Source organism: Pangasianodon hypophthalmus, chromosome 13 (genome assembly GCF_027358585.1).
Source record: "Pangasianodon hypophthalmus isolate fPanHyp1 chromosome 13, fPanHyp1.pri, whole genome shotgun sequence".
Classification (NCBI taxonomy): Eukaryota; Metazoa; Chordata; class Actinopteri; order Siluriformes; family Pangasiidae; genus Pangasianodon; species Pangasianodon hypophthalmus.
Genome location: NC_069722.1, coordinates 5,777,895 through 5,922,073, shown reverse-complemented (window position 1 = coordinate 5,922,073; position 144,179 = coordinate 5,777,895). Strand labels below are relative to the sequence as shown.

The following is a 144,179-nucleotide window of genomic DNA, read 5'->3' as shown; positions in this document are numbered from 1 at the left end:
TCCAATCCAGTAATGTGACGCAGCTTCCATTCTGTACATGCTGCTGTTATAGGAAATTAATCACCACCTTCTGACCAATCAGACTTGAGAATCCAACAGTGATATAAATCTACATTAGGTGATGCTGGTGAATTAAATCGAATGGTGTGTGTGTATGTGTGCGTGTTTCTGCAGGCGCCCTCAGTGCAGAAGAAGCTAACATTAGTGCAGGATGCATTAGCTCTCCTCAGCGGGACTCAGTACTCTGTGCAGGATCTACTAACAAGACCTTTACCAGACGGGGTGAACCCTCTGCACCTGGAGACCTATCTGTCTGATCATGACTTCCAGGTCAGTTACTAAACCTTCATATGTGTATTTGATCGAGGTTACGCATTTGAAATGTCTTGGAAAAAGTTGAATGTGTTGAACTTTAAAATGGGGCACATGTAGGGTGAGGGGCACATGCAATTTGCATATATCCAGTGGATAGGAATTGCCCAAGACTTAATTAGGGAGAAAATGTGGTTTAAAAAAAAAAACCTCAAGCAGCTTTGGGTGACTGTTAAAGACTACATGTTCCTTGTGTTTAGGCTGCTAAACCACAAGAAGTTCCATGGTTCCACATTTTCGCATTCCTATAATGTGATATTCTAGGGAGAACTGGGCACAAAATATTCAGACTGGAGAATGGTCGTGCAATTTCATTTCATTTTCTAGGTAAAACAGTGGCTTTTTTTTTTTTTTTTGATTTAACATTATCTAGCAGTAGCATTATTGGTGATTTGCAAATGATCAGTAATTTGCTATCAGTTATAAAAACTAAAGTTCCTCTTATAAGAGTTCTGTTTCCTTGAATGCATGACATGCTCATGTCTCCAGTTGTCTCACGTCGCTCAGAAAGAGCCAAAAATTCTTAAAACCTAGAAACCAACAAAGGCATTTTTTGGAAGGTGGAAGCTGGAAGCTGATAATTATGGTTGCCCCCTTGTGATGTGAATGCAGCGTTAGGGTTTAGAAATGTAAACTAGCATGAGAGATAAAGCATCAAGCAATATGTCTTTGTTTGCAGGTGGTTTTAGGAATGAAGAGGAAAGACTACAATTCCTTGCCAGAGCTGCAGCAGTTAAACCTGAAAAAGAGCAAAGGCCTGTACTGAAGCTGCATTTGAAAGACTACTGACCCAGAACTACTGAAGCAGTTTAAATTTCTATGTTAAGCAGAAGACTTTTTTTTGTAGTCCTTGTTTTTGAAATAATCCTATTTTCTTGTAATGTCACCCCCTTTTTCATGTACAGTTTAAAACCTAATGATTATGTAAGAGAGAGAGAGAGTGTGTGTGTGTGTGTGTGTGTGTGTGTGTGTGTGTGTGTGTGTGTGTGTTTTGAGTGTGGTCACTTTAGTGCCTTACAGAAATTCATCCACTGATTTTAGCCAAAAGTCCAGGGGGCTGAGGAGGACTGCCTGCCTACACTCACTCAATGGCTTTCGATTTCCTCTCTCTTATCAGCCAAAGCTGTTTTGTTTTCTTTCTCCTTCCTTTCCCTTTCTACACTTTTTCCCATCTTTTCTCATCACTAACCCTTTATTCCAGGCCTGGGGGGAAAATGTGAATAAAAAAAAACATTAGTTGTTTTACTGCCGTGGAATTAAATCTGGTATCTCTTATCAGCTATAAGAACACAAATAAACTGGAATGAAAAAATTTTCTCTATGAAACTTTAATTTGACTGTACATATTGGATTACAAATGAAAGAAATAAAACAGTAAATTGAAAAAGGTGAAAGTCTGCAGAGAAACAGCAACTAACTGAGACAGTGGATATACTAGAATATAAAGGTTATAAAGGAAGACTCAATCATTTTTTAATCCAAACTTCACATCTGTAGTTTCCCAAACTGAGGCAATTCTTTGTTTATTTTAAAATATGCTGGTGACTTTGGTAAGGAAAAAACATTGTTTAATTCATAATTTCTAGAAAGAGTTTGATTAGATCCAAATCTGACAACTACAGGATGATTCATCAAAACATTTTCACTGCTTTCCTAGAAATTAGAAACTGTAAAATTAAAATAAGAATATTTACAAAAGACAGTGCATCATATTTTCTCCACAAGGGCATATAAAAAGCTCTAAAACACCAGTTTTGATTTCATGGCCACTGTAATAGCAATATTATGATAGCATGTGCTCAGTGTTAGGCTGGCAATGGTTAAGACTTTTGTTAATGTTTAAGCTGGTTGTATTGGCATTTGTTAGGTGTGTAAGCAGTGTGGTGAGGTCTGGAAATTAGAAAGGCTTTAAACATCATGTGATTTAGGATTACAGGCCACAAAAATGGAGTGTGTGTGTTTCTGAGTTTATGATTAGTAGAATCTGGGATCTTTGTATCTGAACATGAATTTTTAATTTTGCTCCACAATCTGAGAATATAATGATACACACTAGTGCTTCCTTTCTAAACTAACTCCACATTTTATACATGACTATATAACTAAACACTTGTGAATACTGTGCATATTAAATATGTATGTTTCTTGTTCACTATATACAAACATTTAGCTGATTTGAGGCAAGAACATGAATTTTGATATGTTTGTGTACTTATTGTGCCTACCAGCTGCAATAATATAGACAACCAGAACAACAGATCCATATATGAATACAGTTTAGGAGGTTTAAACTACCATGCTATAAAAAAAGAGGTGGATAAGAATAGTATAAGTGCCCCTGATTGTTTTAACTCATTTACACTAATAGTGAAAAAGTAGAAAGTGATTGTAACTATCGCTGCAAGCAATGTAACAGATTAAAAAAGACGATTAAAACAAGAAGGTAAGGTGTTTGTGCAAGAAAAGCTATTGCTAAGTATATGTGTGGATTGCATTTGACATTTTCTGTGTCACAGTACCCTACTTGCTGTGTGTGTGTGTTTGTGTGTGTGTGTGAGTGTGTGTGTGTGTGTGTGTGTGTGTGTATTTGTGACTCAGATGGACTGCTCTCTTTCTGGTAGTCGTCTCTCTGGTTCTGACGCCAAGGCTGCCTCCCTGAGCACTACCATGTGATCCTCAGCTGCATGCAGTGATTGGTCGATCCAGTCCAGGCTGCCAGACATGTGACAGGCGTTCCGCGTAACCAGCACTAAGTGACTGACGGACAGCAGCAATGCTGTAGCCCTGAAAGTATATAAAGAAACATTGTGAGAGCAGGAAGCATGGTGAAGACCCTCCATGTTCCAAACTGCTTACAAGTACAAACACTGGGGATATTCATCCTAATGCTCTAGTTCTTCACTTGTGACTCACCTTCTGCTGCTGTGAATGGTCCCTCATGAATACCCTAAAGATTTACACTTCCCAAAACCATTTTCAAGCCTGCCAACCCCAAAGGGAAGTACTGTATAAAGCCAGGAAAGGGGGCTTGAAAGTGCATTAAAAAAAAACCAATTCTATATTTTCCTTTCAAAAATCACTTGTCTAGTGTCCCTCACAGAAACCGTGAAATAACTAATTTGATCTTTTTGGTCAAACTTTTTTGCCCTTTTTTTCCTCACTGAAATTTTGGTACATCCCCAATAAATATGCTCAACTGATGTTAAGTAAATACTTGTCTAATGTTAACTAAGTTGAACATACAATGATAGATTTTATTTCAAAACATACTCAGAGATGGGGGGAGACGGCAGGGCTTCCAGAGAGTGTCAATTAATATGGGAGAGTTCAAAACACCTATGCAAATCTCAGTTATTCCAGTTTCATATGTCAGCTGGCTCATCTCATTTTATTATTACCTAAGTGAGAGTCAAACCTGTAAGATGACTTATATACTAAATAGCAAATATAGTTACCTGGCATCGAGGAGGATTGGGTCCAGTGGGGGATACATCGACCGAACCACATCATCTACCCTGTGAAATCAGAGATGATGATATAGAGTATTCTCCACAGTGTAATAATATGCTCCTAGCTGGACATTCCACTTTAGTTCACTTAATAATGAGCGAACAACCATCTATGGACTGTCACCACTCTGTAAGGTGACTGCCATAACCAGCCCATTAACATATAGTCAACATTTTACAGTTGTAATTGGTAGCAGATAAAAGTACATTTAGCATTGCGGAATGTCTGCAAAACAAACCATATCTTTTATTTTAACATACTTTTAAAGTTGATGTTAATAACTTTAACATTAACTCACAAAAATATCATATTACTGAGAAACCAGAAAGCTTAAACTCCTTTGTCCTGAAGACTTCCCAATAGCATAAGTCTTACTGACTGCTACAAAGCACCTACATTTCCTGACACTGAGAATCATTTTGTCGCCATCTAATCATGGTTTGGTAACTGATTTTTACCAAAGAGTACTGGAAGTTTATCACAGCAAAATTAGGTTCCATAAGTATATGCCCACTTACTGTAAATATCTACTTTAAAACACATCCAGTTTACACAGTTTTGGTTTTTGGACATAGTTTTAGCAAACTACAATGTCAATAGTGCAGCCATTTTGGCCAAGCACAATCACTTTATCATTCTGCCTGCTGCACTTCTCCTTAAAAGACTGAAGGCAGAATTTACAGAACTCTCGCCATGTTACCAAAGTGTTCATTTAAAACCCGAGATTTATCTCATTTGAACTTAAATGCATGGAAATGCTGGAAAGAATTGGGTGAAACAGACATCCATTACTTGTTAGCACCATTAGGGAAAATTATAACTTGCCAAACTATTCCTTTAATAATGTGGAAAAGACAGATGAACTGAAGATTATTTGTTTAATTAGTGCACATGAACATGACTGGAGGTGTTTGATTTGGTTTCCGTTCCTTATTTACCTGGGGCTGATGCGTTTGGCCACCGTGATGATGTCACTAAGGCTGGCAGGGGCTTTTACCTTTGCTCCAGAGCCCATCGTCATGGCAACAAGTTTCTCTGTCAGAGTGTGGCATATCTGTATGAAGGCAATCAATATTCGAATGAACCCAATCAGCAAAAAGATGTTTTAAAGTATGATAACTGCCGTGTGATTGCTGAGTTCAGACCTTTGAGAAGCACATAAATTACCTTCAGGATGGAGATACAATGAGACACTAGGCCACTGGGGATAGAGAAAGACAGAGACAATCAAATGTGTGATGAGAAGATGGCTGATAAGTGTGATATTATGTTGATCTTGTGTATAATTATCATTATGACTGCAGAGAAGGACATGGTGAAGAGGCCATACGAGGCGTCTTCGATCCACTCCTCATTCTCTAGGATGGCTTCGATGTGTGGGTTGGTGATGACCACGTCGTCCAGCTCCAACTCGGATGGCTCGCTCTGAGTCTCCATCGCTCCAATCAGATCCACTGTGGGCCTGAGTGGAGAAATTAAAGCTTGAGAAGTGTAAGTGACATTGTAGACTGGATACTTAAGCTTGAGGACTGCAAGAAGTATAGCATAATAAAATCTTGAAAAAAGAACATTGATCGAAATAGTGAATACACAAACTTTAATAGTTTTGTTAGGTGATACTCATGGATGTGGCTTAATGTTCAGGAATAATAAAGCCTGAGAAGTTAAAATAATGTTTTGTAAGAGAACTTTGAATGGTCAAAGTTTCTGGCTTTACTTGGACTCGAAGTGATGCAACAGGTTGGGCCGATGGCAGTATCGATGACGACACACAACCACCAGTGCCACGAACGATGCCAGGAAAATGGTGGCCAACACTCCGATGGCCACAATAACCACTGTCTCCATCGTGATGTGTCCGATGCAGGGGGCGTGATCAGAGGCTTTAACCAGATGTCTGGGGTTCATCTGAGGGAACAGAGGCCAAATTTCAAACATTAAGATACAAGTTGCTTTAAAAAGTATCATAAGGCTTTAGGTAGTGTATAAGGAATTGTCAAAACACATGCACAAATGCATGTGGCTCTGGACTTGAGAAGGAAAAATATTTTAAAAACATTTATTTGTTTGGATTTATTATTCAATACACTTATTTTCTCCTGTCTGCATTATAAAGGTCGACTAAAATGGTTTTGCCACATTGGAACCCAATTCCTTTAAGAATAAACAGGATGCATAGCAAAATGTCAGAGTCGGCCTTTAAGTGCAAAAAGTTAAAAAATAAACAAAAATAGCACTCAAACCTTTAATGAAAAAGCCCTTTGTGCAACAGTCTCAACTGTGGGATTTCTTGAGTGCACTTTCCATTGTGCAAAAAAATGTCCAAAAATAGTAAAAAACTCCAAAAATTGCACCAGGGCTGGTTTAGACATACTTAAAGATTAGTGCCAAAAAGAGAAGTGACGTATTTAACTGAGACCCCCATTCAATTTCTCAGCATACAGTATATATAGTGTTCATATAAATCCAATCACTCATGAGTTTAACACTAACATCTAACCTTTAATAATTAACCCTTTTGTCTATTCAAATACTCTATAATGTGAAGCCACACCTGCTCTCTAAGATCTCTTTATTTTATAAGGTGTGTGTGTGGGAGTGAGCATGAATTTATCAGGACCACACCTATCGAACCTTTACCCATGAGTAAGTTGATCATTAACTTCTGCTACATTAACTCTGGTGTGTGTACAGACTTGAACACTGTCAGTACTGTGCAGTGTGTTAGGTGATGGTATGTTAGGTTATCGTGCTCGCTTTATTTTCAAAAATAAACTTTACTCTTATTGCTAAAGCATAATCTTATGAATATATTTAATATTTAGTGTGTATTAGATGTGTGGAAAAAACATGCATTTCTGCATTTTACTCTCAGTTTTATAAGATCAGAGAATGTCAACTAGAAAATTATTTATATTCTTTATTTATGTTCCAGCTTCACATGACCAATTAATAACATTAGTTATTAAATGATAAATACAAATCTGCATTATGTGCAAAAATTTCTCCTCAAATTCTCTGCAATTTTCAAATATAAGGCATTATTAATAATTTAATTCTAAAAATAATTTATAATATTATTCACTTCGTCAATTTTCTCATTTGTACAGAACTTTACATCATTCTGGACACAGCTAATATTTCTTTCTTCTTATATTACTTATTTTATTAATATTTACTACAAATGATTTGAAACATATGAAGTCACACAGTGCCACCATTATGTTAGATATATTTTATATAGGCTCTGAAATTGAAATAAAGGTAATATTACATTGAAAACATGAATTCCAAATGTTTGACCTAGGATTTTAAAAATGGTTGGTCTTTTTTTTTTTTTTTTTTAATCGAAGTGAGATTTATTTCTGTCCTCTGTTGGCCATCGCGGCTCTGTGCTCCATCAGAAACGACTCTCTAATGCTGATTATTCTCTGAAATTCTGTTTTTGAATGCTGGAATTCTTTAATCGGATCTATTCAACCCACTCAGACTGTATCAGGCCTCCGCAATTTCTTACAGCGTTCAGGGTTGCCAGATTAATCAGCTAAAATATACCTCTATCTCATATCTGTGAGCTCAGTGTGGTTAAAAATTGCCCATTTCCCAAAACTCTGTGATTATATGAAAAGATAAGGAAAGAAATCACTTCTTACTTTTTTCTTTCTATTTTTAGTTATGATACAATGTAAAGGAGAAATGGGGAACGTAGATTATTTAATTATTTTTTTTAGAATATGATTCAGCCATTTTCCCTATTATTATTAGAATCAATTTTGAACAAATCATATTATACAGCAATAATGTTCAGAATATGAATGCCAGTTTGTCTTTTTGTTCAAGAATTCTTACTGTCTGTGAGCTGTCATAGGAAAATAATCAACGATAGGTGTAGTGTGATGCGGCTCAGCACTAAGCGGAGTTACTCTTATCATCATAAAGTTGATTATTTTCCTATAACAGCTTGTTCCAAAGTGTTTATTCCACTTATACCACAGCAATTTTTCAATGACTACAATTTTTATTTATTAAAGAATGAAGTATTTATTGAAGCACTGTACTGTACGGTTTATAGTTAGATTTCATGTTCAGAACATCTGTGAAAGAAGTTCATTCCTGTTATCACTTATGTTATTGCTAGAGATGGCAAAATACCACTTTTTCTTTTCTGATACAGAAACTGAAACCTTGAGTATCAGCCGATATCGATACCCATCAGATATATAGTTTTCTTTAAAAACTACTAAGTTTTAATTTGTTTAACTAAAGCACTTATAAACTATAAAGAAAAACTATAATATAAAGTATAAAAATAATACAATCAAATCAAATGTCAAATTTCTATTTAAATAAAAAAAAACCTCCAATTCAATTTTGGAATGACTAACTTTTCAATTTGTTATAAGATCAGATCAATTTCTGATATTCACAATATTCACAACAATATATCTATAGCAGATATAAACAGCCATTTCCTCACCTGCCTCTCTGTTCTTTCTGCCTCTTGAAGAGACAAAAAAAATAAAATACAGTTTGTCATGTTATTAAGAAAGTCCTTTGTCCTGAAGACTTTAAAAAAATCAGAAAACATAAAGTTACAACTTGACCTCTGACCCTCACAACACACTGACAATGGAGGCTTTTTAAAATCATATATTAGGGCTGCAAGATATTGAAGAAAAATGTGATTATGCGGTACAATAATGCTATAAGTGTGTAAAATCACTTTAAATTATATTTATATATATTTATATATTTAAAAACTGAAAATGACATAACCAACATGCATGTTTCATGTTCTTAGGAGGAAAAGAAAGCATTCTCTGTCTGCGTCGCCCTAAATCTTTGACTTTTCGTAACTTCTGAAGTATTAAAATCATTCAGTTATCGCAAGCCCTTGCAACGTGCATATCGCAATATTTACATTTTTTTTCGATTTTTCGATATATTGTGCAGCCCTATCATATGTTAATTAAAGATCATATTTAAAAAATCATATAAAATCATTATTATATATCAGAAAGAATATAGCAACCCTACATTGCACTGTATTATTCGTGACAAATTATAATTTATCAGTAACTTACATTAATCATAATTCAGACAAGTTAACTTCAGAATAAATGCACTATTAAAAATATTGGTCTCTCTGAAAGGAATGCAATGTTGGGTCAGTATAGGCCATATGAATCTAATATAACAGAATCTAATATAATAACATTGTTATGCAAAAGGTAGTGCACTTTTTTGTGACACACTATTAAGTATGCTAAGATGTGATTTAGGACACAGCCTTAGTCTGAGATAAACGCCATTACCTGTAGGCCGTGATAAAATTTGACAGAAACTTCCTGTTAGTTGTAGCTAATATTATATTATCTGATGTTTTGCCTGAATTAAAAACTATATTGAATATAAAAGTGGGCTGTTTTGTAGTTAATTAACTTTTAAAGTCTGAAGCACAAAGTGAACATCGAAAAGCAACTTTTTTTCCCCCTTTTTTCCCCAACTGTATATTCAGACTCATTATGTTGTCATTTTCCCGGTCTAGACTGTAATAATTTCACATTAAAGCACAATTTTCGGAAGGAATGAAGTACATAAATACTTTAATACCTAAGTAGTCAGAGGTCTTACCTGTGCTCCTCCATTTTGAGGCGTTTTTCTGGCGAAAACAAAGCGGCTGGTTGGTGCGCGCGCGCGGCTGGAGACAGCGCGGAGAGCTCCGGAATGAGAGCGCGCGCGATGGAGGAGACGGGTTGCCAGATTGGACTGATGGGTTTCCTAGCAACAATTCACCTTAATGCTGCCCAAAAATCCCGCATTATATATTAAAATAGTAATATTTTAAATGCAATGGTGCTGTATTTTTGCTACTAATTTGCTAATAATATTTTAATATATTAGTTATATTGTATATTAATACATTGCTGCTTGCGTCAAAAATGTCGAGGTTGTGTATGTATGTGCTTCACTCATACAAAACAAGCGAAATTGTTCGCTTGTCAGTATTGTTTTAACAACTTTGCAATACATTCCCTTGACGTAACCAGTCTTTGTTCAGTTTCTCATTTCTTTTTTGTGCACCTGACTTATGCGACATCTTTGCAAACTTGTATGAATGAAAGTAAATAATAGCCAGACACCCTTTACATATTCGACGACCTCTGTGGTCTATGGAAGCACTTACCTCGACCAAACCTTTTCACAAAATAGGGGAACACGAACCTGAGTTGCAAAGCATGCATAGGCCTACATTTCCAAACACCACAGTGTCAGTGGACTACTAAACCCTCCTGGGCCTCTCACCAGGCCTGGGTCTGAAATCAGTGTCTCTGGTTCCCCCTCTCCAATGACAGTCAGTGGAAAGCAGTGCATTTTATTAGCAAATTAGTAGCAAAAAAATAAATAAAAACAAAACCCAGCACCATTGCATTGAAGTACTCAGGACTTGGTTTTGAGATTAGTCAGGTTTTGAGATTAGTCAGAATCTGCATTAACTGGATAATCTTCCAGTAGTATTCATAATAGCACACATCACTAATATCCAGCTGGCCTTATACAAATGATGTATATAAATGCAAAGTCTGTTGGACACTATTTCCTTAAACTTACATTACAATGGTTTGATAATTGACTAAAAAGTACAATTTATAAATATTTTGTTTTTAAACGCACCAAAATGTCCCACCCACTGAGGAACATTTTTTTGTACAATCCATTCAAAGAGTTAAAAAGCCTCACTCTGGCAACACTGAGCTCATTATCAGCAGGAGAGTGACAGCCTCTGGCAGGTGATAAAGTAGGTAGGACTGCATTTCATATGGAAGGCTTGAATTGTCAGAACAAAGGCAAACTGATTGCTGCTTGCATCAAAAATGTCCACAGGTAATACTGCCAAGACCAGGATTTAAAGTTGTAGATGTACACTCCTGGACAAAAAAAAAAAAGTGCTAAGCCCTAAATGGCAAAATATTAAGCTTTTAATGGTGTTTACAACAAATCATTGGTCAGGAAATGAGCAAGAATTGAACAAATAGATAAAGGAACTTAGCATGGGAAGCTTTTCCCTTTGATTTCTTTAAATGTTTAAGCCTTGTGGCCCTTGATGGGCTGCATTAGGTGTGGCAGATAACCAAATAATGACTAATCTTTTAAGAAAAAAAACTCCCAGACGATATTTGAGACGACATCCCACTCATGACTACCTAACTATACTTTAATATTTTGTTGGACTATTTATACTCTACTTGAGTGTTATTTAATTTGAATGCTTATACTCTTACTTAATTGCATTTCCAAGAAAAAAAAAACTTTCAATCTTACATTTTTTTAAAAGTGTCCGTTACAAATGGTTAATGGTCTCATCTCTCATCTAGCCAGTGATCATATTCTATCCATCAGTAGAATGGATTTTATTTACATTTCAGTATACAATTGAATTCTTCAATGTAGAAAACAAACTATGAAAAATCATGCCAATTTGTCATTTGTATCATGCGGTGACCTACTTCATTTACTCACTTAAAACTATTTACTTTTTAGTTTTTAATACTTGAGTACATTCAAAAGTAGCAATATATTGATTTTCACTTGAGTACAAATTACACATTATCTATATGTTTTTACCTAAATATAGCACCTTAGTATAGTAAATATAGCAATATCAATACCTTTTTCACCCCTGCTGTGTTAAATGTGAGCTAGTTTGCTAGCAGTTACCATCCCATCTAGCTACAGTATGTTACCTCCAGTGACCGTTAGCAATGTGAATATGTACAATTTGATAACTGAATGAACCATTCTGACACTGATATCTCCTCAATTTAGATGTACAGGTGTCTCCTCAGTGTGGGTTGTATTTCTGATTGGTCAGAAGGTGTTGATTAATTTTCTGTAACAGCACAACTCTGACAATAGTGTTGGTTGTAATTCAACTGATAGGTTTATATTCATGTTTCTATGGTACCTAACAACCCTATGGATTACTGCTGTGTTTTATTCATTATGTAACTCATATTCATTGACCAGAGGTGTCCACTCTTATCCACAAAGGGCCAGTGTGGGTGCAGGTTTTCATTCCAATCAAGCAGGAGCCACACCTGATTCCACCTGTTTAATCAGTAGACGTTGGCTTTCAGTAGACTCAGGTTTGGCTTCTGATTGGTTGGAATGAAAACCTGCACCCACACCGGCTCTTTCCGGATAAGATCGGACACCCCTGTCATAGACCCTTGAGTGCATTATGAGAGCAAACATGGAATGATATTCCTAGCCTATTTTTTAAAGTAGTTTTTCAACAAGAAAACAGTAAACAATTTACTTAATTATCATGAAGTATATGGTTTACATGTACAGGGGTACTTCAGGTCAGAAAATTACCCATACACGCTTTAAAGGTTAATGGCTTATTAAGACATTTGACATGCATGGCCTTCCATAACCTTACAATAGGTTACAGAGACATCTTGTACCACCAGGGGTCAGGATTGAGCCAGTAATGCATTTTTTAAAATAAAAATTGATCCACTGTGAGATGGACAGGCCCCAAAAAATATTTTCCAGGCTGTAGATCAGTGCAGTAGAGAGATTTTATTATTGGACACACCAGACAAATTTGTGAATCACTGTGGACTAATGGTGCTGTCAGACCGATGCTTTGGAATGGTTTTATAGCTTCTTAACTTGAACGCTGGGGTGCAGCAATCATTTTAAATGGACATTTTAGGGGTCATTTACCTTAAAGATTTAAATCCAGACTAAAGTCTACATTACAGCCACCATAAATACACTTCAGTGAAGGTAGAAGATTAAGCATGTGAAATATGAAGACATCTGCTGACTTTTTATCTGGTAAAGGGTTCTATAGGGTTTGAACTGTATTCGAGAAGCAAAGTACATATCATACCTGGGTTTATTCTTTTAAATATATTATACTTTTACTTAAGGTGCATTTGCACAAGAGATTGGCGGTGTGGAATACTACAAAATAAACAGTAAAAATGAACAAAAATGGAAATTACAAAATCCAAGCTGTTGTGACTCATAACAGTGGTGTTGGTCAATGTTAACACTGCATATTGTAACCTAATTTATTGTGATAAGAGTATCATATCATCATATCAACCACCTCTCCTTTATACAAAACTGAGTTTCTTACATGGTTGGTTGGAAAAATGTAGTTTTTTTTTTACTGGAGAGCATTTACTGTGTTATAGCATGTAAATGCTATCAAGTCGACATATACGAATAGGTCAAAATGGCTATCCATCTATTTAATAGCTAATGATAAAACTAACATCCAGCATGTCTACCACATGCTCCTGGCTTTGAAACAGAGGCTAGCTTAAAAAAATCCTCTTCTCTGCTGGGTCTGATTGTAAACTGCTATTCCAACCAGAAACCGAAATAGGATCTACAGAGAACTGCGCCTTTATAACGTCTCTTTACTCAGCTTTAAGATCGAATTCTACTGGCTTTTAAAGAACTAAAATGGATTTGAAAGGATTTCATTTCCATCTGACTTTGTCAACAAAACTAAAAAGCAATCACTGACACATGCCATTCAGATTTTATTTCTTGGTTAAATGCCTTTTTATTAATTTATTATTTATTCTCTAGCCTAAGGAGGATATGGTAATGTATTTAGTAATGAATCTTTATGTCATTTTAAAAAAAAGTCTGGATTTACAAATGACAAGTCCACTTGTACTAACATTCAATACAAGGGACTGGATTAGTATTAGGCTATGCTATATATTATTTATTACACCAGAGTGTTGTTTGTGATTCTGATTGGTCAGGAGGTGTTGATTAATTTTCTATAACAACTTTGGCAATAGTTCTGGCTTCAAGACAAATCACAGGTGTATATCAATGCACTCGTTCTAATGTATTATCAATTCTGTAGCTTACACAGAGACTTGTAAGGCAGACTCTCCACATAAAAGGACGTTTAATCATTGATATGGTGACATTTTCTGTGTGCAAATGTTTATGAACATTTGTGGAAGGAATCTCCAGTTTCAGCACCTTGTAACAGTCAGAGGGAACACTGTAATTTTAAGTTTTCTGATTAATTGTAAGGGAGCTAATAATTCTGAGGGTAAAAAAAAAAATATGTATGTAAAAATACTCAATAAAAGTACTCAAGATAAACTATGTGTCACCATATGATTCATATCAAAACATTACCTTGATGTGGTATTTATTTTCAATATATTAATTTTTGCTCTTGAAGGTGCCAATAATTCTAAACCTGCCTGCATATGCACTCAGTTTATAGGCTATATCAGCTTCCCATGGAGACTCGAGTCAATATGGATATCACTTTCTATTACAGTGTAGAAAAATAAGAAGCAATAAACCACAACGGAGTGAACTTTGCTGCTGAGATGGGGTTGAGGTTTGGGTCTCAGGTGTGTCACAGAATGCAAAGGGACAATATGAAGAACTGCATGTTCGTGTTCCCTGGTCAGCCGTGTGATTTATTAGTTATTCAAGCATTTTTGTACATATAAATCCAGAATATTACACCTGTGACACTGTCTGTTCAGCAAACTGAGTGGAAGCTCAGCGGTTAAGCTAGGGTTTTGAGCAGGACCCCGAACTCCCAGCGGCTCAGTGCTGTGGCTGGCTTGGATTTTGCTGCTTATGTGTAAACCTCTTCAGACCAAGGGATCTGTAAAGACATTCTGATGGTAAAAGGTAAAAGATTATTAAGCCTATTTCTAGCAATTTTCTTCTCATTTTTAAACTTGGATTGTTCTTGTTTCATTGAACAGCTTCTTTCTAAAAGTAAATAAGTGGTTTAATAAATCACAAAGATATAATATGGAAAATTTTCTTCCAGTAAATTTCAAATTTTTAATCTCTGTTTAATCTCATAATGGCAAATATTAGTTAAATTTATAGTATATTCAAGATATTTTCACTTGCTAAGCTCTTTTTTTGCAATATACAGTGTATATATATATATATATATATATATATATCTCATCAACAAGGAGTTTATACACACAGAACTGTCGCTCACTCAAAGTTTTTTGTTTTTCTCACCACTCTACGTAAACTCTAGAGATCAGCAGTTTATGAAATACTCAAACCAGCGCTTCTGGTACCTACATCCATGCCACGGTTAAAGTCACAGAGATCACACTTCTTCTTCATTCTGATGTTTGATGTGAACATTAACTGAAGCTTAATGTGAGTGAGTATGTGTGTGTGTGTTTTTGTTTCCGAATAATAATGTGGACATGATTGATTATGAATACATGACAGTTTTGACCTTGTAGGAATATTTAGCAGGTCCTCATGAGGAAAATGACTTTTAAGGTTATGTGTAGATGTAGGCATAGTATTATACAAGACAATATACCCTGTGTGTGTGTGTGTGTGTGTGTGTATTTTGTGTTGAAGCAGCTTGCTGACAGCTTCCTTGCCTCACTTCAGAGGTGTGTCAATGCGTGTGTGTGTGTGTGTGTGTGTCTGTGTGTGTGTTTAATCTGGGGGTAGGCCTGGAGGCTTTCCTGGAGGGACTCTGGCCTCTATTACAGCATCAGGACGCAGGTGTGCTGATTCCACAGGGATAATGTGTTCGAGCGTGTGTGTGTGTTTTTTCAAGCTCATAAATGCACATATGTGATGCACTGGTTACGTTGGGTGTAAATAATGATAAATAACGGGATCTCTCTCTCTCTCTTTCTCTCTTTCTTTCTCTCTCTCTCATCCTGTGCTGAGCAGAGACAGTCACATTTATGAAGACACACATGCAGAGAGAGGGAGGAGGCGGGATGTGATGGGTGATGCAAAAAATATGAAATTCCTTTGAGAGTAAAAATACCACAACTTCTATTGATATTTTTTCCAGTGGAAAAATCTTCTCATTTTATTTTTTTGGTAACATTTTTTTTTCATTGTTTTGAGAAAATTCTAAATGAGAAAAACAGCTTCATGACTAATAAACATCTCAATTTTAATATTCATAACATTTCACCATATGTACTTGACTTTTTATGTATTTATGAACCTAATCTCTTAAAATTGTAATGCAGGCTGTTATAACTTGAATTCTCCGTTATTTATTCATTATTTATATGTAGTGTTTACTGTAAGCATTTGCATGAGGCGAAGAAGAAGTAAGATTTGGATTATATCATATAATATTTATGCATGTCTGTAATATGAACAGCTTTCAGGCACTAAAAAGACACATCTTGTCTTTAACACTTATATAAACAACAGGTTCTTATTTACCCAACTTAAAGCTAAATTCCACCACATTTATTCTATTATTTCATGTCAAACCTAATTCATGAGCTATTTATTTCATATCCTTGTTCTAGATATTCGGTACTTGATTTTTTTTAAATATATCAATAACCTTTACTTCTAAGCATGTGTGATTAAATAAATTGCATGTTGTAGATGGTTTATAAAGGAACATGGCATGAATGATGTAATGTGCAAGTTAACAGCAGGAAACAGCATGGCACTGTGTAGATGCTGTTGGCATTGGATGTGCAAACGTGCTATGAATATCTAAGATAAAAAAATGATTATAATAAGTCATTAAGTAATTTAGAGAAAGCTTAATTATTCAGCAAAGGCATAATTTTGATAAATGTTCTCATTACTATTGCTTGGTAAACAATTTTATTTAGTGTTCGACAGGCGGAAATGACCTTATGCAAATTTAATACATGCCTTTCACTCGTTGTAAATTGCATGCAAGTGATTTTTTAGGCTCAGTGAATCACATTATGGGTGCATAGTTAATCAATGTACACCACTCTGTATGTTAGATTGGTAGAAATATCCCAAATTGCATAATAATTAAGGTAAACATGCAAATTATACCATATGTATTATTTTGCTTATTTGAATCCTCCATAGACCCTGTTAGTAAATCGGCTCATATGTTTATTGTGTGCAAAAATCTTTAGTAAAACACGTCTGAGCTGTTTACGTTATCTGTGAACACAAATTATTGCAAAAAAGCCACAGAACTACCAATAAAAGAGACATTTTTAGATACTGACTATAAAGAGCAACAAACAGTAATAAACCAAATCCACATTTGTCATGACCAGGCTTTCTCTTTAAATCTGCATCAGGCTCATGAGTAGAGCAACAGAAAAGCGTTCACCCTAGATTGAGCGTTCGAATCCCAACGTTGCTGGGAGGCCAACGGAGCACAATTGGCTGTTCCCACTGGGTGTGTGGGACGGCATACTGTCCCTTCCCTGTCAATCACAACGACACTAGCCAATCACAGGCATCTGTGAGCTCATGTATGTGGAAGAGGGTAGATAGCGCTTTCCTCCAAGTGTGCTACGCTGCCCTGAGCAGCAGTTTGAAAGGATTCACATGTCTTGGAGGAAGCATGTGTTTGCCTTCCCCCCCTCGGTTGGTAGCTGTTGTATAATAGACAAACAGGAGAGCTGGTTGGTGGGTGTGAATTGGCAGGTGACCAAATTGGGGAGAAAATGGAGACATCATTTCCCTTAAGTATACAGTTGTCCAGTTTTAGAAGGAAATCAGCTGGTACATTTTCCCCCCAAACATCTAGGAGAAACTGCCTCACTTGTTCTGGTGCTGTAAATATTTTGTAATAACTTGCATGCTCACCTTTTTGCTTTACAACTGTCTCCAGCCACATATCCTCTGAACAGGTTTCAAATCCTCTCAGGTGTAATATTAACTATTCTTCTTGCAATATATCTGTCACAACTTCAAAGCAGGTCTGGAGATCAAGAGGATCATGGCAAAACTTGGATATTTTTCTTTTGGTACTTTTTTAAACAGAATTTTATTAATTTCTCTCATGTTTTGGATTATTGTGTTATTGCAGTATACACACATATTTCACTATTGAAATTCCCTCTATTTTTTTTTTTTTTTTTTTTTTTTGAGATTTTTTCTTTTTGCTCCGGAACTCCTTTTGGTATCAAACCAACCAGACCACCTACACTTGCATTAAAAGTTTGTTTAATAGTTGTTTGGATGGGTGGCACAGTAGTCACAGCTCCAGGGTTCCCGGTCCCGGTTTGAGCTCGGATTACAGTCTGTATGGCATTTCCTAAGTTTTTTTTGCATCTACGGGTTCTCCAGTTTCCTCCCATCTCCCAGAATCATGCTGCTAGACACTATATTGCCCCTAGGTGTACATATGTGTGCACATGTGATGCCATGTGATAGAATGGTGTTCCATCTAGTGTTCCTGGATGCACCAAGATCCTGACCAGGATAAAGTGACTACTCAAGAAGAATGAATGAGTTACTTGGATAGTAAAGGGTTCTTAGCTTCCTACAGGGGTTCTGCTTGTAACCCTCACTGATAGGGAACCACCACATAGAACATTTACAGGTTTCCCAAAGGTTAACTTTTTTTTCCCCTAAGAGTGTATACATGTGCTTAATTAATCGGGGTGAAACAATTAGAATACAATGACTCCCAAGTATGGTTCACACTTTACCCATCACACAGATATCCAGTCACATGGAAAGGTCTACACACTCTCAGGACAAAATGAAGATGAAAAAGTATGCTTCATCTGGTAGCTGTTACAGGGATATATATTTGCCAGGTTTTTGGGAGGATTAGATATATTTGAATACAGCAACGGATGGTATGATTAGAACCCACTGAGACATGAAAGCAATTTGGGAAGCTGTGCAGAAAGAAGAAAGCTGTACGTCTCTGCGTGTTGTATGAAGACCTGGCGGAGTCTGAAATGCCATCTACCAGATGGATGATTGCAAGATTATTGTGGAGAAAAGCTGCTCTTTCTTTTTTTTTATTCCCCAGTGGTTTTGAGGATGCATGCATCTAAAGCATACATGACTGGAATATCTTTGCTATTGTCAAGCTTCTCTCTCTGTCTCTGTCTTTCTCTCACTTTGTCTTTTTTTCTCCTTCACAATCCTACCTTTCTCAGGTTCTCTACAGGACTCTGCATGTAAATTGTTAATGAAACACCTCATTCTACATGTGGGAATACCTCTACAGTGGTCTGTGTGTGTGTGTGTGTGTGTGTGTGTGTGAAAGTGAAAGTACATCTCTGTGAAAGTGCGGACTGGAGCAGATCTATAGTGCAAATTTTGAAGTCATTTTGTGTAGTGAAATTTTGAAGTCTTTTTGATGGAGCTCAGCTAACGAAGAAATATAGGACTTGAGCATGTGCTGTTGCAGGAAAAAAAATTTTGCACATTTGCCTTTGCACTATTTGTCCATATAGTACACAATAATAGAAGGGATTTATTTATAATTGCACTATCCGTTGCACCCAGATGAGGATGGGTTCCTTTTTGAGTCTATTTCCTCTCAAGGTTTCTTCCTCATATTGTCTCAGGGAGTTTTTCCTTGCCACCATCACCTCTGGCTTGCTCATTAGGGATAAATTCACATATTTACAATTTATTTTTTGAATCCATTTATTTCTGTAAAGCTGCTTCATTGTTTTATTCCTCTAATACCACAGCAATTTTCTATACCAACAATTGCGATTTTACAATTTATTAATGAACACCATTTTTTTAGTTACATTTATTATTGTGGAACATCCTAGTTCCTGTTCTGACTTACTTTATAGCAGTTATAAGCAGTCATTCCTTCACCAGTCTCTCTTGTTTCTCTATCTTGAAGTTAATAAAACAAAGAATTGCAGCGTGTCAGGGTAGCAAGCCCTTTGTCCTGGTTGTTACAAAGCTCTGTGTGAAAAAAAAACAATGTGTTTTTAATCCATTTATTATTAGACGTAGATTATGTGGCATGTCCACCATACAAGTCCTTGTGAATTAGCCATTACTATAGAAACTATAACGTATTAGTACGAGTGCAATAATATAATCCTGTGATTTGAATTAAAGCTGACAATACTGTGAGAGCTGCTGTTATAGAAAATTAATCAACACCTTCCGAACAATCAGAGTCACAATGTGGCCAGCAAGCAAAGTCTATAACCGAGTGCATAAAAACCGGGCTAAAAAGGGCATGCACATCCGACACGTCCGACAAATTAGCACAGCTCTGACACACTCCTCTGCTGCCAGTCGGGCCATGCTTCCATGTTCTTACATGCTTGTTACATTTTGTTGAATTGCTGCATGTTTTGTGGTTTGTTTACTCGCAGAGCCGGGAGACCCAAGGCATCTCTTTCTTGTTAAACTCCGGGCTGCTTCAGATCCTTCCAGATCCGAAGAACACAGAGAGACACACAGGAGGTAAAAAAGTGTAGAGAAAAAAGAGACAGGCAGATGCAGGAGCAGATGGATGGAGAAAGGAGAGAGAAAGAAAGCGAGAGAAGAAGCTTTTAGAAATCTGTTTGACATATTTTGATCTGCGTCTGGTCCCGGTGTGTCCTGCTTTGTGTAGTGTTCACACATCTGAGACGATGTAGCAATCAAATGGACTGCCGGGGGGCAGATGGAAACCTGATGAGAAGATGGGTTATAGAGAAATGTTTTTAGGGAAATAAAAACACACCATGGTTTTTTAGGACCAAGAACATCATATTGAATATTATTTCCTTAATTTACCATCTGCCTCTCTTACTACTTCACACACACACACACACACACACACACCGGTTAAATAGTCCATTGTTATGGAGGATGTATTTGCTTTGATGACACGCAGACAGCTGCTTGTATTTTGTACTCGGCTTTGGTACATTCTGCTCTCTCATTATCGGTTATTTTCCTAATGGATGCTGTGGTTTGTCTCGCACAGAAGGTGATGTTCAAACTCTCACTCTAAATATTAACCACCTCCATTATTACTGTTGACTAACAGAATCAGCATGTCATGCTCTTTTAATTAAGAAATTAAATCTACCAACATCACCAGGCAGCAATAAGATGAAATCACTTGCGTTCATTAAAGTAACATTATACAGAATTTTTATATTTTTATACAGAAGAAGTTGTTGGTTGTGTTGCTGTTTTCACTTGTTCCTTGTTTTCTAAAATTAGAGCTATTATCATGATTATGGTTAATAAGACCTAATAACATAATTATATAGGCGGAGATTATATGTGATGTAAGTTTTAAAAATATAAAATGAGACAGAAAATAACTCTAATCCAAAGAAAATAGCTCTAACCCATTTAGACCTGATTTTTTTCTTGATACTATAATATACAGTGTATATTTGTGTATATATATAAATGATAGATAGATGACAGAATTTCACCATTCATTTCCTGATATTTACATCTAGATGTACCAAACAACTTAGATTATGGCACCTTTTGTTTGAACCCACCCATTTTTTGGGCATAGCCAATATAATAATTTGGAATGTCCTGAAAAAGAAAGAAACGATCTGTTCATGATCCAAAACATACGAGCTCATCGGTCATGCACGGTGGAGGTAGTGTCATGGCTTGGGCTGTGTTTCACTCTTCAGAAACCTATGTTCATATATTTATCTTGAATTTTATTATATCCCTTGGGGGGAAAAAGGTACTTTTTGGAATAGAAGTGATGAACCTTATAACTGATGTAGTTTCTTCTTCTTTATAAAACCACAATAAGTGAGAGCGAATGCAAGCGTAATTTCTAGCTGCTGGTGGTGAAAGGACACAATCACCTTTGCTTTAATGAGTCGCATGACTGGGACAAAGTGCTTTTATTTACCATAACTAATTAGCTTGGTGAGTTATTTTGTCCAACAGGATTCATTAATGGAGTCCTGCATGGCTCTATACTAGCTCCTTTATTATCACATGTCAATCAAATATTAAATCCTGAGCCTTTTGATTGTTCATTTAGTTTCATTTATACCAATAAGTCCTCTGCAGGTCACATTAGACTATAGGCTTGGTTTATTAGTAGGAACTGTTTTAAATTGTTACACACCAGAGTGAATTGTACTAGTCAAGTCAAAGCTCATAAAGCAGAGATACAGCACTAACTGCGTGCAGAAAATTCATTCATTCATTCAATTTCAGCAACCGCTTCATCCTGGGTAGATGCAGAGCCAAACCTGGGAACAGTATACACATAGAACTGAACCCAATAAGCCGCCTGGCTGGATTGTGGGATTGATGTCATGCTTGAAGATGCATGAGCACTTAATAAAGATCAGGATATGAAAATTTATGAGCACAAATGCAACCATAACCATCCTTGTGCTGAAAGTACACAAAGTATCACCTAGACGGACTACATCTGTCATGTTTTATTAAGTCACATGACTGGGCATGATGTAAAGAAGGCAGATGGGCACTGGGCCATAGTACTCTTTTTTCAATACCTAATTAGCTTGGTGAGTTTTTTTTTTTTTTTAGTCCAATCAGCTTCATTAACAGAGTCCTGCATGGCTCTATACTAGTTCCTTTATTACCTTTATGTCAATCAATGTTTAAATCCTATACTCTCATTATCTAAGTGCGTAATAATGCTATTCATGACTGCAGCTGTGAGCAGGCCATAGAGAACCTGGAAAATCCATTTATCACAAAGCATTATGTTACCCTATTATACCACAGTGGTTTTGAATTCTCAATTCTGATTGGTCAGAAGGTGTCAGCTCTGACGATAATACCGGCTGTAATTTAAATCGTTTATTAACATGCTCATTCTAATATGCTCATTCATTATTGTTTCTATAGAAAAAGCTCATTTACATGGAATATGGTGGATGCCCCGAACGATAAGCACATTAGAAACACGTTATTATTTAACAAAAAAAAATTTTAATCATTGATATGGTGAAGGAGATTTGCAGAAAACGAACATTTATGATGGTGTCTCATGGAGTCAGAGCTTTGTAACAGACTGCCACGGGAAACTCATTCCACTTTCTGGGTCCTTGGTAACATGACAAAGTTGCATATTTTGGTAGCATTTTCTATGAAGCCCATGCTCATAATAAATTATAGCCCATTTATAATTATTTATAAATATATTACCGTTCTATAAATACATTTATAAAGACACATCAAGACCTATACTTCATTCTAGTAACACTTATAGTTACATTTATATTTTTGTTATAATTACTTATAAGTGATGCAGTTGCTTTTTCAATGCCTATGCTCATAATGCATTATACACAGATTTATTACTATTAATTAGTCAGTCTTATGGTTCTATGAATGCATTTATAAAGATGCAGCATCATAAATACAATTCATGGAACCATAAGACGGACTAATTAATACTTATAATTTGGTGTATAATGCATTATAAGCACAGGCATTGAAAAAGCAAGTGCATCACTTATAACAATAATATAAATGTAACTATAACTGTTATTATAATGAAATACAGGTCTTTATAAATGTATTCGTAACAGTAATACAGTATATGCTTAGAAATAATTATAAATGGGGCTATAATTCATTATAAGCATGGGCTTCAAAGAAAGTGTTACCCATTTTTTTTTTTTTTGAAATCTTATTAATTTCAAGAGAAAGAAAAAAGAGAGGCTGGTAAGGAAGCATCTGTTTATAGCTGTTATAATGTAAGTGATAACAGGAACTAACGTACAGTTAGTCATTCTTTAATAATTAAAAATTGTTAGTATTAGCAAGCTGTTGTGGTATAAGAGGAATAAGACACTTCTTTACATACAGTATACTGAATCTGTTGTTTTCTGAGTCTTGTCAAAAAGAAAGAACCCCCCCACCCCACCTGAAAAAAAAGACTGTGAGCTGAGCTTAAGGTTTAACTAGAAAATTATTTCGAGACAAGTGCAGATCCTGTTAGCTGTATCTCTGCTCTACCTCTTCTCTGTGCATGGTTTGATTTCTGCCTCACATGACAGTTACTTTGGATAAAAGCATCTTTCATGTGTAGAAATGACATGTAGAGTTTCGCAAGCAACACTTTTAGCTTGAAAATGCTGAACGATGAAGCCGAATATGAATACATTATTCGCAGTGAACAAATAGAGATACGAATAGTAGGCACGCTGCTATTATTATTATTATTATTATTATTATTAATATTATTATTTATTTATTTATTTATTTAAAGAAAGCTTGCCAGAAAGGTTCACAGGGCACCTGGGTGAAGGAAGGAAGGAAGGAAGGAAGGAAGAAAGGAAGGAAGGAAGATATCCACATGTAAACATCCACTTTTGCAATACCCCTAGTACACACACACACACACACACACACACACACACACACACACACACAGAGCCTCTGAGGTGTCAGATAGATTAGTTATGCTTGAATCAGTCTAACATAAGCCACATTAGACGCCTCTGTTTGTGTGCATGTGTGCATGTGTGCGTGTGTGTGTGTGTGTGTGTGTGTGTGTGTGTGTGTGTGTGTATGTGTTATTTTTATGCTTTTATGGGTACTGTATGTCTTTCCGCTTTTGGCTGGTCCCCTTGAGAAAAGTGGCTTTTAAGTTACACATCAATTTGATTTGATGTGAGTTTTTTTTTAAAATAACAGTAATATTTCCTGTTTTTTTGGCTGATGTTTACTCTCTTGCTTACTCTGTCACTGTCAGTGAGTCACAGGATAAAGCCTCATCAATACGGTAACTGTTTCCTCAATAAAGAATCGGGAATTGTACTAGGTTGAATCCTGGTTGCGTCAATATTCTTGGGATTGTGACTCTGGCTTGTGTTAACATTCAATCCTTTCCTGATTAATTTCTACATAAAAGTGCATGTGTGAAGTGTTTAATATGCTGTGAGACCCTGTGTAGCATAGAGAAAGGTCGGATAAAAGTGCATAAACCTGTAAACAAACCTCACAGGCGTAGACAGACACAGACATCTCGGGCACAGTGTGTATACGCTCAGCACCCTCTTTTCTAACATCGCCACATTCGATTTTCACAAAGCGTCAGATGACCTTTCGGTTTAGACTCCACTGGGCTTCTCAAGACCATCCAAGCCTGTCTGATCCATTACTGCACAAACAAGGATACACAGCAAACACAAGCTTGTATATGTTCACTCACACACACACACACACACACACACACTCGCTGACAAAACATCTGACAAATAAGGCACCATGAAAAATATTCGCTGTTTATTCCTGGAAAATCATGAAGATAATAGCCTTTATGTCAAAGTATCAAGTGTGCATACAGATAAACACACACACACGCGCACACACACACACACACACACACACCCCTTGTTGGGGATTTAGATATGCTGGTTTCTTTGATGTGGAAACTGAGCACCTGTGTGATGGAAGAAAGGAATAAGTAGAATAGAAAAGAGGGATTGTATTAATGAGAGTGTAAAAATGGCGTAACCTTTGCAAAATCCAGGATTTTCTTTTCTTTTTATTCCACTAACAATAACTTCTTAACAATTTTACTTTTACATTTACGGCATTACATTGGCACCTGCACTTATCCAGCCTACTGTAGTCTTCTTCTTTTTTTTTTTTTTAAAAAAAAGGTGTGCTCCTAAGGGTGCACAAACTTTATTTTAATAAAGAAAAGCTTATAATTTTTTTTATACTTAATGTTGTAGAACATCCGCAAACCAAATCAGTTTGTAACAGTTACACAGTTATAGTATGTTATAGTAGCTACCGTATAAAGAGCCATTCTCTTTCCAGCCTCTCGAATTTCTTTCTCTTGAAGTTGTGAAAAAAAGTACTTACTGTGACACTGGAGACTCCTTCCATAAAGGTTAAATAAACTTCTCCTTACAGAAGACGTCATATCAACTATCATATGTTTTTCTTTCTGTTAAACAGCGACACATTTATTTGTAATTAATTTATTGTAGATTATGTGGAGCGTCCACTATACCTGTGAATTAGCTGTTACTATAGAAACAATAATGTGTGTGATTTGAATTGCAGCGATCAGAGCTGCTGTTATGGAAAATTAGTCAACTTTCTGACCAATCAGAATCAAGAATTCAACAATGCTGTGGTATAGAGTGCAGTAAAGCCACATTAGGCACCTGTGTGTGTGTGTGTGTGTGTGCGCGTGTGCGCGTGTGCTTGTTGTGGGGTGATTGTAATTTGCTTTTCAGTCCACATTAACCCAGTGAACCTGTGAAAAGTTTGAATGTGTATATGTGTGTGTATGTGTGTGTGTGTGTGTGTGTTTGCCCACCTCGCTCTTCCGCCTGGCTCGGCTCTCACACCTTGTGTTCTTTACCTTTTATTGATGCCAGTCTGTGCCCTGTTGCTTAGGAACCATATCAGAAAAACGTCCCGTCTTATCTCCTCACCCGCTTCATTTCCTGCAGCTGCTCTGCTGGAGCAAGAAGGAAAGAGAGATGGCAAAGAGAGAGCGAGAGAGAGAGAGAGAGAGAGAGAGAGGAGACTATAATCATTCTGCTAAACAAACTGTAAAACATATGGATCTTTCGCTCCACTTGCCTCAGACTAAATCCATTAATCTGCTATCAGTATGCTCTCTCGGTTGCACTTTCTGCAATTAGCTCGTCTATGTCCAGGCTCTCGACTTTGCTTTCACAGAAAACAGTTGTACCATCTATCTGAAGACACTTTTGGCTCTCAGAGTCCTAGAATAAACTTTTAATAACAACTTTCCCCACAATGACTTTGTGTTTGAGAAGATAAAAGCGGTCTTGCGCAAAGTGATAAGACGTCGTGTTTGCTTTTTTTTTATAAGGACAGATAAGCGCAGAAAGTGTGAAGCATCTTATTTAACATTTCTGCCTGCAATGAGTGTTCGGGAGAGACCTGTTGCTTTTTCTTCTTCCAAACACTTGCTACTTTAGACTTCTTGAATTGTTTACTTGAGTTTACATTACTCTAATCCTCCTACTTAGATATAATATATAATAGTGTTTCTTTGGCCTCCATTAATTTAATTGTGAGATAATTGTGATATTTCTTTAAACCCTAAAGGGCAACAGTGGGTCAGTATGATAGTATACATTTGTATAAATTGGTAGAAATGTAACCATTTAAGCTGAACATAACATTAAAGGCAAGTGAGGTAATATATTTGCAAAACTGCTGGACGCACAAGCACAGAGTTGAGGAGATGAATGTTCCATGCACCTTTAAGTTGAAGGGCCGTGTAGAGATAAATGCTTCATTTGAAAATCTTAATGTGTTTTTAATGTGTTTTTGAAACTCAGAAGTGATACAAACATATACAAACACAAACACACGCACACATAGACAAGCACCCACCCTCCCACAACACACACACACACCCACACACCCCGGATGTTAAAAATATATGTGTAAGGGAATGCGCCTTCACATATACAAACACATACGCCGGATGATAAAAACATACGTGTAAGGGACACACACACGTAACTTCCAATTGCCCGAGTTTCCCACCATAAATACGTGGAAATGAATGTCAGTCACACCCTACCCCAAACAAAACACACACACACACAAACACCCACCCCAGATGTTACAAACATTGCTTAAATGAAGACCGAAGACTGAGTTCACCTCTGCTCTCCAACAAATTGTTGAACTGAGAGTCAATTAGCAAAGTATTTTTATTAATCATATTCCAGTTGATCTAGAAGTTGTTTCTCGACTAGAAATGTTCCTGAACAACGTGCGATTTACAAAAATCGGGATTCTTTGTGCAATGTAAATACCATGTGTATACATTTGATGGGATAGTATGCTGATCTGTAATTTGTCTCTAGGGTTTTTAAAACGAACCATGTAGTTGGTGTTCAGGTTGATCGTTCTACTAGTTTTGCCTTGAAAAAACACATTTTGAATGAGATAGATGATGTTCAGGTTTCTGTGGTGGGTGTATTTTGTAAAAGCCTTTTCTACTTCCTCGTTTTTACTGGCAGATTCCATCAAGTCATCGATTACCAATAAGTTTGTTTTGTTGAGTGGAAATAGCTCATCATCACACAATGAATCAGGGACTCATTAAAGAAATTTTAAATTTATTCCAATCGTCAGTTCATCGTACATAGGTTGCCAACACGAACAACACCAGACAATGTTTTCAGGAACTATTGACAGTGCCTCTTTACAGTTTTCCAACAACGTCTTGATAAAATTTTCAGCTATAACTAGGTCCACAAACGATACATGAAAAAGGCAGTCGCATCCTCGTATCAACAGCAGATACATTCATATTTTCCAATACCAATGTTCGAAACACATCAACAGAAACAAACAAAATAAACTTAATACATACATACATGCATACATATGTACATATAAACATGAAAAGTCTTAATAACTGTAAGGGAGAGTTGTGAAATCAGGTAATAATACACGCTTATCATACACAACCCTGAACCTTTTTAACTGCGAATAGTTTCTCAAATGAAACCCCTTTTTATCTCGTGCGATTTGGTTATGCAAGGTTATAAGTTGACCGGTTTGATCCGGATTTTTCACTCGTTTGTCCACCAGCTCTGTCAGAGATATCAAATTGACAACTTCAGAATTGGTATAATTTAAAGTAATTTCTTACTTACTTCCTTACTTTTAAAAATGACACTCTCGGTGTTTGTGTACAAACAATGCTGATTCAATCGATCCATCAAATTGTACAGTTCAAGTCTAGCATATTCTGTAGTGAAAATACTGATGAATATAATAGCATTCCCAGGTTTAAGCAGTCTATCGTCTGAATAACGCTACTGCACGATTGCAACCTCATCATTCAAAAAACAGAAGTGGTTCACGTTAGCCGAGAACATGAACTGTAAAAACTCAGTAGGATCGCTGATCATAGTTTGATCTGTCTGGTCTTTGACACATCTTACCCCACAACCAATTTAGCGCGAGTTTAGCCACAGATCTTTTAGTGGGATTAACGATAATGTGGTTTGGATCCGATAATGTGGTTTGGATCCTCGTTCTCCTCATATTTGCGAATGTACTCGCGTTTATTGGTTTCATCAGCTACCCAAGATGGATATTCTGAACTTTCCTGTTTGGTCTTTAGGAACATTTTAATATATCAGTAAAAAGATTGTCAGACCTATTAGGAAAGTGCCAGACTTCAAACACTTTTAAAATTTTGTAACCTTTTTCAACAGCTTTTGCAATTTCATTAGAAGCCCATGTTCCTGTAAGAGCTTTCTCCTGAAGCTTTCTCCTGTATGATCGCAATGCTTTTGTTGTTGCTCACAGCATGTTCTACATAGAGGAAAGAGGAGTGTGCTTTTTAAACGAAACGGGAGAACGGGTGCCCACAGACCCCTAGGTGGTAATACTTTTGCTCTAATTATGCCAAAGTAATTTTCCAGAGGCTCAAAGTCACGATAAATGATGATTGGGTGACTGATCGGGTATGTCTTTGTCTTGTTTACATACGGTTAAAGAGAGATAAAATCGAAATAATCAGTTCTCCCGTTTCTGTGCCATATCTATCGTAGAGTATTCTTAACAATTTTACATTCACTGTGACACAGCTATTCAGAGTCTCTAGGGTCCTGTAAAGGGAAGGAACAATTTCCCTACCTGAATCGTTTGAACTGAATTGTTTTGAACATCATCAGGATGACCAAATCTTTCCAATACAGCAGTCTTTAGTTGATAGAATTCTTTCAATGCACCGCTGAGCCCCTCTAGGTTGTTATCGACTTGTCCAATGTTATTTTCTTCTTCTTCAATTTCCTCCTCTTGTTCTTCTATGGCATCACTCACATCTAAAAGAGAACAGAAATCATATAAAATTCATGAGAGAGCTTTATGCACTGAACGAATGGCTGAAAATAGAATGAAATGGAAGACAAAATATACGTAATATCATCTCACCTGAAGCATTTGAATCGTCATCAGTGATAGTCGAGGTGTCCTCAACTTCTTAATATGACAAACAAAATATAAATGCAAATAGTAACTGAAAGATTTACAGTATGGAGTATTCGTATTCATATTCATATTACTTGTGTTGTGACTTACGTGTGGTTTGCAGGATTGTTCTAGGCTGTGATATTACAGCAGCTATTGGTCTTCGGATAGATTGGTTATGTTCCAGTGATCTAGGATTCACATGGCCTTGCGTGCACGTTTCAGGAAACTCGTTGTCAGAAATAATCACAACGTTGTTATGATAATCAGTAAAACAAATTAAATATTCTCTTAGTAACATACAAATTACCTTTTAGATCACAACACTGTTCTAAGCGATAAATTTAAATTACCTAAGAGGTTTGAGCTCGCTTGTTACGTTTTGTTAGACACTAGAATCAGATGAGGATAGTTTGGTCTTGTAATAAAAATTTATTGAACATTGAACTGTAGGTATAAACCTATACCCGAATACATAATGACTGGTTAAGTAGATGGAACTTCCCAATGTTCTAATATTTCATATGTTCAAATATTGCATAGGTTATTATCAAAATGTAAAATGACTTGAACATTCTAATACAAATAAATTGAATGATATTAAACATTTCAAATAAAACTTCTTACCTGTTGAGAAGTCCATGGTCTCAAAGTTTTGAAGGAGAGCTTGGAAGTTCTTTAACCTTTGTTGGATTTCCGAAGATGTGAAATCTCTTGGCGGACTTCCAGAAAGTGAAAGTTTTGGAAGTGTTAGCCTTTATAGGGTGTTTCCCGACATATTTATGGTTCAAAACCCGAGCAATTCGAAGTTACGGGTGTGTGATGTTTGTTTGGTGGTGGTGTTGGTGGTGGGAGGATGGGTGTTTGTCTATGTGTGTGTGTTTTTGTATGTATTTGTAATTGACATTCATTTCCACGTATTTATGGAGGGAAACTCAATTGGCAATTGGAAGTTATGTGTGTGTCCCTTACACGTATGTTTTTATCATCCGGGTTGTGTGTTCGTGTTTGTATATGTGGAGGCACATTCCCTTACACATATATTTTTAACATCCGGGGTGTGTGTGTGTGTGTTTGTATATGTGGGGGCACATTACCTTACACATATGTTTTTCACTTCTGAGTTTCACAGAACAGAACAGTTCTTTAATATCACTCCAAAGACCTATATTTCTGACATATACACTATATCTGTACATCTAGGTTGTGCAGTATACCATCCATGTACTAGCTCTTAACTTGCTTCAGACTGAATTTCTGCAGAATACTTTAAAAAATATTATTAGCAATTAAATAATGACTCATACACAATTCCAATTCAATGAAAGCAAATTGAAAGCAAATTACAAATTGCATGCTTGAAAGTACATTTTAAGTTCACTCAAGCTAAACTCAGGTTGGGTCTCATCCTATCACATGAAGATTATCAGTGAGGGAGTGTGAGGGTGTGAGACAGGTGCAACCTCCTCAGGCCAAACACGTTGCCACTGCACCATTTGGACCCAGATTTCAAAACCGCCATTTTGCAGCGTGGCATTTCACTGCAGCCAATATAAAAGCTGTAAATCTTGGAGATTGTGTGGGGTAGTGGAGGAGAAGTGTAAAAGAGGCCAAACAGGCAGATGGTGAGTCGCAATTTGTACACATGGTAGAAACGGCCACCGTATTTGATTCAGCTACACACAGGAATACTACTCTCTCTCTCAACCTCTCTCTCTCTCTCTCTCTCGTTCCTCTCTGACTCTTTCTTATGTAATTTACTTTTACACACACACACACACACACTCTTGTCTTGCTATCATGTGAGAACCTTCCGTTGACAATGGAACCCTTCCTGAATTGGGTGCGTTAGAGCAGGTAAAACACTAAAACACGCTTTCATAATTGGCCCAAATACTCAAGTCCACACTCGGGACTGATTCTAGCCTCATAATCACAGGGGTTTTTTTTTCATGTAGAAGAAATCGTTATGATTCGTGGCTTGATTGTGCAATTCCATATGTCATCTTTGAGCATGCAGGTTTCCAAAAAGGTAGGTACTAGGTTTATCAGTTTGGTTTTTTAAATTTTATTTCCTTTGTTACCATTATTTGAATGGTGAAGAACAGTGCTTTTTGAATGCATGGCATGTCATCATGCAATTGATGAGCTGTTACAGGCTGTCACGAGTGTTTTTTGTGTTTTTTGGGATGCTCTCAGAGTGCAAGCACTTGCACCACAAAGGTGAGCGCTTCAGTCCTATGAATGTACTGATAGATAGATCAGTAAGGTGTTCTGTCTCCTCCACTGATCAGAACAACCCTTTTCCATCATGAAACTTGAAACAGGATGCAACATGACGAGTTGAACCAATCACGTTACTCAGCATGTGGCACAGAGCACGGCTATCTTCCACACCTGATGTGGACTGTACCACAGCCCGGGGCTCTCTTCAGTTTTCAAGAAGACCAGGGATCGGCTCACTGGACTGCTCCCGGGCTCAAAAGCAGCTTTCACACTTCATCAAATGGACTGAACTCTCAGGGAAAATGGCCTTGAGCGTGGAAAAAAACTGCAGATGTGAAAAGTACCCTAAAATGTGCAGGACAGGTGGTACTCCATGACCAGGGTTAGGAACCTGTGACCTGAACAACCTTCAGCCAAGCTTTATTAACCTGCAGCTCTACCACACACACAGACACACAAAATCTCACAGAAATATTATGTAATTCAAGCTAATGTGACCTGTCAGCAGTTGTTTTCTGAAGGTCATTGGATTCCCCTCCTCACATAATGAAGGTTATGTGGAGTTGTGCTGATTAAGATCTGTTACACATCAGAAAATCAGAAACAAGGCCTCTTAATTAGTGAGGCAGTGTCTCCCTGTGGTGCTAAACTGTACATAAAAGCCTCTACCCTCCTTCACTGCAGCTCTGATTAAATATTAATCATTTAGCTCTTCGTGTGGAGCGTTGGTTCGATGCTAATCATGTGTGTGTGTGTGTGTGTGTGTGTGTGTGTGTGTGTGTGCATGTTTTCATGTACATGCGACTCTTGGAGTGTGTGAATGGCCCTCGTTTTCCCACTACTTAACAAGTCTGTGTTTGGAGTTCATATTTTTTGTGCACCGACAAACAGCTTAATTAAATCAACACCTCGCAGCCGCTGCATTCACAATTAGCTACAGCGCCTGCAGTGATGGCTACTGATTAGCGCCTTTTCTCTCTCTTGCTCTGTCTGTGTGTGGTTTTTAACTGTTTATTCTGTTTTCAGACTGTGAATACTCTTTACACATTCACTGATGTGCTTGTGCACTGCTCTGAAAGTGTTTAATGGTTTAGTTGCTGCTTCTTTGCTAGCATGACGAAGCACTTATCATTGGTCTGCCAGCAACACTTGGCCAACGCTAATGAGGCTCTTATGGTCCCTGCAATGTTCCTGTGAAAAATCACCACACGTGAAGATGTTTGCCTTGAATTTATAATTCTTAATGGAATATACATGTATATCTGAATGTGTCAGCGTTTATTAAAAATGTTTTTACATATGTGTGTGTGTGTGTGTGTGTGGTAGTAGTAGAAAATGAAACATGACTAAGCTTAAACAGTTAACGTTAAGCAAAAAAAGGAATGTCTATGTGATAGTGTGTTCGTACAAAACAGTTTAAAGTAATAGTTTAGCCAAAAATAAAAAGTATACAAGTTCCTCTTTTATGCGATATGTGAAATGAACATTTTATATATTATTTTATTTTTTTTAATTATTTCTTAACTCATTTCATATTCACTGTCAGGTGGATTATGGCTAAATGGTGCTAGGTAACATGTCAGCATTCAGCATTATCATAGACACAGAAAATAGTGGTTCCATATGCAGCCAGAGATATCCCGCCTCCCCATGAAAAAAAAAAAAAAACCTTTACAGATTTACTCATGTAAAAATAACCAGTATTAAAACTACTCTTACAAGTATAATATATTGTCCCGTGGTGTGACACGAGCTGAGCTTGTGGTTTGATTTTGTTTACTCCATGTGCTTTTGTCTATATAGTCATGCACTTTTATTTTGACATGTTGTTTTACTACCTGGCCCTGTTTCCATCACATCCTGTAATTGTAACTGCAGTGTTGCCAACTATTTTCAGAGACAAGTAGATAAACCATGCTCAAAAAATTGCTAAATGTCACCAGAGGATGTCATAAACTAATTACTAAATTTTCATATTTTTTTTTTATTCATTGTGATCATTTGCGTATCAAATTAGGATACATGAAGAAGGAAGATGTTCTGAAGACATTTAGAATCAAAGAGAATAAAATAGCGTTTGATCAGAATAGATGATAATATATTACAATTTATTTCTTATAGAAAGAAGTCATATTTGGTCCTGGCACTCCATACTAACCTTTTATGCATTTACACTAAACCTTCTATCATGAATGCTGACAAAAAGTGGTAGTAAGTAATCATTAAACAGTCATGAAGGAAACAGTTACGGATGGAATAACTTGCTTCTAATACATGTAAATACACTATATGGCCAAAAGGTTGTGGACACCTGACCATCACACCCATATGTTCTTGTAGAACCTCCCAATCCAGATTTAGTCTCCCTTTGCTCTTATAATAACCTCCACTCTTCTGGGAAGGCTTTCCACGAGATTTTAGAGTGTGGCTGTGGGGATTTGGCCACTCAAGTTCTTCCAGTCCAACTTTGGCAAACCATGTCTTCATGGAGCTTGGTTTGTGCATAGGGGCATCGTCATGCTAGAACAGGTTTGGGCCTTTTAGTTCCAGTGAAGTGAAATTGCAAAGCTACAACATACAACATCATTCTATACAATTTTGTGTTTCCAACTTTGTGGCAACAGTTTGGGGAAGAAACACATATGGGTGTAATGGTCAGGTGTCTACATACTTTTAGCCATATAGTGTATATCTTTGAAGAGTTTAAAACAAAGAACAAAGTGCATCAGTGGGACAAACAACAGTGATCAGTGATTGGTTGTTAGGAAAAAATAGGGATCAGTGATTGGTCGATGGGAACATCAGCTCGCACAAGCGTAACTCTGTCAGGCTTTACACACGGGTGGTGAGTCAGCTAAGCCTGCTCTGTCATCATGTATAACCAGCAGCTGTGATGTGAGCTGGAGAACCATATAGAGCGCAGGATAGTCAATAGTTCAAAAAGTCGCTAGATTCTTTGCTTTTTTAAAAAGAGGTTTAAAAATTTGCCAAATCTAGCGACAAAGTAGACTAGCTCCACTGCTAAAGTACTGGAGCAAGTGTTTGGGTCACCAAGTCTTGGCTTCAGTTGGAAATTATGGGAATTTGTGTCCTAATCTTTATAGTTGGTAGAAAATAAGTACTCATTTAAATCTGTTGAGGCGCGCTCATGTTCTGTTCCTGCTAGCCAGTTTAAACATGCCTGAGACGATGCCCAATGGACTGATGCACCCACACAGCACAGCACACACACTGACAGCTGTGGGCTGGTGAGGGGCTGATGTAATATCATCTCATTGACATGCCTGTGAACACATCTGCCTGTGTGTTGCCTGCGTCACTGGTCACCTCGCCAGAACAGACTCCTACAGGGAAATCTGATCAGCGTCATGATTGACACGCTGACTCAAGGACGTCTGTTGTACATGGCATATATTCAATTTTGTCTCATAGGTGTATCGTCCACCTCGTTCATGCCTATGACTATAATTTAAGCTAATTACCTGAGTTGTAAAACGTCTGACTTAGGTATTATGTGGTAACATGCTGATTGGTTGATGACACCATCTTCAAAGAGGTCATGAATGAACTGAAATGAAATGTCAGTCCAAAACAAAGCTATTATTTTATATAATATAAGATATATAATATCATAATATCCTATATATTATATAATATCATGTCCCGAAAGCTTTTATTACTCTTAAAACACAGCAATTTGCTAATAAAGACAAATTATTAGAATGAATCCATTAATATAAACCTATGAGTTACTATTATTACTATTATTAAAATTACTCAATACAGTCTGACCCATCAGAAACAAGAATTTAACACTTCTTTCTATCTTATGCATATCTTCTGGGTTTTATGACAGTTCTTTAGAAGTGCTATGTGCACTTCAGGTGCTTCCAGACATTCTGGGCTTTGGTTGTCTTCCATCAAAGCCCCCAGGAGATTCAGTGGTGTTTCCATGGTGACCCATGAGTTCTCATTGACAACCAATGAACTCCAGTGGGAAAAAGTAGAATTTTCAATAAAGGTTGTTGCTACAAGGAACATTCCACTTCATACTTGTCATCATCCCAAACTCACCAGGTCATGTGACCTCTAATTCAGTGCTAGCTTGTTTAATAACTACAAAGTGCTTAGGCTCTAGGGAATGCTGGGTAAATTGTTCCAATCTGTCTACATGAAGATGATAGTGATGTGCCGTTTGGAAATGCATCAGCAGCACTTTGACGCGGTAATGCAAGTCTTGTAATGCAATTTAATCAACATTTCGAGCTGAAGGAAATCACTATGCATTCTGCTACTTTCATCAGCTGTACACTGGGTTATGCACTGTGGGTAATAACATAGTGAAATATTGAAGAAATATGATTTATCCATTAAGAATTTGGACATTTCAATATGTCTGGCACCCAAAATTCTGGTAAACAGATGAATAGGGAACAAATTCAGACATGGTTTATGTATGCATCATGAGTTGCTTGATAAGGAATATGGGCAGACCTGAGCTGCTCTGTTCCAGATTGGGGGCGGAGTTTATTTTTGGGTCAGAAGAAACAGTCAGATCCGTTCATAACAATATTGCAAATTGCATTTTTTTCTGAATAGGGCTGTAATATGAATACATTAGTAGAACTGAACAGATAGTGTGTTTTGAATGGATATTAATACAGATATGAATAGAAGAAGCACTATTAGTTTTTTCTCCATATCTCACTGCGAGCAGTTAGATATAAAGTTTGTATGACAAAAAAGACCATGTTACGTAATGCACTTACAGAATTCATTCATTCATTCATTCATCTTTAGTAACAGCCTGGTCAGGGTGGGCGTGGTTTAAATTAGGCTACTAATTTGTTTATATTTTGAGAACTAGTCGAGACCAGTTATGAACTTGAGTGATATACGTGAGGTTGAGGAATGTTTCACACACCTTGCTGACAATGATGGCATTTCTACCTCTGTTTTTTTTTTTCCAGTGTATTCTAGGGTTTTGGTAGCATAGAGGTAAGGCTCATATTTAATTTTAAAAAATTCTGGTTTATGCCATGCCAACTTTGGGTTATAATCCAAATACAGATAAACATATGCATATTTTGAGCACAAAACAGATATTTCTGCAGATATTTGCGTTGTGTTATAACCCTATAAATGATTAGATTACCCTAGATTACAGATCAAGAAAAACTTTTAAAAATTGCATACTGCACCTTTAAATTATTATTATTATTTTTTTTTTAAAAATTGGATTAAGTCTCCTTTATCATCATGTTGGCTTATGTTCATTATCACTCTCTGTGTCTCACATAGGCTGTGTGAGTGTGTGTGTGTGTGTGTGTGTGTGTGTGTTTGGTGTTTATGTGTACTTTTGCGTGGGTGCAGGCATGTACGAAACACTGAAAGGTCAGATCAATGACCCATCCGTGTTGCACAATGGCCTCTAATCTTCTCCTCACTCCGATTTTATGGACAGACGATGCTGCAATTACCTCCCTGTGTGCCTTTCTGTCATTCATGGAAGTCATAATTTGCTCCATCTCTACTCTATGTTTAGTTGTGGATCTATCACTGTCTAAGTGCAGGTTGGCTGCCACCCTCAGTGTGTGTTGATTACCTGTCTGACCTCGGACCCCCTTCCCTTCCGCTCAGATGCTGAGTGCTGCCATTACTGCCGTTGTCTTTATTCATATGCTAATGACCGAGGATTAGCGAATGGGAAAATGTGTTGAAGATCAAAAAGGCTAGAAATGTTCATGAGCATCACGGTGATAAATGAGTAGCTTTTTATATTACCTTGTCATGGTGTACTTACATATCGCAAGTGCTTATTTCATCAGGAATATTTGTGAATAAACACTGGTTTGCTCTTTCCCAGCATCCATGACGCTTAGAATAAATAAAGGGAAAGCAATACTAGCACAAAATCAATTAAGGAAAAAAAATCAATACAATCACTTCTTTGTGCATATATCATGTAATGATTTTTTGTCATTGCTCTGTTTTTGTGCAACTACAATAATTTCTTATGCAAAAATACAATTATTGTGAATTCTCACCACATTCAGCTATTCCAGATTGTGAGCCATGATGTACAGGCTATTCAACACTGCTGACTGTTAAGGATATAGCTTATGATTTACATCAGTTTCATCAAATCAGTCAGGAAGCCCTCGTGCCATGCCCTGTGGATAGGGGCGGAGTCATTCTGGAAGAGACCACTCCCATCAGGATAGAAATATTTCCTCATAATATAATAGTGATCAGTCAGAAACAAACAAACAAGCAAACAAACAAAAAACCCACTGTATTGATTTACAGTGATTCTTCCCTATAAGGGGACAGCTGGACTCAAACCATGGAAGCAAAATAAATAAATGCCCCCCACAGCAAAATAGAGCCACTATAACAGAGTTTTCCCCTTGATTTTTGTTGGGTAGTAACATATAAATCCAACAGTAACATTTTGCAGTACATGTAGTCAGTGACATCTAATGGCTCCACCCATTACACTAATTTAAACCTCATCTACTTTTAATGGCTTCATCTCTTCCACTAATTAAAATGGCAGGAACCTCTGATGGCGCTACACACTATACTAATATAAGTGGCAACAACTTCTGATGGCTTGGCATCTTCTGATAATTTAAACGGCATTAAACTCTGAAGGCTCCTTCCATTTCACCAATAGAGTGCTGCAGGAAAGAGTCCTAAAACCAGGAAATTAGCATTTTAACACTTCCTGTTCCATCGTCCCGAAGTCAATGGGTTTTTGGTTAAATGCCTGAAATAAGGTCTGTGGTTAACACATATGCAAGATATTTTCACGCTTTATTCTATTACATAATATACATCAGCAATACCCCACTTGTGATTTTCTAAAGCTTTTATGTGTCTTGAAAAAGATGGTTGCTAAATGGGACTACAGAGGTTGTTGGGGAAATTAAACGTCATCACGGCAAACAGGAAAACATCTACTACACGTACAAACAAACGGAATTTTCTCCAAAATAATGCAACATGGACACATTCCCAAAAAAACTGGGGGGCAGATTCATCCACAAAAAGAGCCCAGTGGATCCTTATCAGGGAACATGTTTTTAAAATAAAGATTGAAAGAGCTGTCAGAAGCTTAGTGCTGGTGACGTTGAAGTCATGCGACCGTGTTGTAGTTCGTTTATAGCCTAAATTTAGCTTTTTACTTCTGGTAATTGTATTTAGGCTTCAAAATTCATAGAAGTTGTGTTCAGTTGTGAAGATTCTCTTGATCATAAAAAGAATCATAAACTTTTGATGGTCACAGAGCTTATTTTCTGCAATAATCCAAAAGCCAATGGAAGAATCCTATTGGCTTTTTGTCATGGGAACCAGGGTGATGCTATCTTCCGGGTTGGCCTTCAAAAATACATCATCTCTGTGGCACTCTATTTAAACCTCGGCAACCTCTGATTGCTCCACCTCTTCTGGTTACACCTCAGTGACTTCTAATGTCTCTTCCACTACCTATGATGGCTCTGCCCCTTCTGATAATTTAAATTTCAGTGATCTCTGATGCCTCCACCTCTTCCGGGGCAAAACTAAGCATGCTCAGATGGCTCCGCCCCTTCACTAATTTAAACACTTAAATTTGTCTGTAGTTTGAGTGTTAACAGTGCACTACATCTCACTGTGGTCACACTACTCACAATAAAACAGCACAAAGGACACTACATGTACAAGTATTTCCTAAAGATAGGGGATCTGTATGAAAATGAGCTTCTTTTTTTTGTAAGAAGCTAATGTGATTTATTGCAGGGTGGTGATGAAATGTGCGCTCTGCTGAAAGAGAGCTGTGTTGACTCACAAAAAAAACTGGATGAAAATTGATTTTGTCCGCTTGCATTCTTTGCCCTTTAGCCTTAGCTTCATTTTAATTGTGAATTTGCGAGATTTATCTAGTGTGAACGCTCTCTGCTGAACACAATGCATCGCTGTGCGTCTGCTTGTGTTTGTAAGGCATTTCACACATAATTGAAGGCGGCATAACTCGCTTCACACTTCAAAAGGCTTCAGCTTGGCTACCATCGTCCCGACAGCTGGCAGATAAAACAGATTCATGAAGACACACAACACACACACATATGTTTATGGGTAATGAGTGGACACGAAAGCGGAAAGACACAACAATACACACTCCACACAGCACAACTCAAGAACAATCTGGAGTTCTTGGCTGTCTGACAAGAGCCAAACTCTAATTTTCTTTGCTTAGATTTTATTTCTTCAGAATTGACAGCATTTATGAATAGGCTGCATTATCCCACTCTAATGTGCTGAAAGCAGCGATGACAGTGTAACCACAATTTAATGACACCACACCAACTGTCTAAGAGGATCAGCCGTTACATCGCCCTTCCTGGCGACACTCGTAGGCAAGCACTCACTCTCTAGCTACAGCAACAACCAAAGGTCAATTCCAGAATCCATTTTGCTGAAGAGATGTACCAGTGGTTAGGTGGGCGATATGAGTTAGGACTTGACATAAGGAATCATTAAAGCACTTCTGATTTGTGAACTGCTGTGTGGGCAGTGGAAACTCACTGGTGAAAGTTCACTGCTAAAGAACGGAAGTTCTGGAGTTATTTTCATGTCAGAAAATTCATTACTTCAGACATAATTGGTTGTAAATTGATAATTTTATCAATTGTACGACTACCTAGTACCTCAAAAGGCTATTCCAGTTCTACTAATTTAAACCCGAGTGACCTCTGATGGCTCCGCCTCTTCCACTAAATTAAACCTGAGTGACATCTGATAGCTCCGCCTCTTCCACTAATTTAAACCCCAGTGACCTCTGATGGCTCCACCCCTTCTGATTAAACCTCAGTGACCTCTAAAGGCACCACCCTTTCTGATTAAACTTCAATGTCCTCTAATGGCTTTGCCTCTTCTATTAATTTAAACCTCAGCAATCTCTGATATCTCAACCTCTTCCACTAATTTAAACCTCAGTGACTTCTGATGGCTCCACCTCTTCTGATTAAACCCCAGTGACCTCTGATGGCTCCACCTCTGATTAAACCCCAGTGACCTCTGATGGCTCCACCTCTGATTAAACCCCAGTGACCTCTGATGGCTCCACCTCTTCTGATTAAACCCCAGTGACCTCTGATGGCTCCGCCTCTTCTGATTAAACCCCAGTGACCTCTGATGGCTCCGCCTCTTCTGATTAAACCCCAGTGACCTCTGATGGCTCCACCTCTTCTGATTAAACCCCAGTGACCTCTGATGGCTCCACCTCTGATTAAACCCCAGTGACCTCTGATGGCTCCGCCTCTTCTGATTAAACCCCAGTGACCTCTGATGGCTCCGCCTCTTCTGATTAAACCCCAGTGACCTCTGATGGCTCCGCCTCTTCTGATTAAACCCCAGTGACCTCTGATGGCTCCACCTCTTCTGATTAAACCCCAGTGACCTCTGATGGCTCCACCTCTGATTAAACTCCAGTGACCTCTGATGGCTCCGCCTCTTCTGATTAAACCCCAGTGACCTCTGATGGCTCCGCCTCTTCTGATTAAACCCCAGTGACCTCTGATGGCTCCGCCTCTTCTGATTAAACCCCAGTGACCTCTGATGGCTCCACCTCTTCTGATTTCTGAGTTGTATTGCTCCCGAGGGGGCGGAGCTAAAATGTAACATTCTGTGAGTTGCTGTTGTGTTTCAAAAGGAGTCAAAACTTATAAGTTCTATGGCTAAACCATAGATGTTGGATGTTTAGATGCATAGGGATGTTACTTTTGGAATGTTACAAGCCTAACTTTCTTGGAAACAGTTTAATACTTACTAAACCTTCAGACTTCTTCCATTTTACTGTGATAATGTCTTATGTTTGTGGAAAACTTGAACTCTAAGTTCCACTGGATCTTGTATGCAGTGGCAAAACGCTCTTGGACTCACATGTACTCATGCTTTACTCCTGCCTCTACAGGTAAGGAGATCAACAGAAACAATTGTTCTAGATTTTTGATCTTTTTCAAATCCCAGTTTTATCAGGCTGCCTCTGAAAATGAGCCTTCGTCTGTGTTAGAGCACAGGTGCCACTTTGGCTCGTACCCTCAGCATTGAGAGAAACTTCAGCCAATTGCTTTCCAGTGTCCCCTTGCCACGGGCTGCATGTGGCACTGCTGGGATTCAAACCTCGGTCCTGCCAACAGGCCTTGCTTTCACACCCCCAAGCTTTTATACAGGCACACAGTGGCTGGGGGACAGAGAGGGAATGAAAATGACAGTGTATGACCGTGTACCAAAAGCACATACATTTGAAATGCCAATATGCTAATGCTAACATTTAGCCTTTTGCTCTGGGGTTTGGTTGTTCAAACATGTGACGGTGGCCGTGAGGTCAATGATGAGATTATGCATTCAGAGGATGTGTATGTATCTGTCCTCGAGTGTCATCGCTTCTTTCTCTCGTGCGCCGTTTCCCTGTGCATTATTCAAGCTTTGTCTTTCTCCCTGCACCTCCCCATTTTCAATTAGTGTTACTGGCATGATGGTATGTAATTATACGATTCAAACAGCTGCCAGTTCAATCTAATGAGCCTGATGCGCTGCAGAATCCAAGCCTCGCATTTGGGGATTTGCCTGATTTGGGTCTCATTTGCTCCCATGTTTGTTCCATATGCACTTCTAATAGAGGCAGCAAGAGATAAATTTTGATAGATGATTGGTCTATTTTACTAAACATAGGAAGGCATCGTGTATCTGAATATATCCTGAATGTGCATGAAATGTCAGGAGTCTTGCTATTATGAAGTACAATCAGTCCTGTCAGCCATAAATGATGTGTTTGTTTACTATCATTAACTAAGATAGATTTCCTGGTAGTTAACTGCTCAGCTAGCTCAAATTTACACAACAACATTATAATCATTACCAGATTTCAGCCAATTTTACCGGGTTATTCACATGGCTGTGTAAATGGTATATTACGATATCATGTATTGGATCATCAAAAATAAATAAATAAATCTGGGTTTTAGCCACATAATCAGTTTCTTTAAACAGTTGTATACTGATAATGTGATATCTTTCATTTTTGTGCAACAGCAACAACAATAACAACACAAACCCACACAGAAAAGACATGACCAGGAGGCAGTATAGTAAAGCTGTTTATGTAACCCTGAGCTTGTCATTTTAAACTATTACTAGCAAAGTAGCTCATGAACACCCCTGCTGTGTGAACTCTGTTTTGAAGAATCAGAATCAGAATCAGAAAGAGCTTTTATTGCCAAGCATTACGGATATGTGTACAGGTAATATAGTAAAAGAATGAATTTGCATATTGCACAAAAAATTGTATCCACAGAGAGGTAATACACTAAGAAGGACCTAGAAGTCAGTTAAGTGTTAATGAGGGAAATGGCTTGTGGGAAAAAGCAGTTCTTGTGCCTGGTTGTTGTTGTGGTCAGTGCTCTGAGGTACCAGTCGGAGGGCAACAGTGTGCCACTTGTGTCACACTATTACATTTACAAAAATGTATATTAAGAAAAGGTAAAGAACATTTCAAATATAAAGTGTCCTTCACAACAGCATACAGCATGTGCATATTTCCGCTGAATAACACATTAAAATAACCTCTACAGCACTGAGAAAACAGGATCTCTGCCTGTCCCAGGACACCATTACTACACTTTCAATTGAAATATTATCTTTAAAATATCATTAAAATCTTAATCTTTTTACATTGACGTGTAATGTAGCCTCAGATTCCTGTCCTTGACTGACACGAGTGAAACCTGATGTGGTCTTCTGCTGTTGTAGCCCATCTCCCTCAAGGTTCAGCATGTTATATGTTCTGAGATGCTTTTCTGCTCACCAGTTGTAAAGGGTGACTATTTGAGTTACTGTAGCCTCCCTGTCCTCTCAAACTGTTCTTCTCCGATCTCTTTCATCAACAATGTCTTTCTGCTTACAGATATACCATTTATTGGATTTTTATTTTGCACCACTCTGTGTAATCCCTAGATACTTTCTTGTGTGAAAATCCCAGGAGATCAGCAGTTTCTGACATAATCAAACCAGCCCATACGGCAGCAACAACTACGCCATGGACAAAGTCACTGAGATCACATTTTTCCTTCATGCTGATGTTTGTGGATTGGCTGATTGGATGATTACATGAATGAGCAGTGGTACAGGTGTTCCTATTAAAGTGGCCAGTGAGTGTACATAATCACTATCAGCCATCCAACAGGAGTTAGCCTGGGTTACCCAAGTATTTAATTTCACAAACTAATTCTGTGTCTATTAGTGGGCTGTAAAGCAGCTGTAGATCTAATTAGCAAGAAATCTGGTTACTGTTTGACCCAGAGTTTTCAGTTAAGTGCACATAATGTGTAATTGATTAAATTATGGCCAATAATTGGCTATCAGATCATTCTGGGGGTGTAAACATACCCATGATTGTTCAAGTGGTGATCTAAATGCATGTGTCTGAGTACAATAAGGTCTCCTGTTTCTACTATGTTACTGTTAAATTGAATGGCCATGATGTTTGCACATTTTAAACTGGTTTTTGAGTCAGCTGTTGCAGGAAGACAGTTACACACTAGTTGCATCAGCTCTGGCTCAAGTTAAAGTTAAATAAGCATGGTGAGAAGATTTTAATATAAATGTAGGCCTCACCCTCCATTTCTTTCCAAGATGATTACATCTCCATGATGATTCATCTACTCATTATGCCACATCCCCAGCGGTCCCTCCTGAGAGAGAGAGGGGTCAAAGGTTATTACGTCTCCTAATTCACTACTCGTGACAGTCCTCACAGATATTCTCTTTTTTTCCTCCATATTTTCAGTTAATTCTCACTGCCTTCCCCAGAGGGAATGTGATTTTTCCCCCCTCTTTCTGTCTGTGTTGTTTCTTTTCACCTTAGGAGAAAATTTTGCTACTGTAGGTGCATTAAAATATGATAAAGTAATCTCATTTCTTTGGGGGTGAAAGAGCAGCAATGCCCCAGGCGTCCATAGATGGAAGGAAAAGTCCATTCTTATTTTAGTCCCTTTTTATTAATGTGTGTCAGACTGAAAGCTGGTAAGGAATATGGCTAATCTTAATTTTGCAATATCTGTTTAAAAGGCAGAGAGTAATATACCTTTAGACTTGCCTGTTTTTAATTGCAGATTAATGACTGTCAGAATTCAATTTGCTCTGGCGACGGAGTTCAGAAGCTGTAGGAAAATTGATTTTTTTTTTTCGCGAAAGCACTTCGGTGGTGATGGCCAACGGGCTTTTACAGGGCGACCTGCTGACTTGGGCTCTGCAGACAGCCACATATATAGTCATTTGATTACCCAATATAGCTGAGAGAGAAAGAGTAAAAAGAAAGATGGAGAGAGTGAGCGAGTCAGAGGGAGAAGTTGTCACAGTTTAATGGGTTTATGTGAAATGGCTTGTTGCTGTATAGCTTTAACCCACAGTGTGTGACTCTGGTCATTCTTCTCTTCTGAGGCAACAACACAGTCGTTCACACTCCCTCCTCACTACACAGGCCACACGACCACATAAAAAAAACATAGTCACATTTTCAACTGAGTAATTCCTCTGTTCCCAGAATCAGCTAACCTGATCTTACAGGACTCCCTGATATGAGTTCGGCATGGCTACAAAAGCACACCTGCAACATCCTAACCCGCTGTAACGTGCCATTTTTTTCCTCCCTAACAGCTCATCACCCTCGGGTTCTTGGCTCCCCTCGAAGTCCCAGGGGGCAGCCAAGGGCATTCCTGATTGCAAAAGTGCTAAGCTGACCTTTAGCAGGCTAATTAAGGATGGTGTGACGTGCTCGGACAGATGGCCTTGCCGCGGGGTTTAAGAGCCCCTAAAATCCAAACAGCCATCATCACACAGCCACTTCATGGACAAGCATAGAGATAGCATGTAGAGCAGTCATTTGGAAGAATCCGTCTCTCCGGTGTTCCCGCGAGGACAGTAAGACCGTCTGCTCTTCCTCTCCAGTTGTCACAAGAGGGTCATCAGGGGCTCAAGCATGTGTTAGCTTGCCGGTCTATCATTTTTTCCTGGCATCACTTATTCCTTTTTCTTTCTCACCTTGCTGAGGTGTGAATTGGATAGATAAACTACATACACCTCTGCACATTTTAACTGCTTGATGGTCTTCTAGGAAAAAAATAGAACTACTTCCCCACCTGAGATCCTGAAACCAGGCCTCTCTTCAGTGGGAAACCTGCTGTTTAAGCACACATCTGTACATCCTAGTGAACACTTCTCCTAATAACCCTCGGTTCATCCTGTCAAGCGACAAAACGACAAGCGACCATTCATTTTCTATGAAAGAGAGTCATGATTTCAGTGACAGTGGCAAGAGACAAAGCAAGAGCACGTAAAGTGGCTAAGCCTGAGGTGGGGGGGTGTTTGAAACCCGGGCGAAATATTTTAGAACCATTCCAAATGCTTATTTGTGGGAGTTTAACATAACGCATATACAATTGATTATATAGTACATGTGTTAAATAACATGTTTTGATCTGGTCAATGAACTTATCATTACAATTCCACATTTAAATGCCCCAGACGTCAAATTAACAATGTCGCTTACTTTGTTTCATATTATTAACTACTGGCTGCTATGGTGAGAAACAGGATTAACCAATCAGAATCATGTGTTTTTTTCATTTCTGTTTGAAAGCTACTAGTCAGCTAGCTACGCTCTGAGCTCAGGGATATTGAACTGACAGCCGATGAAGTACTGGAGGTTTACTGCAGAAGGAGAGTGTAAATCAGCAAATGATTACATTTGCTACATACTACATCCAATCTAATAGAAGATATACGAGCATGATTATAATCAAGGTGCACATCAGGTAGAGCTCACACTCCTGAGTGTGTGAACACACGCTGCAGGCGAGTGCTCGAGATTTGTCACGGCGACATGTGAGCACTAGCTCTTACATCCATCAGAATAATTATCCCATCTCACAAAGGCAGGTGGATGAATCTCAGGCCTGTGCCATGAACTGACAGCTTTGTTTGTTTTTGTTGAAATGAGTTTGTTTATAAAGTGTGTAAGCTTGTGTGTTTGTGTGTGTGTGTGTGTGTGTGCTCATGTGCGTGACGCTTGTGGTTGATGGCTCTAATCTAAAGCTGTTTACCCAGACACCCATAAATCCCTGCTCACTGAACTTACTGACGCAGAATAACTCGTATAAATGCATTGCCTTGCCAAAATATGTTTACAAAGCCAGGCAAACACATTATACACAGTGAGGTGAGGGATTTTATTTTGTGTGCTTTGCATGTGCATAATTCAGTGTGTATGCAACCTTTCACTGGTTGTGTTTTAAGTAACACAAATCAAATGGGAAAATGCAGGGCCCGTCCATGGCACAGGCACATACGCAGCCTCCTAGGGCACCTCCTGTATGGTGGGGCATTATTTTATTGCTAGGTACCATATTGCTGGTGGTCCTTTCATTCCACACCACCTCATTCCTCACTTCCTCATTCCACACCACCTCATTCCTCACTTCCTCATTCCACACTATGTCATTCCTCACTTCTTCATACCACACAACATTATTCCTCACTTAGTCATTCCACACCACCTTATTCCTCACTTCCTCATTCCACGCCACATCATTCCTCATTTCTTCATTCCACACCACCTTATTCCTCACTTCCTCATTCCACGCCACATCATTCCTCATTTCGTCATTCCACACTACATCATTTCTCACTTCCTCATACCACACAACATTATTCCTCACTTAGTCATTCCACACCACCTTATTCCTCACTTCCTTGTTCCACACCACGTTATTCCTCACTTCCTCATTCCACACCACCTCATTCCACACTTTCTCATACCACACCACCTCATTCGTCATACCACACCACCTCATTTCTCACTTCCTCATTCCATACTACCTCATTCCTCACTTCCTCATTCCACACTTCCTCATTACTCACTTCCTCATACCACACCACCTCATTCCACACTTTCTCATACCACACCACCTCATTCCTCATCCTCATACCAGACCACCTCATTCCTCACTTCCTCATACCACAACACTTTATTCCTCACTTCCTCATTCCACACTTCCTCATTACTCACTTCCTCATACCACACAACCTTATTCCACACTTTGTCATTCCACACCATGTCATTCTACACTTTGTTATTCCATACCTCTTCATTCCTCACATCCTCGTTCCTCACTTCCTCATTCCTCACCACCTCATTCCTCACTTCCTCATTTTATACCACCTCATTCCTCATGTCCTCATTCCACCCTACCTCATTCCTTATCCTCATTCCTCACCACCCCATTCCTCACTTCCTCATTCTACACCTCCTTATTCCTCACTTCCTCATTTGACACCACCTCATTCCTCACTTCCTCATTCCACACCTCATCATTCCACACCACCTCATTCCTCATCCTCATTCCACACCAACTCATTCCTCACTTCTTCATTCCACACCACCTCATTCCTCATTTCTCATTTGACACCACCTCATTCCTCACTTCTTCATTCCACACCTCATCATTCCACACCACCTCATTCCTCACTTCCTCATTCCACACCACCTCATTCCTCACTTCTTCATTCCACACTCCTCCTCATGTTCCTTCATTCCACACCCTCTCCTTCCACTCCACTCATTCCAAGACTCTTTGTCAAGCCCCCTTAGTTCACATTCCACGCCCTTTCATTCCACACCCCTTATTTCCATGCCACTTCATTCCACACCCCTCATCATGCCTCTTTCATTCAATGCCTCTATATTCCATGCTGCTTCATTCCAAACCCTTTATTGTTTCCCTCCTCAGCCCATGCCCTCTCATTGCACTCAAGGCTTTATATATTTTTACTTCTGGGATGAAATCGAAATATTCCCCACCACACTGGCTGATAAAAGCTTTGCAAGCCGTGAACCATGCCTAAAGCACCTGGCTCTGTTTTGTTCTGTCCTTATGTGAAAAGCAGAAGGAGTCTGGACCACAACTCTGTAAATAATAAAGCACTGACTATCACATCTATGCCAGTTAATGACAGATAACTCGTGAACAGTGACAGAACAATGTAACCTATTCTTTAGCACTTCTCTACCATCTGAAGTGTGTGCAGTCTTCTTCTGGAAGTTGGGTTTCTCTGTGTGTGTGTGTGTGTGTGTGTGAGAGAGAGTGAGAGAGAGAGAGAGAGAGAGAGAGAGGAAAGACACAGTTGCTAAGTGGTGTGTGTCTATGTGGTTCTCTGTGTCCTTGGGGAGGTGAGAAGTGCTGATAGGACCATGATGAATGACCAGGAATGTGGTGTGAAAACACTTATTACTGGATGTGAGAACCGATATTGTGTGTGAGCATGTATGTGCGCACACACACACACTCTCTCTCTCACACACGCACACACACACACACTTAACCAGCCTGGCCGACACTTCTTATCTCCACGAAGAACAAGAAGTGTAGTGGTGTGTGTGTGTGTGTGTGTGTGTGTGTGTGTTTTGTAAGGAATGAAAACGTGACTGGGTCTGCTGTTACTGTTGATTATTTTCTTATAACTGCACATCCCAAAGTGTTTTATCCCTTTTATTCTACAGCAGTGTGATAATGCTAATCATTTTTACTTACTAAATAATGGCATGTCATTCTTTTTATCCATTTGTAGTTACATTTAATTTAATTTAATTTAATTTAATGTTGTGGAACATCCACAAAACACATTAGCCTCTGTTATCGCTGACGGTCCACCATACTGATCTGACTATGGCATTATGCCATGCTGCTAAATTGCAATAATTTATATTCGAAATTATATATTTATATTTAAAATATATATTCGAAATTTTGTCATTGTATTGTATTCCTTTCTTTTTTATATGTAATATTTTTTAGAAATTTGTTTCTTCTTATTTAATATGTGTAACATAGCTCCAGGCTCTCTGGTTCAATCCTGAGCTCGGATTACTGTCTGTGTGGGTTTCCTCTGGGTTCACAGGATAGACCTCAACAATGGCCAGAATAAATCCTTGCTGAAGATGAATGACTGAATGTTTTGTATGTGAACTTCATTTACATGTAAACTTTCTGGATTCTGTGAATGTTTTTTTTTAATCACTTCAGTTAGGAACAAATCTTTGAAGTCCCCTGCGTAGGATTTATGACCTTAAAATGGTCTACTGCATCTATTTGGTGCTGTCATCTTTGCGAAGTCTTGCCATTACTCCATTGAACAATTCAAAGCCTTTCTCATATTAATATTCACTTGGTGCTGGGCCTTTGCATGTTTTCCTGTTGCAGCTCTCTTGGTTTCTACAGTGGACTATTTCTGGATTATATTTCGGGTTTGTTTATATCACTGGGTTTGTTTATGGACTGTGTGTGGAACTCTCAGCAATTGTACCCAATTCCTCATGCTTGTGACAGGTGCCTGGTTGCTGTATAACCAACATTACATGTCATGGCTGAAAATGCAAATTTGGGAAGAGATGGAGTTTGGAGGAGAGTTTGTTTCAACCAGTGATGATTTTTATCATGTTGTCAGTGTCAGTTTTTGGGTTTAATAATGGCTTGACTCTCAACATAATGGTTCATTAAAATTTGGAAGTCAAGCCTCTGTGGAGAGACAGTCACAGCCCACTGAGTCTACCTCATCTTTTCATATTTATCATATTTTCCATGGATTTTGAATTCATTGCCTCTGACTCCAAGAGTTAGCAACCCAATGGCTACTAAAACCAGTCCAATACCAAAACTCAAAATTTGTCCTGCAAAACTGCAAAATCATAACTATTATTACTAAATACTGTATATTGTAATATTTAAGAAGCAAGTCATATATAGTCCAGTTCCATGCCAAAATGGCAGATCTGGCAACCAAAATTCCCTCTTCCTTCCCCACCCTTCTCTGTCAGTCTCTCCACTTCTGTTCCTGGTGAATGATTATAAATAAGCATGAGCCCTTCAGTTAATATTGCCCCTGCGGCATATTGCCCAGAACCTGGCCTAGGGGGGTTTCATTTCTAATGATCACAAACTCATAAAACTCATCCTAAGTAAAGCAAATACGCATTCACAAGTGACTTTACACCTATTAAATTCCACCTGAATTTAATATTTCAAAGATGTCAAAAAAAAAAACCTGTATTAAAAGGGTATAGCCTGAGCGAACAACCATTAGTGGATAACTTTATCGTGAACATTGCGACACTATTAAAAAATGCAAATAAAAAATTACCTTCAGTAAAGCTTAAAGCATTGATTGTGCATTGACTTAACACCTACTTCAGTTTAAAAATCATTGCAAAATGTTTTACTCCGCCGTCTCGTCACTGAATAATATTTCTGAGCGCAATATTTCTAAAACATACTCAAACAGATTTTGATTGGGCAATAAAGCTTGTTGAACTGCCGACGTGTTTATAAAAACAATAAAAATGCTGTCAGAACGTGGAAAATATGAAACTATGAATTTGAAAAATACCACTGTTTCAAAAAAAAAAACAAAAACACCAATTCTCCAGACCATTTAGCAGTTTGTGGGCATATCTACCACTGACATGCATCTGAACAGAATCATATTTACTAGTTTAACATTTGGTATGCATGAGCACACAAACGCAGCATAAACACATCAATATCTGTACATTCTATTTAGGCAAACTTTCAGGTCCATGACTCTTAAACGATTTTGTTATTGTCACAGTAAACTGAATAATTTTCCATCACAAAGATCCTTCTACATGATGGGAACATTTTATGGTAGGTATTTTATTTTTTATTTTTTTTTTTTTTGTAATTCTGTGCAGAAACAGAAATGGCTGAAAATCCATCAATTAAAAGGTTGTACTTCTAGGGCACAGGTGTCCACAGGCCCATGGGACAAACAAAGCCCACTGCCTCATTTCATGTCACTGGTGCTAACTTGAAAATAATAATATTGAAATGGCCTCCAGTACATGATTACGCAACATTTTCTCACTACACCAGTATTATATAGAATTCACACCAGACCCATAGCATAGCGACTGGCCGCAATCTCACATCTCACAGGGCTGAAATGCTGGTTTAAATAGACGTCTGTTCAGTGAGTTTGAAGTCAGATGAATGTGTAAAAATGACACATATTGCGTGTTGGCCCTTAGTGTGATTCAGTGATCCCAAAATGCATCACCTAGGGTAGAGACCTACAAATGTGTTGAAAAAAGAAAAGTTGATGGAGAACAAAAACAAAAGAGAATGGAGACTATGGACATGTACAGTATGTTATTAGCAGAGAGTTCTTAAATCTTTCTTAATGTTATATAATGGCAACATTTGGAAAATAGATATGCATTAAAAATACATTTTGTTACCTAATAGTGCATATGTAGCATGAATAGTTTCTGTTAGCCCTTCTTCTTCTTCTTCTTCTTCTTCTTCTTCCTATTATTGGTGTTAAATAGATAGAATAGATAATCATACATTACAAAATGTAATAGCCTTGTAAAGTAACACCCTTGTTTTTAAGGCATCACTCTAGTTTAGGGCTTTATTTTTAAGAATGCAGTTTTGTAGAGACAATGTAAGCAATGTTGCTTTCATCCTTGTTTAGGAGGATGCATTACGAAACCTCCAATGAAAAACAGTTCAATGATTTTGAAGCACCCAGCTGATCTCTCTGTGTGTCTTGCTCTCTCATCTCACTGTGCCTTGTGTGATAAAACCATGTACAGAAGGGAAATGTTTGATCCTGCAGTGGAAAGCAGATGTCAGGATGTCTTTGTTCGAGAGTGCTCCTCTTTACAATGCACAGTCATGCAGATATAATCAGTCTGCCTCACGAGCCGCCTCCACGGAAAAACACAGGTGTGTGTTTGTGGGTGTAGACGCATACGAAAAGAGACAGAGGCTAAGTGTTGATTTTGATTGCAAGTATCGGCTGCGCTCATTGTAACCCAAAGCAGGCCTGATCATCTCCTACAACTCTCAAACAAATACGCGAATAAATGTGTATCGCCCTGACTCGTCTCAAATACTGTTATACATGAGATTGAACTGAATTATTAAGGAAACTTATTTTGGTGTTTGAGAGGAAAAAGGAAAAGACAGTGTCAGGTTGTAAATGTAAAAAAATTCTTTACTCAAAAAAGAAAGAGAAATTATTCTTCTAAATAAATTCACTGGTAAAAGTTCAAGTATAGCTTCAAATTCTTCACTCAAATTATTGTAAAAAGTATAAACTCTTCAATCACAAAAGAACATGTGAAAACTTTAACTCATGCTAACTAACAACGGCTTTATTCCTAATCTCTCAAATGTTAGCTAGCATGATGTTAACTGCTAATATCAAGCTTTCTGATACAAATATAAACACAATACAAACTTGATAAAAGCAAAGTGTGCAGTATGTCACAGCAGATATATGTGAAAGATATTCTCACATTGGTTAATGTTACATTTATTACATATTAAGATCACGTCCTTGAAGCTGTCCGTTGCTAAAAAGTTCCTGTATGACTTTACCATAGGTGCCAATATGTATGGTTTAAGCTTTATTTATTATTTTTGATCCCAACACAGGAGACACATGAAAACTAGAACACTTTTCTTCTTTCCCAGCTAAAGCAGTGGCTATAAATAAAATGTTCCAGATTAAAAAGGATAGTCACTGAAAGGGAAAGGACACCGGACGTGAAAAATGTGCATTTGCTTCTTGTAGCAGTTACTTTCATATTGTGCCGACTTTATCTAGGTGAACTTTGACCTGTGAATTCATAAGCTTTGGCCTTGTTGAGGTAATAGAAAAGAAGAAGCTGGGACTCTGGGCTCTTTGGTTAATAAAAAATGGATGAGTTGCTAATTATTAAGTAGCATTTTCACCAACTATTGCCTTGTTGCTTTCTGAAAAAAATTAGCTAGCTAGCTATTATTACCACTACATTCTCTCCATCAAGATTACATAAGATTGACTGATTTTGAATCTGGGGAGGAAAATAGAGTGGCGAAAATCCAGTGTGGCAGTGCCGGCCTAACACCCTCAGAACTAACATAGTGTTGATGTTAGCAATGCACAGCAATGCTGTGTGTATAATGTAGTGAGTAGAAGTAGAGATTAAGTGAAAGAAAAACTCAAGTAAAGTACGGATACTTAAAAAAACAGACTTGTGTAATAAAGTAAACAGAGTAAATGTGCTTGGTTGCTTCCCACCTCTGGAGTGTGCACATGTGAGTGAGAGAGAGAAGGAAAAAATTACCAAAACCTCACCTTCATCTATAATTCTTAAGGGGAAAAAAATCAAACCAGGTTGCATTATTGCTTTTTTGTGTTTTTCCCCCTGAGATATGCAGCCCATCATGACCATTAACCACCATAATGCTCTTAGAGAGAATTGGGACATTCATTCTCTCTTAAATGATAAGCTTTTATTTTCTTTCCTATTAACGCAAGGTAAATTTGTCTAATACGTATAGCTGCCTGTGCATTAAGCTTCTCTTTACCAGTCTAGCCACAGCTCTCCTTTACTAATCCACACGAGGCTGCCAGCGTAACATACTGAAAGCACTTCTGATCCATAATTCATTTGTGTGAACGGCGTTTTTCATTAAAAAGAGCCGAGAAATGGCCCTGGATCTGAAGCCATTTGCACTCTGAGTCCAGGCCAGGCTCAGATTAGACGGGCAGTTATTATGAGCAGAGAACCCATGGGTAATGGTGAATGCTGCTTGGAATGAAAAACAGTGTAAGGAAAAAGACCAAGGTTGGCTTGGCTCACATGGAAAGCTGCATGCTTTTCTTTTTCTAGGTTTCTCCTTTTCATACATGCACTTTTCCCACTATTCCTCCTATGAAAGGCACAATGGCTACTGTCATTTAGGCTCGGTTGGACAGAGAAATTGCAGTTTGGTTTTGCTGCTACTTTCCATAATGAAACTCGCTAGATGTGTTATACAGTGCAGAAAAAAGAGAATGTGACAAATAGAGGCTGGTGGATAGAAAGAGTGGGTTGGGGATGGGAACAAAGGCTGAGTAGGTAGCCATACTGTTTTTGAAGAGGACACTCAGGCTGGCGTGTTGTCCTGAAAGGATTCCCGTCACAAGGAACAATTGCACAAAGTGCCTGCCATTCTGTTGATGTGTGTGCGTGTGTGTGTGTGTGTATGTATGAGTGATTATGGACTTTATGGCTGTGGGTATTTTCGAGCCTGAGTGTGATACATGTTATTTGTGTTGTGCGAGAGCTCTGTGTGTGCGTGTGTGTGTGTGTGTGTATTCATGTTTTTGGTATTTGTCAGTGACTGTGTGTTCACAGCTTTTCCCCCTTGTCTGGTCACAAACAATAGAACATGACAGACACGTCTGAAAAGTAAACACATTTTCTGATCTGGCAGAAATTCTTATATGGCCTTAGGTATTTCAGTAAGTTCCCTGGTCACGACTTTCTGTTCTGTCAGAAACTAAGATGAATGCAGCAATCCTGCCATTTTATTTATCACACATCTTCCAGTCACCCTTTCCTGAGGTAAACGTCCCCACTCTTCCCCTCCCTGCACGGTTCCAGGCTTGATTGTGGATTTAGCTACCTCTGACTGCTGTCATTTTTCAGCTTGCTGCAGTAATTTGTGTTTCTGTCGATTATTGGGACAGCGAGTTGTTGTGATGTTTGGGTTTGTGGATATTTGTCTTCAAACTGTGAGCTCCTCAATTGTTAAAATTGACTGTGACAGCAGGAGACATTTCACTCTTCAGCTCATAAAAGGACCAGTGACTGTATAGTATAGTTGCATGCCATGCTTTATCACTTCACAGTATACACTGTGGACTTTGAAGGGATGATACTATTATAAATAATTAATTAATTGTGTCATATTTATGTATTTCATATCAGCTTTGAATGTCAGTGTAATTACAACCCAATACATACATTTTAGCTTGACATATGGTAGCATCAAACTGTCAGACAGTGGCACTGGACTTAATACTGCTCCTCACTTGAGCTGATATCTCAAAAATTCAACATAGGCTAAAGTTGAGAAACTTAGACACACCTCTGTTTTTGGCAAACGCCACCCTGTGCAGTATTTTCTGTGCCTCTAGCTGTCACGCAACCCCAAAGCATACTAGATATGTTCCTACGCTTAAGAGATGCCAAGGTGTTCTTTACATTAAATGCTATTAAATGCTGCTCCTTTTTTCCCCTTCCAAACATACCTTTGGTAGTTGTGGCTGAAGTAGTCCATTTTTAGTTCATCAGTTCAGAGCCTTATTAGGCACAGAATGCCTTTGGCTTATCTAGATATGATTTTGCATATGAAAGACATTCACGTTTCTAATGAAGTTGCAAGTAAGTTTTTCTACTGATGACTCTTCCATGCAGATCATATTTGTGCAGGCAACACTGCAGCGTACTCCTGTGTCAGCTAAACCTTCCAGCAGGTCTTTGCTGTAATTTGGGGGTTCTGCTTTGCCTCTCTGGCCAGTATATCTGTAGTTTTATATGAAAGTTTTCTTGCTCCTCCAGATCTTGCCTTGCCTTCCACAGTTCCTCTTAATTGCAATTTCTTTATGACATTTAGTGGAAATTGTAAGCTGGAAGTGCTTTGATATCTTTTTATAGCCTTCCCTTGCTTTGTAGGCATCAATTAGATTCAGTCAGCTACTTAGAGGAGTCCATGGTTGTTGATTTCAAGAGATTTGAAGAGTCAGAGACTTTATTATGCTCTGGAGCTGTTATTCATAATGACAATTCTTGACCTGCCTAATGAGTACTAATAAGTCAATTAAGGTCCAAAAAAGGCATGAATACTAAACATTGAATAATGTCCCCATTTATACGTGAGTGTTGTGTGCATGTTGTGTCTTGTGAAATGCATGTCCTCTTAGCCAGATTTAAAATCTGATTAGTGTATTGCATTTAATATGCAAATCAGCTCATAACACTTGACAACCTCCCGTGATGCTTTCTGTTTCTACATGATCAATGGAAGATGGTTATTGCATCGAAAGTGAAATTGTTTTAATTTCCTTGATCTCAGAGGAAGAGGCCGATCTTGGCAGTCAATCTTTAGAAGAAACCTATGCTACATAGGTTTAAGTAAAGTACAGGGTGTTCCAGAATTTTCCATACATTGGGGAAATTAACACTTTTTAGCAAAATGTCTTCTAAAATTTTTCATACTTAGTTTGTATAATATATTTTTTTCAGATAGCCTTTAAGAATGCCTCTGACAAAAGAAGAACATATTGAAATCATTCTTATGACTGGATCAGGAAGCCATCGCAAGGTATTCATATTTTATATATTTCAAATTATACTTCATATTATACTTATGCTTATACCTAATGAAATAACTGTAGAAAATGTACTTATTGGGAAATATGGTTAATGTTATTAGAAAAATACGTTTATAAATTGGTTTTTAAAATAAATAACATTATACTGTAATAGTATGATACTATAATAGTGTAATACTGTAAAGTATGATGATTTGGGAAATCTAAGAATCATTGTGATAGTCCTGAGTGCTGAGTGGGTGGGTGGAATTTGTCCAGGCAACACAGGAGGACTAAAACTTTGATTAAGCCCATAACCATCATGGGTGAGGATGTTGGAATTGTTAATAACTACAAGTATTTGGGTGTACACTTAAATGATAGACTGGACTGGAGGACCAACACTGATGCTGTGTACAAGAAGGGAATGAGCAGACTCTATTTTCTGAGGAAGCTCAGATCTTTCAAGGTATGCAACAAGATGCTGGAGATCTTCTACCAGTCTGTGGTGGCGAGTGCCATTTACTGTGCTGTGGTCTGCTGGGGGGGCAGCATCAGTGCCAGGGATACCAGCAGGATTAACAAGCTTATTCGCAAGGCTGGATCTATCATTGGACACAAACTGGAGACGTTTGAGTCAGTGAGGAACAGGAGGTCACTGAACAAACTGCTCTCCATCATGGACAATCCGTCTCATCCACTCTACAACACACTACAGAGTCAGCGGAGCTCATTCTCCAAAAGACTCATTCAAATTCGTTGTCACAGAGAACGTTACAGGAGTTCATTCTTACCATTCGCAATAACATTGTACAGCAGCTCACCTGTGTGTGACAGATGATAACACTTTCACATTACACTTCTACAAGAAAGCTATCATTTAGAAAGCTGTCATTATATTCTACATTCTCAAGGTTCTTCATATTCATTATTCACTGCCAGTTTTTCACAAGTGTACTTATGTAAATACTGATGAAAATCTGGTTAAATCTACAACGGTGTTCCATATCTGCACTACTACATTTAACTTATTGTATTTTATATTTTATATTTTGTGTGTGTACGTGTTGTATCTTGCTACTGACCATGCTGCTATAACACAAGAATTTCCCTCATGAGATCAATAAAGTCTATCTATCTATCTATCTATCTATGTATCTATCTATCACAGAAGAATAATCCATTTTCAGAAACTCTAATATAAGCCCGAGTCAGAAACCCAGAAATGTTGATGGACAGGGTTGTAAAAATTCCGCCAAGTCAATTTTTTTTTAAGTTTTTAAAAAATCTTTCTCTCAATGACTATATCTTCATATCTGATAATGAATATGTACTGAAATGCATAACAGGCTATTAACGGTAAGCAATAAATAGCTAACTACATTATTCACACTTTTGCTGGCTAGTTAGTTTGTTTAAGTTGCAGTTGTTAATGAAAAAAATACCAATATACTAGTTTGCTAGCATTCACAACAATCAGGGCAAGTGCAGGGTGTGATGAAAATCATCACTTTATAATATTTTAATGTATAAGTTCTCTCAATTATCTGCAGCTGCACAGTCGAGATCTGCAGCAGGTGCAGGGCTTACACACATAGCTAGCTTTTCTGAGTTTGTCAGAAGCATTTTGCTGGACAACAGATGTCTATTGCCTGATCTGTCCATTCACATCGAGAGGGTGTAGCCCCATGGTGTAAGGCCATTGGTTTTGGAGTAGTCAGATGTACACGCTGCCTCTTAAAATCTTAAAATGCTCACCTTTTGTGCTGTTTGTTTCTTTCTCACAAGCACATTGATGGGAAATGAGTGAAAAGTCAAGACTAGTCACTTGCTTTAATTATTTGTGCATTTAGGGACGCTGCAGTGATTGTGCGCTGTATTTGCTGCCACTGTTCACTATTTCACCTGAAGTTTCGAAACACTACAACATACAAATGCAATTCCGTGTTTGTAAACACTGAAGTGCGCAGTTCCGTCTCTGTTGCTGAATGAGCGCACGCAGAGGGATTTCCTCCAGGAAAGCGCTGCTAGAATGGTTTTGATATTCTATGTTAATGGTGGAAGACGAATGCCGTGCATGTCTAGATTGAGTGCCTTATTTTGTATCCATCAAAAATGATGGATAGCCTTCAGAATCTTCTGTCAATTTTTGGTTAACGCAACTCCTGTGAACAGCACACTCAGCAAGACTTCGCAATGAAAAGTAGAAAAAGCAGGGAATAAATAGGCAAACTAGTTAAGCGTTGAACACAGAACAGGTGCACACAATGGAGTAATCAACCAATGGCAAGACAGGACAGGGACAGGACTAGAACCAAAACAAAGGCACTTGGTCATAACATAAACAAAACTGCGTGTAGAACAAATGCAAGCTGGGAACCACGACGTATACTAAGAGGGGAAATTTGTGCTTTCTCTGTAGTGTTCCTGTGAATATCTGAGAGATTTTTGGAGCCTTACCTTATAGTTGGTGTACCTTAATGAGTCATTTGAGGAGAGGTGTCATTTGAAAAAAATGAATCCATGAATGGATCAGGTTCAGGAGATCTTTCTGATTTCTCCTGCCTCATTAAAAGTTATCTTGACACTTCAAAAGTTATTCCCTTCAGTATACCTTGACTAATGAGCAGGAGAAAGAAGGTTTAAAACACCACAACTGGCACAATAACTTCCACTCAAATCATGTCTTAAAAACAAAACAAAACAAAACAAAAAGCTTAAACCTATTAACCATTATTTACTAATATGCTCCAGCACCAGTAAAAAGTGCTGTAATCTTATTATAAGCAATACCAAGACCTCCTTATGAGCAAGAGCATTTAAAATGTGCATCCTAGTAGAATAGGCATTTGAAATTAATCTTTAGTTATGTCTTTTAACAATTGACCCATTCTTTATGCTTACTTTTCATTAGCCAGACAATACGCTTCATTTGGCCTCTCAAAAAAGTTCCGTCAATACAACTTTAAACTCTGAGTGGATAGAGAGTTCAGTCTAAAGAGAAAAATGCTGTGCATTAAAGTTCTCCAAAGCTACAGAAAACATGCCGCAACCTAAACAACGTTTTCTAAAGATGAATGACCCTTCCTCCAAAATGATCTCCAAAAATCTGTTGGCCTTCTCTGTACACTATCTAAAACAGGCACGAATCTCTGAATTTACTTTTGTCCATGACTCTCTGTAAGAGACGACTACATTGGATTGCTGACTTTATAATCCATTCAGTGATCAATTTATTATTCATTTTAAGGGTCCTGGCCTGAAGGCATTGCAGATGCTTTCAAGTAACCTTGCTTTGGGGATTTTTTTTAAATTGAATTTCTGAAAAAGAACAGCAATAAAACAAAAAGAAAGTAAGAATCCTTGCATTTCCATGAACTGCTGTTGTTCTTTTTCTTCTTTTGGCTGCTCACGTTAAGGGTCGCCACAGTGGGTCATTGGTCCGCACATTTGATTTGGCACAGTTTTTATCCGGGCTTGGGACCGGCACTGGGAGTGCACTGTCATATGCAACCCCAGTGGCTGGGATCGGGTTCCCTGGCTGGGAATTGAACCCAGGCCGCGGCGGTGAGAGCGCCAAGGACTAACCACTAGTCCTCCAGGGACCCATTTCCATCAAATACTATTATGTGAATTTTTCTTTAAGGAAACAAGAAGATCAGTAATTAAAAATAACATCATATGGTAGACAAGTTAGGATTTATTTAGGGTTCCCAGTGCGCTCCTGAGCTCCAGTTACTGTCTGCATGGAGTTTCACGTGTTCTCCCCATGTTGATGTGGGTTTCTTTCAGGTTCACCAGTTTCCTCCTGCTTCTCAAAACCACGCATGTAGGTGGGTTAGGTATGGAACATTAAATTACCACTAGGTGTAAATATGTGTGTGGTGCCCATCCAGGGTGAATTCTCCCGCCTACCATCCAGTGTTCCTGGGGTGTTCCGGATCCACCATGACCCTAACCAGGGTAAGGCGCATACTGAAGATGTATGTACATATGACATAAAACCCAGATGGAATTTTGTTTATCTGGTCCTTCTTGATACAGGAGCTTGGTTAGGTATCAATTTCGCCGGCTTTTAACATCTGGATGACCTCATCTGGATGTCCGCCTGTTAAAACAAAGTCTTCCCCAATTGGTCTATCCTATAGTTTCAGCATAAATGTTTACCATAGCCTATGTTCTCCAAGACGTTCAGATGTGATATTACTAGGTACACTTTTTTTTATCTGATGCCCTACAGTTTAATTGCACAATTTTATAATTGCTCAGGATGTGATTTGCTGACACACTTCACATATGGCTCCAGGAACCTCCTGCTGTGCAATTACTGTACACTCAAATTGAGACAAAAAGTAGACATTTTGAAGGATGAAACTTAAATCTGAAAGGCAAACAGACAGATGGACAGAGACAGGAGCAGACAGTGCTGGAGTAGCCAGCGGCGTCTGACAGAGATGCTGAGTGATAAAAAAGTGCTGCATGGCCCGCTGGCACAGTGAGACAGCCACCAGATGTCCAAACAGAGCCCGGTGTGAACTGTGTGTGTATGTGGTTGAGTGGCCTGGAGTGTTCAAAGCAAACACAGCGTATCAGCTGATTAGAGACACACTGAAATACCACCAGATTGGTCTACCACCAAATCTGCTGAGAAGCACAGGGACTTGCATCTATGTTAGATATGACCTTTTTGCTAGTTGCTAGTATAATCAAATTCTGTCACCACAAATGTTTAACTTAATGCTAAACAATGATGCACAATTGTGTGTCCATATTGCTCGTCGGAAATACTTCATAGGCCTACATTAAGTTCAGGTGAATTCGTAGAATCAGTTGTATTAGTGGTCAATTAGTAGTATTAAAGAAATGACTAGAAAAAAAGATGACGTGATATACGTATTGCATCTTAATAACGAATAAATCATGATGCCGTCATTGTCATGACTTCCCTCTCTTAGTGTACGGCACATTTCCCTGCCCTCTTGTAGATTTTTTTAGTAGGAGGTTTTAAGTTTATCTCATGTGCTTCTGTTATGGTTTTGATCCTGTCTCTGCCCCTGTCTTGACATTGGTTGATTACTCTAATGTGTTCACCTGTTCTGTGTCAAGCCTTGATTATTTTGGTTATTTCTGCTCTGTTTTTTCTGTTCCCCCTTGCAAAATCCTATCGTCCTTTCGTCTTTTTTATCGTCCTATGTATCTACGTGAACGAATACGCTTAATGCTATGCAAAATAGAGTTCACTCGTAACAGCAAAATTTATATTGCAACCCAAGAACACGCTGCGTTCTGATTGTTGCGGTATAGTGTTGTGCTATAGTCAACTAACGGCAGAGGCTAGTTTCTCCCTGTTAACTGTCATGCCAGACCAGCAGTTTGATGAGTCTCTGGTTCATTCATATAAACATATATGTGATGGCATCGGCTCTACACTCAGGAAATTGTTTGTTCTTTTAGTTCTGCCAAAAAAAATTGGCAAGAGAAAATGGAAACAGCTTAGGGACAGATTTGTTCGAGCCAAAAAAAAGGTGGAAAGATGTCCATAGTGGGGTTGCTGTGAATGGCTATGGTTATGCTGCTATTCTGGAAAAGCTTGGATGGCTCTTTGGTTTTATAAAGTGCTAGACTACTGACTCCAATTTTCATGATTCGGCAATGTTACTAGAAACGTTTCAAAAAGTTTTAAAGAATCTTTATCACTCTTTTGAGTACTGATCTTTGTAACCGCCACAGTAATGCAAGAACACATGTTCAGTATGTGCGACAGGAATGTACTTCAGCAGTTTTGGATGAGCATTGTCATTTGCGTTCATGCTGATATGTAGGGTATGTTTCAGCCTTTAGGTTCCAAACAGTGTATTGAAAGGAAGTTCAGTATGAGCAGATTGTGAATATGAGTCCAATAAGAGCTGCAGTTGTTTATCTTCCAACAAGGTTTATCTTCCTCCCAGGGACGTAACACACACACAAGCTTCACTGAGATTGTATATTTGGATGTGTGTAGTTTAAAAAATGAGGGATTAGAAAGCTAGAGCCATTTTAGCCATTCTATAAATCAATAGTTTGTCATTTAGCCTGGGTTAAAGGTGTCCTCCAGGGGAATAACACCTTTTGCTTTGAGTACGTCTGAGTTTGTGTGTAGTGACAGCTTACTCTTTAATGAAACGCCACTTTACATCAAAGATTCCACTTTTCCAGCATTACTACCTTTCAAAGACTGATACATCAAAGATTTTTAAAGGCAGACGTCCCCACATTCAGACATGAAATTATGTGACTCCATTCATCACAAGGAGAACCCTGTGGCATGGAAAAGGAGCACAATAATATATTCACACTTGCTACAAGAAGCAGTGTTCTGCTTTCCTGCTGTTCCATCCAGATGCTGCTTTTGTGCTTTGTTCTGATAAGCTAGAAGAGGAACTGCAAAGCATTTTTGGCTTTTTGTAACATGGTTTATAAAAGGCTCTTTTTTTGAATGATAACTCGGATTTGCTGGACCAGTTTGACCCTTTCTTCCACCGCTCATTTCCATAATCAATTGTTCCATAGTTTGAGATGTGAGATGGAAAAAATGACTACTGCACATATTATGATTCGAAGTTTTGAATATTGTAACAAGCAAGCATTCTTACGTGATCTTTGTTTACACCGTGTAACCCTGAAATAAAGACAACGACTGAAATTTGTTCCAATTTTTTGCTCATGAGTGAAGAATAAAACTCTTGGGGATGTACTGTTACAGAAAACAAACAAACAAACAAACAAACAAATAAATAAATAAATAAATAAAAGATGTGGTGGTGTGATGAAGCGGAGTTACTGTTACCACACCAGAGTTGATTACAGCACGTCCCCAAGTGTTTTATTTGTCTTATACGACAACTATTTGCCAAAGATAAAATTGTTTTACTTTTTGTCCATTTATAGTTACATTTAATGTTGTAGAACATCCATGAAACAAGTTAGTTCCTGTGATGACTTATGTTATACCAGCTATAAACAGTCATTCTCTCTTTTAAAGTTAATAAGGGAAAAGATAGAGGAACCGCAAAGCCCTTCGTACCATGTCAGAAAACCTAAAGTAACAGCTATAACTCTGACTGAGAGAAAGTGCTGACTCCTTCCAAAAATCTTCACAGAAATCTTCACGGAAAATTCACGGAAAATTCATTTAAACGAAATAAAAAAAAAAAACAGTTACACTTTTTACTGTATTTTTGAAAGTAAAAATTTGAAATTGACATTGTGCCATGTGACGTGAAATGTGAGAGTGACTCTTTTTTTGCCTCTTTGGGAACTTTTTTTTATTTTAAATATCAAATATAAGTCACATAGCTTTGACTAGCTATACCTCTGGTTTAATTCTGTTGCACTATACAACTGAAGCCATTTTTTTTCTCAAAACAACCAAAAAAAAAAAAAAAGAGGAAATCAAACCAGGTTCCTTTGCTGCTTCATTGCTTTTGGTTTCTAACTTTAGAGTAAAGTTAATGATTTAATACAGTGTAAATATTTTCCCAGAATACTATGCAGGCTTGTGTATTGAGCCTTAAAACATATAAAACATCATGCTGGTTTGAACATTGTAGAAATTAGAGAAATTGATTGTAGTGTAGGAAATTCTGGCTATGTTAAAAAAAATGCTGGAAAAGTGTTTAACAGCTGGGTGTTTGGTGTGAGCAGAAGAAGAATGAAGGGAAGAAGTGATAAATCATTTAATTGACTGATCTTTCTCTCACCAGCAGCAATTACTGTAATAAAGGTGGTGTTGGTTGATAGATGAGACAGGAGAGAAATCAATATAGCATTATATTATCTTTTATTGCTTTTTCCTGATATTTGGAGCTTTTATAGAAATTTAAAAGGAAATCTTTGATATCTGCTTATTTATAAACATACCGGACAATTGTGGATTGAAGAACAGTTTCACTATTTTATTTCATCACAGGAATTACTGCATCACCTCTTCATATAAGTTGATCAGTGTAGGATGTTATGCGTACCACAAGGAAAATGACTTTCTTATTACAAGCGATTCTGAGCCTATCAGCATTTCTCTTTTAGAAACAGCCATTAACCTTGCCTTGATTGTGAGAGAACAGTAAATCCACATAATAACATATCCGGAATTAATCCTATTGTTCCCCTAAGCCGTAATAGGCCATGGTGACACTTTGCATTATTTATATCTCGTTATTTATAGCATCGCGTTATCTGGAATGGAGCAAAGCAGGCAATAACAATGCTTGACACAAAAAACTCTCTCCATGATGAACCTCTTTAGTATACTGCAGAATCTTTCACTCACAGATTATTAAATAATTGTGCTATTTGTTTCTGCTAAAATGAAGCAAAGTGGTTTTCAATTTCTATAAATAATAATGTCCCTGATGAAAACACTAATGGGAAACAATAAGGAAGGAAATATCAGGGGTCTGCTGAAGCAGGAGACTCAAACTCAAAAGGAAGCAAATAAGCTGTATATTTCACGCTTTGCTGAAAGAGTTTGTTTTTCATCTTTTTTTCAGAAGGATAGTGTCCTGGTGGTTATAAATGCCACTTCAGGGTCAGCGATCACAGTCCGAGCGCTTGCTGATATTCATGCAATCTTACAGTGTGCAGTCAGGAGGAAGTCCAGCTTTAACATTCCTCTCTAGTGAGAAATACTAGATGTGAGGCAGAGCACAGAATGCTGTTGAACTCCCATCCTTTACTTAATGGACTCATAATCTAAGGGTAATTGGTTCAAATCCCAGTAGCACCTAAGCTACTGCTGCTGAGGCCTGGAAGAAAGAGCTGCGCTTAAATAACCTGTGGTTGATACAGAGAAAGGGATTGATAAAGGAAATAAATATAAAACATGAATGCATTGTACTATAATTCTCTTAACCTCTTATCACATGACCAGCATGTCCATTCCTTCTTTTCTATCACTCTCAAAAAGACCACCAGCAGCATGTTAGAATCAGTATCCTTATTACAACTACAAGTTCTTATTACAATTCACAAGATCTAGGTAATAAATCTAATTATCCTGATGGAAGGATTTTGAATAAGCCCTGCGGTTTGGCTTGTGTAGCTTAGGGATGTAACTGAATACAAATGCATTATAGATTCATTACAGATACAAATACAATTTTTTTTTTAAAAAGAACTTGCCAGAAAGGCTTACACAGCATCTGGTTGAGAGTAGAGATGTGCATTGGAACTGGGCAGCAACAAAACTCACACAAGTGGGAGGGTTTTACCTTTACATGGGTGCCCAGTCAGATGTGAAGCTTGTAGACATGAGCAAATGGTCAGATGTAACACTCACGTGACAAAAAAAGACCACATTCATTTACACGAACAATGCAGTTACAGCGTTCACTCATTCATCCTTAGTAACTGCCTGATCAGGGTGCCGGTGCTTCTACTAGTACTTTACTATTTAAATGTCATGGGAAGGGACAAAGAAATATATGAACAACACAATAACAGGATTTTAAAAACAGCCTTGTGTACATCTCTATTTAAAAAAAGAAAGAAAAAAACCTTTTCCTGTTTAGGCCACACCCATTTTGGATTTAAATCCAAATATGGATACAGATACAAAAAGTTTAATCACTAAACAGATATATAGTATAGTATAGCTTCACGTCACATGGCAAACTTGTGGAGTGTGTATAAATATATAGTGAAGCTGTGATTTGGAACAGGTGTGTATGTGTGTGTGAGAGAGAGAGAGGTAATTGGTTATGTGATGGATCAGTCTTGTAGTGGAGGAAATGGATTTTTGTGTTTACAGATGAGGCCAACATGACACTGTGTAGCTCGGGTCATGCTTAAACCAAGTCTCTTCTATGCTCCATGGGTGCTGCTAGCATGGAGCTTTTTGGAGACTTAAAAACAAGGGAGTTGTAAGGGGAAACAAAAGATTATTACTTACATACTCAAAAACACATGCAGCTAAATAATGTAAATGAGAAATTATTGATATAAACAAGAACTCAGATTAATTATGTGATCTTTTTCCAGTAAACAATGGTGTACCTCAGGGGTCACTTTTAAGTCCTATACCACAGATATTCAATTAGAATTTGTGAATGTACATAAAATTCTGGAAAAAAAAAGTCCGGATAAGCAAGGATCATGGCTGAAAGATGATAACCATTACCTTCTATTGCTTAATCATTAGGGATTAGTAGTCGTGTGACTCTTCCTCCCTTTGCAGGCAATACCATACACCTATTGATACACAGCGCACGATACAATACAAAAATCATATAGTTAAGCATTTAATGATTCAATACACTTTAATTCACTATTTATCTGATACAATTAGTTTCAGGTTCAATCCAATATGATTCAGTCTGTAATATTCAGACGTGGGAGACTCTTCAGGACAGAAGAGTTTGTGCTTCTCAGTTTCTCAGTAACATGACAAGCTCTGGCAATATCAGTTTTTAATCGTTTTCTTTATCAATTCAGATCAAGCAGATTGATGCAGGACCATTTTCCTATTTGAATCAGCTGTTCCTTACACCTCTTGTGATTAGCTCATAGCTATAAATTGAGGCTGCTTTGCTTAGTGGTATTATGTGCTTGTAATATTTCAGGTTTTATATGTCAGTTATATTATATGCCATTTTAATCTCTTTTTTATTATGCTTTTTTTTAATGCTGGAAAAGTGCCAATAGCACTCTTGTAGCACAATTGTCTTAGTTATTCAGTTTGTGCTAGCGTACAGAGAAACACCTGGGCTCTTTGCAGATGAAACGTGTGAAACAATCAGCGTACCGGCACAAAGGCTTCAGTTAGCAATGGGATTGACTAAGAGAGCAAATCCCCAGAGCATCATACAGCTCAGTTTCTCATCATCCACCAATTTACAATTTGGATTCGTGTTTATGATGCTTTGAAAAAGAAATATTGACTCTTTTGCAAATCTGAAAACCATTTCAACATTCATTCTGCCCTGAGCACTGAGTCCATATTGTTTATTACCATGGAAAGCACATGTGATAGTTAAAGTTTTTGCTCAGTAAATGGTAGTTTTTCTGAATGTCTGGTTTGGCCAAAAATAAAATGAACACTTTTTTCCTTTACCACAAATGTAGTCGGTCAGACATGTTGGGCTTCTAAAGCAAAGCGTCTTTTTGCTCTAGAGCGATGAGGAAGATGGCGCTAAAAGGTAAAACATCACACACTCCTTCAACCCTGTTAAACCCTTGTTCAGTATCTTAAACAGATTTGCTCATGCGATTTCTGACACTGGATGAAACTGTGATCTATAAAAATATGGACAACAGGCAGTCAGAGCTGCCATCTTGAACCTGAATCAACTTCTTCCTGAGTACATAGTTTTGTATCACTTCATGCCCGCATTAGCCTCAGCATTAGACGCAGGTAGGAGGTGTGGTTTTCCTAGTACGCTAGAAGTGATTTAGATTATAATATAATCCATCCAGGGTGTATCCCGCCACACACCCAGTGATCTCCTGCAACCCTAACCAGGAGAAAGCATTTCTAGTCTACAGGAAGTGCTTTATCCTGGTTAGGGTTGCAGGAGATCACTGGGTGTGTGGCGGGATACACCCTGGATGAGACATCACTCCATTACAGTATACCATGTATCCACTCAGTCATGATTTAGAGCAGCCAATCCACCGACTGGCATGTTTTTTGAAGGTGGGAGGAAACCAGAGAGCCCAGAGAAAGCCCACACAGACATGGTGAAAATATGCAAACTCCATATGGACAGTGACCCAAGCTCAGGTTTGAACCAGGAACTCTGGAGCTGAAAACTTGCCTTACTTGTTAGTATCATTAGTCTTGTAGCTCTAAAGAAGTTCCAGACAGCAAATATATGTACCTGGGCTTATTCTTGGCTAAACTATGCCTTTAAAGAGGAAACATGCTAAATAAAATCAGAACACGGTCTGTTCAATTAAATTGATACATGTGACATGCTCAGGTATTGTGGTTGGATATCAGACTGTAGTAGACTTTAATTATTTAAGGCATGATCCTTAATAGGCATAGGAAATATAGTACCTTTGTGTCAGTTCCACTGAAAATAATTAAAATAACATGTTAAGATTAAGGGGGAATAGTATTGGGCGGAGAGACGGAGGTTCAAACACGAAATGGTGCTTGTGATATTTCTCTAGATCTTGTCCTCAGCGGAGTTCAAAGCTGGACGTTCGTTGCTATGAGCGAAGTGATGCAACGAGAAATGAGCAATTAATGTCTGTGGCACTGAGGTTAAAGGTCACCTGCATTTACTCATCTACGCAGACACACACACGTGCTCGCTCAGAGTCTTAACATGCTGTCCTCAACCTTTTTCAAGCTTGAATGAGTCATGTGCGTGACATCCTGGGTGTTTTCAACCATCAGTTTTATTCACGCTGAAGATTTTTTTTTTTTCACCATTAACTTTCTTATAGTCTAATAATTTTAACAGAAATGTCGAGTAGGTTGATATTTTATTTCCAAAATTCTTTCTTTCTTTGAGGTCATATTGCTTAAGCATCAGCTCAAACCTGTGTCTGAAGTGTGCCTTATTCCCTATTTCCTACAGAATAGAAGAGGCTTTAGAACCTTTATGGTTCTTCAGTTATCCCTTTTGGAGATTCTTTATGGGTTTGATGTAGAGCCCTACAACACAGTGCTTCCTTATCCATTTTAAAACCCTTTTAGGAAGCTAAACTGTGCAAAGAACCCATGGAGAACCCTTGGAGAACCATTAAGTGTACAAACATACAGTTGCACTACGGATATTCTGTATGTGCTAAGGTACATCAAGTGGATATAGAATATGAGAACACTAGATATTCTCCACTATGCTACAAAAAGACAAACTTCCCAAAATAGCCCTATGTAGTGAATAAAGTGCGATTTTGGACACAATGTAAAGGTTTCCTCAGGACACTCAAATCACAGAAGCTTTGATTGTAAGGCACGTTTCTAATTCCACACAAAAGCCATGGATGTGTTGAATGGTCACTTTACTAATTTAATTACACCATGTGGTTACATCGAGCTCTTCTCATTTCCCCTGAGAGATGTTCTGATTAACGTAATGGGTTCCAGTGCTGGACATCTCTGGATCATCCAGATTGTTCATTTAAATAAAGACTGAGTAGCTGTTGTACGACTGCTCTTGAATTTAATGTGCTGTTCCCTTCTTCTGCTGCTGAAGCTGCTGAATTTTTAACAGCGTCGGTATTTTTACACCTTGACCACTCTCATTGCGTTTGACTAACTGATGATGGTGATTGGTTGGAGGGCACTGTCATTCCTGAGACTATGAAAATTGGGAATGGATGTGAGAAGGATGTGAGACGTGTTAGAGTTTTGAAGCAGGGATCTATTTAGAGGTTGATTGATAGCTGAGTAAGCTATTTTTGGAATCAGATACATCAGAAGTGTCCAGTGTTATCTGCAAGGGCCAGAATTAAGTGCATCCTTCATGGTGTCTGGGTGCCAAGAGGAAAATGTACTTCTTTTTCCCAAGCAGTCAAGAAGTGATTACATCCTTGTTGCTCTTTATACATAGGTGTAATCTGTTACGAAGGTGCAAAACCTGAAGCATATTTACCATCTGAGCCATTTTCATTGTGAAATTCGACACCCCTTAATCTTGCCTTCTCATCTTTCTGCTTTTTTGTTTCACACTTATTTTCCTCTTCATTGTGTTTCACTAGGGCTTCAACTCTGGCGTCACTTGAGATGCAGATGGAGTCAAAGGAGTGCTTCCATCATGCTCTCAAGTTAATCAACGTTGTCTTTTACACCAGACAGTGCAGTTGATACATGCACAAAGCACATTGTTGCACTCATCTTCTGTAATGTTTCCGGCACAAGTGTAATTTCTAGATAGAAACTCACATGCTGTAGTTCATGATGTAGCCTGCTCCAACAGCACACGCTCTGGCATTGAGAAAAAAATCCAAACTTCATGAAAGTTCTAACTGTAATAGATTGTAGGAGTAATAGATTGTAGGAGTGATAGAAATGGATTTGTACACCTTGACATGCTGCCTTTGTGGAAATGTATTAGATTTCATTTTGATTACTTGATATAAAACAAGAGCAAATAAACAATGGTTTATATCTGTTGAATTGCAACTTTTATTTCTATGGCTGGCCGTGTAAAAGAGGTGTTTAGCATTTCATTCATTCGGCTGATATAAACAGTGGGGTTCTGCCTCACCTGCCCCAATGGACAAGCTGCCACTGTTCACCCGACTGACAAACTTAATATGATCACTTACAATGGTAATGCATCTTTACAATAATCTGACCAGCAGCACAGACACGTTATAGCTACTGACCCAGTGCAAGAAGATGCAGAAATAAATGCTTCAAGACCCGCCTACTTATGTATGTACATTAGAGGTACTTTATACTGTACGTATAGAACACTTTTAATAAAATAATAAATCATTAAATAAATAAATTAAATAATAAAATCATTTTTTTATGATTCCTTTTAATCTTTAAATAAGAAGAGTATAATATTCTGTGGATGGTGAACTTTACATTAATGTGAATGTTGAAAGTATTAGGCCTATAATTTTACTCCTACTTAGAAAATTCTTTAATATGTTAATTAAATGATTGATTAATTAATTTAAGGGGCCGGTAGTCGTCAGAATTTTTGGACCTTAAAATGGGGTCACTGGTCCGTTGCACTGCACTCATTAATCATACTGGCTGTGTTCATGGTGCTGAAATGGTGGTTCCGCATTTAAGTTCCTTCTTACTAAGGGTAGGAATGTGAGCCCAAATCCCAGGACTTTCCGAAAGACACTCAATCTTTAACTACTCTGCATGCTTGGACTGAATTCTTTCCTTTAAACCACTTTGGATAAAAGCGTTTGCCAGATAAATAAATGATTCATAATCATGAATAAATGTAATAGTTCATTTTTTATCTTGTTCTTTCCTCTGACCTTGGTTTTATTCTCGTTTATTCTCTTCTCTCATTTTTTTTCTAATATGTATTTTGCTCAATTGTGTGTTTTTGTGCGATTGTTTTTATATCCCCTTGGCCTAATGACTGTAACAGTGTCAGCTGTGCTTTTCTTACCCTCTAACCTTACGATATCTCCCACAGCAGTAATCACCATTTTTCACTCTCCAATCAGATGCCCTCAATTACCACCAGACCATACAGCGGTAAACTCTGATCCAATCAAACTGCACACTCTTAGTGACTCATTGTGGCTTAAGAGTGGCAGGAAATGTTTTCTATTTCTCAGTGGGTGATGATTAGGTCCCCAGAATTTTCCTGGCTCTGAGAAAACATTTGAATAAATATGAGATAAATCAGAATGTGCTTCATCTGTGAACATTGGAAACTGTGGATGCTTGCTGGATCCCATGAATTTAGTGCACCAGTGTATCATGTATTAATTGTATGATTAAAACAATGTTATTTCCCCCAAATCCCTGATTGCATCTCCTCTAATGAATAATATCTAAACTGCCTCCAATTCCATTATTGCTTTGGGTCTGTAAATGTGTAAACTGAAAATGTTTAAGAAATCTAATGAGTCTACATGAATAACTCATGAAAAAAAGGAGTTCTTCAGGGGTTCTTGTGTGCTAAAGGGTTCTTGCATTCCTAAAAGTGTTTTACTTCTTTATCCTCTCTGATAGGAAAACACTGCCATAGGGTTCTACATACAGCCTTTAAGGGTTTTCTCATATAATAAACCAAATGACCCTTAAACATTTTAGCCATTTTTTTTTTGTCTAAAAATGTAACCACCATTTCTACCCATATTGGGCTGATGATGGCACTATAGCCATTTTATTATAGTCAGACCCACAGTCAAAATAATATTTTCTCCTTTTTTTCTTAACTAAAAGCACACAAAGATGCAATATTGTTCATTTCGCTCTGCCTGCTTAGAGTTTATTGGTCAAACTGGCAAATGATTTCTAAATGGGGTCCCCTGTAATTTGGTGCTTGGACCCCAAAGATGGCCACTTGCAACTCTACCAATAATAAAACTGGAGGTTTTACAAAAATCCTTGTTGTCTTGAGTTCCACATTAGAGTCTACTTTTTTGTACACACTACGCACAAAACCAAAATGTAATAAATCGCACCATCGTTTTTATTTTAAGTCAAGGATTGACTGTGAGATCAGGCAAGCTTTCACTTAACCCAATTAAATTTTTTTGGAAATATGGAATACCGTGGAACCAAATGCACAACGTCATCATATTGTTAGATTTTGTGTATAATTCAGTTGCTCTACCATTGTGATCAGTTGCTAATTGACAACAAGTCTTACTGATCTTTACATGATGTGGGCAGTAACAATAACCAGGCCAGCCAATTCCAGTCATGACATGACTTTTCTGAGCATCGCTGCAGCTCTGAGCAGCTTCTTTCCTGGAACTGAGTGTGTAAAAGACTATATCTGTTTATTCCAAGGACATTTGAATCTCATATTTCTAATTGGGCTGGAACTCGAAATAATTGTTTCACAACATTGTTTTATTCATGCAACGTTGGCTCTGTCTTGATATTACATGAATAAAACATCTGCTGTGCATGAATAAACAGTGAAAGGAAACGATGTTGAATGCAACCTCACATCTATGGATAATGCACCTGCACATCAAAAGTGTGGCAATATGGTCATCTGGATCACAAATCCAGTGTCATTACAGAGTGTTAACCCCTTAAAGTCCCAGGAGCCAGATGAGTCGGGATTTACATTCCTCACACTCGTTACTACACCCCACTGTAGATACTGAATAATTCATAGTAGTTAATATGTCCTGTTGAACTCTTGATTCTGATTGGTCAGAAGGATTTCATTCATTTTCTATAACAGCAGCTCAAGCAGTATTTCTGGCAGCAATACAAATCACAGGTTTATGGTATTGTTTCTATAGTAACAACTCATACAGGGACTTGAATGGCAGATGCTTCACACGATATAAGTCGAATAAATGTATTGTTATTTAAGTAAGAAAACACGTAATCACTGATATGGTGAAGCTTTCTTTAAGGAGATGTTTATTCAGCGTTTATGGAAGGAATCTCCAGTGTCCACGCTTTGTTACAGCTGGAAGTCTTCAGAGACTGGAAAGCTATCAGGATGGACTTAATGTTCTTTCATATTAATTTTAAGAGAGATAAAAAAAAGAGAGGCTGGTGAAGGAACGGCTGTTTATACCTGTTATAATAATGACGTGATAATAATAATAATAATAATAATAATAATATACCTGTTAATAATATAATGTGATAATAGGAACTATAATGTTTTGCAGATGTTCCACAACTATAAATGGTTAAAAAGTATGAATTTTAAAAAACGTTAAATTTTAAAAATTTAATCACTGGACAATTGCTGTGATATAAAAGGAATTAAACAATTTTGGATATAATTTTGGAAAAATAATTAACTTTGGGGTGACAACAGTAACCCTGATTGGTGCCGGGCTGCATCACACCACCGTCGTTGATTATTTTCCTATAACAGCACGTGGTATTGTGTTTTATTTCTTAAAGAAAGTTAAAGAAGTTTACTAATCAGTGATATGATGCTAATTTACCAGCTCAGAATAATAACCACAAATGAAGCCTCTTAAATATAATTTATTCATTTCCAAACTAATGGACTATGATGAGAGATGGTGCTACACAGAGATGGTGAAGTGTAATTGCATGCACACATGGTTTGTGAGTGTGTATGTGAGCATGTGTGTGTGCTAGAGTGCTAGGGGTCCGTTGCACCAGCAAGGTAATAGCTTTCTGGGTGTAAATTAAATCAAATGCACCAACTGGGTCATATATTATATTTTTTGTTACTAGTTTTACATGGGTATTATGTGAGCATAAAGTCAAGCTATAAGCTGATGTCATGGTAACCACTATAAACAGCAGATATTTTATCTAAAGGTGGATTCAATCTGTCATATTCATAAAGCACAGGCATTGATATCAACATAATCAGACACTCTAAGGTATTTACTAATGTGACTCGGAGGAACTGACATTTCCTTTCTTGTGTCAGTCAAAAGGTCTTTACAGTTTTTTTCCTTGCATGGGAGTTGACAACCGTAAATCTAAACTGCATCCCAACAAAAACAATCAACTCAGAGATAAAGAGAACCATGAAAATGGCACTGCACTGTTTTTTCCACCTGCACTCTGGGCTTTGCAATCATCCCTTCCACCTGCACTAGGACGTGGTAGTAGTTATTACACAGAAGCAGCACAATATAGAAAGAAGAAAATAATAAACCATTTACTAACTCCTGATAATGAGAACCTTTATGAAAATCCTTCATCCGTGCAGTGATGAAGGTAAAATTAGTTTTATATGTGATATTTGCCACACATTTACATCTCCAATAACAACAGCATTCAAAGAGCCTAAAAAGTGTTTCATTCATATACCTTATGAACAGAACACACGCTCCTAGGTTACTCATATCTACACTATATTTAATAGTTTCTTTAATGTCTCACTCGCATTTGTTGGCCATTAAATGCCTATTAAGGGACTGAGGTCAAATTGTACATCATTCAATGCATGTTTGGTGAATTTCTGCTCATATTAATTCCAGTAAATGAGTGACATTTATGCTCCATTTGACTGGGTTAGTCTAGGGTTCACAGCCATTTTGGTTATTGTAATTGTTTATAGATATAGTCATTAATAACTTTGGTTTGGCATTTTCACAGCGCATGCATTTAATTATGTGCACTTTGCTGACGGTCCCTCTATAGCTTATGTTCAGAGCAGATTAACAGCAAGTTTAAGATTTTCCAGGTCCATGATTTTCTCATGGATTTAGGCGACTTTTGAACTGCTTGATTTGTATATTGTAATTTGATAGCAATCTATCAATATACACTATATGGCCTAAAGTATGTGGACCCCTACCATGATGCCCATATGTGCTTGTTGAACATCCTCTTCCAAAGGCATGGCATTAATATGGAGTTAATGGGGTATAATGGGGTTGAAATAAGGGCTCTGAACAATCGAGTTCTTCCACACCAACTTTAGCAAACCACGTCTTCATGGATCTTGCTTTGTGCACAGGTGCATTGTCATGCTGGAACAGGTTCGGGCCTCTTAGTCCCAGTGAAGGGAAATTGTAATGCTACAGCATACACAGACGTCCTGTACAAGTGTGTGCTTCCAACTTTGTGGCAAATGTTTGGGGAAGTTCAACATATGAGGGTGTGATGGTCAGGTGTCCACATACTTTTGGCCATGTAGTGCATTTCAACATGCACTAATAGCTCTTAAACATGTGCCTCTTGAGCCAATTGTCAACATTATCTCCATAGACTCCAAACATTCTTTGGTGTGTCTCTCTGGTGGGAACCCTTAAAGCTTCTATATAAAACCCTACAACAGAGGTTTTCCCTTTCAGAAAGGGTTCCAAGTAGAAAGCTACAACTGTTAACCATCCCTAAAATATATGCTTTATTTGTAATAATATCTGTAATAATATAAGACATTGTAGGTCTTGCTGATTAAAGTACTATTTAGAAAAAGGACATGTTTTTAATGTAACTTTGTTGTAAAATGTTACTTTTAATTATTGCAATACATTTTGCAATGCTAGTGATGATATTAGACTATAAAAGCAGTGTATTCAGGGCTCTAGCCCACCACTAAAATATGGTTTGGTGAATAATATTCTTAATTAGAATGCCAGTATTGACAGATGCCAACTTTTGATAAGTTTTAACATTATTTAACATTATTCTAACCCTATAGAGCCCAATCACACCAAAATTCCACTGTCTACATGCTGGATTTTAACCAGAACAGCAAAATTTGAGGTGCAAAAAAATACTGTTGCAAGAATTGCTGAGGCATTTGCAAATTTCTTGGCTTCTGGAATTTGCCTTGCTCAGATATTACAAACAGCACACCATTTTTAAAAAATCATAAAAATCATTTTTAAAGGATCTGCTGAAATATGTAGTGACATTTGTGACAAAATGTTCACAGGTTCATTATTGCAAAAAAAAAGAAAAAGAAAACAAAAGCAAAAAAACTTGTTTGTGTGAAAAATGGAAGAGAAAATGTGTTTTGCTTTAAGAGCGTCTGTCTTCTCCCTAAGCTATTTTTTCTGCATGCATTATTTATCTGTATGCCTGATACAGGGTTCAAAAGTGACATATTTTGAGTTCTGGAATTAGGATTGGTTTTGTTTTTTTGTGGTTTTTTCAAGGCCATTGGGATGATTTTGTCTTGCAGGCATCCCTGGATGCTGATATGCATCAAGTAAGTGTACAAAACATGATATGAGCGCCAAATAAAAGTATGTTGAATGTAGAAATGACTGAGTTTTGTTTGGATGTAGGAACTAGCAGCTTTGCTTAATAACACAGATTGCTTCGCCACTCAGTCAGTAATCGTTGTGGTCACGTGTAACTTTGGATGATGTAACAGGAGTGAAGTCCTGTCTGTCTTAGCTTTAATGGTGACCTGTTGGTGCAAACGGACCAGAATACGAGTCCCATCTAAAGTCCACTAGTGTGTGAAATGGACACAAACACGCATCCAAACAACTAAATACCCTCCTCTGTTCATGCATGTATCAGTCCTTTCACTTCTCCATCTCCCTTCCATCTCTTTGTCAGGATTTTATTTGCAGTTCATCCATGACCTGTGACCTCTTTTATATATGCTCTATGTATGTTAGAAGTTGTTCTTTCATGCTGATGCAGGACCCAAATCGTGTCAAATCCCAGATCAGCAACAAAGAACAACAAAGTCCCTGTGACCTCAGCGGTCAGCGTTCATCCTCCTCAGTTTGGGAGGCAGCTTATCCTCCATTCTGGCTCCAGCTGACGGCAGAGGAGTGTGTGGAGGAGCGTGAGTGTGTGGCAAGGCGATGGGTGATGGCATCGGGGGCAGGCTCCTCTGCTGGAGGTCTCCGGTGGACATGGTCATGGGTTCGAAGCCCACCCTGAGGGCTTTGAGATGGAAGTCGTCTGTCTGGCCGGGACCGGAGCCCATGCGCTGCAGTTTGAGGGGCAAGTCGCCCGTACTGGACGCCTTCTCTGAGCCCTGGGAGCTCAAACGCAGAACCTTCTTGGGCAGCTCCTCTTTCCCGGACGAACTCATCCTCTGGAGCTTGCTGGGCAGCCTGCAGGAGGCGCTACCTCCAAGGCTGGGCCGCTCTTCCCCCAGCTCCAAGCAGTTGACAGAGAAGACGCGTTCGCGGTGTGGCACGGCAAGTGGAGAAGGAAGCGAGCCCTTTTCCTCATGCTCTTTGACACTGTAGGGTGGCGTGGGAACCTCGAATGTACTGTGAAACTGCGAGTAGTCCACACGGAAAAAGCCCTCCTCTAGAGACATGACGGGCAAGAAGCGGTGACCCCACAACACCTCGTCCTCGGTGTAGGAGGTGCGTGCCTGGCATGTCATACCTAAAACACAGGGACAAGCAGAGACAGATTAATCCTCATATTCAGTTCACTACTTATCAAATAAGGGGGTGAAAACTTCTGCACACAATTGTATACTGTAGTATCTACAAAGTGTTGATTCAAGCCATCTCTTTTCATTAGTAATATGTGTATATACAGTGGGGAAAATAAGTATTTGATCCCCTGCTGATTTTGTAGGTTTGCCCACTCACAAAGAAATTAAGGGTCTATAATTGTTATGGTAGGTTTATTTTAACAGATAGAGACAGAATATCAACCAAAAACCAGAAAAAAACACATGATACAAATGTTATAAATTGAGCTGCATTTCAATGAGTAAAATATGTATTTGATCTCCAAGCAAAACACGACTTAGTACTTGGTGGAGAAACCCTTGTTGGCAAGCACAGAGGTAAGACGTTTCTTGTAGTTGGTTACCAGGTTTGCACACATCTCAGGAGGGATTTTGATCTACTCTTCTTTACAGATCTTTTCTAAATCCTTAACGTTTCTTGGTTTAGCTCCCTCCATAAATTTTCTATAGGATTAAGGTCTGGAGACTGGCTTGACCACTCCATGACCTTAATGTGCTTCTTCTTGAGCCACTCTTTTGTTGCCTTGGTGGTATGTTTTGGGTCATTGTCAAGCTGGAAGACCCATTCAAGACCCATCTTCAGTGTTCTGGCTGAGGGAAGGAGGTTCTCATCCAAAATTTTACAATACATGGCCCCGTCCATTGGCCCCTCAATGAGGCAAAGTCGGCCTATACGTTTAGCAGAGAAACAGCCCCAAAGCATTATGTTTCCACCTCCGTGCTTGACTGTAGGGATGGTGTTCTTAGGGTCATAGTCAGCATTTTTCTTCCTCCAAACACGGCGAGTCGAGCTGATGCCAAAGAGCTCGATTTTGGTCTCATCTGACCACAGCACTTTCTCCCAATCCTACTCTGAATCATTTTGTTCATTGGCAAACTTCAAACGGGCCTGTACATGTGCCTTTTTGAGGAGGGGGACCTTGTGGGCACTGCAGGATTTCAATCCATGGTGGTGTATTGTATTACCAATGGTTTGTCTGGTGACTGTGGTCCCAACTGCCTTGAGATCATTCACAAGCTCCTCCCTTGTAGTTCTGGGCTGATCCCTCACTTTGCTCATGATCATCCTTACCCCATGAGGCGAAATCTTGCATGGAGCTCCAGATCGAGGGCGACTGGTGGTTATTTTCTATTTCTTCCATTTGAATAATCGCTCCAACAGTTGTCTCCTTCTCACCAAGCTTCTTGCTGATGGTCTTGTAGCCCATTCCAGCCTTGTGCAGGTCTACAGTCTTGTCCCTGACGTCCTTTGACAGCTCTTCGGTCTTGCCCATGGTGGTGGTGAGGTTTGAATGGAAGATAGAGGTTCTGTGGCCAGGTGTCTTTTATATACATAACGAGTTGTCGTTAGGGGCACTTTCTTAAATTGACAGGACTAACCTGTGTACCAAATGAGCACATAACCTGTGTGTGTGTGTGTGTGTGTGTGTGTGTGTGAGTCAAAATGTCAATATTTCCTGTTTCAGCCATTTTCCTGAATCCTGACATAAGTTAACTAGAACTTGTCAAAATGAATTAAAACTTATAAAGCTTGTTTATAAAGGTATCTGCTCACTGATACTTACTAAGCGTAACATTAATTAAAATAATATTAGTTAAACATTAGTTAAATATTATAAATTGGAAAGTCAACTGGAAAACATCACATGCTTATGAGTTATACAGATGTTTAAATATAGGTTATTAAATTGTATGTAAGTAGTGAACAAAGGGTTTGTAAACAGTTTTGAACATAAATAATGGCTTATGAAAATGAATGTCATATATATTATGAGGTATTGATATTGTGACATTCATTTTTTTCAAACCTGAGGGCTATTTATTTATAATTCTGTTACATGTTACTCGTTATGTATCATTAGTGTAGAAACAGTGTAATGGTTAATAAATGATTAATAGATAATATATTAATGTTTTATAAACACTTTATAAGGTAAGGTTATCATAACATATGATCAATTTTTCATGTTCATTAAAGAGATTGAGAATATACTATAATAGTTTTATGCAGGGTAAATTTTTAGCTGTTTGTGAACATTTAAAATGTTGTCCAAAAAGAAAAAAAAAAACAGGCAGAAATGTTAGAAGCGACAAAATAGCGATTCGTCTCTGTCTTTATTTCACTCTTCTGTTGCCTCCATCGCTGGGAGACTAATTTACACTCTGAATGTAGTGTGTCTGTGTGTGTGCCAGCTATGTGTGATTCTTCAGCCAGCAGCTAAGTGAGATATTCAGTGGTTCATAAAGCGAGCCGGCCTGATCGTTACTCAGCTCTGCCAGCGTGCTTTATATCCACAGCCGAGCCCGAGCAGAGAGAAGGCACAAAATCCGATTTCTCGCATTTCAGCTGTTTTCCGTCCAATTTAAATTAATCAATAAACCGATTAGTCCAGACTTGTTTGTCCCTGGAAAGTAAAAGGAAGTCTTTAAGGCTGTTCAAAAGGAATTATTCATCTGCCTTTGCAAAGATATAAAAGTCAGTGAACAAAGAAGGCAGTTAGCAAAGAAAGGCAGAGAGAGAGAGAGAGAGAGAGAGAGAGAGAGAGAGATAAGGGGAAGACCGTGACAGGAAGTGCATATAATATATTTGAAAGAATGAAAAAAATGTGCTTTTAATAATGATATGGTGCTGTGCATGAGTATTAGGCACTTTACATTTATATGTAAATTTTGTGTTACATGCCTTTATGCATAGTGCATTAGTGCGTCAGAAAAGATTTACAAATTACTTTTTAAAAACGCTCCAGAGATTTTTGTAGAACTAATAAAATATATGAAATACTATTCCTAAATATTATAAAGAGTATTAATAAATAAATAAAAAACAAAAAAAATAGTTTGATAAAGGTGCTCTATAAAATAAGATAAACATTATTATTATTATTATTATTATTATTATTATTATTATTATTAGTAGTAGTAGTAGTAGTAGTCATAGTAGTGAAATACTAAATATACTAAATACTATTACTGAATATTATTAAAGTAAAAAGTATTAATAAACAAATAATAAACAAATAAAAAATAAGAAACAGTTTGATAAAGGTGCTATATAAATTAAATAAAACTTAAATTTATTATTATTATTATTATTAATGCTATTATTGTTGTTCTTGTTGTTATTATTTTTCTTTTTTCTTTTCTTTTCTTTTCTTTTATTTTTTCATTATTGTCATTGTTGTTGTGCCCATTTCTGTAGAAAACTGCACAAAAACACAATTTTTGCACACAGCATTAAGGATTAATCCTTACATCAACATGAATTAGACTGAAATTACATTTCAGTTCATTTCAATTCACAAACCTCCACATTTAAAAAAAATCATATCAGGGATGTTTAATCACGCCGATTAAAAATGAATATGAGGAATATTTGATGTTCCTCAGCATAATTTCTTCTTTGATCAGCTCACACACTTTAATTGGACTCAGTCTGATCCCTTCATTTTAATCTACGTGCAATCCAGATTTATTGAGCGGCACTCCTTGTGCATTGTAATTAACACACCATCTCACACACACACACACACACACACACACACAACTAAATTCCACACACATTTCCTGATTATACCTGTAACGTGATATCCAATTCAACTGGATGTGTAATGTGAAGCTCTTTAACTATAATTGAATGGAAATGTAAATCACTTCTAATGCAATCTTCGTGAGGTCCATTTCACTGTTCCGTGTGATGAAGCACTCTGACAGACAAGCCCTTAGAGAGGTACATGCTACACCATCACCACCAACTCCTTCCCTTCGAGCATTTCATAATCATTCAGTGATGGCTGGTCGTGATAGTCAATGAGAATAGTAATAGTAACTCAGAGTTACTGCGCTTGTCGATAGCCAGCTGTTTCATTCAAACAATGCGAAAGTCTGTCATTTGTCCCTTTGTGTCATTTTTCCTTTGACTTGGATGTTTGCTTTGTTTTCTATTTACTTCTAGTTTCTCCGAGGCATTTTGAAAAATCAGTAATCCATATCGCTCATCTTTATTCCACACCTTACTGCAAATCTCATGCACCTTCTCAATCAATTCTGATGACGTCTTATGGACATGTCAGAAATACAGGCTTCGGTAGACCCGTGAGTGCTACACGTCACTCTGACGTCAGCTTCACCTCCTGGTTGCAAAAACATAACAGGAGACTAGAGTGATTTTTAAGAGCGAGTCAGAATGTGTTTTTCGAAAACGTCACATATCAGAATTGGAAAAGTGTTCATAAACCCATTCTTTTTTCACTGCATATTATTGAATAGACACCTTTCCAAGCCAATAGAAGGCAGTTGTGCTTACAGGCAATCAGCACGGATAATTCTGGTCCAAGAGCTCTGTCTTTGCTACATCATTTCATCTCAGCTAAGTAGCTAACTCCTGGGCTAACAAGTCAGCTTGCTACCTAAGAATTAAACAGGTTTAGCTTGCTAGTCAGCTAATTTCTATTGCTTTAACAATCCTACATAGCTTACCTAAAATCGACACTAGGAAACTAGCTATCTAATGTTAGATATCTAGATCGCGTTCTTATTAGGAGTTGGCTATAATGGACATGTTTAGCTAGCTAACTTTGTTCAGCTAATGTCTGGAGCAGCACCTTGGCTTTCAGTGCCACGGCATCCTTGATGTAATCGTAAAATATTACGTCTGAATGTGTCCAAAAACAACAAAGTTGTAAGCACCATCACATGATAGTGACTTGTATGCTTTTAATTTCTCTCTAGTATAAAAGATTAGAGTTTCTATGAGATATATGAGACCACCATTTAGCATCATTTAGCCACTAAAAGATGCTAAGCCATAAGGATTTTCTACAGTTACTCCATTTGTAAGTGCTAGTTTAGCCAACTAGCACTCCCTGTCTTTCAGTGCTAATCCAATATAATAAGCGGATAACAATTTAGCTAATGTCAATCTGATTCCTAAATGAAATTCTTGTTAACATTCTTCAGTCAGATTTTAATAAAGTAGTGGCTGGTTAATAGGCTACTCATGTCTTTCCGCAACCAGGTTGAATGTACGTCTCTAAATGAGTCCATAATTTAGTCCCAAATGGACAAGAAAAGAAGGGGACAAGTCACTCTAATCACCTAACATGACTGTCATTGATACGCTGCATGAATCTAGAGTCTGGGTTAGAAAGAAATCAGCCCCAGTTTCGCTTCTTCATACCATTCTGTGTACTTTTACTGATAACCACTGGAGGTGCTGTTGTGCTCGGATCCACAAAAAAAAAAAAAAAAAAAACGCCACTTGTTAACAACAAATAAGATGACATAGGTGCTAAAAATCTAGCCATATTTTTGATGTATTTTTTTTTTCCTTTGCACAATTGAAGCTATGATTCCTCTCATCCATGTATGTTTTCATGTTCCTGCTCTTTCACAGTATTTCAACTTTATTTCAACTTGCGCTGAAGTAATTCAACAGCATTCTGTTTCATCAGGATACTTTGGAAACTTTGGATTAGCCTGATTAATATGATGACAATAGATTTTTACTAAATTTGTTCCTCAATGTATTCACTTTGCAGTACGTTATATTGGTAGCACTTTATTGAAAGAGTACCTACTTTAGCTCCTATATGAAGAAGATACAGGAGATAAGCTTCCTAAAAGATGACACGAGGTAAAGACAAGAAAATAATTTGTAATATTAAAATTAATGTCACCTCATGAGTTTTGTGCTAAAGCTCTCACAGTTCCTGCAGCATTATTTTATCAAGGATTCATGCTTAGGAATTTGTTATAAAGGCCTTATGTATTCATATTACTACATTATTACCAAACAGGGCTTTAAGGCATTAAAACTGTTGCTGTTTCTATATTGTTGGCATGATAAAAAAAAAAAAAAAAAGAAAAAAGTATAGCTCCTAAATCCACTTCCTAAATCCCATTTTAACCCCCACTATTATATAAGGTGACATTATTTGAAGGAAAACCCCTGTGGGTTTTCCTTCAAATAAACATTATATAACATAACATAACATAACAAATATAACATTAATATAATAAAAATGAAATAAAGCTAGGAAATAAATTGTTCTAGCTTTCACTGTGGTCATAATCCATGACCTGGGGAACAGCTGGATACGGAGTCACTTATATATAAAATAAATATTCGAGTCATTCAGGCCATGGATTTAGAATAATGTTTTGACTATTAGATGTTTTATTCATGAATTTCTTTTTAAAAACCCAGTCTTTCATTCAACTCTTCATCCTAAATGACACTAACCACTCAAAAGGGCCAGCAAAGCATTTACAGGAAGAGCAAAAATCCTCTGTGATTAGCTGGGGAAATCAGGCTGTCTGACCTGAGACTGTGTACAATAGTCAGTTTGACATTTCTATTCAGGGGCTCCTGCTGATCGATAATCGCTTATGAGTGCACGACAACGCTAAGCTCCAGCTCAGAGAACCATCAGAGGAGAGATTCACCCAGTATAGCACTGAGAGAGAGAGAGAGAGAGAGAGAGAGGGAGAGGGAGAGAGGGAGAAAGAGAGGAAAAGACTGGAAGAGACACACAGACAGAGAGAGAGAGAGAGAGGGAGAGAGGGAAAAAGGGAGAGAAAGACTGAGAGATGGAGAGAGAGACTGGAAGAGACACAGAGACAGAGAGAGAGGACAGCGAGAGACTGAGAGAGAGAGGGGGGAGAGAGGGAGAATGGGAGAGAAAGACTGAGAGATGGAGAGAGAGACTGGAAGAGACACAGATACAGAGAGAGAGGACAGAGAGAGACTGAAAGAGAGAAAGGCAGAAAGAGAGAGAAAGACTGGAAGAGACACAGAGACAGAGAGAGAGGACAGAGAGAGACAGAGAGAGAGAGGGAGAGAGGGAGAAAGTGAGAGAAAGACTGAGAGATGGAGAGAGACTGAAAGAGAGAGAGAGACAGAGAAAGAGGAAAGAGAGACTAAGAAATATCGAGTAAGAGAGAGACTGAAAGACAGAGACTATGAAAGAGAGTGAGACTGAGAGACAGCGACAGACTGAGAGAGGGAGTGAGAGAAAGACTGAGAGACAGAGACAGACTGAGAGACAGAGGAGAGAGAGGGAGAGATGGTGGCAGAGAGAGAGAGAGAGAGAGAGAGAGAGGGTAAAATTAAAAAACTGAAAGCGTCAGAGGGGTCTGTTTCCCTTCCTGGACTCCGGCTATTGCAGGGCTGGTAATGATGTGATTGGGGGTCACTGAGTTTTAGGTGTTTCCAGAATTTGATTTTCTGTTTCTGTATTTTTATAATTAGCGGATATTTGCCTAATTCTGCCCTGCATGCGTTGTTTGCTGTGTGCCGATGTACTTGTAGGATATTTTTTACAGAATTCTGCATGCAGGGTTTCAATGTTTTTCCTATTTGGCAAATTTGTGATTTGTTAGTGGACTCCACACCTCACTGCCATAGAGGGCAATTGGCTCAACTACTGATTCTAATATTTTCAGCCAAATTCTAACAGGAGTCTCTAAGGGTCATTGTGTTTTGATGGAATAAAATACCCTGCAGGCTTTTTCTCTCGGTTCATTCACTGCAGAGTTGAAGTTGTCTGTGGAGCTGATTTTTAGTCCTAGATAATTATAGTGTGATGAGTCAGTTATGTGGTTAGTTCCTAATGTGAATGTGTGTTGTGTTTCCTGGGATCTGGATCTTTTCTGAAAGGTCATGATTTTAGTCTTTTTGAGGTCTACTGCCAGCAGGTCCAGGTCTGGCAGTACTGCTGCTGCAGGTCCAGGTCTTGCAGTACTGCTCCAGCAGGTCCAGGTCTTGCAGTACTGCTCCAGCAGGTCCAGGTCTGGCAGTACTGCTCCAGCAGGTTCAGGTCTGGCAGTACTGCTCCAGCAGGTCCAGGTCTTGCAGTACTGCTCCAGCAGGTCCAGGTCTTGCAGTACTGCTCCAGCAGGTTCAGGTCTGGCAGTACTGTTTCAGCAGGTCCAGGTCTATCAGTACTGCTCCAGCAGGTCCAGGTCTGGCAGTACTGCTCCAGCAGGTCCAGGTCTATCAGTACTGCTCCAGCAGGTCCAGGTCTTGCAGTACTGCTCCAGCAGGTCCAGGTCTATCAGTACTGCTCCAGCAGGTCCAGGTCTTGCAGTACTGCTCCAGCAGGTCCAGGTCTTGCAGTACTGCTCCAGCAGGTTCAGGTCTGGCAGTACTGCTCCAGCAGGTCCAGGTCTTGCAGTACTGCTCCAGCAGGTCCAGGTCTTGCAGTACTGCTCCAGCAGGTTCAGGTCTGGCAGTACTGTTTCAGCAGGTCCAGGTCTATCAGTACTGCTCCAGCAGGTCCAGGTCTGGCAGTACTGCTCCAGCAGGTCCAGGTCTATCAGTACTGCTCCAGCAGGTCCAGGTCTTGCAGTACTGCTCCAGCAGGTCCAGGTCTATCAGTACTGCTCCAGCAGGTCCAGGTCTTGCAGTACTGCTCCAGCAGGTCCAGGTCTTGCAGTACTGCTCCAGCAGGTCCAGATCTTGCAGTACTGCTCCGGCAGGTCCAGGTCTATCAGTACTGCTCCAGCAGGTCCAGGTCTTGCAGTACTGCTCCAGCAGTTCCAGGTCTTGCAGTACTGCTCCAGCAGGTCCAGGTCTTGCAGTACTGCTGCAGCAGGTCCAGGTCTTGCAGTACTGCTGCAGCAGGTCCAGGTCTGGCAGTACTGCTCCGGCAGGTCCAGGTCTTGCAGTACTGCTCCAGCAGGTCCAGGTCTATCAGTACTGCTCCGGCAGGTCCAGGTCTTGCAGTACTGCTCCAGCAGGTCCAGGTCTTGCAATACTGCTGCAGCAGGTCCAGGTTCTGCTGAAGGCCCTGTTCAGTGGGCCTTGCATTTAATTTTATTATCTGAGATTATCCTCATGATGGTGCATTAATGCTGAAGTTTGTTCATGTTAACTAAAGTGCTAAATAATGTGGGTTAAGGAGAGCAACTGCAGCATTGCATCTGACTCTTTTCATGTAGGAGTAAGATTATGTTTGGATGATGTTTGATACCAAGTAAAGTATCAATTCAGAACAGAAGCATTTATAGAGAATAACCTCCATTTCAAATGTGTTCCATTATACAGAATCATATAAACTACAAAAGAGACGTGAATGCATAAGGGCAGGTGAGATGTCCTGCTGGAATACACTCTGTTCCCTCTTTCATACTCAGAAAACAAAGAGGATGAGAAATAGAGAAGGAGAGGAGGAGAGGAGGAGAGAAGGAGAGGATGAGCAATGTAGAGAAGGAGAGAAGTAGAGGATTAGAGATGTAGAGAAGTAGAGAAGGAGAGGAGGAGAGGAGGAGAGAAGGAGAGGATGAGCAATGTAGAGAAGGAGAGAAGTAGAGGAGAAGAGATGTAGAGAAGTAGAGGAGGAGAGACTTTGAGAACTAGAGAAGTAGAGGAGGAGCGATATAGAGATGTAGAGAAGGGGAGAAGTAGAGGAGGAGAGACATAGAGGAAGAGAGAAGTAGAGGAGGAGAGACGCATAGAAGGAGAGTAGTAGAAGAGGAGAGATGTAGAGGAGGAGAGAAGTAGAGAAGAAGAGGAGGAGAAAAGTAGAGAAGAAGAGGAGGAGTGAAGGAGAGAAGGAGTGAAGGGTTCGACACTCGTATATCAAACTGGCACACAGGAGACCCAAAGCATTTTATTATGCATAGAATACAGCTGGAAGCATGAGTGTGTTTATAACACTGCTTTCATAACTCACAGTGTGTGTGTTTGTGTGTGTGTGTGTGTGTGTGTGTGTGAGGGGGGACAGACAGATGGACAGAGAGAAAGGATAGAAAGATAAACAGGTAGAAAGAGAGACAGACAAAAAGAGACAAACAAAAGAAAGGGGGAGGGAGAAGGACAGAGAGAGGGAGTGTGAGAGAGACAGAGGAAAAAAGTGAAAGAGGGAGAGAGAAATAGAGAGAGAGGGAGAGAGATGAAAAGGGAGAAAGATAATCAGTGACAGAGAGAGACGAATAGAGACAGGGATAGAGAGAGACAGAAAGGGACATAGAAAGAGAGAAAGACAAAGGGATAGAGGGGGGGAGACAGAGGGATAGAGAGAAAGATAGAGGGACAGAGAAAGACAGGTGGACAGAGAGGGAGAGACAGAGGAATAGAGAGAGAGAGAGACAGAGGATGTGTGTGGGTGAGACAGAGATAAGAGAAAAACAGAGTGTGAGACACAAAGAGAGTGAGAGATAGAGAAAGAGAGAGAGAGACATACAGTATGAGTGAAGGGAAAAGCTGAAAAATGATGGAGTGTGAGGTAGATAGAGGATGAAGAGTAAACTGGAAGAGAAAATGAAGAGATGCGTTCAGATCCGGTTTTATTGGTGAAGATCAACGAGAGAATCGGCTGAAGAAAAACTTCATCAGTGTTCCATCAGGTGGAATAATAATCACATACAAGGAAGGAAGAAAGAAAGAAAGAAAGAAAGAAATGAAGGATAAAGAAAGAAATGAAGGATAAAGAAAGAAAGAAACAATGAAACAAACAAACTAAGAAACGAAGAAAGAAAGAAAGACAGAAAGAAAGAAAGAGAAAATAAAGAGAAAGATTGAAAGAAAGAAAGGAAGGAAGGATAAAGAAAGAAAGAAAGAAAGAAAGGATTGAAGGATAAAGAAAGAAAGAGAAAGAAAGAAAGAAAGAAAGAGAAAGAAAGAAAGAAAGAAAGAAAGAAAGAAAGAAAGGATTGAAGGATAAAGAAAGAAAGAGAAAGAAAGAAAGAAAGAAAGAAAGAGAAAGAAAGAAAGAAAGGGATGAAAAAAGGAGTGAGATCTTACCGGTGGTCTCGACGATGCCCTCTAAGATGACGACGATCTCAAACTGCTCGTTCATGAGCGATCTCTGCGAGAGGTCGAAGAAGGGGCTCTTGGGATTGATCTCGTGGCAGATGGTCAGAGGAGAGACGAGGAAGAGCTGATCAGCTCCCGTCCCGAACCCCACGTCCAGCTCACACTGGTCTAACGGGAGGAACTCGCCCTCAGGAGTCTGACGAGACTGAGACAAACCGAGAACGGGCTCGTCATTACTGTCGTTCGACTCGCACACACACACACACACACACACACACACTAACACGTAGCACATAACACACACCTATGCTAGATCCTCTACTCAGTATCTTTCACTCTCTAGAATTTTCCTCCGCGTTTATTTAGGAATGAAATGAAAACCTTAAAAGTGCGATGTAAATTAGACTGGAGCGTAATGAAATCATGTACCGTTCACCTTTTTGCAATAAACTATGCAAAATAAACCTCAAAATAATTTTTTAGTTTGCTTATATTTTGTTTATTTTGTGTTTGTTTTTTCTTTGTTTATTATTTTTATTTTCCTCTGCATTAAATAATTACTTAATTAATTTATTAATTTATTTCTGTCTATATTTGTTCATTTGTTTGTTTTTCTTGAGCTGTTCTCTTTTTTATTGCATATTTTTTCTATTTTCATTTTATTCTTATTGTGTACTTTACTGCATGTTTTATCTTCCTTTCTTTCTCCTTCAATGGAGTGGCTTTATTAGTCCATAAAAATTTGACTCACCCTCATATTTATGTTTTAAATTTTGTTTACTTATTTTTCATTTTTTTATTTTCCTCTGCATGTATCTACTTATTTTTGTTTATTCACTTATTTCTGCTTGTTTGTCTGTTTGTTTTTCTCACGTTTTTCTCTTTTTGACTGCTGCTTTGTATGTTTGTTTTGAATCTGTTTTTTATTAATTCTTTTAAAATTTTCCTCCTTATCTATTTACTCTTTTCTGTTTATTTATTTATTTACTGGTTTTTTGTATTTATTTTATTCATTTATGTTTGTTTGTTTATTTGTTTGTCTTGTGCTTTTCTTCTTATTTTCTTTTTTTAATGAATTCTTCTCATTTTTTTAAATTGCATATTACAATATTTTTATATTGTATATATCTTCCTTTCCTTCTCCTTTAGTAAAGTAGCTTTAAAAATGAATAAAAATGTAACTTGATGTATTACTAAAAGTAACATCATCATCATCATCATCATCATCATCAGAGTAGATATAAAAATTATCAAAAGTTGAAGAGGAAGCTGAGCGAAAGCTGATAAAACAGAATATATCATGTGATTAAATTTATTCTGCTGTCCTGACGTCATGTTTGCACACAGACAATGAAAGCATTTGCAGACAGAAAGGAGAGAAAGAAAATAAATAATGTGAAGATTTCCACCATCACTCTTCGCTCTGTCCTCGGGCTTTAAACCCCGAGCCACTTCACTACATGACAGTCATCATTCAGGGGTCAGGAAATGACACGGTATGCCATAAACACACTTAACCATGCCAATCGCTCCCCTGTTCAGCTCGCAGCACTCATCAGTATGTCCAGATTTCTCATAACTACAGCCTTTTCCCTCTAATCTAAACTCCACTCACTGAATAATTCATAATACTAACCGAATAATGCGCTTTAAGATGAATAACTGAATAATCAACAGGAAATTTAAGATGGTAATCAAAATGATATCTCACAGGACCTAATTAAGAGAAAGAGTTTAGTGCAAGGCATACATTTAAATCAGATAAGAAATATTATCTTAAACAAGAGGCAGATAAACAGTGATATCCAGATAACTACTGCTTATTCATATTTCTGATACATTAACAGTGTATATTTACAATCTTATTTTAATTTTATTAAAATAAGATGTTAAATATAGACTTGAGTAAACAATATTAATCATATTTTAAAATTTTATAAAAATATATATATATATGTATATATATATATATATATATATATATATATATATATATATATATATATATATATATATATATATATAAACTGCTTATTCATATTTCTGCTACGTGTGTGTGAGAGTATATATATATATATATATATATATATACACATTGGATATATGTATATGTATAGAGTGTATATATAGATACATGTGCCAACAGTGGGCACGTGAGCATCAGAACTGGACCATGGAGCGATGGAAGAATAGCCTGGTCTGATGAATTACATTTTCTTTTACATCATGTGGATGGCTGGGTGCGTGTGCATAAACAGTAAACAGTAATAAATGAAATAAAGTCAGTATTTGGTGTGATGACCCTTTGCTTTAAAAAAGAAAAATAGCACTCTCAGGTACAGTGTGTGCAGTTTTATAAGGAACTGAGCTGTAAGTGTTACTGAGCATCTTGCAGAAGCAGCCACAGTTCTTCTGGAGACTTTGACTGTCGACTCGCTTCTTATTTCTGCAGCGAAACCCAGCAGCCTTCATTATGTTTTTATCTGAAAAGTGTCTCTTATGTAATCTGCTGCTTTCTTTACTGACATACAAACATTTTTCTGTAAGATTTAATTTTGTGCTGGAAAACTAATGTTTGGAATCTAAAATGTTTTTGTACTGAATCAATAATGTAGAAGTCATCAAATAAAAATCTATAACAAAGTTTGTACTAAAAAAAAATGGTGCCTAAGACCTTTGCACAGTACTGTATATAGTTCGACAAGGTGAGTTAACTAAAAACCTACAGGTGACAGGGCAGCGCTATGACTAAGACCTAATAACAAAGACAGGAAGTAGAGTGTCAACCAAAACAGGAAGTGACAGTGACAAAGTGAGGTACACCATGACCATTTTTTAAAATACATTTTATACAACACTTTGCCAAAGCTAGCTATTTTGTTATTTATTAAAGAACAGCACATGGGAGTGGAAACACACCAATTTGTAATCAGCAGCTGTGATACATCGTTATTAAAATGTTGACACTCTATTTACAAAATCGTCAGTATTACAAGTGTGAGAGAAAACTGACTGATTTTAGGTTCCAACAGGGGTAAGTGGGGCCGTTTGCACAACTACACACACACACACACACACACACACACACACTAGGAGAGGAATACATAATATCACAGAAATACTCTTCCACCGACCCACCAACCCACCCACACACCCACACCCACACACCACACACATATAGAGAGAGGAATACAGCATATAACACAAATACCACACACACAAACACACACACACACATGCAAAGAGTAAAACATAATATCACAGAAATTCTCTTCTAACCACCCACCAACCCACACACACATACACACACACACACACACACACACACATAAACAATCCTCTGGGCTACATTCCGCATGTATCCAGTGTGTGTGTGTGTGTGTGTGTGTGTGTGTGTGTGTGTGTGTGTGTGTGTGTGTGTGTTTCCTCTCTGGTACTTCACTACACCAGCCGTCTCTGTGCAGTCTCTCTCCTCTAATTTTAGTCATGTTATCTGCCGAACATCCTCCAACAGAAATCACTCCCAAAATGGTGCTGCCACTTTCTATCTGTACAGTGTATAATCCCAATGTGTGTGTGTGTGTGTGTGTGTGTGTGTGTGTGTGTGTGTGTGAGTATGCTGTACACCATGGAGACAGAAACACACACTGCTCTTCTGCTCACTGTGCTTCTTTATCACTGGACTTCATCTGGACAGGTACACAAGACAGAGCCACTGTCTGAGTTTGGGCTTTGAATTAAAACTCCACTTCTGTAAGTTTTTTTTAGCAATAGTTGCAGATGCATGCGCACACACACACACACACACACACACAGTATCTGACTCATGTTCTCTCATGCTCTACATATTGCACTGCTGCTTCATTATCTGAAGTGTGTTATTGTCTTACATAATCATACTGTCACTTTATATCCGATTTCATATCACACAAACCAAACTTTCACATTATATTGGATTTCATACCACATAAATCACATGGTGCTTTATGCCCGATTTCATATCACATAAATCTCACTGCCACTTTATATCTCCACTGTAGAAGTTCCACTCAATCTTGTGTGTATGGTGCTGAAACTAAAATATTACAATCCTCTTCCTGACTTGCACACTGTCTGTATTTACTGTCATGTCTGTTGTACTCAGTCTTATATGGTTTCCCTTCTATCCTTGTTGTGTCTGCTGAGACTACTGCTGCTTTCATCTTACCTGGGATGCGGGAACTCGGCGCTCGCTATTACATCATTTTCGACTGTGCAGTTGAGCTACAAAGTGGGAAAAAAACATGGATGCCTCCATGTTCTTCTTTTGTTAGCAACAAGCTAGCCAGCGAACTGTGGTGAGTGATGTATATTTTCTTCCTCAAAACAGGGACCTGTACAGTCACTGCTACAGATTTAACAAGCAGATATGTCTATGTTGATATACAGTATAACTCATTTAAAGGAAAGATGTGCAGGTTTATTTTCTGCTGATGCTGTGAGCAGCCATGTTAATTTGATGTCACTTGCTGAACTCGGAGGAACTTGGAGTTGAGGAGACCACTGCGAGCTCCAACATAGGAATTCTCAGTCGAGGGGACGTTTTCTTTGATATTTCCTGGTTGAAGGTTGGGAATTACGAGTTACAACCTCTCGTCCAGTGCAGCATAATATTCACAGAGGCCACACCTCCTTCATTGAGACTGACAGATACAGTGGCCACACCTACTTCACTGTGACTGACAGATACAGAGGCCACACCTACTTCACTGTGACTGACAGATACAGAGGCCACACCTACTTCACTGTGACTAACAGATACAGAGGCCACACCTTCTTCACTGTGACTGACAGATACAGAGGCCACACCTACTTCACTGTAACTGACCAATATAGAGGCCACACCTCCTTCACTGAGACTGACAGGTACAGAGGCCACACCTACTTCACTGTGATTGACAGATACAGAGGCCACACCTTCTTCACTGTAACTGACCAATATAGATGCCACACCTACTTCACTGAGACTGACAGACACAGAGGCCACACCTACTTCACTGTGACTGGCAGATACAGAGGCCACACCTCCTTCACTGTGACTGACAGATAGAGAGGCCACACCTCCTTCACTGAGACTGACAGACACAGAAGCCACACCTCCTTCACTGTGACTGACAGATACAGAGGCCACACCTCCTTCACTGAGAGGTACAGAGGCCACACCTACTTCAATGTGATTGACAGATACAGAGGCCACACCTCTGTAATACTCTGAAATACGCTTTCTTCTGCTGCCACGTGGAGACTGACAGGCCAAGGCTCCTTCACTTCACTTCAGTTGTACCCATTTTTACCTTTTCCTCTTTCTTCTGTTTATTTTGCCTGTAGTGGAACAATTTCAGTGTGTGTTTAAGAAAACTACTGAAAACTTTAGGCCATAACAGGGAATAAATCATGTTTCAGCAGTTTAGAGAAGTTCAGTCGAAGCTGTGGGAGATTATCAGCATCCCTCTGTTCTTTAGCGACTGACTCTGTGAGAATAAATGCTGCTTTCTTCTGTCGGGTTTAATCTGTCAGCGGCCCGTGGCTAACCCTCTGTTTCACTCCTGTCTGCTCGTCTTTAGTGAAACGGATGACTGTATGCAGGACACAGACACATAAAACCTCTTACACAGAGAGCTGCAGGATGCACCATGGTTCACACACTGCTACCGACGCATACAGACTGACATCTTCTGTAGTCAGATTAGCCATTGTCCTGATCAATGAAAGCCTGCATGACTCATGGCTCTGGGGATTAGTAGCAGAACCCTTACTAATAGCTAACTAACTTACACAATAAAGTTCTTTGATTGATTATCAATGAGATATGTACATCAAAATCCAGAAATCTAAGGGCTGATTTATACTTTTGCGTTTCTGTATATGCTGGCGTGTTTGCGTCACAACGTAGAGAGGGGGTTTATGGGTAAGCATGGCATGCAAAGATGCATTTACACAGTCACATGCTGTCTGAGAAGCTAACTACCTGTTGTGTGCGTCTACAGTTTACGCACCCGGAAACACTGTGATGAGATGTGATCCTTCTTCTGCAGATTTTAAGTATTTCTGAGTAATAATTCTCAAATTACAAATAGCACATTTACCCTCAAGCTTTTAACTAAGAACAGTTTTTCAGTCTTAAGTATACTTTGATAAGAATATGTTTAAGAGAAATTCTCACCAGCCCTGAACTAACAGAATGCTAACCTAGCTTCAGTGGTCATTTTAGTGATGGCCTATCTTTTTGTTTTTGGATTTTCATCCATTTTGTTCAAGTAATTTACATTTACTTACTATAACTTTACTTATAGTTACTTATGTGGGGTCCCTGGAGGACTGGTGGTTAGGTCACAGCGCTCTCACCCCTGCTGCCCGGGTTCGATTACCTGCCAGGGAACCAACCCCAGCCACTGGGCTTGCATGCAATAGTGCGCTCTCAGTGCTGGTCCCAAACTCAGATAAAATTGGGGAGGGTTGCATGAGGAAGGGCATCCGACGTAAAAACTGTGCCAACTCAAATACGCGGACCAATAATCCACTTTGGCGACCCCTAACGGGAGCAGCTGAACGAAGAACAACAACAACTTATAGTTACTTATGTGTTTCAACTTTGTGGAATTGGACCAAATGAGTTCATGAGAAAACACAGTTGATGGGGAAACACATGCTTCCTCTGAGACAGGTAAAGAAACTGCATCTCTTTGATGAATGTGCTTGGAGGAGATCACTAACTGCTCTATTCTGTGTACCTGCATTAACAGGTTCCCAGGATCAATCTGAGGAAAGCAATCCTTCCCACCCAAACTCTGTGGCTATGGTTGGCTGTAGCAACATCAGAAGCTGAATTCTTGAACTCACAACAACATGTAAAACCCTAGACAGCTGTGTAACCTGGGAGCGCTGATAATCTGAGCCTTCACTACAGTGGGGTATAATGTAGGCAGCTTAAAAATGGAAAACAGCCAAAACTCTAATCTCCAAACAGATGCTAAAACAATGATTCACTTTTTTCTTCACTAGTTTTTATGACCTCATTCCACCTACATGCAATGACATGATGTGTGTTGTGCTTACTTCTCGTGTAACCTTTTGAGTCATTCAGAATATACGATTCCTAGAAATAAGCTTCGGGTCAAACAATTCAGCCTAGGAAGGGGATTTGAATGTTTTCGGATGTAATGCTATAACTATAATGATGTTTATACATTTGACAAGAACATATTATAGAAAATTTGAAGTTTATTGGATGTTGAACCACTCATGTCCAACATCATTTTTCTCAAATTGTATGCATGTATGTGTATTTAACTGGCATGAAAAGAAACCATTTCTTTAGAGCATATTCATAAACAAACCTCATGCTGACAAGCACAGCCAGACGCCATCAATCTCGCATCTAGGACAGCGTCTGGGATTCTTTTCTTCTGAGCTGTGGTCCAATCACAGAGATGTCTAGAAATTTTAAAAACCTTTATTGAATCCTGTATGCTTTTCAAAATGCCTTGCAGGAATTATTAAACTGTGTATGGCTGTCATGACCGATATGCTCTGCAGGAAAACACAATGTTTTAGCTTTTTAGTATTGCTTTTAAAAAACCAACCATTCGGACTAGATTTTGGGTCAGTGATGTGTTTTCTTAGCTTGAATATTTATGTGCTAGTTATAGTAGGGTCCAAAAGTCCTTTGGGTGACTCCACTGCTTTTATTTAATCAGCTTTACAAAAGTAATATAATTTAGTCCAGTTGTATTTCTCAGGCAAAATAACTTGTGCAGTGTTTACACATAATACGCAGTGTGGGTTATTTATTCTCTTCATCAGTTTCCAACTGCTGGATGGATATTTTGGTAGGTGACTGTTTCTCAACTCAGCAGTCATACTGAGGTGGTTGGAATACCAAGCAACGCTCATTCCAACAACTCACCCAAATATCCGGCCGGTAGTGGTCCTGGTGGTCTCTTTCCACTGGTGGATGACGTAGAGGAGGATATATTGAGCACACAGCAAGAAATGGGCTACAGTCAGTTGTTGTTGTTGTTCCTTTTTCAGCTGCTCCCATTAGGGGTCACTACAGTGAATCATTGGTCCGTGTATTTGATTTGGCAAAGTTTTTATGCCGGATGCTCTTCCTGATGCAACCCTCCCCAATTTCTATCTGGGCATGGGACCGACACTGAGAGCGCACTGTTGCACGCAACACTGGTGGCTGGGGTTGATTCCCTGGCTGGGAATCGAACACGGGCTGCAAGGGGTGAGAGCTCCGTGGCCTAACCACTAGTCCTCCAGGGACCAATGGGCTACAGTCAGTAATCATACACAAATGTGTTGCAGGTGTAGCTGGGAAATAAAAGGTTTTGGTAGTATACTCAGACCCTCCAGTAAGTGAGCGTTTCGGAGTCTAGTCTCAGAGATTGAGTGCGCATCTCTCCGTCTTGCTCTTGTTCTATCTTTCTGTGATTCTCTTCAGACCCCACTTCCACATCTCAGAATTAAATGGCAAGAGAGAGAGAGAGAAGGAGAGAGAGAGAGAGAAGAGGCAGGAGACAGGTAGAGGAACGGTAAAGGTGTAACTACAAAGAGCACAGCTTATGAACGTAGACGCTGAAAGTGGTGGGGGAGTAAAAAGGAAAGAATTCAGCCATTACACCAAGAAAATACTAAGGAGAGAAAGGGCAACTTTGGTCGCAGCAACCATCAGTCCTACTTAGTCTAATGCGCAGTTCAATTAGAGCTGGGATTTTTCTGTTTTCCGTAAAAAGTGACGCGGACTGGCTCTGACAGCCGAGCTGCACACTCATCGCACAAGATATACACCACTCTATTTGCATGGTGCCTTTATCAATTTGCGAGCTGCAAATTCAACTCCTACATAAACACACGTCTCCCTTCATTTAATGGATGGCTGCATTTAGATTGGATTGTGCTCTTATATAGGGAAATCAGATTGCAGTAAAGATTTCTTGTGGGGAGTGCTGTAGGTACACCACTGCTCTCTTCTCATTATAATTCTGGTCTGTATTGCACTAGTGTGGTGTAGGTACAGTAAAACATATCGAGGGCTTGCCATCTAGGTGGTTCCTGTGTCTGTTATTGCCCGCTGTGGCAAACCACACACATGCATGAACAATAGTGATGAGAGCTGATATGAAATAAATAGTGCTCACCCAGCACACATACACACATATACCCACTGAACAGGGTGGATCTCCTCCATGGCACTTGCCATTTCAACGGCTTCTAAAATATAACCAATAGGAGAAGCTTTCCCCTACTTTAACCCACAATAATTGCCATGGCACCCTGTAGCACCCGTGGAAATTACACCCCATTATCTCATTGACTGTATTCTGCCCTCAGAGACAATGCTATTGTGCTGCTGTGAGACACTTTTTTTTTTTACTACTGATTTTACTGCTACATTTTTTCCATCTGTTTTTCTACACAAATTTCACTATAATGTAGTCTACAGATAGTTTGTACAGGTTTCTTTCATCCAATACTGTTCTGTTGTCTTGTCTAGTTAGTGTGCACTGTCCTGTGCATTTATTTCACTGAGTACGTCTCATCCTGTGTATTTATTACAGTTGAAACTAAAGGTGGAAAAACATCACCTGGTCTTTTTTCAGTCTTCAACGTTCCAGTTTTGGTGAGCCCGTGTCCACTGTAGTCTCAGATTTCTGCTCTTGGCTGTTCTGAGATGCTTTTCTGCTCATCACTGTTGTAAAGAGTGCTTATTTGAGTTACCATAGCTCTCCTGCCAGCTCTAACCAGTCTGAATATTCTCCTCTGACCATTTCCACCTGCAGGACTGCTGCTTACTGGACGCTTTTCTTACCATTCTGCATAAAAACTAGTTTCTAAACTATTCAAACCAGGCTGCGTTCATTTTGGTTTTTTCTGGGTTCTCTGGTTTCCTCCAACCTCCCAAAAGCACGTCAATAAGTGGATCTGCTTCATGAAGTTGTCCCTAGGTGTGAATAAGTGTAAGAAACGTTGCCAAAACACAGGCCAAAAAAAATACAGTGGAGCTGCATTAATTCATCACTTACCTTTAGCTTGTTAATATGCACTACAGTAATACAGCATTAACATCCAGTGCATTACGTAAGTAATTTAACTTAGAGGCAGTCATGTTTTCAAGATTTGGTTTATGTATTTTTTATGTAGTTTAACCACTATTGGCAATTAAACAAGGGGAAAAAATTAGACAAGTGTTCCACCAGAGAGAAAGCGAAGAAGGGACAGAGAGACTGATTATAAACAATACATGTACTTACTATAATCATACATCTATACAGAGAGCTGCCATACTCAGACACACACTCAGACTCACACACAGACACACATCTGATACACACTGTGTTGGCTGAGTTCTGACTCATACCTCCTACGTCCCCTAATTAGCGTTAATTAGCGCAATTCATCACTTCATCCTGGTGTCTGTCTGAACCACAGACAACACAAAACCAGCAACAATGAAGACAACACTTCCCTCTGGCCTTTCCCTACCCGTTATTGATGTGTGTGTGTGAGTGTGTGTGTGTATGTGTAATTGCGTGCTCCCTCAGGGACAGTGGCTCACTGGGAAAAAACAACATTGATAATTACTCCCAATATGTGACATCTGAAACTGCAATGTTACCCAATTAGCAAACATTTCACAACTGACACTACACTACAAGCTACTCACACTACAAGCTACTCTCACTACAAGCACTATTTTTTCAGGTTTTTTTTATAGCAGGGTGGCAGTGTGGTGCGGCTGGTAGCGTTGCCTCCTCACAGCTCCAGGGTCACCGGTGTCACAGGCTGATGTGAAAATTCCACGCCACATCATCACCAGAATACTACCCACTTCCTGTTTTCCTATCTCTCCTGTTTGAAATCATTTCCTCATTCAGAGACACTATAAAGACTAAGGTTTTCACATACACAAAGTCTTGCTTTTTTCCACAGCAATGAGCTGTTTATTTCATGTATCCATCCTCTTCGGATTTTTTGGATTTTGGAGTGTTTGGTATTGATGTATTTCCCCTGCTTCTTTGGATTTGTTTGCTGTATTGCTTGCCTTTTCGGGATTTTGACCTGGACTGTTTATTGATTATGTTCTGTGCTAATCGTGAGTGTGTGTGTGTGTGTGTGTGTGTGTGTTCGTTCCAACCGGTTCGATCCTGTCTGTGTGGAGTTTTGTGTGTTCTCCCTGTGGGTTCTCTGGTTTCGTCCCATCTCCCAAAAACATGTCAGTAGGTGAATTGGTGAATCTAATATTGGCGACTCCCTGTCGGTGTGAATAAGTGTGTGAATGTGTATGCATGGTGCTCTGCGATGTGTTCCTGGGATAGGCTCTGGGAGCGTGACCAGGGTGGATAAATGAATTTTTATAAACTGTACTTTAGCTTTAATAACATTTTTGCACCTGTGACATTTTCTTGCTCTCCTAACCTTCTCTTTTCAATGGACAAAACAGCTTATGTCTTTATCAAGTTATTAAGTATATAATGTTATGGCTAATCGGAATCGGGGTGTGTGTGTGTGAGTATATGTATATATATATGTATATATATACATACACACACACACACACACAAACACAAATAGCCTATATGCTGTCAGCAGGAACTATTTCTTTTGGCCAATAACGAGGTACATTTGTCAGAAAACATTGCTGTTCAGTACAGGGTTATAGTTCCCCTTGTACTACTTTCCTTTAAAACAGGAAACAGACTATTGTTTAGAGATAAGCTGTAGTTTTCTACTTTTGATGGGTTGTACAATGGCTTCTTGCAGGAAGTCGTGGCTCAATGGTGGCTTGTGTAAATGTGCTAACAGAGCTAAGCACCCTGTCTTCTTAAAGATAAAAAGACATCAGTATATGGTTTTATTTTTGGCACCTACCTCAGACTGTTTGCTGTAAGCAAATCTCTTAAGGCAAATGATTTTGGATTTATGTGAAACAGTGTCACCAATGGTTATAAGAAAAATACACAGAATGTTACACTATATGGCAAAACGATTTGGACACCTGACCATCACACCTATATGAGCTTGTTGGACATCCCATTCTAAAACCACGGGCATTAATATAGAGATGCTGTCCTCCTTCACAGCTATAGCAGCCTCCGCTCTTCAGGGAAGGCTTTCTACAAGATTTTAGAGTATATCTGTGGGAATTTTTGCCCATTCAAAAGAGCATTAATGTGGTCAGGCACTGATGTTGGACATTCCAGTTCATCCCAGAGGTCTTCAGTGGAGTTGAGGTCAGGGCTCTGTGCAGGCCACTGGAGTTCCTCCACATCTTACACATCACATGTCACTTAATTTGGAGCTGTTGTAGGAAATCATGACATCATCAGGTCCCTAACATAAATGTCTAAGCTATATACTGTATTGTCTAAAAACTATGAAACACGACATTCATTGTGAATGCAGGCTTTTTGTCTGAAAGTTCACACACACACATACACACACACACACAGCTCTTAAAGATCACACACCAGAAAACTTTATCTACTAGAACTTTCTGTGTACATCATCACCTTCAGGCTTCCTATAAATGTGTGCTAGTAAATGGAATGGGATTCAGTCTCTGGGCTGGTAGCAACTGAACCACCTTTACACACCCACCCACACACACACACACACACACACACACACACACACACACACACCCATCTGTTCTGGTACTGGAGAGAAAATCAGCCGCATTTGTGTTCTCGTGAAGACATGGAGACACTCTTGACAAAGCTCTCTGTCTCCTTTCATGTGTCTGCCCTTTTCATCTGTACTCTTCCCTCTCTCCTCATTTTCTGCTCTCAGAAACACACACACACACACACGTTCATTGACTGGAAAACACACAAGCCACGTGAAAGAAAGGATACAGTATGTTTCCAGATCTGAGAGAGTAGGACAAGATAAAATGAGCATGGTTGCCTGGTAAATGTGTGAGGAAATGGAGAGGAAAAGATGAAAAGGCTAGAGCTGACATAGTCTGCTGTCTCTCTCTCTCTCTCTCTCTCTCTCTCTCACACAGACAATAGTGCTTCAAGACAAGGTTTCTCAGAATCTTGCAATCACACACACACACACACACACATAGCGCTGAGCTCAGTTACACAGTAACACACTCATTTTGCTGACTTGCTTTGTACTCTAGTCCCTCTCTTTGTATTTCTCGGGCGAGTGCATGCAGTCAGGTTAATAGTCAGGGTTTTGATTCCTTTGTTGTCTTGTGATAACCATCTGGTGTGGATTCATTCAACATCCACAAAACAGAGAAGACACACACACCCACAAACACACTCTCCATTATGTACCATCAGTGCGCACATTAATAGCCATGGTGCTAGAAAAAAAAGTGGTAAAGTGAAGTGCCACAGTGATATACAACATAAGCACTATGATTTAACCCACAATATGGCTTCCACACTCATTATACAGCAGCTTATAGAATAGCACTTGATCCAGCAGACCATATTATTTTGCCTTTTATTTTTGTATGTCATTTTACATCACCCACATGGTACTGTATATTCAGAGTAACTACACATCACACCTAAAATCTCTCTATTTTCATGTTTAAAATGACAGGAAGTTCAACTGATCAACATTTGATGAATGCATAATTCCAGTGTTAATTTCTCTGATTAGCTGTAAGTCAGTTATTATGCCTCATCTAAAACATCTTTCATACTCTGACATGAAAAAGCATTTCATTCATGTTATATAACCCAACTAATGTGAGTCACAGATTCTCTTCATCCAACTGTTCCCGAAGCTATTTTAGAATCGCTGATCGGATGAACTGTTCGGCATGCAGAGGGTCTTTCAAGATAAAAACCCCTGGCCTTTTTAAAAGCCCTAAAGCAGAACAAAATACTACAGAGATTAAAGTGTAGGCAGAGAGAGAGAGAGAGAGAGAGAGAGAGAGAGAGGAAGAGAGTCTTGCTTTACTCTCTAGATTTTGTACAACAGCATCTTTTCTTCTGTTGTTTTATTTGTACATTTCCTTCTCTCTCGCTCTGTCACTGTTGCTGCTCTCAGCCAGGCATCTGACTATTTTCTTCCTTTTATAAGTTACAATGAATGGTTTGTTCTTTATTATATGTCTCTCTCTCTCTCTCTTTCCCTTTGTCTTTAGCTCGCTCACTCTTTTTCCTTGTCTCTATTTCTCTCTGCCTCTCTCTCTCTTGCTCTCTTTTCTTGTCTCTCATATCATTTTATCTTTCCTTGTCTCTTCCTTTGCTTTAATCTCTCTTACAAACTTTCTCTCTCTTACTTTTTTCCTTGTTTTTCTCTTGCATAGAGTCTTTGTCCTTCTCTATTTTTCTATCTCTCTTTCTTTGTCTCATTCTGTTTAGGGGTCCAAGCACTGAAGGTAATCGAACTGTACTGTGTTTATTGGGATTTCTTATTATGCTTCTTCTCTTTCTCTTGCCGTACATGGACTGTCACATGGATTTTTTTAAATTAAGACATAGAAAACACCAAATTTGGTATAAAAATGCAATATCCTGACTGTTGCTCAGGAAGGAAAGAGGATCCAAATGGCCTAACAATGCATCATTTTATTTTGACCTTAGTTATTAAAGTAATAACTGAAATGATCTGAAATGGAAACGTTTGATAGTACCTTTGTCCATTTCGTACTTATTCGACCAAATCAGCTAAAAGCTGTAGCTCCACTTCTCAAAAACATGGTATTTAATTAATTAAATATATCACCAGTTTGTACAAATCACACTGACCTCCACCTGAAATTGACTTTTGTCATTATGTGTTCAATAAATCTGCCCATTTTATTCTGCTTTAACAGCACCAGAGGCTGACTCTCTACTTTTTTCTCTACTGTTTCCTGTTGCGCATTTCGTTTTCCAGGTCAAGTCTTGATGAAAATGCTTAACGGTCCAGAGTTTGGAGTGGAGTTTATGTTTATTATGATGTAATAGACCTGCAAACACCCAATGAACACACAGTGGTGCTTGGACCCCGATAATTACTGCAGGATAAAGAATAAAAAATAAATATACATAGATATATAAATGCAATGTTTTATGCAACATGCACACTATGCACAACATGCTATATCTTTCTAATTAATCATCACTGCTTACTATATTTTCATATTCTCTCTCTCTCTCTCTCTCTCTCTCTCTCTCTTTCTGGTGATTTCTAACTCACAGGCCACACTGAGTTCATTTCAGCTCTCTTGACCCTCAGTGCAGCACTGGTTAATTCATCCTTCTGGATATTTTTTTTTCTCCTGCTCCTTGTTAACCTGCTGCTGTCACTGAGGCAGATGTGAACGCTACATGCATCTGACTGATCTATAGGATATCAAATCTTCCCAATGAGATTCATCCTTGATTTATACACATCTCACGTCTGTTCTATGCTGAAAGCATCACTACTATTTCTACTGAAATGAATCTCAGCTTTGTTGTTTCTGAATCTGTTTGATTGAATCCTAGATGCTTTTTTCCATTTGCTCACTATGGTCCATTTTGTTCACTGTCTTCAATGCCTTATCAGTGCTTAATGAGGGGTTGTGCTCAAGTCAACACAAGTGCACAGCACTCTGTGTGTGTCTATTCAATGTCCTCATCCACGTGGAATATCCTATGCGTCATTAAGCTATATCTCTGTTTGCTCAATGTACTGTGATCATCTGGAAGAGCAGGAGTGAGCGCGCACACACACACAGTAAATCATAGACACTTAAAAAAGACCCCAAAAGAACTAAGCATCTGTATATGTCGGGGTTTCTTTGCTTTGATTAGAGGTGACCAACATAGTACATACTGCACACAATTACAATACCTCAACACATTGACACAACCTACATTATGTTTTATATGTACTTAGCTATCTATAAGCTATGTGTTCAAATAGTCATGGTCTGTGTTTCCATGTAAACAACCCATTCTTGTGGTGGTTACTATGCTTACTTCACTTCTGCTAGCTGGATGCTATGTGTAATTGCAGGGTATTTTGTCATACAGAATTTTTTCTGACATATCTGAGGAAAATGTTAATATTCCTGATTGTGTTGAATCATTTTTTTACTATCACTATGCCTTCACATTGTCCAGCAGTCTCAGTTAGCCTCAACTATTAACTAGCCTCTTCTCAGCGTCCATATTTCCACGTTGACTAGAAACAAAGACACAATTTAAGAAAACTTCTGAGGTAAATGTTGATATGCCTGATGGGGTTGACTCATTATTACTGTCACTATGCCTTTACATTGTCCAGTAGTCTCAGTTAGCCTCAATTATTTACACACAGCACCCATATCCAAGTTGACTAGAAAAAAAGAGACTATTGACCAACACAACTAAGGTTGTTGTTCCTCTTTTGGCTGCTCCTGTTAGGGGTCGCCGCAGTGGATCATTGGTCTGCGTATTTGATTTGGCACAGTTTTTAGGCCAGATTCCTGACGCAACCCTCCCCAATTTTATCCGGGCTTGGGACCGGCACTGAGAGCGCACTGTTGCACACAACCCCAGTAGCTGGGGTCGGTTCCCTGGCCAGGAATCAAACCCAGGCCACAGCGGTGAGAGCGCTGTGGCCTAATCACTAGTCCTCCAGGGACCCTACCAGCACAACTGAGGTAAATGTTGATATTACTGGTAGTTTTGTCTGATTTTCACTATGCCTTCATGTTTTGTCTGATTTTCACTATGCCTTCACGTTTTGTCTGATTTTCACTATGCCTTCACGTTGTCCAGTAGTCTCAGTTAGCCTCAGGCATTAACTAGCCAATGCTCATCATCCATATTTCCAAGTTGCCTAGAAACAAAAGCACAATTTACCAACACATTTGAGGGAAATGTTGATATGCCTAATGGTTTGGACTCATTATTACTGTCACTATGCCTTTACGTTGTCCAGCAGTCTTAGCTAGCAGGGAGTTCGCTTTCCTACACTGAAAGAATGGCTTCCAATTAAAAATCCGTAACAGGATATAGGAAGAAAAACATTTTGATTATAAATTTGATTAAAATTGGATCAGCTTGCAAATTTAAACTAAAACACCACACATCGCAATCGCTATGGAGCTGGCCAAAAAGTTGTATCACTATAAATTTCCAATAGCTTATCGTTACACGACCTACTCCTAGTTTTCCACCACATTTTCACAGGTATAATCGACACATCAGGCTGGCCCACTCTCCTGCAATAAAACAACACATATTCCTCAAGAGTTGTGCCCCATGAAACATTCGTGTTTCAGAAGCTTGGATTAGCCGACATGGCTGTGACCATGAGCTCAGCTCTGCTGGGAGGCTTAGAGAGGCTCGGGAATTCAAAGCTTCAACAGATCTCATCTCGTCTTGTCTCAGGTTGGCACAGACTGGCTCGACCTAGCAGCTTTTAAAGCGTAAGACTCTTCACTGACTGATAGAAAAGCTCACACACACACATACAGAGAGAGAGAGAGAGAGAGAGAGAGAGAGAGAGAGAGAGAGAGTACAGGATTCCTTCAATGATACAGGTTTGGCCACATGTTGCTTGTCAGCATGAACAGAAGTGTGTAGGTGTGTTTGGCTAGCACTAATGTCTGGTTTATTATTTGTTAGAAATGCTTCTGAGAGACACCCAAAATGAATGCTTGCTTTTTTTTCCTTTTTTTTTTTTTTTTTAGAACAGTTGGCAGTTCGTAGTTGTCCATCAATTTGACAGCATAGTAAACAGCAATATGTGAAAGTGCACATTTTATTTTTGTCAACTAAAATAATTCATAATAAGTGATTCAACAGAAATGGGAATGTTGCCGTTTTTTTTTTTTTGTAGCCTTATCTGAGGAAGACAACACAGAACAGCAACAGTCTAATTGGGAACACAGAAAACGTTCTGAATAAATTATCACCATTGCATGTTTCTAGGCTTTTGAGTTTTCCTCCGAGCTTGTTTGAAGTGGAACGCTTGTATAACTCATCAATTTAAATTTATACGGGCAGCCTATTTTACAAAACAAAAACGTCACTATACACCGAATTTATAAAAAACAGCTCCATTTCACAAGCAACTCCAACCAACTGAAAGGAAATAATAACTTGAACTACATTGTTACATTTTCTTAACATGGTCTAAACTGTTTCAATCCCTGAGCTAAAAGCATAGTATAGATTACAGTAATGAAGAGGTAGAGTAAGGAAAAATGAAGTGTTTATGAATAAAATAGTGTAAATCGTTATACCTAATTTAAATCTTTATAGATAGTATTGTTAGTACCACTGAGATTTTCTGACAAATATAGTTTGTTCTATTTCTGAAAATATAAACAAATTCGTAATTTAAACCACAGTAACCCTGACCAGGATAAAACGGGTACCAATGATGACAGAATGAACGCAGGAAACGACACAGCACCGTGCGCATTGTGGTAATGATCATGACGTTTCTTTTTTCCCGCAAGCTTCATATCTGACCTCACGCTCCCACCCTCAGGACAGTAAAATACTCCCTCTTCTGCGACTTTTATACAGGATTGGGACTGCAATCTCCCTCAGGATCAATAAAGTTTTTTTCTATCTATCTATCTATCTATCTATTCCAGTCCTGATGTACACCTCTAGTTGGAAGCATGTATGGAATCAAGTATACACCAGGCTTAAGGGAGATCAGAGTAATGGTTAAACTCCTGGCCTCTTCACTGGAGGACACGCTCCCTCAGAAATGGTGGACCTTCACATTCCATGTACACAGAGCACCACCGGAAAGCCCTCGAGCAATTCCCTTCACCCTCAGCAGCTCGGCTCAGTGATTAGATACGACTGTGTCTCATTTGTAATTCATTTTGTATAAAAGCATCGGCCAAATCGATAAATGTTAAATGAACTCATACTTTACAGAGTCAAGTAGCTCCTCTTTTAGGTTTTCCTCGATTAAGAATCTCACTTGTTTAAATGTTTAAAGCGGACATGTGATTATGGATTAAATAGTTAACGCATAACAGTACTTACTCTCCCCCTTGCTCACTGAGAGAGATCTGCTGACTAATCATAATGACTACAAGCTGATATAAGTAAAATGTAGTAGAGAGATGAGATGGTTTTTAGCAACACAATATTTTCATATATAAGTTTTTGCAACTAAAAATGTAGTAAGAAATCTTTTTTTTTTAAATAGCATAAACGGTGATACATTACAGTAGCACTTTTAAAGTCTCCAAAGAAACTGCTGAAGCAGCACCGTGGTTACACTCAGCTAATCCTGAGTGTGAGGCAGCTTGTGCGCTTCAGTGGGTGTGCTGCAGTTCTGCAAAGCCTGTTGCCAGCCTCCTGTTTTTGCCTTCGTACCCTGCATTGCTTTCCCTGTTTCTCTGCTGTTTGCTGGCATTGATGGGAGGGTCAGCGGTCAGCAGGATGATTTAATATAAGCACAACCACAGCAACTACATCTGGGAATCTCTCATCAGCTATGACTGACTTCTAACCCCTAATCACTGTGTTTCCCATTTTCTCACATCTCACTATAGTTAGCTAAAAATGCCATTTAACACAAATTCATTTGGTACAGAATATACTAAATGTAAAGTGCATGCAAGCATTACTTTTTAAATGTCAGTCATAGTAGTAAGAAACACTGTGTTTGTGCGTGCACGAGAGTGATGAGAGGGCGAGTCTTTCCACGCGCACGGGTGCGTATTTAAGTTTGCGCGTGCAAGCATGCATACATACATACATGCATGCATGAGAGTGCGTCTATGTGTGCGTGTGCATGCATGTAAATGTGCGAGTGCGTGCAAAGGAGTGCGTGTGTGTGTGTGTGCATGCGCGAGCGTGCATGTATTTGGGTATTGCGCGCGTGCATGCGTGCGTCCATGGGGTGCATGTATGTTTATACGTTTGTGCGTGACTGTGCATGTGATTGTGCATGCGTGCCTACACGTGTGTGTGTGTGTGAGTGTAAGTTTGCGCGCACCCACCTTGATGAGTTTGCACCGGATCTGCGCCGACACCATGTGGCTGTTCCGCAGGTTGCCCACGCGGAACATGAGGCAGAGTTTGCCGTCGCGCTGAGAGATCACGGCGTCCTGGCTGAACATGAGCGTCTCGGCGCGTTTTTTCGGCTGCGACATCTTGATGAACATGCAGCCGATGAGGAAGGCGTCCACGATGGAGCCGAGCAGCGACTGGAACAGGAACAGGATGATGCCCTCGGGGCACTTCTCCGTGATGTAGCGGTAGCCGTAGCCGATGGTCGCCTCAGTCTCGATGAAGAAGAGGAAGGCCGACGGGAAGTTGTACACGTTGGCCACGCACGGCGTGTAGGACGAGTCCCGCGCGCGCTCCAGGTCGCCGCGCACGTACGCGATCAGCCACCACATGGACGCCATGACCAGCCAGGCCACCGTGTAGGTCAGGATGAAGATGAGCAGGTTCCAGCGCCACTTCAGGTCCACCAGCGTGGTGAAGAGGTCGGACAGGTAGCGGCTCGTCTCGCCGCCCAGGTTGCCGTGCTGCACGTTGCAGCGGCCGTTTTTCTCCACGAAGCGCTGCCGCTTTTTCTTGACCGGAGCTGAGAAGGCGCCGCCGCGGGCCGGGTTCACCACCTGGTGATAGTCCTCGCCGAACTTCCTCCGGAGAGCTGCCATGGCCAACTTTGCGCAGACGTCTTTACGCGCTGTCTCCTTCACAGAGCCGGCATCATTTCGCTCCCGTGAGCGCTCAGCTTCACCAACGCTCCTTCACGCAAAACATCATTAAAGCAGACTTATCAGGGCTGAACAACTGCCTTGAGCGCGGTCCTGACTGTCCACTGGGCCCGAAAATATACAAGGTGGGTTTTAAGCAACAGAGAGTCAGAAGGAAGTGAGCCGCTTTTCCTTTAGACCTGGAGGAATGATAGAGTTACTGGAGACAAAGTGATGCACAGCGGCGAGTTGGTTGGGAACAGAGGAAGAGGAGAGAGGAAGGAGGGAGGAGGGACACTGAGTGGGCACGAATAAGCTGTAGTATTCCCTCTCTCTCTCTCTCACTCTCACTCTCTCACACACACACACACACACACACTCCCTTTCTTTATTCCCCTCTCACCATTTCCCCTTCTCTCATTCTTCATTTCTCTCAACTCATCTTCTGCTGTTGTCCCTGAATCTTTGGAATATTTAGGATCAAACTCAATAATAAACTTGAGGTATAGTTAGTCATGTAACATGAAAGGGACTGAAATTAATTTTTAACATTAAGACCATTCTACACTACAGTATATGGTCAAAAGTAAGTGAACACCTGACCTTCAGACCCGTATGTAGTTCTTCCCAAAACTGTTGCCACAAAGTTGGAAGCAAACAATTGTATAGGAAGTGTTTGTATGCTGCAGCTTTACAATTACGCTTCACTGGAACTAAGAGGCTCGTACCTGCTCCAGCATGAACATGCCTCTGTGCACAAAGCAAGCTCCATGAAGACATGGTTCACCAGGTTTGGAGTAAAAGAACTCGAGTGTCCTGCACAGAGCCCTCACCTCAACCCCACTGAACACCCTTGGGATGAACTGGAACACCGACTGAACCCCAGACCTCCTCACCAACATCAGAGCCTGATCTTACTAACGCTCTTGTAGCTGAATGAACACAAATCCCCACAGCTACACTCCAACATCTAGTGGAAAGTCTTCCCAGAAGAGTGGAGCTTATTATAACAGAAAACAGGGAATAAATCTGGAATGGGACGTTCAACAAGCACATATGAGTGTGATGGTCAGGTGTTCACATACTTTTGACCATACAGTGTATATACACTCTCAGAAATAAAGGTACTAACCTGAACATTTCCTTGTTGTTGAGATGGTACCATCAGGTGTACATCTTCTGTACCTTTATGTATATACTAAATATCTTTTACATAAAAAAAAAATTATGACCCTAATTATGACTCCTAATTATTCCATGTATGGAATCTGTGGGTTTCGTTTGTTTGTTTGTTTGTTTGTTTGTTTGTTCCTCTGGTAGAAAAGATTCATTTGAGAGAAGGTTCTTAGTAGAAGCTCTTATGATCCAAAGAAGCTCAGAGGGACAATTTTTCAGAAAACGGTTCCCTAAGGACCAAAAATCGTTTCCTGAGTTTCATTTTTTTAAGAATCAGTGAATCTATCTATCTATCTATTAGCTCTCTTTTTCTCTGTGATCTCTTTTTCCTCTCAATAGAGGGATTAAACATTGCAAACTGCCAGTGACTGTGACATAAACCTGTATTTGGTAAAGTACATAAAATGATCGCTTTGAATTCTGGGTAATGTTTTTCATAGTCTATAGGCTAAGAGCGTCACCCGTTATTTACTGTTTAACCCGCTCGCTGTCTGTGGTTCATTATCATGATTACTGTAATTCTGTCTGTCGTTTAAACACGCAGATGATGAGTCTACTATAGGCTACAAATCTCTCTCTCTCTCTCTCTCTCTCTGTCTCTCTCTCAGCTTTTTTAACTTTATCCTCTCTCTCTGTCTCTCTCTCAGCTTTCTCTCTCCTCTCAGCATTTTCTCTCTCTCTCTCTCTCTCTCTTACTCTCTCTCTCTCTCTCTATCGCTCTCTCAGCTTTCTCTCTCTCTCAGCTTTTTTAACTTTATCCTCTCTGTCTCTCTTTCGGCTTTTTAACTTTATCCTCTCTTTCTCTCTCTCTGGCTCTCTCTCAGCTTTTTTAACTTTATCCTCTCTCTCTGTGTCTCTCTCTCTCTCAGCTTTCTCTCTCTCTCTCTCAGCTTTTTTAACTTTATCCTCTCTCTCTCTGTGTCTCTCTCTCTCTCTCAGCTTTCTCTCTCCTCAGCTTTCTCTCTCTCTCTCTCTCTCTCAGCTTTTTTTTAACTTTATCCTCTCTCTGTCCCTCTTTCAGCTTTTTAACTTTATCCTTTCTTTCTCTCTCTCAGCTTTCTCTCTCCTCTCAGTGTTCTCTCTCTCTCTCTCTCTCTCTCTCTCTCTCTCTTTCTCTCTCAGCTTTTTTAACTTTATCCTCTCTCTGTTTCTCTTTAGGCTTTTTTACTTTATCCTCTCTCTCTCTCTCTCTCTCTCTCTCTCTCTCTGTGTCTCTCTCTCTCAGCTTTCTCTCTCCTCAGCATTCTCTCTCTCTCAGCTTTTTTTTAACTTTATCCTCTCTCCCTCTCTCTCTCTCTCTCTCTCAGCTTTTTTAACTTTATCCTCTCTCTCTCTGTGTGTTTCTCTTTCAGCTTTTTAACTTTATCCTTTCTCTCTCTCTCTCTCTCTCTCTCTCCCGTCAGCTTTTTTTTAACTTGATCCTATCTGTCAGTCTCTCTCACACTCTCTCTATCTTAGTCTCTGTCTTTCAGTCTCTCTCACTTACTCAGTATTTCTCTCTCTCTCTCTCTCTCTCTCTCTCTCTCTCTCTCTCTCTGTGTGCGCGCGCGGTGAGCAGATGAATGAGCGCTATCTACCGGACGGGACGCGCGAGCGCACTTGTTCTGATCCTCAGTGTGTAGGTGTGTATTAGGGTTTTTTTTCTGCACCAGTACAAACACACAGTAAACACCAGAAGCTTCACTCTTCATCGGAAGCTAATTAGATTTCATTGATTGCGCGCACTTTAGCTGAAGCTGCCTTTACTGCTGAGAGATCATGCTATAAAGTCCCTTGTGGTTGTTGGCTGTGTCTCAAATCGACCCGAGTGTAGTGTAGAGTCCTGATTAGGTCATAAAGTGGCCTTGATGGACAGCATGAGCACTGACACTCAGCCTCAGGATTTTAGTAACAGGGCTGTATTCGAGGAATTGTTGAGATACATTAAGAATACACTTTCATACAGGTTTCAGGTGAAATATGTTTTCATAACAGCAAATAAAACTGTTATTAAAATGATGCGAGGTTCATTTTTGAAGCCAATTCTGTTTTGTCTTTTGAAGAAGAAGAAGAAATAGTTTTTATTTGTCACATATACATTACTGCACAATTAAATTATCATCATCATCATCATCATCATTATTATTATTGGTGGTGGTGGTTTTGGTGTTTTGTTATTATTATTATTATTATTATTATTATTATTATCATTATTATTGGTGGTGGTGGTGGTGGTTTTGGTGTTTTTTTATTATTATTATTATTATTATTAATAGTAGTAGTAGTAGTAGTGTTGCTGTTGCATTTTTGTTTGTTTGCCATTTTGAAAACATTACCATTAAGAATAGAAATAAAAGATATTATCAGAGAATTTTTATAGTCTTTTAAGTTGTAATTGGCTGCCACATACTTGAGATGGACAAATAGGCATAATGGTAGTGTCCTGTTATTTATTTTTCATTGATAAATGGTTTTTAATTTGCAATATTTAGTTTGCTAAGGGCCCGCTGATTTCAGTCTTATCTGTCTTTCAGTTCTTTTGGTTTTATTATTTATTAAAACTTTTCATCATCATTCTAAGGAAACAAAATCTTAGCCTATATATCCATCATATCTATATTTATATTACTGTAATAATACTGTATATTTCTTTGGAGGATCCTGAAGGAGGCATTGTCCATTCTGATGATGAATATCAGGAATATTGTAATAACGCGTGTCACACGTGAATGAACCAATAAATGAATTAAATCTAAAATGTTCACCAGCAAGCTTAGGCTAAGTGTTATATTGTGCACTCAAACTTTTATTGTGAGTAATGTGTTCATTCTGGGGAAAAGTGCACGATTAAATCCCACATGATGTACTAATAAAAAAATAAAGAAGGTTTGATCAGTTTGGCCTCAGCAATCCCAGGCTGTTTTCCTAGCAGGAGGCAGCCAGCAGAGGGCGCTGCAGGTTATAGCTGTGGTATAATGGGTTACTGTGCACTGTGCCAGCTGTGTATTAGCTGTGTATACTGTTCACTACACTGTGCATCAGTGTGCGAGAATCAACACGGAAATGAGTTGCTGAAAGCTCACGGCAGTGGACTGACACAGAACAGCCTCCAGTGAAGGGAAAGAGCTCATTTTAAAACCCAAAATGTGCATCCATTAGAAGTGCGTCGTTAGCGAACGAACCGACTCGTTGAACCGACTCTTTAAGCTAACTCTTTGAACCGACTCTTTGAGCCGACTCTTTAAGCCGACTCTTTAAGCCAACTCTTTAAGCCGACTCTTTGAACCGACTCTTTGAGCCAACTCTTTGAACCGACTATTTAAGCCGACTCTTTAAGCCAACTCTTTGAACCGACTCTTTGAGCCGACTCTTAGGTGAACGCTGGGAACCGTCTCGCATTTCTAAAGACACTTTTTTGCTTGTTTTTTTTTTTAACCAAAATGAAAACATTTGTACTACCTTGCTGATCAGTTAATCAATTTAATCAATTATTTAAACCAACTGTAGGCTTAAAAATATAAAATACAATTCAAAGTCATTTTATTTTATTCATTTGAAGGTAGTTTTTCATTAGATTTTTCAGCCATAGTTAGACAAAGAAGGATAATCTGTCTTAAGATCACAAACTGTGTCTGTTTTTGGAAAAAAATGGCAGTGAGCCATTTGGGAGCTGAAGTAACCAGCTCTGAGCCAAACGATCTGACTCAGTGAAAAGTGCAGAAATTCCCATTACTAATCCATGGAGTTTGACCTTTTAGCCAAATATAAACCACAGCATTCTCCTTCGGTTACACAGAACAGGCCGTGCCTGCTGAATGCAAACAGTGATTTTGGTGGCCTGAGTACATCATCCAGGTATTATTAGTGTGCTACAGCCTTCAAAATTTCCCAGTGTGAACACACTACTCACATTAGCACACAAAGAGAAGCATCTATACAATACATTTTATAGTGAATAGTGCACTATTTGAGACACAGCTATAGTGTATAGTATATAGTGAATAGTGCAACATTTGAGACACAGCTATAGTGTATAGTATATAGTGAATAGTGCACCATGAGAGACACAGCTATAGTGTATAGTATATAGTGAATAGTGCACCATGAGAGACACAGCTATAGTGTATAGTATATAGTGAATAGTGCAACATTTGAGACACAGCTATAGTGTATAGTATATAGTGAATAGTGCACCATGAGAGACACAGCTATAGTGTATAGTATATAGTGAATAGTGCACCATGAGAGACACAGCTATAGTGTATAGTATATAGTGAATAGTACACTATTAGAGACACAGTTATAGTGTATAGTATATAGTGAATAGTACACTATTAGAGACACAGTTATAGTGTATAGTATATAGTGAATAGTACACTATTAGAGACACAGTTATAGTGTATAGTATATAGTGAATAGTACACTATTTGAGACACAGTTATAGTGTATAGTATATAGTGAATAGTACAATATTAGAGACACGGTTATAGTGTATAGTATATAGTGAATAGTACACTATTAGAGACACGGTTATAGTGTATAGTATATAGTGAATAATACACTATTAGAGACACAGTTATAGTATATAGTATATAGTGAATAGTACACTATTAGAGACACAGTTATAGTGTATAGTATATAGTGAATAGTACACTATTAGAGACACGGTTATAGTGTATAGTATATAGTGAATAGTACACTATTAGAGACACGGTTATAGTGTATAGTATATAGTGAATAGTACACTATTAGAGACACGGTTATAGTGTATAGTATATAGTGAATAGTACACTATTTGAGACACAGTTATAGTGTATAGTATATAGTGAATAGTACACTATTAGAGACACAGTTATAGTGTAAAATATATAGCCTAGTGTAACAAACTTCACGGCTGGGCAAGGAGGAGGCGGGAACCAAGTGAACTCAAATGTAACGTTTAATAATGAACAGAAACGTAACAGAAACAAACATAGCACCAACATAAAACACGCATGCATCTCTCTCTCTCCCTCAGGCATATCCAGCCGCTCCAGGGCCAGGCATGCATCCTCACAGCATGGCCCTTCCCTCCGCCTCGTTGCACCTAGTGAGTAGTATACCATTTGAGACACAGTTATAGAGTATAGTGTATAGTGAATAGTGCACCATTAGAGATGCAGCTATAGTGTATAGTATATAGTGAATAGTGCACCATGAGAGACACAGCTATAGTGTATAGTATATAGTGAATGGTGCACTATTTGAGACACAGCTATAGTGTATAGTATATAGTGAATAGTGCAACATTTGAGACACAGCTATAGTGTATAGTATATAGTGAATAGTGCACTATTTGAGACACAGTTATAGAGTATAGTATATAGTGAATAGTGCACCATTAGAGATGCAGCTATAGTGTATAGTATATAGTGAATAGTGCACCATTAGGGATGCAGCTATAGTGTATAGTTTATAGTGAATAGTGCACTATTTGAGACACAGCTATAGTGTATAGTATATAGTGAATAGTGCACCATGAGAGACACAGCTATAGTGTATAGTATATAGTGAATAGTGCAACATTTGAGACACAGCTATAGTGTATAGTATATAGTGAATAGTGCACCATGAGAGACACAGCTATAGTGTATAGTATATAGTGAATAGTGCACCATGAGAGACACAGCTATAGTGTATAGTATATAGTGAATAGTGCACTATTTGAGACACAGCTATAGTGTATAGTATATAGTGAATAGTGCACCATGAGAGACACAGCTATAGAGTATAGTATATAGTGAATAGTGCACTATTTGAGACACAGCTATAGTGTATAGTATATAGTGAATAGTGCACCATGAGAGACACAGCTATAGTGTATAGTATATAGTGAATAGTGCACCATTAGAGATGCAGCTATAGTGTATAGTTTATAGTGAATAGTGCACCATTAGAGCTGCCGCTAGAGCCTTTACTACCTTTACTACCTGGTCCTGTTAACTATTTGAAACTTTCTGTAATCAGCCAATCAGTTTGTTTTCACTTCTATTCATTAAGCCTCTTGTTTTTTGTATAAAGCTCTGATTCTACGCCGCCGTACTGTAATTGCTTACTCATTCGTACTCACTGCTTACGTTCAGGTTCTGACCCCTGGCTGCTTTTCTGATTATAAAAATGTCTGTGATAACCCAGTCTACCTGTTCTCTGCACCTGAACTTTGACATTGCTTCTGGACTTAACCCCCAAATAACAAGGCACATATGTTCTGCTCCTCCCTGTTGTTTCACCTCTTCTCAGTCTTTATGGATTTTTGTTTTATTAAACTGTAGTCATACCTGCCAACTGGTAAACATATCTGACTGCCTTCATTTCCTTTCCCTCAGAGGCTTTGCTGAATTATGGGCAAATCACATAAATAAAATGCTGTATCTTTACGGTTGAAGGAGCTTTCTGTGTAGTCGGGACCATTTTAAGTTAAATTGCATGCATCCATCAGCAGAAACGGCCGTAAGCGATTACTGAAATGATAAAATGTTGAGCGGTGAGGGAATCTTATAGTTGTTTTGTATGTGTGTAATGACACTGAGATGAAAACTGAGATTTAAAGTAGAGAGACTTTACAGAAATTAAAGCCTTACATGATGTTTGATTATCATCCTTTATACTGCGTATGTGAAGATTTGCAAATGATTGAACAATTATTAAAGAATGAAGAATAGAAAATCTCAACCGCTCCTTGGTTTTTTAAATTAATGCTGGGTAATATTGCTTTCTATGTTAAATTGTTATAAGTGGTCTGTCTATAACTGGCATAATCAAATTCTCCACTTAACACAGTTATGCAGGATATCACTCTGACCAGAAAAGACGTACAAAGTTTTGTCGCACTTGGTGAAATAAATAGCTAGCTACTGGAAAAGCTATATTATTTTAAAAATAGCTCAGCCTCTTGCTACTAAAATTGTAATTAAGCTAGTATCATCACTAATAGCTAGCTACACCTCAGTACATCTGAATATATTTATGTCACAAAACATCCAGTTGCTATATTGTGCCAACAGAACGTAATGAGTTTACAGCTTCAGTCTTTCAGTCCTGCTTTGGCTGTGTTCAGAATGACACGCAACAGAATTATTGGCACATTTGGTCCTTAGAAATTGCACAAAATTATTGCATATAATATTAGACACACAAAAAATCACTGCCACAAGCATCCCTTTAAAATGATTGACTGTATAATTAATCATTGATGTAAAATAAATGAAAATGAATGAGCATCCATAAAAAATTGCTAATATTTAATTTTTAAAATCAAATTAAATTGCTCTCTGTTCCCAGGAGCTCTATTGCTTCCTTTGACTAAATTATAAATGAAAAATAATTGGAAATTCCTTTTGTCTACTGGCTTACAGAGAAAAACTAAACCAATTTTTTTTTTTTTTTTTTTAAGTCAAGGCTTGTGCAGGAATGGATACAAAATCCCATAAGCAAAAAATAGATACAAACACATTTTGGGTTCGAAAAATGTTTCAAAGGCAAGTATACACGAACTGGGTGTGCTGAGGGTAATAATAATAAATTATAGATAAACAAATAAAGAAATAAACATACTGTATTTTGGAGATAGTATTTTTTTTTTTGGTTTATGTTTTTATGTTCATCACAGTTTCACAAATTTTCGCAAATTCCGTTCATGTGGACTCTACTGATACATTTTATGACATGTTGAAAGATTGATAAACATAATCTGACATGTTCATGACAGCCTGCAGATGATCAGGCTGTAAAGGGTTTCCTGTGAACAATCCAAATAAAGTATTAGCAAAAATGTAGAATAAGATTCCATGGAAAAAATGTCCATTTCTTCTCTTTGTCCATGAAACTGCACATTTCTACAATCATCTGTGCTTTTTTCTGGCTTTGTATTCTCTACCTTGTTTCGTGAATTAAGCTACAATACTACCAGAGTTCCTGTCGTAGTCGTAATATTATTATAAAATTATTATAAACTGATGCACAAGATGAACTGTGTATTTCTTACTTTGTTCTCTATTTTAAAATGCAAATTACAGCTGAATTTTCACCAAGCTGTTAATCTTTCTCTCACAGTGGAGGGATAAACATGAAGGGATGATAGACCCCCCAGATGGACTCATCCATAAAAGAATGTGAATTTAAGTATCATTTTGTCATTCTCTTTCTCTGTTTTCTCACAGCATGAACACCAACATTTACAAATACACACCATGGGTTCTGATAATCACTGAAATTTGTTCACAACAGCCTCGGCAACCATTGTTAGGGCGGTGGATTTGATGAATATGATCCTAATCCATATTAAAGCACTCTGTCTGTGGGAACGAGTTGAAGGACGTGACTGTTGGGTGTGCACGTGTTCTTCCTGCTGCTGGGGAAGAAAGCGGGGAGACTGGTGCTTGCAAAAAGAGCACAACACAGAGAGGAGAACGGCAAAGATCAAAACCCAACTCGCCCTGCATGCCCAGTGGGCATCTCATGATTAAAACCAGCTTCTCCGTGTCTTTTCACACCCCCCTTTAGCCTGAATTAATTGGGTCGTTAGTTGGGCAATTAAGAAAAGCCAACCATGTCTGAAGATGGGAGTGTTTCTTTTTAGAGAAGATCTACAAAGGCAGCCTGCCATTCACAATGTCTCCATAACAGACATTTGAAACTGATGTAGTCAGGATGCTCCCAGCACTTTACTGTCATATTCCTGTTTTTCAGGGGTTGCCATTAATTAAAAATTAGACAAGTAATGGACCTGAGTTGGGGGGCATGGCGGCTTAGTAGTTAGTAGTGACTTAGCACGTTTGCCTTGCACCTCCAGGGTTGGGGGTTTGATTCCTGCCTCTGCCCCTGTGTGCATGGAGTTTGTATGTTGTCCCTGTGTTTTCTGCATCTCTAAATTGTCTGTAGTGTGTGTGTGCAGGTGTGTGAGTGCAATTGTGCCCTCTGATGGGTTGGCACTCTGTCCAGGGTGCCCCAAGTCTCCTGGGATAGGCTCCAGGTTCCCTGTGACCCTGTGTAGGATAAGAGGTACAGAAAATGGATGGATGCTCCTGAGTCTCTAATATAGGAAATAGTGTGTGTGTGTGTGTGTGTGTGTGTGTGTGTATATATATATAAGGTTTGTGAAACGTTCTTTAGATGATTAATTAATTTCTAGTGGGCTTCTACTTCCATATTTTCCAGACTTCCAGGTGATTTCCTTTGGAACTTCTGGAGTATTTCCGTGCTCGCTATGTCACACTTGTCCTAATTTAGCTTTTATTACATTTACACCTCCAAAAGCATGTGTATAGACGTGACTTATTACTACTCTTGCTATGACTGACTGTTGGTCTTTGCTTATCCTTGCCCTATCTGCAGTACAATGCTGATAATGTTGCATGAGCAGTGCACTCTCAGTGCCAGTCCCAAGCCCAGAAATGGGGAAGGTTGTGTCAGGAAGGGCATCCGGCATAAAACTTGTGCCAGAATCAACATGTGGATGGATGACCTGTTGTTGCAACCCCTAATGGGAGCAGCGAAAGAGGAATCTACCTACTGATAGTTTTTTTGGGAGATGGGAGGAAACCGGAGAATGTGGAGGAAACACACAAGGACAGAGTGAGAACATCTGAAACTCTAACTTTTGGTATTAACATAATAAGATAAGATGTACCTTTACTGATCCTTTATTGTAGGGGGAATTCAAGATGATACAGCAGCACAAGTAGGAGGAGTCACATCAAAGAAAAGAATTTCCATAAATACCTATACAATAGAAATTATAGAAATAATAGAAACAGTGAATAAATAAAATAATAAATGGTAATGAACAATAGTAAGGGGAAAAATATCTCTAAACAAATAAATAGAAAACAAACAAACAAACAAACAAACAAACAAATAAATAAATAAAAAAGTTGGGACTCCAGAATTGTGTCTGGTTTAAATAAATAATTAATTGTAAGTTTCTGAGAGACTCTAATTAAAAAAAAATACACTTTTTAATGAAATAAATGTGTAATTACAGTATATTAGGTTTATAAATTAAGCTTTACAATCACAACAGCAGCACAGAACCCGCCCTGCCTCAGCTGTCACTATGGCAACGCGCGTGTCTTTCGTGCGCGTGTCTTTCGCGCGCGTGTCTGTCTCCTCGCGGGACCCGTCCAGCCTCTTTTTTTTTTTCCTCCTCTCTCTTTTTTTTTTTTTTTTTTTTACCCACAGTGCCGCGCGGTGAGTCAAGATGGAGGAGCGCAGCGGCCGCGGGAGAACAATGTTTAGACGCTGAAGACAGAAACAAACGACCGAGCTGGGAGGTAAATAAAGCACCGCCAGAGCGAGCGGTGGTCATGAACTGGTAAGCGAAAGGAAAGAAAAGCGAGCGTCGTGTGGGAGTTTTTATTTAAACGGCAGGAGGAGTGAAGAAGCGGCTCGGGGGTCAGACAACAAAGCGCGAGCGGCTCTGGCTACGCTAGGTTAGCATTAGCAGCTTAGCATGCGCGCGGAGCATCAATTGTTCGGCACGAGAGAGAGAGAGAGAGAGAGAGAGCGCGCGAGTGAGTGTGTGTATGAGAGAGAGAGAGGCGCGCGTGGGCCGGTTTATTATGAGCAGCTTTAATAATACAAGGTTTGGAGCATTTTGGATTGTTTAAAACGTTTTTTTTGTAAGCGGACGCGCATTACGTGTGTGTTGTTTACAGTCAGGGAGATTTGTTTGTTTGTTTCGCTGGGAGAGTTGAACTCTAATTACGCCGTTATGCTGAGATATTAATATCAAGCAGAGGCTCTGTTGGGGCCTGTTTATTAAAGGCCTTTGCTTCTTTATGAGTCCGGATTTAGCTTAGTTCTGTAATGCTTCTGGAGTTCAACTCCACTCGTGACTTTGCAGTGTGACTTTGTCTGTGATTGATGTTAGCCATATTCCCATCCACATTACTGATTCCCATCCTCATCATCATCATCATCATGCAACTGATTGTACTATAAACCACCATGAAGACCTTCATCACCTTTAAATCCTTTAAAACCCTTCTTTTAACTCTCTCTCAGCATAGTTTTAAATAGCTTTTTAGCTTTAACTTGTTTTCTAGCTCTCAGAAAAAAAGGGTACCTTTCCTTCTCGTTATCTTTTGTACCATTTTCCTTTTTTTTACCCTTTAAAACACACATAAGTGCATTATTAGACTGTAATTATTTATTTGGGACACTACATGCACCAGAGTTAAAAGATGCACGGTAAAGGTACACTTTTATGTGAACCGCACCAAAAACAAGCAGAAGTGCAGTTTAATATGCTTTTTTTCTTTCCCCCCACACAGAGATACTTTTCAGGGGTGCCAAAAGATACATCACAGCCATGATTATAACGTGATGCCATTCAGATTTTCAAGATTGAGCCACAGAGGGCCTGCAAAGCTGTTGGAAGTGAACAGAAATAAGTAAGGGGATTATTAAGTGTCAAATAAAATGACAAAATGGAATAGTTATTGTGTATTGAGTAAAAATAAGCTGATGATATCTGCGATCCTCTCAGAAAAGTATTTCAGTGTCGTGTATTACTATATCATTTTTGTCGTCATCATATTGTACAGCCCTGTCTCAAATATTATTATTATTATTTATTTATTTATTTTTTTGAAAATTGCTCATTAATGATATTTTTCTAGTGTTTCTGTGAGTAGTGCTTTCCTTTCTTCACACATTGAGTTATTAGTAACCTTGTATCACAAAGCATAAGTGAAGATTGAGGTTATTAAGTGTGGCTTATTGAATGCGGAAAATGTGGCAGATTGCAGTCATTATGCAGATCCTTTCAGTCCACATTTGCACACGTTACTGCTTTGAATCTTATTTTTTGCGTATTTCTTGACTGTGTGGCTGTGGTTAAGAGTGTTGGTCATTTTTAGAGTTTAAGACAAAGTGTTTTTTTTTTTTTTTTTTTTAAATGAATTGTTGAATGATTGGGATATTTTCTAGTAAAATCCTTTGAGTACGCTGTTAATAAAAGGCACGACTCCCAGTCGGAGTGTAGGTCAGATCGCACAGCTGAGCTCCCAGACGTGCGCCTGGTTAAATTTGCATAGGTGAAAGTACCGTGCCCAGCCGTTGTAGTAAACAAAGCATGCCGAGCCTGCGTGTAGCCGCATGAATAATTAAAGCAGCATTGAGAAAAGCCCAATCCTGCACACATTAAGCCACCATTCATCCCACTGATACATGTGAATCCATTTCTCACACATCACGTTGGCTCGTGCTATCAGTTTGCTAGAACAGTAGCTTTTTACTCATTTGGTTAATTGCCTAACCTGGACATAGCATGTGGGATAAACATCTTTGTTTGTGTTGACAACACCTGCTCAATCGTATACAGAGTCTATGGGGGGGAAAAAAAAACACACTGACCAGTTATTCATCACACTTTAGTCTATGGACTTTCTGTGTTTAAGTTTTTGACAAGACCACACGTGACATTTAAACCAATTAGTCTTACTTGCTTTTGAATTCTCGATTCTGATTGCTCAGAAGGAGTTGATTAGTGCTGGCTTTAATTCAAATCACAGGCTTATATTATTATACATAATCCTCCTTCTTCACAGGAGCGTTTATAGTGGATGCTTCACTTAATATGAGACTAATAATAAATGGATTTAAAAATGTTGTTATTTAGCAAAAAAAGTCTAATTGTTAGGGTGAATCTTTTCTGTAAGGAAACATTTATTTACTTCTTTGCAACAGCCAGTACGTTTTCCTCCATGGGAAAGTCTTCAGCGCGGAGGACTTGGTGTTTTCCAGTTGCAGTTTTTTGTCTTATTAACTTTTGAACACGGACACAATGAGCTTTGGATGAGCAGATGTAGTCACTGGATTGGAAAGAGTTCACGATATCACTTCTTTAAAAGTTATTTGAGAGTTTTAAGACAGTTGCAGTGTCAGTGAAATGGAAATAGGAGGTTCAGTGACAAAAAGCGCAAGAGTGGTCTGGCTCCTGAGATCATTCGTTTAGCTTCAATAACTGCTTTATCCTGCTCAGGATCAGGATGGATTCAGAGCATATTCCAGGAAGACTGGGTGCAAGATGGAAGAACTGACCCCAGATGGGATGCCATCCCAGGATTTAGGATATCATCCGTTAGTGTGTACTACGTTCTAGCAGTATGAAGTAAGTTTTGAACTGGAGATCTGATTGTTGTCTGCGTGGATGATTTGAATGAAGGTTGACAGATAGGTTGGAGTGGTTAGCTGTAGCAGGGCCGCTAAAGGTCATGCCCCACAATCACACCTACAAAGTGCGCGCACACACTGTTTTGGATTCAGCCGCTATTACACGGCATTGATTTGATCTGTACAAATCCAGAATTATTTGCACCCTTGTTAAAGATTGGCAAACTGTCTTTTGCCAGCATGATGGTACTGAGTCTTCTCCTTGGAAAATACAGAGAAAGGTGTCTGAAACCTCTCTTCATTACAGGATTTCTCCACATCGTCGAGGCTCCTTGGTCTTCATCTCACACCACAGGCTGTGGGATTCAGGTCACAGGACTTGGATGACAATGTCAGAAATGTCATTTTGTATTCACTGGACCATTTGGAGGTATTTTCTGGATCGTTGTCCTGCTGAAAGGTCTGACCACGATCCAGTTCTAACCTGAGCAGAGGCAGACAGATTTTCATTTAAAATCCATGATGCCATGTATCACATCCAGGTTCCCAGGGCTTTTGGAGGCACATCATCACAGATTCCAAACTATACTCACATAATAATGGGGATTTTCTCCTTTTTACACCAAACCATCTTGTGTGGTTGTTTCTGAAAAGCTCCATTTTTTTTTTGTCCAAGTTTGAGACCTGAAGCATCTTGCAAACTCCAGGCACTGACATTTGTGGTTGGATGAAAGAAGAGCCTTTCTTCTAGCTCGTCTTCCAAATAGTTTGTACGCATGGACATGGTGTGTAGTTGTAGATTTTCTTGGAAGAGACTTGGTGACCATCTCAGTGCTCTTTAAATAAACGTTTGCCTTGTTAACCACTGTGCGTGGGGGCAAAATACACAATTTGTCTAATTTTATTTTCATATTCTGTAATCTTCCCCTTAAAGGTAAGGTTAGGCTCCTCCATTCCTGCTTATGTTCACAAATCTACACTGATTTACACTGTCTCGTAGCGTGTCCATAAAATGACTGACAGGAGGCCCGTCCAAACAAAAACAAGCGTTCCAGACCACAAGTCCGTTTTCCAAATTGGTTTAAACCAATATATATATTTTTATCATGTTCAAAAGATCTTCCAAGTTATCTGTACAAGTAATAAATAGCATAATGAGGTAATGAGGTAAAATACAAAGCTTCAGTGACATTTTGTTTATTAGTTTTTGTATGGGTGCCAATAACTGTGATGTTTAATTTTATATGATTGACGTTTTAAAATTTTTTTCCTTTAATGAATATGCTTCTCATCTTTCTTTTAATTATAGTATGAGATTAAGCAAATTAACCATAACAAAATTTTTCCATAATGTTTTCTTTACCCATCTTTACCAAGGACGCTAATCATTCTGGCACTGGCTGTATATTCACTTTTTTTTCTTAGAATAAATTTACTTCAGTTAAAGGTTAGAGATCACTCGTATATTCCGTGTGAGATTAACCTGATTAAGGACAAACGTTTTCTCATAAATTTTTTACCTTTTTTTTTTTTTTTTTTTTTTTTTTTTTTTTTTTTTTTTTTTAAACCCAGGGTGCCAATAATTCTGCAGCTGAATATATATATATATATATATATATATTCCGTGAACTAATGCTGGTGTAACCAGATTGTGCACTCTAGAGAGCAAGAAATTTGCATATTTTCCTTATAGACTGGTTTGTAATGTAAGGTTCTGCTTGTTTCCTCACTAGCCATCTAAGCCTCTGCCATGTGACCTTAATGATTTCAGTGGTTTTGTATATCTACTATAACTGTATATCAGTTAGTTCAGGCTGTAGTGTGTGTTATTGTGTTTCTCCCTAGTTCACACAATAGTGTTGTAAAGCAGAAGTGTTGTTTTAAGTGCAGATGAAGAGAGCGAGAGCTTGTGAACAGACTCCCTCTTTCTCTGGCCGACCCATCAGATGGTGTGATTAATGCAGCTAAGTACTTAATGGCTGGATCAAAGAGCTCACGCCTGTCGTCTCTAAGGAGCAGCCTGGCTCTGTCACACAATCTGTTCTCACACGCGCGCACACACACACACACACACACACACACAGAGCACTTCGAATATTATTTATAATTATTCAGATCCATTATTAAAAGTTCACAGGTCCTAAAACCTTTCAAAGCCCAATTATAGTAGTGAGTACTTCAATTTATGAATGTTTGCCATATTATCTTTTTAAACCGAATGTATCATCATGTTAAATAGGCATAGGAGTTTGCAAATACCTTCTGATTCGATATTAATTATATTATGTATGTTTCAGTATTATTTACATTATATTACTATAATTTAAATAATATAAAATGCTGCACTTCATTTCGATCAAATCCAAATTGCTGTGATATTAAAGGTGCAATAGTCAATAAATTTTTTTCAAATTATTTTTTACTTGTACAAATAACCTGGAAGATATTTAAAACATTCTTAAATAAAAAGGTTTAATCCATGGCATCAATATTATAACACATCCTTGACTGTAAAATCATTTTTCATTTCCGTTACAGGAGTGAACGCATCCTAAGTGCACATGATGGTGAACTGTTCAGCACCCAGTTTTGCAATCAGTTATAAATTAGGAGACCATTTAGAGTTGTGATTCTGGTGATACTGGAAAAATCAATGCAAATGTTAGGCAAATTAGCCATAAAGTGACGTGTGGGTTTCTATGCACTTCGTTCTAGATGGGTCTTGGCTCAGAGTGAAAAAAATTAATGAACATTAAACCAATTTATAACCACTGGTTTTGGCTACAGGAAACTAGCGTGCATCACTGTCGCTGAAAAAAAAAAGGGTCAAAATATAATACTTCCCTTAATTTCCTGTTTATAACTAACTGATAATTTTAAAGTATGAATGCACAATTGAATAGTCAGTGTTTATTATTAACTGCTGTCACACACACGGAAGGTAGAATTCCTGTAAAGGTATCTTTATATGCTTTTGCAGTCTGTGTTACAGTCGACGATTTCCGCGTTCGTTTTTAAAGACAGACATTGTTTAAAATGTGCTTTATTAATAAAGTGTACTTGCATAGTAATATTAACTATTTATAGAAAAAGACAGGAATTAAAAAAAACAATATTAAGTGATCTAATTACACAAACATAAACTGGGGATATTTAGAAATTATATAGTAGCGGTTACTATTCGTAGCTTATAAGGAGCTTGTGTACATCTGGAATAAAAGGAGAAATACATTTTCTAACATTCGTTCTTTTTTACTCTTAGGATGAGAGCGGCGGCCCTCTTTTGAAGACCCCGTCGTTTCAGCGTCATTCCGCTCTGTCCAAGCGCCTCCACCATGAGCCTCATTCAGGACAAGCTGGGAAGCGAGTTCCTGCGGCCGGGCGGGGGCATGGAGGCCGGCTTCAGTCCGGGCATGCTGATGTTCAGCCACCTGCCGCCCGTCACCAGCTTCACCCGCCTGACTGGACAGAGCGTCATGGCCGAGCTGCAGCCACACGAGCTCGTCCTGAAGAAGGAGCGCCACTCGCCCGACTGCGATGTCTCAGGAGGAGGAGGAGGACTGGTGTCCGGAGCAGGGATGATGCCAGGGACGGGCGAATACATGCCTGCTATGGGCATTAAGCAGGAGAAGGTGTCGGAGCTGGACTACAGGCAGCCCATGTATCCGAGCGACGGGGGGCGTGGTGGCACTGAGATGCTGGAGATGACCCTCAGCAACCATCAGAACCTGCTGGTACACGACCTCAGCATGGGGAACGTGAGTGTTTACACCAACAAGCATCATGGATCATAGTACATAGAGTGCTAAATGATTATCTGTCTTATGATGCTGTATTTTTAGTGATTTTAGAAAACATCAGGAGAGGGGGGAAAAAAAAAAAAAAGAAAGACCAGGAAGTATGTTTGTGTGTGTGTGTGTGTGTGTGTGTGTGTGTGTGTGAGATTACAATGAGCTGAAGCTGTCAGCGATTAGCTGCGTAACACTGATCAGGTGCACAAACATCAGTGTTAACCCCATGTCAGCTATTAGCGAGAGTGCTAAAAGCGAATCTCTATTATGTTGAAGAGGTCTTTGTTCTGTGGTGCTTTTTTCAGTCCTCAGGATCCAGAAATATCAGCAGGCAGCCCCATTTTGCATAATAAAATTTATTTCCAGGCATATTTAGGGGTCCAAGCACGAAGTGCTGAAACCCTGTTTTTCTTTTTTCCCCTAAAACAAATTGTGCAGACCAAACTGTAAGTCATAGAGACATGAAAATGGGTAAATAGATAGAATTCCCTCCTGTTAGTCAGGCAAGACATAGGCCTAATCAGCCTGATGGTGGCGCTATAGCACAACATTGTACATTTTATCCCACATCTCAAGAACCCTGGTGCTTGGAGACAATATTTGTTCTTTCTTCTGATTCTTTGGCTAGTTTCAAATCATTCTGTAATTTGGACCATTAAGCTCCACCCGCTTATTTACATAAGTTGAAATGATCGCATACTTTTGTGAGTCCTAGGATATTTGCCGTCTCTTCAGAGTTGGTGTCAAACTACTACTCAGCAGTGTCTGAACCTCAATAATTATCAAAAACATGACATTTGTAAACAATACGGCTGCCACATGCCAATCAATTCTAGTGGGGCGGAGCCTAATTTACTCAAACAGCTTTACTTACGATTGATTGTATGGATTTGCACAAACCTTTAGAAGCAGATGCAGGACAAGATCATCTGCGAAGATTTAGGTGTGTTCATACATAGGGGTGGAGCTAACTGGTTCTCGGGATAACTGCTCTGTGTCTTATAAGGCTGAAATTTTTAATGTGTTATTGCTCATTTCATTCCATATTTGCTTGATGAACAGTGTGTATGTTGTATTTTGTGACTAGAGATACTAATCTGATACGAATGAATGGTACTGGACTGAGAGCAGACTGGCATCGAATTGGATTTGAGATATTTTCTGTAATGACTTTATTCCCTGGAGGTCAAGTAGCTCATTTCCGTGAACACGTGTAATTAGCACAGACGTGAATTTCATTTCCCTTAACTGAAAATGAATGACAAACCTGTTTACACAAAACCCATTTATAAGAAGTCTAAGGGCACCTTGTCTATGAGTGTGTAAAATATGTGACTGTATATTACACACATTCAAAACCACGACCATCACGCTAACAGTAAAGGAAGAGGCTGAAATTAGAGAAAGTTTTAGCAAAGCCATTCTTATTGAGTTTTATTCCAGCTTTTCACAACAGCAGCAGTTATGAACCTTTGAGCTAGGGGAGGGCCATGTATTTCAGAAATATCATATCACAAAGGAATTTCTACGATATATGATGTATAGGTTTCTCACACACTGCCAGCAATACAGTAGTGTTGGTTTAAAAATGTTTGATACTTCATTTGAAGCCTACAAAAATAAATGTATTTATTTATTTTTTATTTTTATTTAAAAAAAAACCAATTTCATATATAAAATATTTATCACGAAAAGGAGAAGAAAAAATGTAAATCGGTTAAAAAAAAAAAAAAAAATCAAATTTTTAACACCACATCAGCTGTCTCCAGTGAGTTTGAAAATTTTATTTATTTACCCCCCCCTAAAATTTATTTAGAAAAAAAAAAAAATACAAAAAGATGTTGCGAAGTAACATCACTGATCATGATATTGAGATTATATCATCATATCACGCAGCCTTAGTTGGACTGCTTCGGTCAACACAACCACAGCTTCTTACTACTACTTCTTCTTTTTTTAATTAAATTTTTTTTTTTTTTATATAAAGTAGTCCCATCTGTCAAAGGAGGAATTACAGATTTATAAAGTCTAATTTCCAGAATTCGTGACAAAAATGTCTTGCATAAACGTTTACTGACGTCCCAACGGCTTGCCTTTAGACGTGTGTAATGAGCGAGTTGTGAGTAAACAGCTTCTCTGTTCTTGAGCTGCTGCTACAGGGACATGTTTATCTGTGGTCATTACATCCTGCATTAATCTCATGCTTAGCTGAAGGAGAATCGATGGCAGGTGGACAGACCTGACAGCAGCACACCTTTAAACCGCGAGCTTCACTTACTACAGAGAAATGAAAATCAGTGGCTTTCCTCACTGTCTAATAGCAGCACTGTACCTGAAAAGTGGCACACTCCTAGTGAATCCCGATCGCTTGTGCTCCTGACTTAAACCATAGCAATGAGTTTTAATGTTTCCTCTGATTCCCTTCACTGGTCAGAAGCTTGATTAATTCTCTACAACAGCAGCTCTGACAGTAGTGCAGCAGCAAATGACAGGTTTATATTAATGCACTGTTTCTCGTGCCTTATTGTTTCCATAGTAACAGCTCATCCACACGGACTTGTATGGCACACGCTCCACATGATTTCTTTCTTTCACACTTTCTTTTTATTTTTTGCTCTTTCTTTCATTTTTCTTTCTTTCATTACTTTTTTTTTTTCTTTTGATCTCTTTCAGCTTTTTCATCTACTCATTTCTTTCGCTCTTTCTTTTGCTCTTACTCTCTTTCTTTCTTTCTTTTTCTCTTTGGCCCTTTTTTCTTTCTTTCATTTTTCACTCTCACATTTGCATTCTCTTCTTTTTGCTCTTTTTTTTTCTTTCGTGCTTTACTTCTTCTTTCTTATTCTTTTCTATTTACTTATTTCTTGCTCTGCTCTGTTTCTTTTGCTCTTTTTCTTTCATGCTTTCATTTGCTCTTTGTTATGCTGTTTTTTAAAAAAAAAAAATTTCCTTCTTTTTGTTCCTCTTTGCTGTTTCTTGCATTTCTTTCCTTCTTTTTCATTCACTCTTGCTCTTTTCATTTCTTTCTTTCTCTCTTTAGCACTTTCTTTCTTTGACTATTTTTTCTTTCACTCTTTTGATTTTTTTTCTTTTGCTCTTTCACACTTGCATTCTTTTTCTTTCTTTTGCTCTTCCTTTTTTTTTTTGCTATTTCTTTTTTCGTTCACTCTTATTCTTTCTATTTACTTTTTTTTTACTTATTCTCTTCCTTCTTTTGCTATTTTTCTATCTTTTCTTTCTTGCCCCTTCTTTTGCAGTTTTTTGCATTTGGATTTTTCGTTCATTCTGTCTTTTATTCTGTTGCTCCTTTGCTCTTTCTTTGGCTCTTTCTGTCGCAGTTCTCTGTTGACTGCAGTGTCACGTCCGTATACAGTGTGTGAGGGGGCTTGCACCTGAAGCCAGTAGTTGTGTGTTTCTAACTCTAGTAGCATCTCTGTAGTTAAAAAATCTGATGTATTTATATATTTTGGTGCCGTGGTTGGTGTGTTGTGATTTCACAGAGCTCCAGCGCGCACGTGAGGAAAAGGGAAGAGCTGAATTAGCCTCGCATTAGCTCCACAGCTCAGCGCCTGACAAAGCAATAAATCCACACAGAGGATCCGGAGCTGTTAAATATAAACCTCTTTCTCTGGGAATAGTGATGTCACCCGGCTTCCGTTAGCATCAATGAGGAGGTTTGGCCAAACCGGCAGTGACATGTAGAGGCATCCGTACACACACGCGCACACACACACACACACACACACGGAGTAAAGCTCTTGGCAAGCTCATGGGAAAACAAATTGGCCGATTACGCGTTCAGTGCTGAGAGACCCGAGTCGTCTGCAGACGGCTGCGGGAAATGAGTGTGAGGCATCGAGTCTCTCAGCATCTGCTTCTTTGTGCTGCAGCCGCTGGCAGCTGACTAATTTCGCAATCGCAGAAAAAAGCCAGACGTTTGTGCTACACACTCATCGTTCAATCCTGCTCTACAGGGACAGGGGGAGGATGTGAGGCGCTGTGTGCTGTGAACAGTTTCATTATTAAATCCTACTAATCCTGATGTTTCTCATCTGGTTTAGTTTCAGGTGTGTCTGTGTGTGTCTGTGTGTGTGTCTGTGTGTGTGTCTGTGTGTGTGTCTGTGTGTGTGTCTGTGTGTGTGTCTGTGTGTGTGTCTGTGTGTGTGTCTGTGTGTGTGTCTGTGTGTGTGTCTGTGTGTGTGTCTGTGTGTGTGTCTGTGTGTGTGTCTGGTTATTTTCCACACTGCAGTTGAGGAGGAAATGAATGAAGCTGGGTTTGTTTTGGCTGCTCTGTGCTTAATTTAATCCAGAAAACTTCTGATATTTCCTCTGACTTCCCTTCGCTCCACACTCTTTCCTTTTTTTCTTTTGCTCTTTCACTTTTTTTTTTTTTTTTTTTGCTTTTCTTTCTTTCTTGTTTTTGCTCTTTCTTTCCTTTTTTGTGCTTTCTTTCATTCTGTCTTTCTTTCGTTCTGTCTTTTGCTCTCTTTTGTCCTTTGGTTAGCTTTTTCTCTCACTCTTTTTTCGTTCTCTCTTTTGTTCTTTCGCTCTTTTTTCTTTTGCTTGTTTTTGTTCTTCATTTCTCTGTTTTTCACTCATTCATGCTTTTTTGTGCTTTTCTTTTTCTTTTACTTTCTTGTTTAACTTTCTTTCACTCTTTTGATCTTTCACTCTTTTTGCTCTTTGCACTTTCCTTATTTTGCTTGTTCTTTTGCTCGTTCTTTTGCTCTTATTTCTCTCTTTTTCTCTTTTCCATTTTTCTTCTGTTCTTTCTTTTGTAATTTTCACTCATTTTTCACTCTTTCTTTTGGTGTTTTTTTTTCTTTCACTAATTTTTATTCTCTTACAGTTTTTTTTTGCTCTCTCTTTTGCTTATTTGCTCATTCTTCTTTCCTTCCCTCTTTCTTTCATTTTCATTCTCATTCACTTTTTCATTCTCACACTCATTCTTCACTATTTTATTTTTTCCGGTATTCTTTTCTCCCTCTTTATTACTCATAGCTATTTTCGTACTTTTTGACTACTTTCTTTTGCTGTTTCTTTTTCTGTGATGTTCTTTTTCAGTCTCTCTCACTTTTCCTACTCCTGCTCTCTATTTCTAGTTTCCTCTTTCTCAGTTTCTTTTCTCTTGCCCTTTCTTTTTTCACTTTTTATTTTGCTCTTTATTTTATGTATTTAATTTTTTCCCATGCTCTCGCTCCTTCGTGTGTGTGTGTGTGTGTGTGTGTGTGTGTTTTGCCCGAGGCATGGGTTAAGCCTGTGAGTGAGAGTATATAACAGATCAGTGGTGTGAAAGGCAGACTGAGATGAGCATCATTAAGTTGTGCGGCTCTTTGTTATTCGGGACGAGCTGTTTGATTATTCAGGGTTGGAGATGGAAACCTCCTCCGTCTGCTCGCAGCTGCTGAATAATCCAAACGCTCTTTCCATACACGGTGGCCAGGCTCAGGGAAGTCGCGTGTGTTCTCAGGGGAAAGATTCAGGGGCTGTAAATAAAAGTTTATTACCCTGCCTTCTGACACACACACACACACACACACACACAGTAATAATCTTGATGCCAGTTAGGTCCTCGGCTAATCTTTACGTCACGTGATAAACAGTATTACTGCGTATGAGTTGAGTGTGTGGGTTTTTTTTTTTTTTTTTTTTTTTTTTAAGGAACTTCTCCACTGCCACTTCTTCACATGTTGTATGGATGTAAACAGACGTCTTGTTTCTTTTCCTCCATCATGATGTATGTTAATCTTTTCTTTCTGCTCCGCTCCTCTCTTTTGTTATCCCGCAGCTGTCGGGGAGGCTGGGAAAGGACTCCTCAGGGAGGAAAGGTCGAAGGTCAAATGGTGACGGACAGGAGGGCAAGACGCGACGGAAACGAGGAGAATCGAAGGTTCATGTGCACTAGAGCTGCCAATGCATTTCATTCTTCATACTGTTTGAGTTTTTTTTCCCCTTAATATTTAGAAAGTCCAAGGAAAACAATTCATGTTGGAATGATTAAGATCTCATTTTCTGCTTTTATTGTTTGCTTTTACTTTTACATATATTTATATAGCATCAATCCAGACATACACCACTGTTTCCCAATTTCTATTTTACACATTTATTTTAATCTTTTAAATGGATTTTACAAATAAGAAAGACTAAGAATATTTAATTTACTGTCTCATCTCATCCCCTGCCTCATCTCGACTCTTATCTCCCCCCACACACACCCTCTCTCATGCATCTGTCAGTCCACCTGTCTCACTGACTGCACAAAAGTTTATTTGCATTTCTTCTCAGTAATTTTCACATCAGATTAATATTTAAATAATAATAAAACTTAGTTACTATTAGAGATTGCACAGTACCTCATTTTCTTTTTCTGATACTGAAACCCTGAGTATCCAGTAGCCAGTATCGATACTCATCCAGTATTTATTTATTTATTTATAATTATTATTTTTTAAAATTTACTAAACATTAAAATAGATTTCTTTCTACAGGGTAAAAATACATAGCTATAAACGTGATTTACACCAAACAGCCACTTTCACACAAAAATCATTTACATTACAGATATAAATATTATGAAAATCACTCCTAACAAAGCAATATAATCAAGTCTCTTTATTTGTAAACATTTACAGTTCCAAAAATATCTTTTCCAAATCCATGTCCAGGCTTTTACATTTGTTACAGGGTTAGATCAAGTTCGTTCTTTCAGTGATCAAAAATCACGTGCTACCTTATAGGGTGGTGGTGGAAACTGATCATATAGCCATAGATATAGTGTGAGTAAAATTCTAAATATGAGTGTGTTTTCATGCCCCATGTAAGAAATCCTGGGAACACTGATAGAATCAAAACTGCAAATTTATCAGCAACTTTGTAGATCAAGGTTCTCAGCTCAAGGTGCCATGCCATAATCATTGTGAGGGTCACATTTGCATTGTGCGTGTATGTGAAATTGAGACGGTTTGACGTATGACTGCAAGTCTGCAGGGTTTTTTTTTTTTTTTCGGGGTGGGGGGACTGGTTCAAAAATAACCAAGAACTTGTTTAGAAGCAAATAATCAGAATGAATTAGAATCAGTTTCCACAAACGTAGGTATGGCCAACAGAGGGAAAGTGTAAGTGCAGACAGTGTATCTACGATGTACAGAATCATTTCTAGTGTAAGACGTACTGCAAGAATTGGAAAGGGATTCTGGAGTGCACTATGTATTTTCTAAAATGGTATTATGTTATACCCTGTATGTAGTGAGCATATATAGTGAACAGGAAGCCATTGAAAATTCTTTCTGTGTATTGGAGACCAATTTAAATGGGGCTTTATAAAAGAAATAAATCCTTAATAAGGGTCTTCTTCCAATAACAGGTATCTGTTTTTTAACCACAGGTTTGTGTTTGCTCTGTGTGCTATGAGCGGTGCATGTTGCTGAGTTAACCCTCTCTTACCTTCTCTAGTCCGTGATGCTGGATCCTGATGGAGGGATGGTGTCACCCAGCTCTAAACCACACATCTGCGAGCACTGCAGCGCAGCCTTTCGCAGCTCCTACCATCTCCGCAGACACGTTCTCATACACACGGGTTAGTGCGCTCTACAGTTACTGTTCAACTTGACAGTAGTTACCTGGTGTGTTGTGAAATGTTATAGTGAAGAGTCCCAGGTATAAGTTTTGTCACTAATGATAATAATGAAGTAATAAGATATTAATGTAAAGGGGGAAAAAACTTGAAGGGGGAATGCTGTTATAGGAAATTCATCACATGTGCTGGTGTGATGCCCTAAATTTTTTGTCCTTTTATTATTTTCCTATAACAGCACGTCCCATACTGTTTTACTCCTCTTATACAACAGCAATTTGCCAACACCAGCATTTTTCATGCATTAAAGAACGAAGTGCATGGTTTAATTTCAATTTAATGTTGCGGGACATCCACGAAACAAGTCACTACTTATGCTGTAGCAGCTATAAATAGACGGTCCCTCACCAGCCTTTTTTCCCCCCACTCTCTTGAGGTTTAACATGGGAAAACGTAAAGCTACTACGAATAAAATCCCCCTAATATGTCAGACATTAAATCTGCTTGTTCCAGGCACCTGAGCTGCTGCTTTGTCCACGACTGTTTGAACTCTCAACCTGATTACTAGCTCAGCACTGTAACTACTGAATCTCCTGATTTAATTGATTTGACTTTTTTTTTTTTTTTTTTTTTTTTTTAAATTCCCAGTATGACTTTTAACACATGCTGTAATTGTGTGCAATGTTCCCTGACACATTTCTTATTTTTATGTAAAGTAGCTTAGTTAGGATCATTATTTACTCCCATAAACACTTAATTAGCTGAAAGAAACTAACTGCTAATGGGCCGTCCTCATAGACCGTCTCCCCCCCATATCTTGCTTTCATTTAAGAAATGAGCTGAAAATCTCATTAGAAAATTACTAAATGTGTGACGAGCGACTGTGAGTGAGTCATATCCTTTGAGGCAGTTATGTTCCAGTATGCAAGTGCAAGGCATGCAACACTGGTTTAACAGGAGAAGGGAATTTTAGGGACATTCTCTATTTGCATATACAAAAAAATCAGTTTTTTTTTTTTTTTTTGAGTGTAAAGTTGTAGGTGCTTCTGTGCCTTTTCGCTGTCTGATGACACTGGGCCTCATTTATCAGGGTGGATGCAAACAGATTTATTCATAAATCATTTAGGATCATTTATACAAGAAATTTGATATTCATGAAAATATGTAATTTTGGAAAAATGTTTTTATCCTATTCATGCTCCTGAGCGTGTGGTAGTTTACACATATGAAGACTAACTAATGAAAATGACTGACTTGCTTCAAATCATTTAATTTGTGATGTGTTACTGGGTTATGTTGTCAAGTTCAAATAGCTCGTTTCTGTTTGCTGCTTAGAGCCAGCAGTAAGTGACTGGTAAGTGACCGATCTGGTACGTCTCAATCTGCAATATGATGCAGCTTGAGACTCATTCGCTTATTGCGTACACATCCCCTATATTTTTATAACATGCCTTCAGCGATTTCTGACCGAATCGCTGAGACACTATGCTTCAAAAAAAAAAAAAAAATTAAACTCAGTAGTTTCTCTTTGATGTGCTTGGTGGACACAGTCACCTGGACACAGAAGATATATATTTTCTCAAATTTTTTGCCATTTTCTTTTCACCTCACTAAATTCACTTCGAATTCCCCTTTTCTGTAATTTGGCTCCAGATTTTGGCCTTTCAGGTGTTACACTGTTGATATGTATTTTTATTAGCGTAGAGGTGAGTCAAAATAACTTTCACTTCTACCTCTGCAAAAGACTTTTATTGCCATTCGCTTGTTATTTCAGTTGTGTGAGCTTTACCTTTTGTGGAGTTAACATCCTGGTAATTTACGGGCGATTGGCATTCATCAATATACGCTCACAAGTACGTTTACGCACAAGTGTACGAAAAGATTGATAAATGAGGCCCATTGTTGTGGGGTATGGTGTTTTTTTTTTTTTTTTTAAATAAAAAATCTTAAATTATTCAATTTGCTTTGGAGAATGACTGATTTTCAGAGGAATATAAGCACACATGATTAACCTTCACACGTCTGTGCTGTTCACTCCAGGTGAAAGGCCATTCCGGTGTAATCAGTGTAATATGAGCTTCATTCAGAAATACCTCCTGCAGAGACACGAGAAAATACACAGCGGTAAATACTCTACATTCTCTCTCACTCTTACTTCTGCCTGACTACAGCATTCCAGTTTTAAAAAATCTGGTCCTAATCAGCTCCTTTATCATTTTATGTGCAGGAGAGAAGCCTTTTAGCTGTGACCAGTGCAACATGCGCTTCATTCAGAAATACCACATGGAGAGACATAAACGAACACACAGTGGAGAAAAGCCATACAAGTGTGACACCTGCCAACAGGTAAACGTCAGTTCCAGCCAGCCGAACTCCGACCGATAAAGAGCCAAACACAATCTCTCTCAATTTCTTACCACACTAGATGAGTTAAGTGTACACAAACATAAGTTTTGTTATACCACAACATTGTTGAATTCTTGATACTGATTGGTCAGAAGGTGGCAGACATGCCACACAAATGATTTACCAATGTTGGTAGTTGTTGATATGGTGAATTTTATTTCTACAAGGAGATAATTTGTGTAGCATTTCTGGAAGCGTTTCTCTGGTGTCAGCGCTTTGCAACAGGCAAAGGCCATGGAAAAGTCCTTCCCACTTTGCAGTTTCTCTGTAACATGACAAGCTGCATGTTTTGTCTTGTTAATTTCAAGAAAGTAAAAAAGTGAGGCTGGTGATGACTGTTTATAACTTCTGTAATGTAAGTAATAACAGGAACTCCCTTGTTTCACAGATGTTCCATGACAAAAACGTAACTATAAATGGATAAAAAGTGTGAATTGTTATTTTATAATTAATAAAGAAATGTTGCTTTCAGGAAATTTCTGTGGTATAATAAAAATATTCAGAATGTAATGTTATAGGAAAACCTGAAATAAAAAAATATATATATATTCATATAATATATATATTTTAAATAGCTTTTGTGTCCGTCCGTCCCCCCCCCCCCCAGTATTTTTCCAGGACAGACCGGTTGTTGAAGCACAAGCGGACATGTGGAGACGGCATAAAGAAGGATTTGGACGGAGTAGAGATCGAGCTGGGCAGGGAGGCCCACGGCGGGCATGGCAGCTACGCAATCACTCAGGGAAACGTGACCACACCAGGCCGCAAACGAGGCAAGTCCAAAACTGGTGGCGAGGGTGGCAAACGCAAGAGGGCGTCAGGGCCCTCACACAGTCAGGGGACAGAGGGGTATGGCCTGCACGATTTTAACACTGTGGACAACCATGGACTCTCACTATCATCATCAACATCAGCATCCCATCCAGGGCCCAGCATGCACGGAGAACCTGTGCCAGCACCCAAAATGGCATTTAAAAAGGGCCACAGGAAAGCCTTGGAGAAAAACGCCCAGTCCAAGCCTGGCAACATGGAGCTGACTGGCGACACAAGCATGGATGACATGGGCCTTCTCCAGGGCCACAAAGCAATCCAAAGTAGCAGCAACAACAGCGCCAACTATGATGATGCCATGCAGTTCCTGAAGAAGCGGCGCTACCTGCATGTGACCAGCAACGGCGGGATAGGGGGTGGAACTTCTGGCTATGATGTGGGTGTCAGCCACTTGCAGCCCCAGCCAGTTGTTGTTCAGGGCATCGTGTCTGGAGTAATGGATGGAGACTCCTCGTTGGGACTCCTCGACTCGTCGCCTCTGGCTGACATCAAGCCAGACAAGTCAGGAATCCCAGATGAAGTGCTACAAAGCCTGCTGGAGCACTATGGCCACAAGCCCGATGTGACCTTTGAGTTATCCGACCCACATCCTGTGGAACTGGAGCACGGCCCGGCCGAGGGTGTTGACCCAATGGGTGCCGAGAGCAACCCAGGGGGTGGAGACAAAACGTCCTTAATGCACGAGTACTCTCGCTTCCTTCTGCAGGCTCTTGAGAGGACAAGTCACAGTGGTGGCTTTGTACTTGGGCCGACACCTTCCTCCTCTTCCTCGTCCAGCGCTGTAGCTTCTTTCCCCACCTACACCACATCGCCTTTGGAGTTCTCCTTTGGCCTCCCAGCCTCCTCCTCCTCTCCAACGCTCAATTCCTCTGTGCCAAAGCCACACTTTGTTGGCTTGTTGGGGAGCTCGTCGCCTTCGCAGGGCTTCCATCTGAGTGGCCTGGAGCCCACGGCACACTCCCAGCATTCCCAGCAGCAGCTCACCCCATCCCAGGAGCTGACGGAACAGCTGGAGAAACAACACACCAACTCTCCTCCTGCTCCTCCACACACCCCTAACACAAGCGCCTACCAGCTCCCGGCTCCAACCACTGACCTTAGTGGCCAGAAAGATGGCCAAGGCCCCAAAAACGGCGCCACTGGCTTCTCAATGGCCCCGGCCAAAGGCTCGTATCAGATCGAGAATTTTGCTCAGGCGTTTGGGGGGCAGTTTAAAGGCGGGCGTAGGCCTTTGGTGTTCAGTACAGACTCGGGCGCAGACGTGGAGCAATTCTCAGGGTACAGCAGCCTTCTGGCCAGCGTGAGCAACACCAAAAGCCCACAAAGCCAAAGCTACAACTGATCCGGCTGCAGAGCTTCTGCTTTTTCATTTTGTCTTTTGTATCATTGTTGTTATTGTTGTTATTATTATTATAATTATTAATTATTTAGTTCTATTTTATTATTATTTTTGTAATGCTTTTTTGTGTTTTCTTAATTACATCGTTGCCATTTATGAAAATATGAAATTTCACCCCCAGTTGGCCTGCGAGCCCAAAATGAAATGCAAATTTTTAAGTATTTTTGATTAATTTCCTTTTTGGAAGGAAAGGCATATTTAGTAATTATTTTCCCTCTTTCGTAGTGTCGTAGAGACTGCTCTGTTCATCGATAGAACAACATCATGAAGCGAAAATAGCGTAGCAGTGAACTGTCTGAAGTTTTTTTTTTTTTTCTCTCTTCCCTCTCTCTACCCGATGATGATCATGTTTTAACAATGTAAGATAAATTTGAGGTAGAAATGGCAGGGAGTAGCCCGGAAAAGGAGAAGGGGGGGAAACACCCAAAACATTGTCTGTTACAAGATTTAAAGTATTACTCAGGTAAATGTGTAAAGGTGTACAGGAGAATTTTATCAGAGGGGCAGCAATAATGCATTGAAGAGGTGGACACTTTGCAAATACAGAGAAGCTTTCTTTTATTCTTTTTTTTTTTTTTTTGGGGTTTTATTTTGAGTGTGACACATAATGAGATGAAACTGCTGCCTGCTCTGTTTCACTGACAACACTTTCCACTTAGCTGTATAGAGATTATGGTACTTTTATGTCAATGTGAAATGCTCACATTCTCTTTCAATAAGGGCCATATATATTTATAAGAATATCTATATGTACAATACCATATGTAACCGTTTTGGGGAATGGCAGGTGACATTGGGGTACACAGTAGGGGGGAAAAGGGGATGGGCCCGAGCATGCTCTTTCCTCTAACTCCTTTGCCAAATCCCCCACCCCAGTTTTTCCTCTTTCACCCTTGGAGAGCAGAGCCAAGGGTTGCTCACAAGAGGGCGCCGCGTGTACGTGCGCGAGTGCCTCTCAGCACACACCAGCTCATAGGACTATGCTGTGCCTCTTTCACCTCTGTCTTTTCCCCTCTTCTTCATCTCGAAAAAGAGTCCATTCGAGCACTTTGAACCTGTTCTTTTTTCATACAGGATGAATCGACCCAGTCTGATCAAGCAGGATGTCCATTCTGCAACAGTGGACATTCTATTTTTTTAAAAAAAAAATAAATCTAAAGTCAATGATTGGAAGACACGCAAGGGGAAAAGACCAGGAAAGGGTTTGCTTTAGTAAACCAGGGTGGGTGGGTTGGTTTGGGTGGGGGGTTTTATATGGATATGACGAGGTCTTACATTTCTAGCATGGCTTAGTGGGTAAAATGGAGGGTGGGGTTGTTGTGTGTATGTGTGTGTGGGAAGCGTGTTTATTTTTTTGGACTTCTGGATGTATGTAGGGCAGGCCTAGAGTGGGAGGGAGTTTAAATTTCTTTGGTAGTATTGAATCTGTCGAGTCTAAACGGCCCCTCTTAAAGACGCTGTGATTTTCACAGGGCAGGTGATCCATAAAAGCGTACAAAACGTAACCATTTCACAGTGCTGAAACTGTGTGAGCATGCAGGGTGAAGTATTATCTTCAACTACATTTCATCTTTTTGTTTTGTACTGAATAATTTAATTAAGTATTATTGTTTGTTGTTGTTTTTTTTTTTTTTTAATAAGTAAGTGCATTGTCTTCCGCCACTGCTGTTGGCTGCTGTCTCTGTTTTTAAATCGGTCCTTTTGTGCTTTTTTCCTCAGTATAGCTCTTTCATATGCACCTACTGATTTCTTCAGACTGAACCCTCTGGAGGCGGATATCACGGGGAACAAAAAGTGACCACTAGAACCAAGTACTGTGTTTGTAGCAACCTAGGGTACTCGTATGGCTGTTATCAATAATGATCCTCATAGCTGATCGCTTTATACCTCATATCACTGATGACACAAGCAGGGATACAGGACAGAACGAGGCATGCATGTAGCAGGGACGATTTGGCTTTAGTAGAGAAAATCCTCACCTTTTCTTTCCTTTTTTGTTCAGTTTTTGTAGGGTTTACTCAGTCTGTCTAGAGACGGCCTTCTAGAGAGCATGACCTCTCGAGTCTTGAAGTGGATTTGGACTTATAGAAAAAATCCACCCTGAACAACTTGCATATCGACATTTATAATTAATAAATAATCTTCATTAATGTCCAAGATTTTTTTACAACGAGATTCTAGGTTGAAGCTTTTGGTTTAAACTTTGTTCACTTTGGTTAACGGTTTCCTACATTACCCACAATGCCGTTCGACTACCTGCCGATAGTGTTGCAGTAGGATTTAGCTCATCATCTCTCCCTAAAGAGAGTGATGCAGCAGAGTTTTAGACCTTTAGTCTGTACCTGCACACGCTTTCATGCTTACACTGTCATCAGTGCAGTACCCCTTGTCATCTTGTAGGTCACTAACCAACTGCATGATGTATAGCTGCATTGCGTTCTGGGGCCAGCGTTTGCTTCTGCACTGGATTTCTTTTTATTATGACACTGAGCGTTGATGGAAAATGGTGAATGAGAAAAGAAGCTCTTGCTCTTTTATTTTTTTGGAGCTAACAGCAAACTCTGACCATTATCCATTATGTTTGAGATCTGTGAAATTTTTTTCCTACTATTAAACCCCATTGTAACTGCGCTAGAAATGTCTACCTGTGATGACAGTGCTACACACAACCACTAACCTCTCACAGGAATAGAGAAAATACAGCACCAGCCAACAGATTAGCAACAGAATCCGTAAAGACATCACACATATTTCACTGTAAGCATGTTTAATGTGTTTCAGGGTGGAGTTTTCCTTGAACTATGGCACTGAGACTGGAGCAGCTTTTTCTCTGCTCTTTTAACAATAGTGGAGATTTGGTCCACTTTTTTTTTACACTAATCTTAAATTTGTATTTTGTGAGTTTCCAAAAATACCTTTTATGTTTGTCTCAGGTGGAAATGTGGTGTATCAGTAAAGAGAGGAAATGGTGTGTAAATGATGATGCATCAAGTAAAAATCTGTTCACCTTAAAGTATGTGATGGAAAACCAAATTTGTAGTCTTTTGGTGAAGTTTTGCTGGCTGGACTTGTACTTTAATCTTCACAACATTTTGCTGGTTATCTTTGGAAATTTATCAGTTCTGGTCTTGAAATTGAAAAGTATAAGTCCAGTCACCTATGACCTGGATGACTGAAAACATTCACAGACACATCGGCTTGCTTATGCATGATTTACAGTTACAGATTGAATTAAATTTGTCCACATTTTAGCCAAAAGCCTTTGTTATAAATGCAGGGAAAGTTTTGGCCTCTCATTCAGACTGGTAAACACCCATAGTGTTCATTTTATGCTAAAAAGAATCGCACGTTCTCTTCAATGTGAGTTCTTTCTCTTATCACCAAACCAAAATGATGTATTCTTATTGTTTACATACAACGTACAAGAACACTAAGATGTTTCTACCTTTTGTTGTGTTTTTTTTTTTTTCCCCTGCCCGTTTTGTCACCACACCAAAATTTGTAGCTCACGTTCCTTCTGTCTTATTTTATTACAGATTCTTGTGATCTGACTCACAGGGCTATACCTGTCCCTTTGAATTTATTATTGATTAGGGGTTAAAAAAAATAAAATGCTGTTATCAGTGGGTGTGTTTCTGTGCTTCTGTTCATTATTGTTTTATGACAATTGTGAAGTGGTCGTTTGAGCTCATTTGTTGAGATATGGTCTCAAATATGTAAGGCACTCTGGGTTCAAAGCGATTTATTGCTTTTTATCACACATTAAGCAATTTATTGCACTTGAAACACCCTTTTCTTATGCGTCAGTGGAAATTGTGAAATTTTTAATCTCATTCGAATTTCGTTTCCTCGTTAAAATGACTTGAA

The 144,179-nt window shown here is 38.8% G+C and overlaps 4 protein-coding genes across 16 annotated transcripts in view; 2 read left to right on the top strand and 2 right to left on the bottom strand.

Moving 5' to 3' along the window:
* The window catches only part of svilc (supervillin c), a 33,283-nt gene extending 31,981 nt beyond the window's left edge, over positions 1-1,302 (top strand). For all 5 annotated transcript variants that reach the window (XM_026916322.3, XM_026916319.3, XM_026916321.3 and 2 more), the window contains 2 exons: positions 175-330; positions 1,052-1,302. In XM_026916322.3, coding sequence (XP_026772123.3) covers positions 175-330; positions 1,052-1,138 — 243 coding nt within the window. In that variant the 3' untranslated portion in view covers positions 1,139-1,302. The remainder of the gene's footprint in view (positions 1-174; positions 331-1,051) is intronic.
* A 1,606-nt stretch (positions 1,303-2,908) lies between these two features.
* On the bottom strand, positions 2,909-9,715 carry tmem98 (transmembrane protein 98). Of its 3 annotated transcripts, XM_026916324.3 has the most exons (8): positions 9,517-9,715; positions 8,360-8,382; positions 5,600-5,790; positions 5,213-5,344; positions 5,050-5,083; positions 4,821-4,936; positions 3,828-3,887; positions 2,909-3,156 (listed from the first exon to the last, which is right to left on the bottom strand). In XM_026916324.3, exons 3-8 carry the CDS (start codon positions 5,788-5,790, stop codon positions 2,967-2,969), a joined length of 723 nt encoding a protein of 240 aa, XP_026772125.3. In that variant the 5' UTR covers positions 8,360-8,382; positions 9,517-9,715; the 3' UTR covers positions 2,909-2,966. The 3 variants fall into 3 exon arrangements, with proteins under 3 accessions (XP_026772125.3, XP_026772124.3, XP_053095123.1); XM_026916323.3 differs by lacking the exon at positions 8,360-8,382 and having other exon boundaries at positions 9,517-9,708; XM_053239148.1 differs by lacking the exon at positions 9,517-9,715 and having other exon boundaries at positions 8,360-8,403.
* A 63,573-nt stretch (positions 9,716-73,288) lies between these two features.
* Positions 73,289-110,350, bottom strand: kcnj19a (potassium inwardly rectifying channel subfamily J member 19a). The gene is made up of 3 exons (XM_026917073.3): positions 109,298-110,350; positions 89,332-89,548; positions 73,289-78,493 (listed from the first exon to the last, which is right to left on the bottom strand). Exons 1-3 carry the CDS (start codon positions 109,964-109,966, stop codon positions 77,847-77,849), a joined length of 1,533 nt encoding a protein of 510 aa, XP_026772874.1. The 5' UTR covers positions 109,967-110,350; the 3' UTR covers positions 73,289-77,846.
* Positions 110,351-121,378: 11,028 nt separating this feature from the next.
* Positions 121,379-143,935, top strand: znf281a (zinc finger protein 281a). Of its 7 annotated transcripts, XM_034310086.2 has the most exons (9): positions 121,380-121,511; positions 122,473-122,592; positions 124,185-124,313; positions 127,578-128,073; positions 133,892-133,993; positions 135,556-135,679; positions 137,717-137,800; positions 137,904-138,022; positions 138,690-143,935. In XM_034310086.2, the coding sequence occupies exons 4-9, from the start codon at positions 127,651-127,653 to the stop codon at positions 140,253-140,255; spliced, it is 2,418 nt and encodes an 805-aa protein (XP_034165977.2). In that variant the 5' UTR covers positions 121,380-121,511; positions 122,473-122,592; positions 124,185-124,313; positions 127,578-127,650; the 3' UTR covers positions 140,256-143,935. The 7 variants fall into 7 exon arrangements, with proteins under 7 accessions (XP_034165979.2, XP_034165977.2, XP_034165976.2 ...); XM_034310088.2 differs by lacking the exon at positions 124,185-124,313 and having other exon boundaries at positions 121,379-121,470; XM_034310085.2 differs by lacking the exon at positions 124,185-124,313.
* Positions 143,936-144,179: the final 244 nt, after the last annotated feature.

Excerpts from the sequence above, each read along its gene's own strand:
- znf281a (XM_034310088.2), top strand. The coding sequence starts at position 127,651 with ATGAGCCTCATTCAGGACAAGCTGGGAAGCGAGTTCCTGCGGCCGGGC. Across the intron at positions 137,801-137,903 it reads ACACGAGAAAATACACAGCG|GAGAGAAGCCTTTTAGCTGT; the intron begins GTAAATACTCTA and ends TTTTATGTGCAG. Across the intron at positions 138,023-138,689 it reads AGTGTGACACCTGCCAACAG|TATTTTTCCAGGACAGACCG; the intron begins GTAAACGTCAGT and ends CCCCCCCCCCAG.
- tmem98 (XM_026916324.3), bottom strand. The coding sequence starts at position 5,790 with ATGAACCCCAGACATCTGGTTAAAGCCTCTGATCACGCCCCCTGCATC. Across the intron at positions 5,345-5,599 it reads TTGCATCACTTCGAGTCCAA|GCCCACAGTGGATCTGATTG; the intron begins GTAAAGCCAGAA and ends TTCTCCACTCAG. Across the intron at positions 3,157-3,827 it reads CCAATCCTCCTCGATGCCAG|GGCTACAGCATTGCTGCTGT; the intron begins GTAACTATATTT and ends ATATACTTTCAG.
- kcnj19a (XM_026917073.3), bottom strand. The coding sequence starts at position 109,966 with ATGGCAGCTCTCCGGAGGAAGTTCGGCGAGGACTATCACCAGGTGGTG. Across the intron at positions 89,549-109,297 it reads TCCGGTGCAAACTCATCAAG|TCTCGTCAGACTCCTGAGGG; the intron begins GTGGGTGCGCGC and ends GGTTTGTCTCAG. Across the intron at positions 78,494-89,331 it reads GGGCATCGTCGAGACCACCG|GTATGACATGCCAGGCACGC; the intron begins GTAAGATCTCAC and ends CCTGTGTTTTAG.